General features: G+C 38.6%; 1 protein-coding gene and 1 long non-coding RNA gene across 4 annotated transcripts; one reads left to right on the top strand and one right to left on the bottom strand.

The window, feature by feature from the left end:
• The first annotated feature begins 370 nt into the window (after nucleotides 1–370).
• LOC148844432 (uncharacterized) lies at nucleotides 371–2,019 on the top strand. Its single transcript, XR_016102993.1, has 3 exons — nucleotides 371–728; nucleotides 1,403–1,674; nucleotides 1,774–2,019. It is a non-coding gene; the product is annotated as an uncharacterized LOC148844432 (long non-coding RNA).
• Nucleotides 2,020–18,125: 16,106 nt separating this feature from the next.
• Nucleotides 18,126–95,240, bottom strand: LOC148844431 (vacuolar fusion protein CCZ1 homolog B-like). Of its 3 annotated transcripts, none has more exons than XM_088957659.1 (11): nucleotides 95,013–95,240; nucleotides 94,779–94,899; nucleotides 84,443–84,642; nucleotides 82,619–82,712; nucleotides 54,892–55,075; nucleotides 54,582–54,691; nucleotides 32,135–32,233; nucleotides 31,521–31,982; nucleotides 28,990–29,145; nucleotides 21,201–21,430; nucleotides 18,126–18,434 (listed from the first exon to the last, which is right to left on the bottom strand). In XM_088957659.1, exons 2-11 carry the CDS (start codon nucleotides 94,878–94,880, stop codon nucleotides 18,404–18,406), a joined length of 1,668 nt encoding a protein of 555 aa, XP_088813785.1. In that variant the 5' UTR covers nucleotides 94,881–94,899; nucleotides 95,013–95,240; the 3' UTR covers nucleotides 18,126–18,403. The 3 variants fall into 3 exon arrangements, with proteins under 3 accessions (XP_088813785.1, XP_088813783.1, XP_088813784.1); XM_088957657.1 differs by having other exon boundaries at nucleotides 84,443–84,648; nucleotides 95,013–95,142; XM_088957658.1 differs by having other exon boundaries at nucleotides 94,779–95,194.
• Between the last annotated feature and the right edge of the window lie 23,057 nt (nucleotides 95,241–118,297).

The following is a 118,297-nucleotide window of genomic DNA, read 5'->3' as shown; positions in this document are numbered from 1 at the left end:
CCCCTCGACTTCCTAACCTTTGTTCGCTCGATCAACTCCTGTATTCGTCTTCCTCTTCCTCGACTCTCAACTAGGGGTGAGCATAACTCGGTTAAAACCGAATAACCAAACCAAAAATTTTGGTTTTGATTTTTTAGGTTCGGTTTTTTTAGTTTTTGATTAAATTGGTTCGACTATTTCGGTTTTTGGTTTTGATTTTTGGAATTATAATTTCGGTTAACTGAATTAATCGAATTTATTATTATTATATATAATATATAATATATAATATATAATATATAATAAAGTATATATTATTAAAATTCGGTTTTAACCGAAAATTTTGGTTTCGGTTCGGTTTTTAAAATTTCAGTTTATTCGGATAAAAACTGAACCGAATAAATCGAATGTTCACCCCTACTCTCGAGACTCCACCACCGAGGCTCACATTCGCCTTTCTTCTCTCCTAACTTTTGCTACACCTCATCAATCGTCTTCTCGCCTTCTTCTTCTTGCCTAACTCCTCATCGGTCGTTATTCTCCCCTCCGGGTTTTAGCAAGGTGACGATAGTGCGTCAATAACCTCGCTTCCAGCTGTTGTCGGAGTTTTCCTCATCATTAACGTTGAAAGCAACTAGCTAGACCTAAAGAATCAGACGGCTTAGATTTTGAGGCACTTAAATCTCTCTTGGTCGCAGTTTCGAAGTTCGATGACTGGTTGCTGAGCTGGAGGGAAAGCTTTCTGAAAGGTAGATAATAGTTTTTCTGTCGCTCTCCCTCTTTCATTCTTTTATATTTCTTCTCCGTCTTTGTTTCTTCGAGTCTCTCTATTCATTGTCCCCTCTCTTCATCTGCTCTACGAAGTTGATCCATTCCGTAAGTTGTCGCGTTCGATTCTGTTTGAATTTTGTTCTGTTTCTCAATATTTGTTTAGTATTAATTTGGATTCTTTTGATCGTATTAAGTTGGTTGAATCCAAAGGGTTTTGTAATGTGACATCTATAGTCATGGAGTAAAACCTACCAACGGATTTCCTTGTAGATTTCCCAGGTTTCTTCACTTGCGGTTTGTCTTTCCGTCAAAATTTTGCAGTTATTTGCTATGATCGTGGTCTGTAGTTAGGCTTCCGGCGTTTTCCTGGTCCTTCATCATTTTCATTGCGCTGCATGGTGATTTTTATTGTTTTTTATTTTCCCTGCAATATTGATGTCCATGGAAACCATTTTATGCTATTTTGGGTGTCTTTATGTGCTTCTCCTTGAAACTGTTTATGCTTCTCCATTTATGATTATGGATCGGTCGATCTTCTTAGGGTTTCATAATATGTTTAGAAATTTTCATCGATAAATTCTGTTGCCACAATGGTGTGGGTATGTTTTCTTGCATTTCGTGAGCTCTAAACAAAAACAACAAATTTTGGTAGGTCAATATGGTAATCCAATACAAAGCTACTGTGGCTTCTCTTTTCCTTTCTTCCTTTTGTTTCCTTCCTCTGCTCTTTTCTTCGCCCAAGGATGGGCTGTTTAGAATTGGGCTGAAGAAGAAGAAACTCGACCAGAATAACCGGCTTGCTGCTCTACTTAAGCCTGAGGGAGAGAAGCCTCTAAGAGCTTCTACACGGAAGTGTCGTCTTGGCGGGAACCATGGGGACTCTGGATGGTCTAACTTGTGGGTACCAAAAAGTGCTACTTCTCGGTGGGTCGCAAGTTTTGAAGGATTTTCTCCTTTGGAAGTTTTACCATATTTGATTGCGTAAAAATTAATTAACATAGTGTTTTTTCTATCTTGACACAGGTCGCTTGCTATTTCCATTCCAAACACAAGTCTAGACTGTCTAGCACCTACAAGAAAAATGGTTTCCTTTTGTTTCCTTAGTCCATCATGCACGATGACATTTTTCTTGGTTAGCTTATTTGTTATTTGTCAGATTCCATCGAGTTTAAATTTCTTCTTGATGTATTGTTGAATTTCTTTTATCAGATAAGAGAAACCTTGGAAAAAAAAAAAAAAAAAAACAAAAAGAAAAACTTGACCGCCAAATCAGGTCGGGGCACTCTGAATTTCTGCATGAACAAAATGCAAAATTGCCGACAATCTTGGCCGATGGAGCGAAACGGAGCTTTATCCAAAAATTTTGTTTTGTTTGGTCGAGCTGAACCGTAACGCAAATCGGGCTGCCGTTCGACCCCTGCCATTAAGCGACAATGCCCTACCACGTTGTGTCGGTCCCGCGACCCATCCGTAACCTTAATGCATGGGCGCCTCACTTGGCCAAATTCACTAAGTTGCCCCTGAGTGGTCGGTGGACCAAAGGAGGGGTGCTTTTGTTGCCAAACCATGTCAGGGCTCTCTGGAATATCCCAATGTTCACGTCCAGCATAAACGGAACACATAATTACCGATAGTCTTGACCGATGGAGCGAAACGAAAATTTATCCAAAAGCTCTGTTTCGCTCCATCGAGTCGAACCGTAACTCCGATCAAGCTGTCGTTCGACCTCTACCATTATGGGATAGTATCCTACCACGTAGTGTCGGGCCTGTGGCCCATCCATAACCCTACCCACATGAATGTCTCACGTGGCCAAGTTCACGAAGTTGCCCCCTTGAGCGGCAAGTAGACCAAAGGAGGGCGGGACCGAGTACTTCGGAATGTTCCAATGTTCACACCCCGCCCAAACGGAATACATAATTGCCGACGAAGCCAAAGAGAGCTTTTGGATAAAGCACCGTTTAGCTCCATCGAACCAAACCCTAACTTTAATCAGGCTACAGTTCAACCCCTGCCATTATGGGAAAATACCCTACCATGTCGTGCCAGTCCTACGACCTATCATAACCCTACCCCATGGGCGCCTCACGTGGCCTAATTCACCAAGTTTCCCCTGGGTGGATGGTGGACCAAAGGAGTGGTGTGTTGGCCGCCAAATTGGAATAGGACACTCTAACATGTTCCAACGTTCACATCTAGCACGAACAGAATGCATAATTGACAACGGTTTTCGCCGACTGAGCGAAACGGATGAAGCTTTGTTTCGCTCCGTCGATCAGAACCATAACTCCAATCGGGTTGCAATTCAACCCTTGCTGTTATGGGACAATACCCTATCATGTCGATCCGGTTCCGTGGTCCATCCATAATCCTATCGCATGGGCGTCTCACGCGGCCAAATTCACCAAGTTGCCCCATGAGTGGCCAGTGGGCCAAAGGAGGGGTGCTTTAACTGCCAAACCAGGATAGGATACTTCGGAATATCCCAATGTTCACATCCGGCATGAATGGAATGCACAATTTTCCACAGCTTTGGTCGATAGAGCCAAACAGAGTTTTATCCAAAAGCTCCATTTCGCTATGTCGAGTCGAACCATAATGCCGACCGGGCTGCCGTTTAACCCTTGCCATTATGGGACAATACCCTACCACGTCGTGCCAGTTCTGCGGCCCATCCATAACCCTACCCCATAGGCGACTCACGTAGCCAAACTCACCAAGTTGTCCCCTAAGTGGCCAGTGGACCAAAGGAGGATGCAAATAAATACAGAAAAAACACAGAAACAAAAACTGAAAAATAAATCAAAAATTGCAGATAAATACAGAAAAATACAGAAAAAAAAACAAAAAATTGCAAAAGAAAAACAGAAAATGGCAAGGTGGACTTATCAATTCAAGATAAAAAAACAACAAATCATTTTACAAAAAAAATAAAAAAAAGAGCCCAAGAGCGAAGAGTCCCACCAATATAATACAGGAAATGAATACAATAAAATCTGCATTTCAGAGAGCCTCTGCAAACTTACCGGACAGCCGCTGCAAATTTGTCGTCCGCCGTTGCAAGTGTTTGCCGCCGCAACTTTTACTACTAAAAACTCACCGTCACTAGTTGCCATTAATCATCGTTGGTCAGTGTGTGTCGCCGTTGGATGCCAGAGGTGCTGACTGCCACAGGTGGTTGGTTGGGTGTGAGGGTTGAGAGAAGGGACGGGGTAGAACAAAAATGGGGTTCTAACTCTAAAGGGACTAAACATTCAATTCTGGGTTGGGGATATTGAAGGTATTTTATTTTTTGTTTTTTTTTATTTATTTAAAACATTGAAAATAAAAAAGAGTAACCCGCGAACCACTGCCCGGGTTGAACGATTTAACGGTCTGACTGCCCAGGTCAACGGTTCTTTGACTTTTCAACATTTTTTTAGAAAATTTCGGTTTTTAGTATAACCGAACCCAAAGGTTTGACTGGTTACTGGTTTTTCCGATCCCGTCCGATTTTGAAAACCATGGGGTTATGTATGGGCCGCGGGACTGGCACGACGTGGTAGGTTATTATTCCATAATGGCAAGGGTCGAATGGCAACCCGATTGGAGTTATAGTTCGGCTCGATAGAGCGAAACAAAGCTTTTGGATAAATCTTTGTTTCACTTCGTCAGCCATGGCCGTCGGAAATTGTGCGTTCCATTCGGGCTGGATGTGAACATTAGAACATTCTAGAGTGCTCTGTCCCGATTTGGCGGCCAATGCACCCCTCCTTCGTTCTAATTGCCATTCATGGGGCAACTTGGTAAATTTGGCCATGTGAGGTGCCCATGGGGTAGGGTTATGGATGGGCCGCGGGACCGGCATGACATGCTAGGGTATTGTCCCATAATGGCAAGGGTTGAATTGCGCAACGGTCGGAGTTATGATTCACTCAATGGAGCGAAACAAAGATTTAGGATTTTCGCTCCGTCCGCTAAGACTGTCGGCAATTATGTGTCCCGTTCATGCTAGATGCGAACATTGGAACATTACTGAGTGCCCCGTTACGATTTGGTGGCCAATGTACCTTCCTTTGGTCCACCGGCCACTCAGGATGAATCTTGGTGAATTTGGCCACGTGAAGTGCCCATGCAATAGGGTTATGGATGGGTCACGGGATTGGCATGACGTAGTAGGGTATAGTACCATAATGGCAAGGGTCGAACGACGACCCGATCGAAGTTACATTTTGGCTTGACGGACACCGACCAAGGCCGTTGGCAATTATGTGTACCATTCGTGCCGGATGTGAACATTGGAATATTCCGGAGTGCCTCATCATAATTTAGTGGCCAACGCATCCCTCCTATGGTCCACCTACTACTCATGGGCCATCTTGGAGAATTTGGTCACGTGAGGCTCCCAAGGGGTAGGGTATTAGATGGGCCGCGGGACTAGCATGATGTGGTAAGGTATTGTCCCATAATGGTAGGGATCAAACGACAGCCTGATCGGAGTTACGGTTCGCTCTGTTTCACTCCGTCGGCCAAGGCTGTCAGCAATTATGTGTTCCGTTTAGTGTTGGATGTGAAAATTGGGATATTCTGGAGTGCCATATCCTGGTTTGGTGGCCAACACACCTCTCTTTTGGTCCACTGACCACTCAGGAGGAAACTTGGTGAATTTAGCCATGTGAGGTGCCCATGGGGTAGGGTTATGGATGGGCTGTGGGACAGGCACGGCGTGGTAGGGTATTGTCCTATAATGGCAGGGGTCGAAACGGCCGCCTGATTGGAATTACAGTTCGGCTTTCGCTCCGTCAACCAAGGCCGTCGGCAATTATGCGTTCCATTCATGCTTGAGGTAAACATTGGGATATTTCGGAGTGCCCCGTCATAGTTTGGCAGCCAATACACCCTCCTTTGGTCAACTGGCCACTCAAGGGGCAGCTTGGTGAATTTGACCACGTAAGGCACCCAAGGGGTAGGGTTATGGATGAACTGCAGAACTGGCACGACAGCCCGATTGGAGTTACGGTTTGGCTCGACAGAGCGAAACGAAGCTTTTGGATAAAGCTTCCTTTCACTTCGTCAGCCATGGCCATCGGCAATTATGCATTCCGTTCAGGCTGGATGTGAACATTAGTACATTTCGGAGTGCCCTGTTCTGATTTGATGGCCAGCATACCCCTCCTTCAGTCTACTTGCCATTCAGGGGGTAACTTGGTGAATTTGGCCACATGTGGCGCCCATGAGCTAGGGTGAAGGATGGGCCACGGGACTGACACGTCATGATAGGGTATTGTCATATAATGGCAGGGGTGAAGGGATGAGAGATTCATTGTATGGACGTCCAAAACTTGCGGAATAAGTGGGCGAATTTCAAAAAAAAATTTCTCTCCCTTCAACTGGGAATCGCATTCCCTATTTAGAAAATCATATTTTCAATGATCAATCTTGAACCATAAACTGAACTAGATCTAAAAAAAAAAAAACAGTAGGAGAGGATTATACTTGACACGGAGAAATAATATCTCCCAACAAAGGTGCTCACACCCAAGGAAGGATCAAAAGACTACTCCCACTGAAGATGACGCAGTGTAGGATAGAGCAGAATCAGTAGTGTTCTCTCCAAGAATCTAATCCTTCGCAAGAAGTAGCAGGATGGCACGTGAGCATAGCTTCCTATCAGTCCCTTCACAAGGAACTGATATCAAGATTGAATCTTGATTTCTCCCACTGAAAAGGAGATTGAACTGGCAGGTGAGGCGGCGGCAAGAAGGAGGCAGCAAGAGAGAATTTTTGCAGGTATGCTGAATTCTCTCTTCTGTGATTTCAGCTCTAAAGACTTGCAATGATCTGATGTTCTTGTGATGTCTAAAGGCTGCCTCCCCCTTCTTTTGTAACCTTAAAGGGATCAGCTCCTAATCCCATTAGGAGTTGCTGATCCAAATCATATTTGGATCAGACATCCCTTTTGGTGATAAGGATAAACCCTTATCTTATCTGCAGAGTAGATCAGCCTTCTCCTAATCTCATTAGGAGGTTTTCAGATCTGAATCACATTTAGATCTAGACTCTCTGAGTGGATAGGGTTAAGACCCTATCCTATATGCTAATCCATTCCCAGAATTCGCCCCTTATTTAACTAATTAAACTAGCCCAGTTCGAAATGGGCTTTAGGCCCATTAAGGTTATGTGCTCACTTAGCCTTCCCAACTGCTGCCCAGTTGGGCTTCCTTGTATGGTGTGGGACCCAAGCATTGATCTACACATCAGCCACATGGGTTCAGCCTAACCTTTGTTACAAGGCCTAGCCGAATACACTGTTATGGACAGTGCACCCCTTGAAACCGATCACATGGGCTCTATGAGCCCAACACTTACCCTAAGTGGTCCTTGGGCCAAGCCACCTTGTAACACCCAGGGACTGTGGGCAGATGCAAGATTAGCTCATCAGGTATTACCCTCAATAGTCTTACACTTAACCTCTCAGCCCATAATGATCAAACACTACCCGACAAGAGATGACCTCTCCCTCGACTGCAAGGAACAGTGTTGCACTCTCTACTTATATGGATCCCGAGAATTAAAACATTTTTGCAAACATTTTGGAAACCATAATATATATACTTTTATATCTCATATAAAAATATATTTTGCAAAACAAATCTCAACGATTGAAATTGGTTGTCGGCAGTCTTGGTTTCCATCAGTGAGAGTGCATCTCCGATCATTACCTTTGTCCGACAAAGGGGTTGATCCTGTTATTGATTGGTACATCAAAGACAGTCCAATCCGACACCTAGTGCAATATCATAATTGAGTGTAGGGGTCGGGTGTAATTTTTTAGTTTTGCCCATTAATCTCAAGGTCCAGGGCAATACTGGAAATCTGGTTCGGTTCAAAGATTCAATTAATCCTACATTGCATGTGCCTAGGGTCTCACCCTGTCGGCTGAGACATGCCACCCCAACTGTCTTGGTGGCACATCAGTGTCAGCCTTATCAGGATAGGTCTCCCCAGACCGACCCACTGGTTGTGAACATTCTAAACTAACACGAGTCTCATTAAGTGTCCAGTTTAAGGGTATTACACAGAAACACACCAAAGGAACATGAACCAAATATGTACTTTATTCATTTACAATAAACTCATAATGTACATCATTCTGATTGAAGTTAAAGGCATACAAAAGCTGTCTAACAAGGGGTCGAATGACCGTTCGACCGGAGTTACGGTTTGGCTCGATAGATTTCTCCATTGGCAATTATGCATTCCGTTCATGCTAGATGTGAACATTGGGATATTTCGGAGTGCCCTATCCTAGCTTGGCAGTTAAATCACCCCTCCTTTGGTCCACCGGCCACTCAGGGGGCAACTTGGTGAATTTGGCCACATAAGGCACCCAAGGGATAGGATTATGGATGGGCTGCAGGACCAGCACAACATGGTAGGGTATTGTCCCATAATGGTAGGGGTCGAATGGCAGCTTGATTGGAGTTATGGTTTGGCTCAACGGAGCCAAACAAAGCTTTTGGATAAATCTTCGTTTTGCTTCGTCAGCCATGGCCGTCGATAATTATGCATTCTATTCGGGCTGGATGTAAACATTAGAACATTTTGAAGTATCCCGTCCCGATTTAACAACCATGCTTTTCTTTTTTCTTTCCTAGTTTCTCTTATCTAAGAAAAAAAAATTCAACAAGACATCAACAAGAAATTGAAACTCGAAGGAATCTGACAAATAACAAATAAGCTGAACTGAAGAAAAATGTCATCTTGCGAATGATCGACTAAGGAAATTGATGTAGCGTGATTCGGGCACTCCTAGCTGACTGCTGACTGGCTCCTTGTTGGCAACGAACGACACCTGAGAAGATGAAAGGAAAGATTCCCGGGGATTTATCCGGTGGGAATACTTCGATGCTTAAGTTAGTACTGTGTATGGGAAGTAAAGGGAAAAATGAAGGCTAAGAGTGGAGGTCGCGCTTTTTTTCTATACTTGAGAGATTGGAGGTCTTAAGAAGAAGTTTCTCCTCTGCCCTGAGGGCTTTTATAGGGGCGCTCTTTGTGAGATCGGGCATAACCGCCACTGGGCCCCCTGTCACAACCGTTACCTGCCAGGGCTGTGCAGGTGGCCGTTGTGACGTACTCCTTACCCGGGCGAGTGACACGTCCCCAAAGTGACAGGTACACCTCCGCCTATTGAGAGACGTGGGTGTAAACTGTCGAAAGGACAGGGATTGCACCGTCAGTAAGGGATATGGCGCAGTCTGATTGGTACGACTTGTCAGATAGAAGCTTCCTGTGGAATGCTCGTGCGGCCCATTCGCGAGCTACTTTGCAGCGAGCTCGGAATACTCCAGGAGTATCCTTAGTAGCTCGGGGAACCCGGCGCTCGCGTCGAGGCGAGCTCCTCCTTTTGCGCGATATGATGTGGCGAGCTGCTTTATGGGCCCGTTACTTAGCTGTACTGGGCCGCAGTGCTGAGCTGTCGCTTATGTCAGGTCAGTGTCCACGTGTCGTCGTTTCATAGATCGGGTCAAATCATCCTTCATCAATTGCCCCCCACTCCTCGGGCTAAGAGTATCGCCTTAGCGTGGGGAGTTTATGAAGTGCGATGGACTGATTTGACCGAAATTCAAACTTGATTGACTACCCCCATTAAATGCATTTGCGGGAATCAAGAGATCTTTTTACTTTCCTGACTTTTCGGATTCTGAAAATGTGCTGAGGTGGCCTTTAATTCCAAACGTCGTGCGGCTGTGACTACCTTAATTGTGGAAGATGTGCCGCCAATCGCCTCCAGTTTTTAGAAGGTATGCGGTCAGGATGTCTACGGACCGTTGGATCTGCTTTGATCCAGGCCGTCAGTTTGAAAGGATGAGGGCTATAAATAGGGGGCCCCCCTTGGGCCCTATCTTCTTCCATGCCATCTTTTGGATTCTGAGGTCGTGTACTTCGCCTAGCCTTCTCGAGTTCCTCAGTTTGCTCCGTTCCGTCTACTCTGGTGAGTCCCAATCGTCGTCAGCCATGTCTGGGTACTCACGCCATACCTATCACAGGGGTGATAGCCAGGATGATGTTGCTCCCTTGAGCTTGGGAGGAGATTGGGAGCATATCCCAAAGGCTCAGGAAGCCTCTGGCGACATGGCGTCTACTTCTAGGGGGAGGGAGCCTGATACCTTTGGCCCTTCCTTAATGACAGCGGAGAGACTCAGGTCTCTGATCCGCTACTTTCGCCTCCCAGGGGACCTGGTTTACAGTCTCCCTACTGGCAACTTTCCCTGGGAGCATGGTCCCAATGATATAGTGATCTTTCAAGAACAGCTCGAGGCTGGCTTGCGTCTCCCCCTACACCCCTTGATAGTGGAGGTGCTGAATCATTTCAATGTCACTATTGACCAGCTTCATCCCAACGCTATTCGGAACATGGTTGGGACTATATCCCTGTGTCACGAGTACTGCCTTCCTTTGGACCTTAATATTTTTGCCTCTATCCTTTGTATAAAGAATGTTGCTCCTGGGGTTCCTCATGAACCGACGTCCGAGCTGCTGCTGAAGTGCAAACCGCAACGATTGAACCTCCCACTATCATGTGGATGGTTCCCCGAACTGGCCTCTCCTCTGGAGGCTGCCTCTGCGATTGTTCGGTCGGCTTGCTACTGGACTCGGGAGCATCTTTACCGTGCTCCCCTTGTCGATCTGTTCTATTACTATTATTATTATTATTATTTTGTACAAAGTTTCTCAAATATCCGCAATGGATGAGCTCCTCTATCTCGTCGCAGAGGTTTTTACAACTCTCGGTACTGTGACCGTGGTCTTTGTGAAAGCTGCAATACAGATTCTTGTTTCTATCATTGAGATTCCCCCTCAGACGGAGTGGCCACTTCACGTACGGGGCGTCCTTGATCGCCATCAGAATTTTGGCCTGCTTCGCGTTCAGTGGAGTGTAATCAGCTTGGTCCGGAGCAGGAGCTCAGAACAGTTGACCCGGCTTTGCACCCCAAGCTGTTTCCTTTTTCTTTGGGTGTCCTCTTGACTGGAAGGTTCTCCTTCTCTCTTTCTTTTTTCGGGTGCGCCCTCACCCTTCTGGTTGATCTCCTCTTTGGTGGCTATGAACTTATCCGCAAGTTTCAGAAACTTGGTTATGGTTGCGGGTTGGTTGACGACCATGTGCCACTTGAACTCCTTGTGCTTCATGCCCTTCTTGGCTGCTACAAGGCGTACGGTGGGATCCAGGCGCGGTATCTGCATACAAACGTCATTGAACCGCTTGATATAGCTCCTAATGGACTCTCCCTCCCTTTGTTCTATGTTGAAGATGCTTTCTTCAGTTCGCGGGCACTGCTTGCTGGTGACAAAGTGGGACGTGAAGGCTTGTGCGAACTGCGCCCTACTTCTTATTGACCTGGGTGTCAAGTTTCGGTACCATGTGCGGGCTGCTCCCCTGAACGTAGTGGAGAAGGCCACGCACATGCACGACTCACTGGCTCGCACCAGGTGCATCTATGACTGAAAGGCATCTACATGATCACTCGGGTCGATTGACCCGTCATACTTGTCAAGAGGGGGGAGCTTGAAATCCTTGGGTATCGGGACCGCTAGGAGTTCGGAAGATAGGGGGACGGAACTGAGAGGAGTGGAGCTTTGGCTTCGGCCGAGCCTACCACTTCTTTGCCCATGAGCTCGGGCAAATCGCGGGTGACAGATCGGCGAGCCTACCACATCCTAACTGACTGTTGACTGGCTCCTTGTTGGCAATGAACGACACCTGAGAAGATGAAAGGAAAGATTCATGGGGATTTACCCGGTGGGAATACTCTGATGCTTAAGTTAGTACTGTGTATGGGAAGTAAAGGGAAAAACGAAGGCTAAGAGTGGAGGTCACGCTTTTTTTTTTCTATACTCGAGAGATTGGAGGTCTCAAGAAGAAGTTTCTCCTTTGCCTTGAAGGCTTTTATAGGGTGCTCTTTGTGAGATCGAGCATAACCGCCACTGGGCCCCCTGCCACAACCGTTACCTGCCAGGGCTGCGCAGGTGGCCGTTGTGACGTACTCCTTACCCGGGCGAGTGACACGTCCCCAAAGTGACAGGCACACCTCCGCCTACTGAGAGACGTGGGCGCAGACTGTCGAAAGGATAGGGACTGCGCCGTCAGTAAGGGATATGGCGCAGTCTGATTGGTACGGTCTGTCAGATAGAAGCTTCCTGTGGAATGCTCGTGCGGCCCACTCGCAAGCTACTTTGTAGCGAGCTCGGAATACTCCAGGAGTACCCTTAGTAGAATTAGTCCTGGGGATGACTTGTTTGCTGGGGAGCTCGGGCGAGCTGGTTTTCTTAGCTTGCGAGCTGAATTTGCCTCGGAATATCCCTTTGGGGGTAGCTCGGGGAATCCGGAGCTCGCGTCATGGCTAGCTTCTCTTTTTGCGCGATATGATGTGGCAAGCTGCTTTATGGGCCCGTTACTTAGCTGTACTGGGCCGCAATGCTGAGCTGTCGCTTACGTCGGGTCAATGTCCACGTATCGCCGTTTCATAGATTGGGTCAAATCATCCTTTATCAGAAACAAAAGCTAATTAAACATTTTTCTTGTAGGTGCTAGACGGACTAGACTTGTGGGATGGAAATAACAAGCGACCTATGTCAATATAGAAAAAACACTATATGTTCATGTTTACGCAAGCAAATATCACAAACATCCTGTTACTCGCGACCCACCGAGAAGTAGCACTTTGAAAATGGTACCCACAAATTAGACCTACCAGTGTCAAAAATCACAGTGAACTTCTGAGGGGGAGTTCCAATACTAATCTCTCAAATACTGGGCATCCCTAGTTCTTAAGTGATATTGTCATATTATGACAGTAGCTCCAGTGTCCCCGTGGTTACCGCCAAGATTATACTTTCGTGTAGAAGCTCTTAGAGGCTTCAATTCTCTCCCTCAGGCTTATGTAGAGCGGCAAACCGGTTATTCTGGTTGAGTTTCTTCTTCTTCCGCTCAATTCTAAACAGCCCATCATTGGGCGAAGAAAAGACCAGAGGAATCAAAAGGAACGAAAGGAAAAGAGAAGCCACAGTAGCTTTGTATTTGATTCCCATATTGATCTGCCAAAAAATTGTTGTTTTTGTATTTGGTTCCCAACCGATAACATATATATTGTATGCCAAGAGAATTTCATCCCATGTGAATACAAGGATAATGAACCTGGGTACATAAGATGTTAAATTGCATTGGGATGAACCAAAAGGGCTTTTTCTTTTAATTGATTTGTACTGGGCTTTCAGATTTAGGGATAGTGAATCAAAACAGAAAATTGAGGCTAAGAAAATGATTGGTCAATTCTGTCTTACACTATTAACGCAGGATGATGTATTTTGAGGTTAACCATTAGGTTCTATTGTATAGTAGCAGAAGCAGACTTATTTTGTATGCGATAGTATTAACTTTGTATACCACCAATAAATCATTTAAATGTAGGAAAACATGGAAACTCTTGAGTCCATTGCCACAGGTTTCTTTAATCTAACATTTTAATTTGTATTTTTTAGCATATTAGGATTAGTTCCAAGAGTCATACCATTTTATTTTGCTACTTTTGTTCACCAGTTTCTGTTATGCAGAATAAGTGTAGATTCATGGTATTATTTATTGATTTGCATGCTTGACATCACTGTTTTCAAAACCGGACCAGACGATCGGAGCGGAAAAACCGGGGACCGGTTATATCTGTTTTCCTCCAAAACCATTTTTTCCCTAAAAACTGTTAATTTTGGTCAACGAAAATGCTGAACCGGCTGGTTAATCATTCGAACCGTTCGAACGGTTTTAACCATTTTCTAATTTTTAATTTTTTTTGTCAGAATAGGCCAACCATTCGGGTCGAACAGTCAGACCATTTGAACCGGTAACCGGACCCCTCACCGGTTCAATCACCGGTTCGTTTTTAAAAACCATGCTTAACATTGTAATTGTCTTCATATTTCTCATAGTTATTTTTTTTAGCAATTTCTTATACATCCTTTATCATTATTCTTTCGGTGACACCAGCGACCTTCCCTTAAATACTAGGATAGGATATTTATGATGGTGACATATCCATTTTCCCTTTCGTGTCATCTTCTCCCAAAACTTCTCTTAATACATGATGGTGGGGTTGCAATATTGCATGGTGCTAATAACACCAATATTCCATACCAAGAACTAGTGTTTGAAATTAACCACTTTCATGAGTCTATTCTCCAACCTTCTAGTTTATTATCTCTGAAAGGATATTATAGCGCTCATGGCTCCCATTGGACATTCCTAAGACAACTAGCAGCCTGAGCCCGGATTATAAGACTACTCCCTTATAGCACTCGTAACGCCTATCAGATTTTATCAACTCCGACTGCTCCGTAGTAGTCCCTAGTCTAAAAAGAAGAACAAATATGAGAACCTAGGACTGTGTTGTCCTTTCTTAAGTCTGTAGACTGAAAATCGCTCTTTAAGACCCGAAAAAGAAGCCCAAAGTTTAGGACTGTGCTTCAATGTAGAATAGATATCTTGACCCAGATTTATAAATACCCGTAAATCAAGATCAGACCCGTTTATGTCATGTGAAAACTAGGTTTCCTCAAAGTACATTGTTCAAACCTGTATAGACCTTTTCTACATTGCTTTGAGTTGTTTACCAAAACGAAAAATCAGGACTCTTTGTTTCAATTCTATCCAAAAGCGTATATAGCTTGGATAGATTATGTTTTCAATGTCAATAAAGTTTGTTAGCTTGGATAGTTTGCTTGTTAGACATACATTCACCAACAAATTTAGCTACATTTAGTTTGGTGTGACTAACGAGTAGATCGAACTCATATTTTCTGTAGTGGTCTAGGTTTGTCGCTGGTTACAAATTTATAAAGTTGAACTGAAGTAGAAGGCATTTGATTTCAAGCTTAAAAGAAGTGGTTGAATCGAGTTAAGCTCCTTTTTTTTTTTTCACTTCCCTCCGAAAGTAGAGGCAAACTTGGTCCTAGCATTTAATTCTTTCTCAACTGACCAACACATGAGTTTAGTGCTTTAATGATTTTTTTTTCTTTCTTCTTTTTCAAAAAAAAAAAAAAAAACGCTATTTCAGCAAGGTTTTTCCAATCAAATAGTTAATATAAAAAAATGCTTTCAATACCTCTTCCTAAAATATATTATTATTTGGTTTAAAAATTATGTTCGATCACTGTTTATCAAGAACATGTTTTCAAATATAGTCTTTTACTCCGTAGTGAAGATATAGATATGGATCTGAATCGATTTATGAATTTTAAAATGTATTTTAAACAAGTGTTTATTCATTCAGCGCATTTCCTGCAGTGATCGAACGTTTCTTGCAGCATCATATATTACCCAGCAGCCCTGGGAAAGGTTTAGCAACCCCAAGCCAGATGACATATTTACCGTGGCCAGTTCCAGGATGTCGTGGCCAGTTCCACAATACCGCATGCTCCATGCGAAGGCCTTGGCAACCCCAGATGTACACATACATACCCTGGCCGGTTCCAAGATATCGTGGCTGATTCCACGATGTCACATGCTCCATGCGAAGGCCCTGGCAACCCCAAGTGCACACATACATACCCTAGTCGGTTCCATGATGCCGCATGCTCCATGCGAAGGCCTTGGCAACCCCAGGCGCACACATACTTACCTTGGCCGGTTCCACGATGCCGAATGCTCCATGCAAAGGCCCTATCAACCCCAGGCGCAGACATATTTACCCTGGCCAGTTCCAGGATGCCATGGCTGGTTCTACGATGCCGCATGCTCTATGCGAAGGACCTAGCAAACCTAGGAGCACACATACTTAACATGGTTGGTTTCAAGATGCTATGGCCAGTTCCACAATGCTACATGCTCCATGCGAAGGCCTTGACAAAACCAAGCGTACACTTACATACCCTGGCTAGTCCAAGATACTGCATGTTTCATGCGAAGGCCTTGACAACCCCAAGTGTGCCCTTACATTCCTTGGCAACCCCAAGAGCAATAACAAACAAAATACATAACATACTGAAATGCAATGAGTTACCCTGGCAACCCCAGGAGCAATAACCAACAAAATATATAGTATCCTGAAATGCGATGAGATATGCCAACACTTAGATTTTTGAAGTACAATGAACTATCCTGGCAACACCAGGTCTGATGAAATTTAGTTTTATTTTTTGCGATGATATTTACCTCTCATATGCGGTGATATTTAAATTTTTTCAAATGCGATGACACTTAATTGTCTCGACTATGGTGAAACATTTTTGGAAAATACCAAAGACCTCAAAAACCTCAAGGACGATGGAAGACATCAGTACATAGACAAGACAACAGGCATGACAATCAATCCCAGTACTTAGCATAACCAAGTGCGATGACATGTCCTGATTGGATCAAGAAAGATTCGACAATCCTAGCCACACTAGCGGACCTTGGAAAAAGAAAACCCTTAGCAAACCCAAGGGAGATGGAACACTATAAACACTTAGCACTCTTAGTTGCGATGACATAACTAAGTCAAGCTGCAACAATCCAAAATGACTTCATATGCGATAACACACTCCATATCATTGTATGTAGTTCAATAAATTATCCGCGATATCATCACAAGAATATTAGTATGCTAGAACAAAGCGATCACAACAAATGCTTAAATGGCATCAATGTTAGCATGTTCTAAAATCTTACACAATAAATGGGGGGCTTTCCTTAGTGCCATATTTTAGATAGCCAATACTTTACTAGAAATACCTTCTATTAAAGCAAAAGGGGGCTGGGTACTCTACCCGCAAAACACCCATACAACACCCCCCACTCACATAGGGGGACGACAAAGGTAGCACACCCAGCAAACCTCACTTAAGTATTTCTCGATAGAAGACATTCTATCAAGATACAGGGGGTTAAACATTAAAGTAGCCAATTATTCATTTCACTTGTTTCTTGATACAATGACCTCTATCAAGAAATAGGGAGCTAAGGTACAGGAAGTATTGAGCTATAACTTGCAAAATGTTTTGATGATTTTACCATCACTTACATCTTCAAACACTTTGTACATGACTCAAATGACCTAAAAACAAGTACGAATTAACACAATAAATAATACCTTGTCAAAAGATAGGGGGATGAATCACAGAATAAATAAAAGTTAGCTTGAAACAAATACTTTCAATTCCCATCCAAGGACATTACTAAGTTGAATGCCACAATGCTTATTGACAAGTTCACTTGTCAACAAGTAGAGGGGCTATCAACATATCCAAATAAATTTTTTTATACACAAAGTTCGAGAGCATCTCATTAAGGACAGAAACGATCACCGGGCCTAACGCGAAAAGATCAGGATACCACAACCTTTACAACCCTGTTCCTCATCGCCCCATCATGAAACCTTAAAGTAAATGTGATGACAAAAATGATTATCAATAAGTTCCTACTTACCGATAAGTAGGGGGACTAATGTAGGTACATAGTGGTTACTAAGACTATCATAATACATAGGGTGTTAAACCAACACTACACGGATGCCTGCGATGAATCCATAACCCATCGCACGTTTGTGATGAGCTTTAGATACGCATAAACCCATGATGAACTTTGAATAGGTATGGAATTACTGTAGATCAGGAATAAATATTGGAAATATGTGCTTCTTTAAATTATGCGCACGACGGGATGTCCCATGGGACTTGTAAAGGCGAGCGATGCAAATAAATAATGTCACACGCGCCACTCGGTTTAAAAAGGATCACAAAAGGAAATAGCACACATGGATGATGATAATCTTTGGGCAAAAGGAAAGTTCATCCTTGAGATACCTCATGAGACACATGGTGAAACCCTAATGATGCTCTCTTAATAGTCAACGTAAAGAAAATATCCCATTTTCTAATGGGAAAGGTCTCCTTTTAGACCCTTCTCCTTATAGCCCTATGGGTCCTCTTTATAAAAAGGGGAAAAACTCTGCCCCACATCAGACGACCAGGTAGCCCTAACCTTAGGGCTTCTCAGAGAGACTCTAACTCTATCTCTTTCTCCTTTACTCTTCTCCCACCATCCTTAGCAGCCATCATTCTTTCCCTTCTCTCTCCATGGCCATCCCCTTGGGACATCGGAGACTCGACCATCTACCAACGAGAGTCGATGATGACTACAACACCTATTGTTTACAACATTATTATTAATTGGGTGAAATCTTAGTATTTCATTCTGGCTGAAGGCTAAAAAGAATTGGGGAATTTAAATTATTGTGCTATTATAAAATATTTACTTACATTTCTTCTACCTGCAAAGTGAAATTAAAGTTCTTCCAAAAATGTCAGCCTCAAAATCTTATAATTTTGAATGCAATGACCTCATGCAAAAACAAGATTTACAAGAATTAATGAAAAACTCAGAAATCATAACCATGAATGTGTCAACTCCAAGATCATCATTTGTACATGGCTTAGCAAATGTACTTTCATCGCATCTCTTAGCATGTACAAGAATAAAAACAATTATATCTCTAACTGCCTCTTTTTTTTCCTTTTCTTTCTGGCATGACAGGAATCCACAGTAAAGGAAAACCAGGGTAAGAAGCAGTACTTTCACCTACATGTTGAGCACATATTTCATGTTCTATTCTCTAGTAGCGTTAGCATCATAAACCTGTTCACCCTAATCCAAAGAAAAGGTTCCATTGCAGTACCTGCATATATGGTTCCCAAACAGATTGGTAAAAATGTCTTTTACCATGAGTCAAAATAGCATCAAGCAAGTTAAAAAATCAAGTCTGACATTAAATAACATAATTGCCAACTGAAGTCATTGTCATCCATATCAAAATATGGTTCATAGATACAAAAATCATAATTCAGATGCCCAAAGTTCCAATATCAAAATGTGGAGGGGAGCTGGGAAGGCTCATGATGGATGGAGTGTTGGTCACTAATGAGACGATTGGTTCAAGATTGAAAAGTGGTAGAGCTGGTTTTTTTGGCTCCAATGGAGGAACTGGATGAAGATGTGCACCAACACTCCATCATTCTCGGTCTTAGTGTATGGAGTGTCTTGCAGGTAGTTTAAAAGTTCAATGGCTTGAGGCAAGAGGACCCACTATCCCCAATTTCTATTTATGTGTAACAGGAGCTCTTAATAGAAAGATGAAAAGAGCTACTTCAGGGGATTTGTAGAAGGATTTACAGTAGGAGATGAAAGGGTAGAGGCATCATAGATGCAGTTTGCTGAGGACACACTAATGTTGTATGATGCATCTCATGAAACAACTTGGTTATGTTATGGCAGTTCTCCAGTGGTTTGATGTTGTACCAGGTTTACATGTAAACATGCATAAAAATGAGCTGGTTAATGTGGGGGGAGGTACAGAAATTAGAAAGTTGGACAGAGGAATGGGGGTGTAGAATGAGAAAACTACCCTAAAGTATTTGGGGATGCTTTTGGGAGCCAAATGTAATTCTAAAATAATATGGGAACCTATGAGAGAATTGAGAAGAGATTGTCCTCTTGAAAAGCTAAGTATTTGTCTTATGGAGGTAAAATTATTTTATTGAGAACCGTGCTATCTTCCCTTCCCATGTATTTACTTTCATAATACCCAATTCCTGTTGGAATGGAAAATATCATAGAGAACAAGATGAGAGAGTTTTTATGGAGAGGGTGGAGGGATAAGAAGGAAAAATTTAACCTGGTTAGCTGGAATAAAATTTGCAAACCTAAGCATCAAGGGGGTTTGGATGTGTGGAGAGTGAAAGATGCCAATATAGCTATCTTGGGAAAGTGGTTTTGGAGATTTGGAGAAAATCAATGTGGTAGTGGCTAAATATAGTTACAAAAATTCTGGTTGGGAACTGGGGGAGCCAAATCAATCCTATGGGTGTTCTATTTGGAAAGGCATTGGGGAAACTTATGACCTCTTCTCAAGGGGGAATAAGGTTCAAGTTTGGGGATGGACTCCAGGTGAAATTTTGGAAGGATGTCTGGTGCGAAAACAGACCATTGAAGAATTTTTATCCTGCTTTATTTGAGTTAGCAATAGACAAAGAGGCTTATGTGGCAGACTATATGCAAATGCAAAAGAAGTGTGGTATGGGCTTGAATGACTGGGAAGTGGAGTCACTGGTGGAATTGTTGCATAAATTGTATAGCACTCAAGTGGATATCGTGAGAGAGGATAGAAGAGCTCGAGAGTGGGGAGAAATCCAGAGAATTCTCAGTCAAGTCTTTTACAACTACATCTCTAGATCAGAGGAACAATCCATCCTTGTTAATATTGTTTGGTGTAAGAATGTGCTCACAAAGATAACACTTTTTGTGTGGACTGCCTATTTGAACAGAATTTTGGACAATTTGGTGAGGAAGGGTATGCTGCTGGGTTCTACCATGTGTCTTACGTGAGGAGAAAAATGAATCAGTCAACCATCTTCTGTTACATTGCAGATTCTCTTATGAGGTATGGTCTAAGGTTGGGAATTTATTTGAGATGTAAAATTGCTACCCAGAATTGGTGGTGGATTTTTGTGAAGGGTTGGAGAGTCAAAGTCTCACCAAGAGGGAAAAACTGGTGTGGAACATTGCTCGTGTAGCAATTTTTTGGTGCATATGGATAGAGAGAAATGCAAGGATTTTTAAGAATAAGCATAGCTCTATAGATACAGTATTTCAGAAAATTTTGGGAAAACTGCTCTCTTGGCCGGCAGTGAACAGACTGTTTAAGGACAGATACTATAATTCCGTTTTTGTTTATGATAATATTTTTTGTAAAACAGGGTATGGGAGTATTATGACTGCATGGGCACTATGTGTAAATCCCTATGCACAACTCCTTTCCACACATGCCTTTTGTTTATATTAATAACATTATACTTTAACTTCTTCAAAATCCAGACCTTATAAGCAAGGAATAACTCAAAATTTTATCAAATCAACACATATTTATTATTTTGAAGAAGGTAAAGTATAATATCATTAATATAAAAAAATAGGGGCTCAGCCCCTCTATTTTCTGAAATTTCTTTTTATTCTACCTTTTTCTTCATTAATGAGTTGATTTTCTATGCTTTATATAAAGTTTATACACTTTTTATGAAGATTATAGACAACTACTAGTGAATTACCCTAGGATTCACGATATTCATTAAAAAAATTCCCTAGGCAATAAGATGATCCTATGTCACCTAGCCTCGCCTTGGCACCTTGAAAACTATGATTACAGCACACAGACACCAAGATGTCAAAGATAAATAACACATAAGATCTATCACCTAATGTTCAGGTTGCAGTTGGTTGACGTTAAGAATGTTTCTCTAAATCTCTAAAAAGGCAATGGTGTTTGTGCCATTTTCATTGGTTCAATTATTTAAACAACCACAAGAAAGTCAAACAGCCTCCCCCCCCCCCCAAAAAAAAAAAAAAAAAAAAAAGAAAAGAAAAAAAAAAACAGAATATACATGCATACCTGTTGCTGAACTTTTCAACAGCATCTGAAGCATAAAGAAGTGTTTCATTTGCTTTTTCTAAAACCATGTAAAGCTCTTTGCCTTTTGTAAGCCTTGCAATAACCCAAGCATTATTTCTTGCCCTAATGCAGATTTCCAAATCCTTGTCATGATTAGGGTCATCCCATTTTGCTCTGCTCTTCTCTACATCAACTTCTTCCCTTAGCTTATTAAGGGCAAGCAGAGAGTCCTGAAAAATGCACAGAAAGAAACTTTAAGAGATCCATAAATGTAGATAAGCATTACCTTAGGAAGTTAAGACTGGTACAAGCAAAGGAAGAAACTTTAATTTGATGAAACCAGGAACCAAACTATTAAATGAAACAGTATAATGAAAAAATATTAATAGATCTACTATCAAATGCAGATACTGACTGGATGTGCAAGAAAAACAACAAGAATAGGGCAATTACAATTGCTAATAGATATACAAATTCAACTACAAAGGGTGGGCCCTGGCGCAATAGTTGAATTACTCCTTTGCAACCTGGGTTCAAATCTTGGAAACAGCCTCTGTATGTGCAGAGGTAAGGCTGCATACATCTATCCCTCCCCAGACCATGCATTAGCAGGAGTCTTGTAAACTGGGATGCCCTTTATATAAGTTCGACTACAATGCATACATTAAATCAAGATTTCAACCAATCGGATTTGGATTTGGGCTGCTCTTTATAAACTAGTCACATGACAACTTATATCGAACATGGGTTTGGGCCTCCATATTCTTAGTATAATTAGAGACTTAACCCAAATCTGATTTGGATTAGTCTTAATTACATTAGGAAAGTTCTCTATATATAGCGGCAAGAGGGAGAGGTCGGCCTACACTATCCTAGACACTCTCTTGCACTATCCTCTCTTGCACCCATAAACCCTAGTTCAAACCAACCAAGGAAGAGACCGTTCTTTCATCAATTGTTGCTGTGTTTTTGAAGAAAACATTAGATTTGAAGTGGTTCACACAGCTGCATTAACCCCAACTTGTTGGAGATCAAAATCAGCTGAAGGATTGTTGCAGGATCGACCTGAAGTTCCAGTTGTGCCATCTTCAGTTGAGAGGCTGATCCATGTCTGAGTTTTGGGCATGAACTATCACTCTAGGAGCTGCAAATTGTGGACTCCATATCAGATATACTCAATTTAATTTTGATTCTCAAATCTGGCCAAGTACAGTGCTAGATCGACCAGAAAATTTGGATTTTCAAATTCTGAGAAATCGGTCCTCGAGTTCGGGCTGAATTTATTTGTTTTTGTAATTCGGCCACCAACCCTAACAGGTTCATCCATGAAACAATTGAATTTGTCTGTTCAACATACTTAACATTAAAGACTTTAACAATGTTAAATATCCAATTGTGATGTGTCACTTTATCACTGGTTCATGTTTCTTGCCTCAAGGTGCAGCTCATGCACCATAGATTTTACCTAAATATACAGTTATAACTGCTAGATTTGCACTTCTAAGGGCCCATTTGGTTCCCTGGAATAGATGCCTAGAATTGGAATTGGAATGGCCCATTCAATTCCAACTATTTGTTTGGTTGGAATGGGATTCCGATTCCCATTCTTGGCAGAATAGGATTCACCCATATGGGGGAATGGCCATTCAAGGCTCCCCCGTTGGCTTTAGGAATGGGACTCCCATTCCAAAGTCTGTCAAGAATTAAAGAACTCTTGACAAACCCCCCAAACCCTAATATTAATAAAATATTCTCAAAATAATAAATATTAATAAAATATAATATATTAATAATTAAATAATAAGTTATTAACAAACTATTAGTAAAATATTAATAAATTAATAGTAAAAACAATGATATTAATTATTAAATAATAATAAATTATTATTAAAATAATAAAAACAAAAATAACATATTCCCTAGGATCAAAACCACAAGAACGTTCCTGACTCACAGTAGTAGTAGGTACCTAAGTTTCCTGAGAAGCCATATTTGCTGCACTAGATTTTCTTGGACCCTGCTGCCCTGGTATCCTACTCTGATCTGAACCTGATTTCTTGTTCAATTCTAGAGCCCATTTCATCTTCCCATGAAGATCCCAACAAGTGTCACGAGTATGCTTGGATCTCTGACAATGAGTGCACCATAACTTATCTTTGTCATTTGCCTTCTTCTGAAACTCCTTAAAAGAATTTCCACCACCTGTACCTATACCTACTTTCGCCACCAAAGCCATTGATTCTCCCTCAGAACTATTCATCAAACTTCTCCTGTCCTCAGATTGCACTAGGGCGTACACTTATACTCTCCTCAAACACCAGTTGCTGTGAAACAAGAGTCTTGTAAGCTTTGACATCCTCATCACACTTCCAGTTCACATTCTGATAATGGTCCAGCTATTTCCAGATATAAGTCAAGTCAAAGTAATGCACAGAAAGACTTCTCTCCCCCTGTTTACAAGTAGATGATTCTGCTTGTAGCTGATAAAACTGAGATCGGCTTCAGTCACTGCAAGGCCCGTTCGAACACTGTTCGAACAGCCTTTACAGCCTTGCATCGGGAACATCTCCGTACTTCTATGCTTTATTTCATGGGGAGATATTCCCAATGCAAGGCTATGATGGTTGTTTGAATGGGCCTTGCAGTGACTGAATCCCATATCGATAAAACTTAGTATAGTGTCGTTGTCAGAATAAGTAGACTTAGCTTTCTCCCAGATTTCATAGGTTGTCTCAGCCCACATGAAGTTCCTACTCACTTCAGGCTGCATAGACACTAACAGCCACAACACCACCATGCTGTTTTCCTAGTTCCATTTGTCATGCTCAACACTTCCAGATCTAGGTTCTTTAATCTTTCCCCTTGCAGGAATAATAATAATAATAATAATAATAATAATAATAATAATAAAAAAATAGTAATATTACTACTACTACTACTACTACCACAGCAACAGATAATAGTGGAACAATCATCAACTGGGACAAAAAAAACTTCCACTTAACTGCTGTTACAGGCTTACAGCAAGCACAGATCACCTCTTGACCTACAAATACACCACAAAGGATCACACGATCCACAAAAAAGGTGAAAAAAACAGGTTCTAAACCCTTCACACCAATCACACGAACCTTTTACAGGTTGATTTCTTGGTACATGTAGAAACCACTGATGTGGTCCCCACCTCTTTCTATTGTACTCGTATACAACTACTAGTTATTTAAGTGTCAGTCCACAATTAGTTGTTAGTCTTTTATTAGAACTTTAATTGTTGTCTTTTATTAGGATTTTAATTTTGCCATGTAAGCAGTCTTATCCTTACTTCAGAATTAATATAAATAGAAAGAGGGGGGCGGCAGATTAAGCATCCTCTTCTTTTATGAAATCCTTCCTTCGAAATCTTCTTCTCTTCTTTTCTCTTTCTCATCTCATTCTCTCCTCATCCTCTTAATTTCCTGTTGATTATACACCACAGTTTGGGCTGTTAGTAGTCTCATACGACTACATGGTATCAGAGCCAACCTAGGAAATCTTATGATAGTCTGACATGGCTGACTGCATAAGAATTTCCTAGGATTGGAAAATTTCCAGCAAAAAGGATCATCGGCTGAGTCTTGGAGATTGTTGGTGAAGCATCAGAGGATGACCAACAATCAGGAAGAGTTAGAAGGAAGAACCCTCAAGATTAGGGTTCAGACTTGTTTTCGAAGGGTCAGAAGGAAGAACCCTCAAGATTAGGGTTCAGACTTATCTTTGAAGGTTGCGGCCAGAGTTTTGCTGAAGTAAGTCAATCTTTTTTATTAAAAGGATTACCTTTTCTGGTTATTTCAAAGGTTCGACTGAAAGCTTTTTTTCCTCCCGAACTGTTCTTGATACATTAAAAGAATAGTTTTTTGGTTACTTTAAGAGGTGCAGCTGAACTAGTTGTGTTCTTGGCTTGTTTCTTGACCTTTGACTGGTTCTAGGTTCAAGATTCTAGTTTCTTGACTGTCGCCAATTCTAGGGCTGCAGTTAGTTTCAGCCTTGCACTCTCAGCCCTGCACTCTAAGTTGTACTTGGAAGGTTATCTTTTTTGGGTAGATTGCCAACCTAGAAGGATAAAGTAGGTTCGGCTGATAGCAAATTCTGGGTGTAATTACCCAGTCTCAGTGATACAAAAGGCATTTGTTATCTTTTCTTGACAAAGAATGGAGTTTAAGAGCCAAGGGGAAAACTATTTAGGGGCTAGTGGTGCTGGTAGCATACCTGAGAACAGTTTTCAGATTACCACTGTAAAATTTGATGGGTCAAACTACCTAGAGTGGGCCCAATCAGCCATTATGACTATTGGGGGTAGAGGAAAGCTAAGTTATTTACTAGGAGATGTCAAGGAACCAGCCAAGGAGGACCAAATATATACCAAATGGGTTCAGGAGAACTATTTGGTTATGACATGGCTGTGTAACTCCATGCAACCACATATCAGCCGAAATTATTTATGGGCAAAAACAACTAAAGAAATTTGAGATATCATGAAAGAAACCTACTCCCAACCCCTCAATGTTGCTAGGGCCTATGAGCTAAAATGTAAGGTGAATAACCTTAAGCAAGAAGAGAAGCCAGTCTCAATCTATTTTTCCACCGTGAAATCCTTGTGGCATGAGATTGATCACTTAGAAACAATTGAGTGAGAAAGCCAGAATGATGCACAGACCTACGGAAAGCAGGTTGAAACCAATAGGGTATTTGAGTTTCTAGTTGGTCTGAATTCTGAGTATGACATTCTGAGACACCAGCTTCTAACAAGAGACAGTGTGACTCTATCACAAGCTTACTCTCTAGTGCACAGTGAAGAAAGTAGAAGGAAAGTTATGTTACAGCATTCGCCACTTGAATCAGCCTTGGCAGCAACTAAACCCAAGTTTGGGGGGGATAAGGAGAGAGATATGAAGAAGGAAGACAAGAAGGACCTAATATGTGAACACTGCAAGAAACCTAAGCATACCAAAGAAACCTGTTGGAAGCTATATCCTCATCTAGTTCCCGCAAAACTCAGGAACAAAAAAGGGAAATGCTAATACAACTGTTACTATTGATTGTGCAACCTCATCAAGCACAAGAGCAGCACCACTAGACACTCTAGCTGCTGTCCGAGCTGCCTTGACTTGGTTGGAAAAGGAGGTTGGTAATTCAGCATCATCATCTCAGCCAGTCACAACATCAGCTCCTCCCACCTCAGCATTTGCTCATTCAGGTACACGGGCCTCAGCTTATCATGCTTCAGCTCCAAGTAACACTAAACATTGTTGGGTAATAGACTCAGGTGCATCTGATCATATAACTGGTTTGCCTTTACTATTTACTACCTATCACTTATCCTCTGGTAAGATAAGGTGTCTATTGCTGATGGATCACTTGTTCCCATTTCTGGCAAGGGAGACATCAAGTTGTCTAGTGCCATTTCCCTGTCTTCTGTTTTGCATGTTCCTAAACTTAGCACCAATTTACTTTCAGTTAGCAGCATTAGTAAAAACCAGAATTGCTCAGTAACCTTTTTTTCTTGATCGATGTGTTTTTCAGGACTTGGAGACAAGAAAGGTGATTGGGATTGGCCGTGAGACAAATGGAATCTATTTGCTTGAAGGAAGTTCACAGTGGGATGGTAGTGAAGTTAGAGGGTCTTTTGTTTCTCAATCTATTGGTCAAGTCATGCTTTGGCATAACCGATTGGGTCATTTATCCTTTAGGTCTTTGAAAAGCTTGTTTCCTAGTTTGTTTGAATCTATCCAAATGTCCGGTTTAAAGTGTGAAAGCTGTGAACTTGCAAAGCATTGTAAAACAACCTATTCATTAAGTAATAAGAGAAGTAGTGTTCCTTTTGACATTGTGCATACCGATGTTTGGGGACCATATCACATCACTGCTATGGGGGGGGGGTACAAATACTTCTTGCTGTTTGTTGATGACTACACCTGGTTTTCTTGGGTCTACTTGATGCATTCTCGAGATGAGGTCCCTATCCTAACCCAAACCTTTCATCAGATGATTTTAACCCAGTTTGGGGTAAAAATCAAAATTTTCAGATCCGATAATGCGAGAGAATACTTTAAAACATCACTAGCCTCTTGAAGATAAAGCTATGTTCCAAAGATTAGTTGGTAAACTACTATATCTTTGTCTTGCACGACCAGACATCAACTATGCAGTTAGTGTTGTTAGTCAGTAATATGCACTCTCCCAGAACTACCCACCTACTTGCTGTTGAGAGGATATTGGCATATTAAAGAGGTGTCCAGGCAGAGGTGTACTATTTAAGGATAATAATCACATGAAGATAGAAGTTTACACAGATGCAAATTGGGCCGGTTGTGTTGATGACAGATGGTCTACCTCTGGATATTGTGCCTTTGTAGGAGGTAACCTTGTTTCTTGGTGGAGTATGAAACAAAATGTTGTTTCTCGTTCCAGTGCTGAAGCTGAATATTGGTCCATGGCAAATGGTGTGGCTGAAATACTATGGTTGAAATCACTGTTTGATGAATTGGGTATTACCTATGAGAAATCTCTAATGCTGTACCGTGATAATCAGGTTGCTATTAATATAGCTCATAACCCGGTACAACATGACAGAACCAGGCACATTGAAGTCGATCGACATTTTATTAGGAAAAGGGTTGCATCTCAAGAAGTTTGTCTTCCCTATATCAACTCCAACATGTAGCTTGCTGATCTTCTGACCAAGGCAGTTTCAAAGAAGAAGTTAGAAGCAGATCTATGCAAGTTGGGAATGACAAACATCTATTCCCAACTTGAGGGGGAGTATAGAAACCACTGATGTGGTCCCCACCTCTTTCTATTGTACTCGTATACAACTACTAGTTATTTAAGTGTTAGTCCACAATTAGTTGTTAGTCTTTTATTAGGACTTTAATTGTTGTCTTTTATTAGGATTTTAATTTTGCCATGTAAGCAGTCTTATCCTTACTTCAGAATTAATATAAATAGAAAGAGGGGGGCGGCAGATTAAGCATCCTCTTCTTTTCTGAAATCCTTCCTTCGAAATCTTCTTCTCTTCTTCTTTTTCTCCTCTCATTCTCTCCTCTCATCCTCTTAATTTCTTGTTGATTATACACCATGGCTTGGGCTGTTAGTAGTCTCATACGACTACAGTACACAACCAAGAACAAAAAAGAAAGAAGGCTGAAAAGGACTCTCAAACCTGTTCAATCAGTATTCCCTGGCCCACTTTCTTTCCCCTTATCTATTCTTCCCTTCCCTTTCCTTTTCTTTTCTTTCTTTTTCTCTTTTTTTCTTCTCTTTCTTTCTTTTTCTTTCCCTTCCCTTCCCTGTTTTTCTTTTTTTTTTTTTGTCTTTTTATATGAGGTCTGCATGAGCTGCATGAGGCGTACACCTCAGGGCGTTTTGGGGGCGCCTCGCCTGGAGGCTCCCAGGCATACGCCTCCCATGCCTTTTAAAACACTGTTTCGAACACATACCATAGAAGAAATATTAAGGTTTTCCTTTCCTCTTAACGAAACTGTTATCTATAACCTAGAATTTGATGTTTTTGAGCTTGTACTGGATTCAGGTCAGTATTTATTTATTTATTTATTTATTTTTTTGGGGGGGTTCAATATTCTGTTTTGGCCTTTTCAGTTAGCTTTTGAAGAAGTTAAAGGCATTTTGTAGCAATAGCAATGCATTTCATGGAATAGTGCATGCATATGGAAATATTCAATTCAAACACAAGTATCTATATAAAGCCTTGCCAAGTATAAACATGTTCCAAATACCAAAGCCATAGACTAACCTTTGTTAAAGTTGTCACTTTTCCTGGTGGAGAAGCCCTTGATATATTTCTGTCACGATCACATAGTAAATAGCGATATCCACTGACATGATAAGCATTTTCACCACCCCATCCTCTTGATAGTCTTTCTTCAACTTTAAAGATATTTAGTGATGCCTGTAGGAGTCATCAAGTGTTATATATAATACTAGCAAATAGACAAAAATATTATTCCAACCTTTGGATACAATGTTATGCTATCCATTAAAGAAAAACTAGACATATTTAACTTGTTTTCAGATTCGGATGGTATGGTTGGACTTTGAACTAGGAACAGCATACAAAAAAATTTTGGTTGTCAAGTTCTTATAAATGTTAACTTCGTCAAACATTCCAAAATACATTCCTTAATATCTGTCATAACCTATAATATGTATAGCTTTAAGCTTATTTTGATGTAAAATATATTTAAGAGATATTTGAATTAGTTAAATAGTTGACATAAGGTCAGATCATTCAACCCATGATCCAGTGACCAAAACAGTTTTGCATCCATTCTGAGTAATGACAATATTGATTTGAATGAAAGATAGCTGCAGATTAGTCCTACTGGATAACCCAATAAGAACTTATGAAATAAACCACTATCACTTTTCTTCTAAATGAACAATAAGTTGGAATGAGATTTTGGTTCTAGGATTTTAGGTTTGAATAGGACCAAATTGTTTTCTCTTTTTTTTTTTTTCTTTTCTAAATATATAAATTTTATACAGATAAATGTATATCCTGATCATCCAACTCGTAATGTTCATGAACACAAGTTCAAGATTTTTTCAATAGTACAATCACTGTTAAGTTATCAAAGAATAAAAATGAATACATGGCAGTTTAAATGATAATGACTATCAATTAATGAAAGACCATGTTGGAACAAGAAGCAGGATCTGAAGCCAGTCTTGAACTGGATAAACCTTTTTACATTTTTCTTGTAATATTCCAGATATTCATGATAAAGATTTTTTTCCCTTATTTCTGGAGGAGAGATATGCATAGTATGGGCAGAATTCTTGTGCTCTGTTGTTTGTACTACCATTACTTCCAAAATTTATACATTTAGCACCATCAAATCCTAATGCAGAAGTTGGGTTTGTCTAAATGCATCATGACCCAGAATGCCTATTCCACCAAAACATGGCCATAATAGTCATGAAGACAACAACACTCTAACAAAGAACATACAAACCGAAAACATGAATCTTGTAAGTTGTAACAATGAATTGTTAGCTGATCAACCAAACTCAAATAAAGCACTTTCTATTTCTTGACCAAATTGTATAGAAACAACTCAAAAATAAACAAGATTTGGAACAAAGAGGAAAAATGAAAAGGATGTCAAATATTCAATAAAGAAAGTACAAATATAAATGAAACTTCAACACTTTATTCAAGAAATGCTTACATTTTTTCATGATTCCAAATACAGATATTGACATGGACATGGATACAGGAAAAGGAGGTACATACATGGTTTCCTATTAACATCATTATATCATACATTTTATATGTTACAAGTTGAAGGGGCTAGAAGGACTAGGGGCAGACCAAAAGGACATGGGTCAAAGTAGTAAATGATTTAACTGCTCATAATTTAACAACAGATATGGCATTAAACAGAATGGAATGACAAAACAGGATTTGTTTAGCCAACCCCGTATAGTTGGTTTAAGGCTTAGATGATATCATACTTTTATATCCAGTTTTCAAAGTTAACTATAAATTTCTAAAATACCAATATTACCCAATTTAATTACAATTCCAAGATATATACCGGTCTTGTATACCAATTTACATATTTTAAAAATATTAACATTATAAAATAAGATTTAGAAGCGTGTCTTAAGTATCCAGTGTCATATCAGGTACATATTGTGTATAACAGCAGTATTCTAGACATTTATAGGTAGGGATGCAACTTGGGCCAGTTTAGCCTGAATTCAAACAAAAAAAAAAAAAAGGATTGGGCTGGTTCAGATTGAAGTTTAGGTTAGGGTTGAGGCCTTGGGCAACCTGATCCTACCCGAACTTGACGTGTCTTCATATTTTATATGTAAATATTATATAAATATGCACGTATATATGTTGTACATATTCATGAATGTATGTGTACAACTATGGATCCATGAATATATGTATCAACAATTTTAAGTTCAATGATAGACAATTTCTAGCATTAGTATGGTACTCCTGAAGGACCATAGCTTCATCCTTGTACACATAATATTGTTAAAGTTGGTTAAACTTAATCTGCTAATTTTAAGTCTAAGAATTTTAGCAAAAAAAAGTGAAGGAATTAAGTCAATCCAAACCCAAGTCAATCCAAAGTCATCAGGTTGGGTTAGGGGTTGACTTGAATCCAACCTAACCTGGCTCAACTTAGACTCCATGTATAGGTATTTGATTATGACAGACATTTTTCATCACATAGACAAAAAAATAAATTTCATAGTAGTGCAGACCCATACAAGAAGAACTACTGGCAAATGAATACTAACAGTTTCAAGAACTAGCTGCTTCACCATAGATATCCCTTGTTCCCCATTAATGATAGAGCTAACAGGAATTAGAAGGATGACCGTAAGGTATTTTTGCTGAAACACACAAAGATACATTCTCTCATCTGTCTGTTGGAGCCATACTGTAGGGGTTGCAGGAATCAAACTACCAACTTCTGCACCCCAAGTCTCGGTAACAAGGAAACCATCTTTCCCTTTAGACCATTTGTCACGTTGCAAGGGCCTTGGAATGTGATATCTCTGACCTTGTCTACCAGGAGAAGTATTGTGGGAGGTATAAGATTGTTCTGTTGCAGACCCGGAATTGTCAGAGATAGAGCCTGTGGGAACATGTGAGGCAGTACTTCCCTTGCGTAAATAGGACCATGAGTTTGTACCATGGGATAAAGCACGTGGTGTCAACCTTAGAACAGCATATGCAAATAGGTTCACTGTGTCATCCTGCCAATAAATTGAAAACAGTGAATTCTTGTAATAAAATGTTCCTAAGATTTGCACTTCCTAAACTTAAAATATTAAAGGAGTAAACATAAAGCATAACATGCTATATGGAAATGAATTAAGTTTAATAGGTACCAAATATCAAACCATACAGGAGAAAGTGTTGTAGACACCAGAAGATCCTGAAACAAGACAAGTGAGTTGCAGGCAGTGTTTCCAGGACATGCAGATTCAAGAATTCTGACAAGTGACTGCCAAAAAAGTACACAAGAGTAAATATTGACAATCTGTAATTGAAATTTACAACCTTTTTTAATCAGAAAAAAGAAGATAATTTTATTACTCTAAAAAGGTACCAAAAGAATAATGACTTATTGACATTACAAAATATATGGAACAAACTTCCAATAGAAAATTGAATATAGCATTGTAAACTTGAAGTCATCCATCCATTTTGGCCAGAGCAGAAAATGGATATCAATGAGTTACTAAAACAAAAGCACTTTGAATACAATTTGTCAGTTTCACATGTTATGACATTCAAGAGGTAGGGAAAGAAAGACCAAAGAAAAAGAAATAACAGATAAGAAAGAAAGATCAATACCAAATATTTCTTTTTCTTAATTAAAGTTCATTGCATGGGATAGTTGGAGGTATTCTAAAAAACGAAAAAAAGAAATAAAAGAAGAATGAAAAAGAAAACATCTTTTTGGAAGAACAATGAAACACAATTGTAATCTCCTAATTTGTAAAAAATAATAATTATAAACAACTATGCATAATTTTGACAAAGTTATGTAAATGTAGAGGGTTTTCTGCAATATGAATTGTTCTCTTTCTTTCTTTCTTTCTTTTTCATCTTCAGTTTTTTTTGGGTTCCCAAATCAAAGGTCCCACATTTGGTGAGAAAAACAATGATAGTTATTGTTAAAACATAAATACTGAAAGCAGTTGTGTAGTATATTTCTTGTATACAATACTGATATCCAGAAATTCATTCTTGAATTTCTGGTTTAAAAAAAAATATATGTTTTTCTCTGGTGGGTTGGTATTATGTTTCATAAAGCATACAATAATCAGATAAAGATTCTGGCCAAATGAATATTAGCTTACCTTTCTTATTTATTTACACTTTGGATTCAAATCCATTTAAATGTGGGTTTAGTTAACCCATAGAAGCTTTAAACTTGTACCGCAGACTATATAGTAACCCATATCAACCTTATGTACTGAAAACATGTTGCTTTTGAAAGCATCTTTCTTTTTTTGTTTCAAAATTTGAGGGAGAAAAAAAAAAAACCCAAGACTGCATTTTTGTTTTTTCTGATGTGGCATTTCTTACAAGAAAAGAAAAAACATTCATGTTGGAGAACTGTACTGCTGTATAGTTTTTCCAATCCTGTCAACATGATTTGGAATATCAGTGAGGTTTGGTGAAATCTCCCCATTTCACTAAGGTTGATATACAACATTCCAAGAATCTTTTCTCCTCTCATATCTCTAATATATTGTTGATATTTCAAATTTCTTTGATAAATTATACATCTGAGATTTAAAATTTCAGCATATCATTGAAACTTTCCAATATTTTGTTATGATTGACTTACTATTCTAGATGTGATTCACTTAGTCATTATAATGCAAGAAAAAGAAAAAAAAAACACAAAACTACAAAGGAGGATCTCAATCCAATCTAACGAGAACATACAGTAACAAGAAACACAAAAGTCCAAATGGCAAGTGAGTAGCATATGTAAGAGAAGATGGTTAAAAGACACGAAGAGAGAATATTCTGCTTTGAATGCTTGGGGGAAATGGTAGGAGAACATTCTGTTTCATTTAAACTGTGTTGAGCAAAAGAAGAAGAAGAAGAAGAAGAGAAAAAAGACTGCAGACTTAAGGCCTCAAAAGAACAGCTTCATGCGAGTGAAGCATTTGTATTTATACCATACTGGCCGTACAACACAAGAGGACTACAAAATTACAAAAATACCCCTGTGGGCACTAAACCTGCGTACAGTACATATAATACACCTGACAACACTCCCCCTCAAGTTGGAGCATAGATATCAATCATGCCCAACTTGTCACAGAAAAATTACAAAAATACCCCTGCAGGCACTAAACCTGCGTACAGTGCATATAATACACCTGACAACACTCCCCCTCAAGTTGGAGCATAGATATCAATCATGCCCAACTTGTCACAGAGACCTTGGTGTCTGGAATGGTTTAGCCCTTTTGTAAAGATGTCTGCTAGTTGGTCTTCAGAGCTGATGTATGGAGTGCATACTTCGCTTGTGATGATTTTCTCTCTGATAAAATGCTTGTCAACTTCAATGTGCTTTGTTCTATCATGTAATACCGGGTTGGAAGTGATACTTATTGCTGCCTTGTTGTCACAGAGTAGAGTCATGGGTTTGTCTACTGGAAAACCCAACTCTCCCAAAGGATTCTTTATCCACATACCTTCAGCTACTCCGTGTGCCATTGCACGGTACTCATCTTCAGCACTGGATCTAGCTACCACGGTTTGCTTCTTACTCCTCCAAGTAACAAGGTTCCCTCCTACAAAGGTGCAGTAACCACTAGTAGACCTTTAGTCACTTTGAGATCCAGCCCAATCCGCATCTATGTAAATTTCAACTCTCAAATGTCCATGTTTCTGGAATAATAAGCCAGCACCTGGGAACTTCTTAAGATACCGCAGTATTCTCTCCGCTGCTTCAAGATGAGTGGACCTAGGTGCATGCATGAACTGGCTGAGGACACCAACAACATATGCTATGTCTGGACGAGTCATAGAGAGGTACAACAATCTCCCTACAAGCCTTTGAAATTGCTTCACATCCTTAAGAGGTTCACCTTGGCTGTCACTTAACTTATGGTTGGGGTCAATGGGAGAGTCAGCTAGTTTAACCCCAATCTTTCCAGTGTCCTTAAGCAAGTCTAGGACATATTTCCTTTGGGAGACGAAGATACCCTTTTTTGATCGGGCAACCTCAATTCCAAGGAAGTATTTGGCGAGTCCTAGATCTTTCACTTCGAATTGAGTGGCAAGGAAGCCCTTCAAACTTTGAATTTCATCATTCCAGTCACCAGTAACAATTATGTCATCCACATATACTATTAGGGCAGCCATTTTACCTTCTACCCTTTTTACAAACAGTGTGTGATCTGACTGACATTGCTTGTATCCCCTCTGCTGAATTGTAGTATGAAATCTGCTAAACCAAGCTCTTGGTGATTGCTTTAGCCCATATAAAGACTTCTTTAACTTGCACACTTTCTGTTCACTTCCTTGAGCCAAAAAACCGGGGGGTTGAACCATATAAACTTCCTCTTCAAGGTCACCATTCAAGAAGGCATCCTTGATGTCGAGCTGATGTAGATCCCAATTCAGATTGGCAACAAGAGAGAAAATTACTCTAATAGAGTTCATTTTGGCAACAGGGGCAAAGGTTTCTGCATAATCAACTCCATGTACTTGAGTAAAACCCTTTGCCACTAAACGAGCTTTATACCTCTCCACAGTTCCATCAGCCCCATGCTTAACAGTAAACACCCATTTACATCCAACTGGATCCTTTCCCTTAGGGAGATCAACAAGTTCCCACGTGCTATTCTTATGAAGAACATCAATTTCTTCCTTCATGGCATTTGTCCATTCTGGTACTGAGAGAGCTTCTTCCACATTCTTGGGAATAGGGATACTGTCAATGGAGGTAAGGAAGGCACGAAATGAAGGTGAGATGTTCTCATAGGAAACAAAGTTGGAAATGGGGTGTTTAGTGGTGCACAACCTAACACCTTTCCTGTGGGCAATAGGAAGGTCAAGATCATTAGTAACAGGGAGGTCAGGACCATCATTAGGAGTCAAGTTACCTGAGCGAGTATGATCTTTCCCTAAGGAGTTTGATGGCACTTGAGGTACAACTTCTGGATTCTCCACAGCTCTTGAACTTGGTTGGCCTTTATGACGACGAGAAAAAACACGAAAAGGTGGAGGATCAGGAAGAGAAGGGGGAGAAGGAGAAGGATTAGGAAGAGGAGGAAACTGAACCAGTTTCTCCTCATGTCTACACTCCCCCTGAGGAGAAACAGGAAAGAAGGGTTCATCTTCAAAGAAGGTAACATCCATGGAGACATAGAATCTCCGAGAAACAGGATCAAAGCAACGATACCCTTTCTGAGAGAATGAGTAGCCAAGAAATATGCACGGGATAGCACGAGAGTCCAATTTCCCCTGGGTGGGAGATGGGTTTTGGACAAAGCACTGACAATCAAAAACACGAGGAGGAATAGAAAGAAGAGGGGCCTTAGGAAAGAGAAGCTGATGTGGGGCTTTGTACTCTAACCAACGAGAGGGCATTCGGTTAATGAGGTATGTAGAACAAAGGTCAGCCTCAAGCCAAAATCGTTTGGGAACATTCATGTGGAGTAGTAAACCCCGTGCCACTTCAAGGAGGTGTTGGTTCTTCCGTTCAGCCACACCATTTTGTTGTGGCGTATGGGCACAAGAGCTCCGATGAAGAGAGCCATGTGAAGCAAAGAACTCCATGAGGTCACTATGAAAAAACTCTTTTGCATTGTCTGACTGAAATATTTGAATCTCGGTTTGAAATTGGGTGAAGACCATCCGCTGAAAATCTTGGATAATTTTTGGTACTTCCTCACGGGTTCGCATTGGATATACCCAAGTGTATCTAGAATAATCGTCAATGAAGGTAATGAAGTACTTGTAGCCACTCTCAGAAGGTAAAGTAACAGGGCCCCACACATCAGAATGCACAATGTGAAAAGGAAACTCAGATTTACTATTTCTTTGAAGAAATTGAGTTCTACAATGCTTGCTTAACTGACACGTTTGACAAGAAAAATTAGAAACAGACACTGACTTACACAGTTCTAGGAAAACAAATTTCAAGGTCTCAAAAGACAAATGACCCAGACAACAGTGCCACAAATACATTTTACTCTTTTAGAACTAACTCAGACTCTGTAACATGAAGGCCAGCCGTATTCTCCAGCATGTAGAGTCCATCAACCATACGTCCCCTACCAATCGTCCTCCCCGAGGCCAGATCCTGAATCACACAATAGGTAGGGAAAAACGTCACAAAACAGTTTAAGGAATTTGTAACACTACTGACTGAGAACAAATTCATAGGGAATTTTGGAACATGAAGAACATCAGAAAGAGTAAGGCCGAGGGGAAGAGAGAGAGTTCCTTGACCAGCTATGGAAGTGTATGATCCATCAGCTAGTCTCACTTTATCTCTTTCGGAAAGAGGGTGATAAGTTTGAAAGTAAGAGGACATACCAGTCATGTGTTTTGACGCTCCAGAATCAATGATCCATGGAGAGTCAAGGTTGTGAGAAGCAACATGGAAAGCTGTGGCAGGATTACCTGATGTGGATGCAAAAGAAGTGGTGGGAGGAGCATCCATCTCGCGAATTGCTCTACCATTAAGCTCCAAATGGTCACATAAGGAGTTTACAATATCCTCCCTTGGGTTAGATCCAGAGTAGCTATGTTGGCCATGTGTTGTTTGAGTCACAGTAGAAGTGGAGGGCTGATTTTCCCGAGTAACCATGTTGGCCATGTGGTGTTTCTTGGTACCTTGTTGCCCAGACCTTCTAATTACATCTGAGCCTTGCTTCTTAGGTAGATCCTGAGGCCACTTTGGTTTCCCATGGAGATCCCAACAAGTATCTTTGGTGTGTCGGGGCTTCTGACAATTAGTGCACCACAATTTTTCCTTATTCATGATTCTAGGTTTAGAAGTACTAAAAACCAAAGGCACAATGCCTTACAAAGTTGCTATAGTCCACAACTAGGTACTTGCTGATTTTCGGTTTCACAGAGAACCAAACAAAAACACTGCAGCTGCAGTACTAGTTTGTATGACCTACCCTTTGTAGGAGTCCACAGAACAATATACGAACATTGCACTTGCAGTGTAACCAGGTCTAAATGACCAACAATTTTACAACTTTCATGCAGTTTCTCAGTAGGAACAACAATACAAGTGGTGGTTCACCACACCTAATCGGCTGATATCCACTTTCCAGGGCAGCCGAACAGTCACTTAGGGTTTAGGGTTCAACAACAGTCCCTTAGAGAGCTGAATAGAGCAACACACAATCGGAGGAGGGAAAAAAAATAGCCGAACAGTCCCTACTCAGATTTTAGGACATTAACGGTCCATCGAAAGAGTGCAAGAAGAGAACCATAAACAGAGAAACTTCAATTCAGTACCCAGGTTACCTGAACTGTGAATAGGCAGTACACCCATGGACCCAATCTTCTCTGTAGGCCAGAACCCTTCTTCGTACATCTGGGATGGTTTTCTACAGTCTTCTTAGCCGAGCAACCCCAGAAAAAACATGTAGCAGAACCCTTTTCTACGCTAGGAAGTTGAACAGTCAGCTTTCTTGTAGCAGAACCCTACTCGGTAGTGGAGACTAACCGCAGCACTAGAGAATGCTTATTCTTCCTTGTCTTCGAGCATCAGGACTATAGCTTCTACGCAGCAGTGAAGAGAGACCTCAACTGGTTGTTTTCCAGGCCTAGTCGGTCCTGCTCTGATACCATGTTGAGCAAAAGAAGAAGAAGAAGAAAGGATGGAAGAAGAGGAAGAAGAAGAAGAGAAAAAAGACTGCAGACTTAAGGCCTCAAAAGAACAGCTTCATGCAAATGAAGCATTTGTATTTATACCATACTGGCCGTACAACACAAGAGGACTACAAAATTACAAAAATACCCTTGCGGGCACTAAACCTGTGTACAATACATATAATACACCTAACAACAAACTGAAAAAAAAATGGATGCTTATTTCCATGCATGGACCTACTCATTATAGAAAAAAGTAGGCTTTGGGGAGAATTGTACAGCAGGGGGGGGGGAGCTCTGAGATGGGGCTTGGTGCATGGGGGGCAATTTCAATTCCTTAGGATGATTTGATTTGATAGTAGAAGGGATTGTCAAGTAGCAGTCAGTTTGTTTGTATCAAGGGCAGAAGGCCCCCATGGAGCTGGTTTGCAAAGGTTTTTTTCTTGTTTAAGGAAAGGACTCTATGGAGCTGATCCTGTAAAATGTTTATGAGGATTTATAAGATGAAGGGTTTGAAGGTTAATTCTTACCTTCCTAATGCAGAGGAATATTAGAAAAAAAAATCAGTGAATCCCATACTATCCCCTCTTCAACTAATGGTGGTAGGGGAGAGTTTAGTTTCCAGAGAGAATGCTTAAGTGCACAGAAGGCACACACCTTCTTGGCCCTAGGCGCAACACTTTCAAAAGGCACACACCTGGTGTGCCTTGCGCTTGAGCTTAGGTGTGCACCTTGTTTTATTTTTTGCGCTTATTTTTTTGAACTTAGTGATTGGGCCAAGGGCACCCCAGACCGCCAACCAAGCCCCTTGAGGCAAGCCCAAACAAGTCCATGTTAGGGTCTTAAATTCTTAATCCCTACACAAAGAAAATGATTTTATAATTTTAATTGCATTTTAAGAAGGCATTTTATTATTTTTTTCTTTCATGATAAGTAAAAAGAAAATTTATTAAAAAAAGGAAAAAGAAATACAACCTAAATAGGTGTTGAGGGAACACCTCCAAAAGAGCTAATAAACAAGAAACACCCAAATCCCAAAACAAAAGGCCCCTAAATGTCTTAAACCCCAATCAACCCAAAAGAAACTAGAAAAAGCCAACATTCGAAAACTTGAAGCACCCTCTAGAATAACTAGCTGAGCCTGAGAACCAACATAGAACGAATGAACAAATAGGACGAATGAACAACATTTTTTGGGTTTTTTTTTTGTATTTTTGTGCCTTGCTTCAAAAAGGCATATGCCTTGCCTTACGCCTTAGGCACAAATTACCCCTTGCGCTTTTAAAACATTGGGCACTTCATTGCTAAATATGTTTCTTATTCTTGTTTATCCCCTTGTTATTATTCCTTTAAGTCTGCTATTTCTTCTATCCATGTTCCCACCAAGTACTCTGAGGTTGTATCTGATCCAAAATGGAGAGTTATTGAATGAGGAAATGAGAGCCTTGGTGAAAGCCAAGACTTGGGAATTAGCGGATCAACCAGAAGGCAAGAGCATTGTGTAGTGTAAGTGGGTGTTCACTATGAAACATAAGGCAGATGGTTTGGTTAAAAGATATAAGGCCAAGGTGGTGGCAAAGGGGTTTACACAAAAGGAGGGGCTTAACTATAAGGAGACTTTTGCACCAATTGCCAAACTCATCACCATTTGGGCTCTGTTGTCCTTAGTTGCAAACTTCTCTTGGGAGCTACACCAGTTAGATGTAAAGAATGCATTCTTGAACTTACATGAGGAAGTGTTTATGATCCCCCCACCTAGCTATAACTTTTAGGGGAAGGTGTGTAGACTAAGGAAAGCTTTGTATGGGTTGAAGCTATCTCCTCAAGCTTAGTTTGAGAAAATTTGTGAGGCTATGAACAATCTGAGATACACTCAAAGTTGGGCTGACCATACCTTGTTCATAAGGAGATAGGGTGATATGCTTATATAACACTTATAGTCTATATGGATGATATGATCATCACAGGGAATGACCCAAAAGAGAGAAATATTGGACGAGTTCTTGGCATCTAAATTTGAGATTAAAGATCTAGGCCATCTAAGGTACTTCCTTAAGATTGAAGCTGCAAGTATACATATATATGTATACTTATGTGTATATATACATATATATACATACATACATACATACTATATATATATATCAAAGGAACTATGGTCTTGATTTGCTAGAAGAGATAGCTATGGTGGGAAGTAGAATAGCAGATACACCCATGGAGCAGAATCATGATCTATAGGAATTTGTTGGCGAGGATTATTCCAAAAAGGAAAGGGTATCAAAAGCTGGTAGAAAACTGATATACTTGTCCCTTACCCGACCTGGCATAGATTATGCAGTACATGTGGTAAGTCAGCTTATGCATGCTCCCAAGCTGCAGATGCCTCAGAAGCTAAAGTCTGATCTCTTCTAGAAGGTTTAAGAATTGCAAAGAACAATCATTTCCATTAGCAATATAAGGGGACTGAAGAGTTACTATCAAGTGGGCAAAAGATTCAGATGAGGGTCCTTGGGAGTTAACTCACCTCCTTGCAGAAATTCACGAGTTGTCTTCTTTGTTGAACTGTTCCTTTAGATGGATTCCCCGGAAGATCAATAGAACTGCAGATGCCTTAGCAAAGCAAGGGTTGGGAAGGGACTTTTTGTATAGTGCTAACTCTTTTCCATCTTTAGTTTGATACAGGCTTTTCTTTTTGTGCTTTTGGTCTGTTTGTACACCTCTTATGTACATCCTGTGTTCTTTCCTGGAGAGAGAGAGACGAGAGAGAAGAGAAGAGAGAGAAGAGAAGGGCGAGAGAGATCCGATTGGGAGTAAAAAAACTATAGCTGGCGGCACCCAACACTTAATATAAAAGGATAAGAAGTTACAAGTATGCCCCTGGTGGCACTTCCTAATAACAAACAAATAAAAAAGAAAGAAAAGAAACTAGCTGACAGCATACTAACAACGACTGCAGAGAACAAATAAATAAGCTTCACAACACTCCCCCTCAAGTTGGGCTGTATATGTTTATCATGCCCAACTTGTCACAGAACTCATTGTGCCGTGAGTATGGAAGTCCTTTTGTGAGGACACCAGCAAGTTGTTCCTTGGAGTTGACATAAGGGATGCAAATTTCTCTTTTTTCCAATTTTTCCCTTATGAGGTGTTAGTCCACTTGTGCTTGGTCCTCTCATGTAGGACAGGATTGCTGGTGATGTTTATGGTTGCCTTGTTGTCACAGTAAAATGACATAGGATTATGAACAGAAACTCCAAGCTCCCCTAGAAGGTTTTTTAGCCAAAGAACTTTAGCCACCTCATGTGCCATAGCTCTATATTCCGCTTCAGCAATTGACCTTGCTACCACACTTTGTTTCTTGTTTTTCCAGGTCACTAGGTTTCCTCCCACAAATGTGCAATACCTACTTGTGGACTTTTTGTCATCCACAGCACCTGCCCAATCAGCATCTGTAAAGACTTCCACCTTTAGATGATTATGTTTACTGAATAGTAGACTTGTTCCTGAATACTTTTTTAAGTATCTGTTAGAATGCTCGAGTCAGGGGTATTTTGATCATTCTGGTTTATCTTCTTGAAAGTGAAAGGTCTATTGTATCTGAGTTTAAGTTATGTGTCCCATCTTCTATGAGGGACAAAATTGTATTTCTTGTAATTCTAAGTTTTATGAATAAAATTCAAGTGGGTCGGCTAGGAGAGTGATTTTTCACATTCTCTCTTCTAGTCTGGCCGAATACTCTTCTTCTCTCCTTCTTTCTCTTTTCTTTCTTCTTTCTTCTTCTCTACTTTGACCTAGAATCAACTAGGGTTTATTCACAAAGAAGCAAACAATGGTGGCAAAAAGTAGTGCAAAAGCAGAGTACAGGGCTATGGCCCATACCACATGTGAACTAGTATGGCTGAAGAACTTACTACAGGAGATGGGATTCTCAATTGATAAACCCATTAAACTATACTGTGATAACCAAGATGCTGTTCACATCTCATCCAATCCCGTCTTCCATGAAAGAACTAAACATATTGAGGTGGATTGTCACTTTGTGAGAGAGAAAGTGATAAGTGGGGTAATAACTACATCTCATGTGAGCTCAGGAAATCAGTGGGCAGATCTCTTCACAAAGGGATTGTCTCGGGGAAGAATAGATTATATTTGTAACAAGTTGGGACTATATGATATATACTCTCCAGCTTGAGGGGGAGTGTTAGAATGCTCAAGTCAGGGGTATTTTGGTCATTCTGATTTATCTTCTTGAAAGTGAAAGGTCTATTGTATCTGAGTTTAAGTTGTGTGTCCCATCTTCTATGAGGGACAAAATTGTCTTTCTTGTAACTCTTAAGTTTTATGAATAAAATTCAAGTGGGTCGGCTAGGAGAGTGATTTTTCGCATTCTCTTTTCTAGTCTGGCTGAATACTCTTCTTCTCTCCTTCTTCTTTCTCTTTTCTTTCTTCTTTCTTCTTCTCTACTTTGACCTAGAATCAACTAGGGTTTATTCACAGTATCTAAGAACTCTCTCTACTGCCTCCATGTGAGGTTTCTTAGGATAGTGCATGAATTGGGTCAGGACCCCAACTAAATAGGCAATGTCTGGACAGGTCATGGACAAATAAATCAACTTCCCCACTAACCTTTGGAACTGTTTCATATCTTTCAGAGGTTCACCATCACGGTTACCCAATTTATGATCAACATCCATAGGAGTATCTGTTGGCTTTGCGCCTAATTTGTCTGTGTCTTGTAACAGATCAATGGTGTATTTCCTTTGAGAAATGAAGATGTCCCTTTTTGAACGGGTAACTTCAACTTCAAGAAAATACATTAGAGGACCTAGATCTTTCACTCCAAATTTAGATGCAAGGAATTGTTTCAACTGTTGTATTTTGAACTCCAATTTCCTGTAATGATGATATCATCCACATACACTATCAAAACAGCAACTTGTTCCTGACATCTCTTCACAAAGAGCGTGTGATCAGACTGACATTGCTTGAACCCTACTTGCTGAACTGCCATATGAAACTTACTCAACCAAGCCCTAGGAGATTGTTTCTGTTGGTTCGGTTGATATGTTGTCATTCTCTTGTCTGGGTTGGGTATTAGAGTCTCTAGTTAATGGGCCTTAGTAACTGGGCCTAATTGTATCTTGTGTTTTATTAGACTGGGTGTTCCATCACTAATCAGGGGCATCCTGGTCATTTCATGTAAATTATGTATTGCTCTTATATTAGTGAACAGTGCCGTAGGTCCATTCGAACACATCAGACTCTCCTCTCTTCTTCTTCCTCTTCTTCTTCTTCTCAGCTCTCTCAACAGGTTCAGTTCGGCAAACATGGTATCTAAGCTCTAGGTCTGGTCGTAGAACACCTCTCTCGCCTGGTTACAGCAGCTGTCTCACACTTCTCTCTCTATCTTGGTACTACAAAGAAACCCTAGGTCTGGTCGTAGAACACAGCAGAACCTATACCTAGGGTTTCCTTTGGTTGTAGAGCACAAGGGGAGTTAGTCCCAGTAGCTGATGCCCTAAGAGATACATAGAGCAAGGTGTAGCCATTCGGCTAAGTGAGATCTGTGTAAAACAGATCTAGAAGAGAGGACTGATTTCAGCAGTCCTAGAGCAGTTCGTGGGTGAAGGTTAACCTGCGATAGCAGTGATTGGTGTGTGGTAGAAGCCACAACAGCTAGGTCAGGGTTGCGGCAACAGTGGCCAAACACAGCAGATTTTTTTTTTTTTTGGCTCGGCACTTCAACTGTAAGTGGCAGCTTGCGACAGCAGTGAGTGGAGCAGTACAGCAGAGTGGGAAGGGTATTACAGCCCTAAAACAGACCCTCAGGTCTGAGATTACAGTGCTGCAAGGTCCGGAAGTCTGAAGAGGTTTCACATAACCTGTGTGACAGTTTTGGTACTCTTGCAAGTCGGAGAAGATGTCTTCCATATCTGGGGAAGTTTCTTCTAGAGATATTAGGACTAGTGGGAGGTCTCCTAATCTGGAGAACCCTAATTTGCACAGCCTACAGATAACAAGTGTATTACTTGAATACAACTTTAGGGAATGGTCTGTTTCGGCCATGCTCTTTATCACATTCTGGGATCTTACAGGCTATTTGGACAGGCAGAAGAAAGAACCCGAAATAGAGAGTGCTGAATATGCTGTTTGGAGAAGAGAGAATGCTACGGTCATGTCCTGGTTGCTTGCTTCAATGACTCCCAGGGTAGCTAGGACGGTTCAACACTTCTCCACAACTGCCAAGATATGGGAGAAGGTGTCTAAGACCTATGGGCAGAAAAAGAATAATGCCCGAATCTATAGATTGAATCAAGATATTGCTGCCCTGAAGCAGGGAGACATGAGTGTTGCTACATACTTTGCTACATTAGAAGGATTGTGGAAAGAGCTGGATCACCACCTCATCATAGACTGGGAGAATGCCAGAGATAAGGAGAAACACGACAAACAAGTTGAAGAGGGTAGAGCATTCAAATTTTTGGCTGGCCTAGATCCGGTATATGAGAACATAAGGTCCCAAATTTTGGGAAGAGATGAGATGCCTGATCTACATCATGTCTACTATCTTGTGAGAAATGAAGAGGTGAGAAGAAAGAAAATGCAAGTTGATGCCCAGACTAAATCAGTAGAGCAGTCTATAGAACATTCAGCTCTCATTTCTACAAGCCAAAGGGGGAACAGGTTCTCTGACAAGAGACACCTGAGGTGTACTCACTGTGGGGGAGAAAAACATGTGAAAGAGAACTGTTGGGTTCTCTACCCTCATTTGAAACCAGCAGCATTGAGGAAAGAGAAGAAGCACCAGAAGGGCCATTCGGCAAGTGGGAACCTAGCAACAAGTCACAGTGGTGGAGGTTCCAAACACTCATCCACATTTGCTTCCTCTTCTTTGGGACAGACTACCGATTCCCAAGGACATGGGCCTATGGATTTCACAGCTAATGAGGTAGAGGTACTTAGCCGGGCACTAGCCCGCCTGAGGACAAATTCTCTTGCTTCCACCTCCCTTGCTAGATCAGGTATTGTTTCAGCCTTTAGTGCTAGTTCCATTGATCCAGCCTCCTGGATTATTGATTCCGGTGCAACTGACCACATGACTCACATGTCTTCCTTATTCTCTTCCTATCATTTAATGTCTGGTCAAGACAAGATGAAGGTTGCTGATGGTTCCCTCTCTACCATATCTGGGAAATGAGTGGTTGACCTAAGCAAGGACATCTCCCTAAAATCTGTCTTACATGTTCCCAATCTCTCTTCAAATCTTTTATCTGTTTCAAAACTTACCAAGAACTTGAATTGTAGCATAATGTGGACAGTTTGACGAAGAGAACGATTGGGAGTGGTCATGAGCGAGGAGGCCTCTACTACCTGGATGCAGACATCAGTTCTGCCCTTCAAACATCTACTACTAGTGGTCAATCTAATGTGGAGTCATTATCTAAGCTGCACTTGTGGCATGCTAGACTAGGTCATTTACAGTTCTCGTCATTGGAAATGTTGTTTCCGGAATTGTTTCAAGGTGTGTCAAGTCAAAAGTTAGTCTGTGAAGTTTGTCAATTATCAAAACAATGTAGAACTGTGTACTCAACTTCTAGTAATGAAATTCAAGCACCTTTTGACTTAGTGCATTCTGATGTTTGTGTTCCTTCTCCCATTGTTTCTATGGATGGCTATCGATACTTTATCAGTTTTATTGACCACTATTCTCGATGCACATGGATCTACTTATTAAAGACATGAGATGAAGTGCCGCGGGTAACCACGGAATTTTGCAAAATGGTTGAACACAATTTGGAAAGAAAATCAAGCAATTCAGGGTAGATAATGCAGCTAAATATTTCGAAAGATCCTTAAACTTGTTTATGGAGGATGCGGGAATGATTCACCAGTCATCTTGTGCTAGTACCCCCCAACAAAATGGGGTTGCTGAGCACAAGAATAGACACTTATTGGAGACTGCACGAGCTTTATTATTTCAGCACAAGGTTCCAAAAGGCTATTGGTCTCAGGCAATCCTCACTGCATCATATCTGATAAACCGAATGCCATCTAAGGTCTTGGGAATGAAGACTCCATTTTCGGTTCTTTGCCCTCACCTCCCTGTTTTTTCTCTTCCACCGAGGGTCTTTGGGTGTGTATGTTTCATACATGTCAAGGATCCAAAGAAGACAAAACTGGATCCTCAAGCTACAAAGGGAATCTTCTTGGGTTATTCTCCTACTCAAAAGAGATACAAGTGTTATGATCTAGTCACCAAGAAAAGATATGTCACAAAAGATGTGGTGTTCTTTGAGTCTTAATCCTACTTTCAATCTTCCTCGGATCCTCTTCAGGGGGAGACTAGTAGGATGTAAGAGAACCCTTCGGTTGATTCTTCTATTCCCCATTTCTTTGTGCCCCTCTCTGCCTCGGATCTTCCATCTTCTCCTCTTGATCCTCCTAGTTGTGGTATCCCAGGTGAATCTAGTGAGGCTCCCATTGGCCCAGCTACTACTAGTGATGTGGAAAATGTTACTAAAGGCTCCAACAGGCAGCAGAAAGATATCAGAGTTACCTACAATAGAAGGAAAAAGAGCCCTCCAACTCATGACAGCAACCAATTGGACTCGGATCAACCTGTCTCAGTAACTCAAGGTAATCCTATCAATTCCTTTGACTTGGATCTTCCAATTGCACTTCGTAAATCTACTCGTTCTTGTACTATCAGATACCCTATTGTGAATTTTGTCTTACTCACACTTGTCCCCTAGTTATTGTTCTTTTGTGTCTGCTCTCTCTTTTGTGCATGTTCCTACTAGGTACTCTGAGGTTGTGTCTAACCAAAGGTGGAAAGAGGCTATGAATGAAGAAATGAAGGCCTTGATGAAAGCAGGGACTTGGAAACTAGTAGATCTACCAGAAGGGAAAGGTACTGTTGGATGCAAGTGGGTGTTCACCGTGAAGCATAGGGAGGACGGGTCCATTGAAAGATACAAGGCTAGACTCGTGGAAAAGGGGTTTATTCAAAAGGAAGGAGTTGACTACAAGGAAACATTTGCTCCCGTAGCAAAACTCAACACTATCAGAGTCCTACTCTCATTAGTTGCAAACTTCTCGTGGGAGCTTCATCAGCTGGATGTGAAGAATGCTTTTTTAAATGGTGATCTACATGAGGAGGTATTCATGGATCCTCCACCAGGTTATGAATTTGGCAGAAAAGTGTGTAGACTGAGAAAGGCACTATATGGCCTTAAACAGTCCCCTCGTGCCTGGTTTGAGAAGCTATGTGGAGCCATGAAGAAAGGTGGTTATACTCAAAGCGGGGCAGATGATACTCTATTTATAAAGAAGAGGAATGGGAAACTTACTACTCTTATCATCTACGTAGATGATATGGTAATTACTGGGGATGATGAGGAGATCAACAGACTGAAGGAGGTCCTAGCTGCTGAATTTGAAATAAAAGACCTGGGTCAACTGAGGTACTTCCTAGGGATTGAAGTTGCTAGATCCAAAGAGGGCATCTATATATGTCAATGGAAATACATCCTTGACCTTCTACAAGAGACAGGCATGTTGGAGTGTAGGCCAGTAGATACTCCAATAGAACCGAATCATGGTCTACAGGAGTCAGTGGGAGAGGACTACCCTGATAAGGAGAGATACCAGAAGTTAGTGGGGAAGTCAATTTACTTGTCCCTCACTCGTCTCGACATTGCTTATGCCGTTCATGTTGTCAGCCAGTTTATGCACAATCCCAAAATTCCTCACATGAAGGCTGTAGAAAGAATTCTCAGATATTTGAAGTCTTGCCCTGGGAAAGGGATTCTGTTAAGAAAAAACAATAGAATTGAAGTTGAAGGATATATTGATGCAGATTGGGCTGGTTCTGTGGGTGACAGAAAGTTGACTTCAGGTTACTACACTTTTGTTGGGGGAAATCTAGTTACATGGAGAAGTAAAAAATAGAATGTTGTTGCAAGGTCTAGTGCAGAGGCAGAATATTGAGCTATGGCTCATGGTGTTGCGGAACTGTTGTGGCTTAAAATTCTTCTTGGTGAACTGGGAGTGAAGACCGAGTGTCCTCTCAAGTTGTACTGCGACAACAAGGCTGCTATCAACATTGCAAATAACCTAGTGCAACATGATAGAACAAAACATATTGAGATAGACCGCCATTTTGTTAGAGAAAGAATAGTCACAGGAGAACTCTGCATTCCTTACACTCCCTCAGAGATGCAAATTGCAGATGTTTTAACTAAAGGGCTAACCATAGTGAAATTTTTGGACTTACTGGGCAAGCTAAACATGATTGACATCCATGCTTAGCTTGAGGGGGAGTGTTGGTTCGGCTGATATGTTGTTATTCTCTTGTCTGGGCTGGGTATTAGAGTTTCTAGTTAATGGGCCTAATTGTATCTTGTGTTTTTTTAGATTGGGTGTTCCATCACAAATCAGGGGCATCCTATTCCTTTCATGTAAATTATGTATTGCTCTTATATTAGTGAACAGTGTTGGCTGATGAACAGTGCCCATTCGAACACATCAGACTCTCCTCTCTTCTTCTTCCTCTTATTCTTCTTCTCAGCTCTCTCAACAAGTTTAGTTCGGCAAACAGTTTCAAACCATAGACTTTCTCAGCTTGCACACCTTATTTTCACTTCCCTTGACACACAATCCCAGGGGTTGAACCAAGTACACCTCCTCCTCTATGTCACCATTTAAAAAGGCATTCTTAATGTCCAATTGATGCAATTCCTAGTCAAGGTTAGCATCTAATGATAGAAGAACTCGAATTGAGTTCATCTTAGCTACTGGAGCAAATGTATCATCATAGTCAACCCCATACAGTTGAGTCTACCCCTTGGTTACTAATCTTTCTTTGTACCTTTCAACTGTCCCGTTTGCCTTGTGTTTAACTGTAAACATCCACTTACACCCCACTGGGTCTTTCCCTCTTGGAAGATCTACCAATTCCCAAGTTTGATTTTTATGGAGGGCATTAATCTCCTCCTTCATAGCATCTGTCCATTCAGGGTATTTTAAAGGTTCTGCAACATTTCTGGGTACAGGATGCAATCAACTATAGATAGGAAGGCTCGGTATGAGGGGAAATGTGATCATAGGAGAGATACTGGGTAATGGGGTGTTTGTAGTGCATGACCTAATTCCCTTTCTTTGAGCACTAGGAATGTCAAGGTCATCTACAGTAGGAGTAGGGGTATCAATAGGTGTAACAGGGTTTGGACTTACCTCCTAGGAGTCTGACGGTGTTAGATGCTTAGTGTTTGGTAGCTCCACATCTCTGTTACATTGCTGATCTCTACGACGTGTACGTTGGAAGACACGAAAGGGGGCAAGGTCCGGATTAGAAGGAAGAGAGACTTGGCGGACCTAAACCCGCTTCTCCTCTTCCACATTACTCTCCCCCTGAGGAGAAACAGGGAAGAACGGTTCAGAATCAAAGGACACATCTATAGAGACAAAAAACTTATGACTAACGGGATCAAAGCATTGGTACCCCTTTTGAGATGAGGGATACCCTAGAAAGATACAAGGAATGGACCGAGGGTCTAACTTACCCTGAGACGGAGACAAATCATTGACAAAGGCACGACAACCAAAGACGCTCATGGGAATGGAAAATAAAGGGGACTGAGGGAACAACAACTGATGAGGGGCCATGTAGTTCAACACTCTGGAGGGCATGCGATTGATGACATAAGCAGCTACAAGTATAACATCCATCCAAAACACTTTTGTAACATTCATGTGTAACATCATCCCTCAAGCTACCTCAAGGAGGTGTCTGTTTTTTCTTTCTACAACACCATTTTGTTGTGGTGTCTGTGCATGAGCTCCTATGAATAGATCCATGGGAGGCAAAGAACTCACTGAGCTCACCATGGAAATATTCCTTTGCGTTATCTGATTGAAAGATCTGTATTTCAACATGGAATTGTGTAAACACCATCCTCTGGAAGTCTTTCACAATCTTTGGAACTTCATCTCTACTATGCATGGGGAATACCCATGAATAGCGGAAGAAATCATCCATCACTGTGATAAAGTACTTATACCCGCCCTCAGAGATTATAGTAGTGGGCCCCCATACATCAGAATACACAATATGAAAAGGAAAACTAGATCTTTTGTTACTTGAATGAAAATTCGTTCTACATTATTTGCTCAACTGACATGTTTGACACTGAACATGACTTAAATAAAACCGGAAACAAAGACTTCACTATTTCAAATGAAATATGACCTAACCGATTATGCCACGAAAAAATTTGGCAATTATTTGATTGACTGTATGACTCTGAGGACGACAATGAGAGACCAACTTTGTTGTCGAGAATGTAGAGACCATCCACTAGGATTCCTCAACCAAACGTTCTCCCAGAAGTTAGATCCTAAAAAACACATGAACCAGGAAAAAAGGTTACACTACAGTTTAAAGAGTTTGTGATGCTACTGATTGAAAGCAAATTTATAGGAAGTTAGGGAACATGCAACACACTATTCAGGTTAAGGCCATGGGGAAGGGATATTGATCCTTGGCTTGCAATGGAGGAGAATGATCCATCTGCAAGCCTCACTTTATCCCTTCCTGACAAAAGGCTATAAGTCTGAAACAAGTTTGGCTTACCGGTCATGTGGTTAGAGGCCCCTAAGTCAATGATCCAAGGGAAATCAGTGGTGGTGGTGGCATGGAATGTAGAAGCCGCATTACTTGATGTAGATGCAAACGAAGTAGGAGTATCAGTAACTGAACTATCCATCTGTCGCAAAGCCCTACCATATTACTCCAAGTGATCTCTAAAGAAATTCATGATATCTTCCTTGGGGTCAGAACTAGTAAAGTGGTCCCGTGTAGTACCAACAAACTGAGTATCTTGGGTTAACACATGTGTTATATTATGTGTTGTATTTGGCTTCTTTTGACCTTGCACTTTACCCTGTTCTTGGTTCTTCACTGCCCACTTGGGCTTCCCGTGAATCTCCCAACATGTGTCACATGTATGTATTGAGCGCCGACAGTGGGTACAAAACAACTTGTATTTATCATCGGCCTTCTTCGGTTCACTTTTCTTTCCCACATAGTTACTACCCATTGCAGCCAATGCTACATGTTACTCCCCCTCAGTTGTAACCATCACACTCCACCTATTTTCTTCAGATTGAACAAGGCATATACCTTTTGAACCGAAGGCAACTCTTTGCTTCCTAAGATCTGAACTCTCAAGGGCTCATAAGCAGGGTTCAGTCCCAACAAGAATGCAAAAACCCGCTGCTAAGAGACCAACTTCTTATAGGCCTTAGATTCATCATCATGTTTCCATTCTATAGTCTGATAGTGATCCAATTCTTTCCATACTGAAGTAAGGGTTGAATAATAGGCAGACAAACTACGATTCCCCTATTTACAGGTTGAGGATTCAGCTTGCAACTGGTAAATCTTGGCATAATGCCTTTGCTCAGAATAGGTGGTTTTGACCTGTTCCCAAATCTCACTAGCGGTGTCTGCCCACATAAAGTTCTTCTTCACATTGTGTTCCATGGCTGCAAGGAGTCAAGACATCACCATACTGTTTTCTTGGTCCCACCTATCATGTTCAGCTGTCTCACACTTGGGTTCTTTCACTCTTCCATTTATGTAACCAGATTTTCCCCTTGTTGTTACATAAAGTTTCACACTTTTAGCACACTCCAGGTAGTTTAGGCCATTTAAAGGGGTAATCGGCATGGGAAACATCATGTTTCCATCCCCCATACCAGCTGTGCTATGGGTTGTTGTAAATCCAGAAGATGCTGAATCATAGTTTGCCATTGAGGAATAGGGTCACAAATGTACCAGACCAGATCCCACACAATCAGAATGCTAAACGCCCAAGAATTTTACTTCTGGAATGAGAAAGATACCGCTGAAATCAGTCCAGCAATAGTTCAGCCATTAGAAATAAGCAGACACTAAAAAGGCCTACTAACAGTTCGACTATAGCACATGATTTAAAAAAAAAAACACATACCCCTATCCAATGCCTGTATGAAGGTGTAAACCCCAAAAATAAGGCCTTCGCAGCATAGACCACAGACAAAAAAGGGGACACATACCCCTGTCCAGAAATCAACTTTTACAGCATCGAACAAAGAGAAGAGAGTCAGTACAGTATCACCCCTCTTCTACTAGGGTTTCCTTGGTGTTACGACCAAGGAAGAACCCAAAGAAAGCAGCCGCAAGTGGCCTGACCAGTCCGATTAGGTTTCTTGGTCTTCCACGTCCAAGAGATCGAGAGAGAAAAAGAAACTGAGCTACGGCTTGGTTCAGATGAGAGAAAAGGTTCTTTCTAGCCCAGAATTGTGCTTTGATACCATGTGTTCTTTCCTAGAGAGAGAGAGACGAGAGAGAAGAGAGAGAGAGAGGAGAAGAGAAGGGAGAGAGAGATCTGATTGGGAATTGTGAGAGAATTAAACCTATTCAAGGACCTCACTTAACAGCATAAGCTTTTAGGTTGAATGGTTCTTTGACATGATATCAGAGCCACTTTGACCAAGTGGTCTAGTGTTCGATTCTTGTCACCCCCATTATAATTAATTAAGTTTCAGCACAAGGTATGGGTGGGCCTGTGCTGTCCACGCTTCAAGCCCAATGGGCTTTCGTGTGAGGGGACATGTGAGAGAATAAAATCTATTCAAGGACCTCACTTAACAGCTTAAGCTTTTAGGTTGAATGGTTCTTTGACAGGAATAAAAAAACTATAGCTGGCGGCGCCCAGTTTGTTATTTATATTCACTTAATATAAAAGGATAAGAAGTTACAAGTATTCCCCTGGCGGCACTTCCTAAAAACGAACAAATAAAAAAGAAACTAGCTGACAGCATACTAACAACAACTACAGAGAACAAATAAATAAGCTTCACAGCACATCCCTCCCCCCATTTTTTGAATATAAGTTATCTTCTTTTCAAAAAAAGATTCCCCACATGAATGCAGTTGAAAGGATCCTCAGATATTTGAAGACTTGCCAAGGGAAGGGAGTTCTATTCAAGAAGCACAATAAAGTTGAGATAGAACCGTATACTAATGTTGACTGGGCAGGATTTATCGGGGATAGAAAATTTACTTCCAAATATTAAACATTTGTTCTAGGGACCCTGTTTATTTGAAGGAATAAAAAACAAAATGTGGTTGCTAGACCCTGTTTATAGGACCAGTGCTCATGGTGTTGTAGAACTATTGTGGCTTAGGACTCTTTTGGGTGAGCTGGAAATGAAGGTTAATTGTCCTCTCAAATTGTACTGAGACAACAAAGCTGCAATTAATATTGCTAATAATCCGGTATAACATGATAAGACTAAGGTTGACCAACATTTTTTTTTTTGATAAATGAGAGTAGTTTTATTAATTCAAATAAAGAAAATACAATCAGCCTAGGAAGAGGCATGAGATGTTACCTCCCTCAAGGACTGAATCATATACACTAAACATGCCCAAGCTTGAAACACAATTACAAAGTAGCCCAAAACAGATCTCCCCTCGACACCCCTTGCTTGGCCAGAGAATCAGCCATTGCATTGCTGATCTGCTGATCTGCTTGACCAACATGTTTGTGAGAGAAGGATTTATTTTTGGTGATCTTTGCATTCCCTACACACCCTCAGAAATGTAGAGATAGCTGATTTCTGCACTAGTAAGTTATGATAGAGATATCATTCAACCATTCAGGTACAATCTGGTTTCTTTTCACTAAATTTCTACCCTAATCAGCACAGTAGATCATGGTTAGTGATACTAAAACTGTATGATCTCAACATGTCAAAACACATAACATACTTGGAATTCAATAACAGAAGAGGTATGAAACCAGCATTCTTCAAGTTTCATGAACAGTAAAGCTTCCTTTCTTTTGGGTAAGAACATAGAGTTAAGTTGCTGGATCAAATAAGCTTTAGAATAAAGATTATAGAACAGTTAAACACTCTCTAAAGTGCACCTGAACTTCAATTGCAGCCTCCCGCCCTACAGTAAGCATCTGAACAGTTCCACGCTCCTTTAAACAGTCATGGAAGGATGGTAAATGGAGTTTCTTTGCTACAAGAAAATCTGCCTCAAAGTAAAAAAGCTATGTCTAAGATGTTGAACTCAAACTTCAGCACTCTTTACCATGGTATTACAAGAAATTCAACATAAACCAGCTTTAGACAATGTTAACTAGTAAAATATATTGTATTCATGTAATATCAGAATGTAAAAAAAATAAATACACTTGAATTAGTTGGTATTGAGATCAAACTGATGCTTACCAGTTAAATAATCCATGACAAAGGAATACAAATGAGAACGAGCAACCCCGCCCCCAGGTTCTTTCTCAAGTAATGCTCTTATAGATCCATAAAACATCACAAAAAGAGAATGCACTTCCTTAAGAACTCTTTGTAATGCATCATTACGCCAAATTGCTTCTGTATCCTTATTTTTCTCCACTACCTACAATAAAGTAGATGCTGTGGTTAAGAACCATCTTCACTAAACAACAGGTAAGACGTGAAATACATGACCCAAGAGTAAAGATTTAAATTTGATCATGTAAGTAAAGCAAAAGCTATAACCTCAGGTCAGAACTGTTTGTTCAGGAGAGTATCTAGAATGGCCAATGACATTGAAGATGCTCTTGCAAGAAAAGGGGTGGGAAGAAATTATCTTTGTTTAGGGGGAACCTGGTCCAGGGCTTCAGAAAATCAGATAATATGTCTTTCTTTTTATTGTTAAGAGTGTGAGCCATGCCTGTTGCAAGGTCCCCTGCCCTGATGTCTTATTAAGTGCAGACATTGTATCTCTCTATTCACTCTTACTAATATATGGATATCAATAAGATGCTTTGATCGTTTTCTAGTGAAAAAAACAAATGAAATGAATGTTGAATTGTAGGCTCTCCTAACAAGGACACTAGAACATGATTGGCTCCTGATAGTCCAGTTTCTGTACAGATTTATTAAATTTTCAATCCATGTTTTAGGGGATTGTTTGAGCCCATAAATAGCCTTCTTGAAAACTTTGCCTTGACCATTAGGCATAGAAATTCCATTGGGCATCAACATATAGACTTCCTCCTTATGATATCCATACAAAAATTCATTTTTAACATCTAACAGTGATAATTTAATTAATTGTGGTGAAAGAATAACATTTACAAGTGACAAGTGTATACAAAATCCTAGATAAAAGTGCTTTCCTTGAGGATTAAAGAAGTTCTCCTCTCCATTATTAGCGAAGCCCAAGGGGCTTTTATTCATGGGCAACAAATAATAGATCAAATCCTAATTGCAAATCAATGTGTTAAGAAGATACAAAAAACTAAACAAAGGGGTTTTGTTTATAAATTGGATCTTGAGAAGGCATATGATTTGGAGAATTGGCAGTTCCTAGTTGATGTATTGAGAAATTGTGGGTTTAGGGATAAGTGGTGTAAATGGTGTTTGAGTGTATCAGTTCATGTCACTACTCAATTCTAGTCAATAGTATGGTAAAGGACTTCTTCCCAACTTTCAGGGGCCTGAGGCAAGGGGACCCCCTTTCGCCATTCATCTTTATTTTAGTAGCCGATGTGTTCAGTAGAATCATTACCAAGGCTGATAGGGAAGATGTAATTAAGGGTTGGAGAATAGGGAGGAATCAAGTCCCAATCACTCATCTCCAGTTTGTAGACAACCTAATATTTTTGTGAAGGGGGTAGTAGTGAGAGGTGGTAAACTTGAAAGATCTAATAATAAAAGGTTTTGAGAAGATTTCCAACCTGGAAATAAATTTGGAAAAAAGTTGCATGGTGGGTATCAACTTTGAGGTGAGGGAGATTGAAATTGTTGCAGAATGTCTTGATTTCTCTTTCTTCTTGGCTTATGTCCTACTTAGGGTTTCCATTAGGAGCAAACCCTAGGGAGAGTAGCTTCTGGACTCTAGTGGTGGAAAAGTTTGAGAAGAGACTAGCCTCATGGAAAAAGAACTACATCTCCTTGGGAGATATGACCACTTTAATAAAGGCTACTTTGGCAAACTTACCCACTTACTTGTTTGTATTTAGGATACCACCTAGAGAAGCAAAGAAATTGGAAAAATTAATGAGAGATTTCCTATTGGAACCGGGACAAGACAAAAAGGACCATTTGGTTAGGTGGGAAGTTGAGTGAAAAAGTAAAGAGAAGGGTGGATTGGGCATAGTAAGGGTGGTTCAAAAAAATTTAGCATTGTTAGGAAAATGGTTTTGGCATTGGCCTTTGGAGAGAGAGAGAGAGAGAGGTTATGGTATGAGGTGATCAGAAGTATCCATGGAAGTTCAGAGAATGGGTGGGATGCTAGTGTATCAAGACGGGCTAATTTGGCAGCACCTTGGAAGGCCATTCACAACACTCTTTCTCAGGTATATCAGGTATGGGGTTCGTTTTGGAAACTCAGTCTGGTTTTGGGAGGATGTTTGGGTGGGAAATAACCCCTTAAAAGACCTTTTCCCTTTGTCATTCTCTGTCCCTCTTTATAAAAATGAATGGTGTTGGAAGATTTCTGTAATTATGTATTATATTTGATTATGTGCTATTTTAGGTAGTTGAGAGATTTGTGATCTGTACAAATAATTTTAGGAATCAGTTTTATTTTTCCTTTAATTAGGGAGATTTGTTACCTAGTTTGTATCCTAGAGAGAGCTATAAATTTTGATGTACAGAAGCATAAAAAGATATCCCATTCTTCATATCTTTCGGTCTCTTCTTTATGGTATCAGAGCAGAAAAGACCTAGGGTTTGTTTCTGCGTTTCTGTCCCTAAAAATGTCCGAAGTCACGTCCAGTTCTCAGCCTCCTCAGCCTTCTCAGCCTGAGCCCCAGGTTGTCCGGAATCTGCCTGAAAATCACCCTATTCAGATCATACAATCCGACTAAATGGTGACAACTTTCTCCGGTGGTCACAATTTGTTCGCTTGTATCTCAGAGGGAGGGAAAATTGGCTATATCACAGGAGACGCGAAGAAGCCTGATGTGAAGGATCCAGCCTATGCTATTTGGGATGCTGAAAATTCCATGGTGATGACGTGGTTGGTTAACTCCATGACTGAAGAGAAAGGGGCAAATTATCTCTGCTATTCTATAGCCAAGGAATATGGGACAATGTCTCACAAATGAACTCTGATTTAGGGAATCAATCCCAAATGTAAGAATTAACTCTACAACTCGGAGATATTCGCCAAGGTGAGAACTCTGTAACTAAGTATTTTAATTCTCTTAAGAGAATTTGGCAGGACCTGGACTTATTCAACGATTACGAGTGGAAGTCACCCGATGACTGCAATTATTACAAGAAGATGGTGAATGTTGGCCGAGTCTTCAAGTTCCTTGCATGTTTAAACGGTGAATTCGATGAGGTTCGTGGCTGAATTATTGGAAGAAACCCTCTGCCCCCAATCGGTGAGGTATTTGCAGAAGTATGTAGAGAAGAAAGCCGGAGACAAGTGATGCTTGGAAGAAGGCTACAGGTACAACCGGACCTGTGGAAGGGTCAGCCCTGATTATTTCCGAGGCCCAAGTCAGTCGAAAGTCATCCCAAAATCAGCAGGTTGGAGACAAGAATAACCTGCGCTGTGATTACTGTGGGAAACCTCGCCATACCCGAGAGAATTGCTACAAACTGCACGGGAGACCATCCAATGGCAGGGCGAACAAACCTGGTGAATAGAATATACCTACAGCAAACGAGTCTGAATCATCTCCATTCAGTAAAGAGCAAATAGATCATCTTCTTAAACTTCTAAAATCCTATTCGTCACCTAATACTCCTGTCAGGTCTATGGCACAAACAGGTAGCAATTCTTTGGCACTCTCAATTCTAGGAAAATTCAGTCCTTGGGTCATAGATTCAGGGGCCTCCGATCATATGACAAGCTGCTCTAATTTATTTAGTTCCTATTATCCTTGTTCTGGTATTGAAAAAGTGAGAATAGTTGATGGTAGTCTTTCATCTATTGCAGGCAAAGGAAACATTAAGATTTCAGAAAAAATTACTCTGAAATCTGTTTTACATGTTCCAAAACTTGCCTGCAATCTTCTTTCTGTCAGCAGATTGTCTAAAGATACTAACTGCTCCATTCTTTTTCTTCCTTCCACCTGTGTTTTTCAGGACCAGAACTCGGGTAAGACGATTGGAACTGCTAGAGAGATAAATGGACTCTACTACTTTGATGAAACCGCTATTGGTAATAAAAAAGTTCATGGTTTAAGTAGTACGAGTTCAATCTCTGTCTGTGATCAAGTTATATTATGGCATAGAAGATTAAGGCATCCTAGTTTTCCATATCTCAAACATTTGTTTCCTTAATTGTTTAAAGGAATTGATTGGTCAAAACTTCATTGTGAGGCTTATCATTTGGCTAAAGATCATCGTGTTTTATTTCCAATAAAACCTTATTTTGCTTCAAAACCATTTTACTTGTCACATAGTGATGTTTGGGGCCCATATAAGGTTAACACACTTTCTGGAAAAAAATGGTTTTTGACTTTTATTGATGACCATACAAGGGTATGTTGGGTTTACTTGTTGGAAAAGAAATCAGAGGTTGAGCAAAGATTTAAAGAATTTTTCCTAATGATTGAAAATCAATTTCAAACCAAAATTGGTATTCTAAGATCAGATAATGGGACTGAATACTTTAACAAATACTTAGGAGCATTTCTGACCGAAAAAGTTATTATCCATCAATCAACTTATCGTGACACACCACAACAGAATGGAATTGCTGAAAGAAAAAATAGGCACCTTCTTGAGGTAGCTAGAGCCATCATGTTTTCTATGAATGTACATAAATATCTCTGGGGAAATGCTCTCCTAACTGCATGTTACTTGATAAATAGAATGCCATCTCGAGTTTTAAAATATGAAACTCCTTTACAGAATCTGAATAATTGTTTTCCCACATCTCGAATAACTACGGATCTTCCTTTAAAAGTGTTTGGTTGTGTCTGTTATGTGTATATACCAAATGTTTTTCGATCAAAACTGGATCCAAAAGCTGAAAAATGTGTGTTTCTTGGTTATGCATCTAACAAAAAAGGGTACAAATGCTTTAATCCAGTTACAAAGAATTTTTTTGAGAGTATGGATGTACACTTTGTTGAGGACCAACCTTTCTTTCAAAAAAATTCTCTTCAGGGGGAGAACATAAGGAAGATAATTTTTGGGAAACTTTACCTATTCTAGAAGAATTTATACCTTTGATTAATTCTGATAAGCAAGTTTCAGAAACAATTATTGAAAGAATGGAACCTAGTGATAGTACTCTTAATCTAAATTTTCCAGATACTACGTTATCAGAGACAGGGGGAAAAGTACTTTAAACGGATCACAATCCTCATCCTGAGCTTTAGTTTTATACCAGGAAGAGGTTTCACAAAAGTACTATTGTTCCAGTTGTTCCTACAGCAGAAGTCCAATCCAATTTTCCGAGTGAAGGTCCTACAACTCATAGTAATCCTTCTTCTACTCCTATTCCGTCTTTATCTAATGATTTGCCTAATCTGTCCCCTTCAGATCTTGACATTCCAATTGCATTAAGAAAAGGCACCCGAGCTTGCACAAAACATCCTATTGCAAAATACTTGTCATATGAGAAATTATCACATACTCATAAAGCATTTGTGTCTAGGATTTCTAATTTGTATGTGCCAAGAACTGTTCAGGAAGCATTAGATGATCCGAAGTGGAGATTAGTTGTGATGGAAGAGATGAATGCTCTTAGGAAAAGTAATACGCGGAGTATTACTGATATACCCCATGACAAGAAGACAGTCGGGTGCAAATGGGTGTTTACAGTGAAGTGCAAGGCTGACGGAAGTGTGGAGAGATACAAAGCAAGACTCGTAGCAAAAGGATTTACCCAAACTCATGGTATAGACTACCAAGAGACTTTTGCTCCTGTTGCTAAAATTAACTCTATCAGAATACTTCTTTCTCTTGCAGTTAATTTTAACTGGCCACTTCGTCAGTTCGATGTCAAGAATGCCTTCTTGAATGGAGACCTAAAGGAAGAAGTATATATGGACCTACCACCAGGATTTGAAGAAAGTCTTGGAAGAGGCAAAGTTTGCAGGTTAAAAAAATCCCTATATGGGCTAAAGCAATCACCAAGAGCTTGGTTTGAACGATTTGGGGATGTAGTAAGGCGGCACGGCTTCTCACAAAGTCAAGCTGATCATACTTTATTTTTCAAGCACTCCACCGAAGGTAAAATAGCTATTTTGATAGTGTATGTAGACGATATTATCGTGACTGGGGATGATTTATTTGAAATCAACAAGTTGAAGAATAAGCTTGAGGCTGAATTTGACATTAAAGACCTAGGAAAACTTAAATATTTTCTTGGAATGGAGTTTGCAAGGTCCAAGGAGGGAATCTTTATCAACCAACGCAAATACATTCTTGATTTGTTCAAGGAGACAGGGATGACAGGTTGTAAAGCCGCAGAAACTCCAATGGACCCAAATATGAAGTTAAAAGTAACAACAACAAATGAGGTGGTTGATTGAGAACGTTATCAAAGATTAGTTGGAAGACTAATCTATTTGTCGCACACAAGACCTGACATAGCCTTTGTAGTAAGTGTAGTAAGTCAGTTTATGCATTCACCTAGACCTACTCACTTTGAAGCTGTGTTCAGGATTTTGAGATATCTGAAAGGAACTCCGAGGAAAGGACTCTAGTTAAAAAATAGGGGTCATCTCCAAGTCGAAGCCTACACAAATGCAGATTGGGCAGGTGATATAAATGATAGAAGATCTACTTCAGGTTACTACACTTTTGTAGGAGGGAATTTGGTCTCCTGGAGGAGCAAAAAACAGAGTGTTGTAGCAAGGAGTAGTGCAGAGGCAGAATTCCGCTCTGTTGCACATGGCTTTTGTGAAGTGTTATGGATCAAAAGGCTCCTGGAAGAGTTGAAGGTTCCTACACCAACACCTATTAAAGTCTATTGTGATAACAAGGCAGCTATTTCCATAGCTCATAATCCAGTTCTACACGACAGAACAAAGCATGTAGAAGTGGATAAACATTTCATCAAGGAGAAAATAGACAGTGGTGTAATATGCATGTCCTACATACCCACCACGAGCCAAGTAGCAGACATTCTCACCAAAGGGCTTCCTAGGGCGCAATATGAGAATTTACTTAGCAAGCTTGCCATGAATGATATATTCATGCCAGTTTGAGGGGGAGTGTTGGAAGATTTCTGTAATTATGTATTATATTTGATTATGTGCTATTTTAGGTAGTTGAGAGATTTGTGAGCTGTACAAATATTTTTAGGAATCAGTTTTATTTTCCTTTAATTAGGGAGATTTGTTACCTAGTTTGTATCCTAGAGAGAGCTATAAATTTTGATGTACAAAAGCATAAAAAAATATCCCATTCTTCATATCTTTCGGTCTCTTCTTTAAATGGGTCTCAAAATTTGTTTCAACATTTGGGAACTTATTTGGCCTTGAATTGGGATTTTGGCATTCGTAGAGGGTTAAGGGATAACGAAAACAATTCTTCCTCTGATTTGCCTTCCCTCCTCAATCAGGTTTGTTTGGACCCAACAGAGTCAAATAAGAGGGTGTGAGCTTTGAGGCCCAAAGGGACCTTCACTTGCACCTCTTATTTTAAGCCTCTTTACCTTTCTCCTAATCATTAGTTGTTCCCTTTCAAGGAAGTTTGGTGTAGGTCAATTCCCCCAAAGATCATGGCCTTTTGTTGGAAAGTGTATCTTGGAAAATTATACACTTTAGATAACCTACAAAAGAGAAGACCTCTCTTGTGTATTTCTCCCAAATAGTGTGTTCTCTGTAGAGCCCACGGGGAGGATTTCTATCACTTATTGATTTCCAGTCCATTCTCGGAAGAGTTATGGGTTTGGCTCATCTCGTTGTTTGGGTGTAGTTGGAACCTACCAGCAGATGTAAGCATAATTTTTAATCACTCTACCTTCTCTTGGTCCAAAAAAAGAGGGATAGCCAGGTGGAGATGTGCCCAGGCAGCTTTTCTTTGGACCTTATGGGAGGAATGAAATGCAAGGATCTTCCAAGAAAAGGAGAGGAGCAGACTAGATTTGAAGGGTTGTGTTTTGAATAGGGCAATACAATGGCTAAAAACCATGGAGCTCTTTTAGCAATTCTCCTTTAATGATCTTTGTAGAGACTGAAATCTAGCCGTAGGGCTATTTTTGTACTTTTACTCTTCTTTGTTGTATAACTATTCTTTGTACTCTCTTTCGCTTGTACATTAAGGGCTGATTTGTCTTTTTACCTTTTAATATAAATATATCTTTTAGGGTGTCGACTGACACAAGGTGTCACACCCACCAAATCTGTTGTCTCTTTCTTCCTCTTTTTCTAAACACTCGACTTGACTCTAACAATCTTTGGAGAAACTGGTTAACAGTAACAAGCTGTTCCTCCACTAAGATCAGGGTAGCTATGAGGTGGATTCCCCTGTCTGCAGGATCTGTGAAGCTGAACTTTGATGGAACAGCCTAGGCAATCCTGGACCTTCTGGAATGGGGGAGTGTTGAGAAATTGGAATGGAGAGGCAGTCCTTCTGTACTTGGGTCCTCTGGGACATGGAGATTCTGTTGGGGCAGAACTATTAGCCACTGTACAAGGGGTTCTTTTTGCAAAGCATATGGGGTGGAGCAATTGTTTACTGAAGGGGACTCTAAGGTAGTGGTGAGCTGGCTGAATAACCCTCAGAATGCTGCTTGGTTCTAGCTACAAAAATGAAATCAAGAAGTTCAAATGACTGACAAGGAATATGTCTACTTCTATACAGTGGGTGGGGAGATCAGCATATGCTTTAGCGGACGTGTTAGCCAAGCAAGGGGCAAACAGGGAAGACCTTTTCTGGGCTCAATTGTGATTTGTATTGTGTTTTCCTTGTAATTTGTTGGGGGAGGCTGCAACTCGTGCCTCCCTGAGGGCTGTATGAGCTTTCATTCTCAAACCTTTTTATGATCTAATACAATTTTATCATTTATAAAAAAAAAAAAAAAAACATTTACAAGTGACTAAGCCCCATATTGTTATGCTCACAGCTGCTACCTAACACCCCCATTTTTTCTTTTTAATGAATGGACATCACTTTGTAATCTCCAAATACAACTATTCCCTTTTGACATCTTGTCACAGAATCGGCCCAAGTATTTGCTACTCCAAGTCCATAACTAGGTCACACCTAGCTCCCCAGCAATTTTTTCAGCTTGCCTCAAGGAAATGTCAATGTTGCGGTGTTCCTTGAGTTGCCACTTCTCAGCCATCCATCCACTTTAGAGTTTAGAGTCACCCTCCAGAACAATATTCTGCAAGTTCAACCTTTTACTTATCTTTCAACCTTGGAGAACAGCATTTAACTCTGTAAGTATGTAGTCTCCTCCTTTATTACTCCAGAATAGACAGCAAGAAAGTTATCTAAGCTGTCCTTTAATACTCCTATAACTGACAGTCCTGGATTTCCAAGATTGCAACCATCGAAATTATGTTTGATCTGAGTCCACACTCCACAATGATGGGATTTATTCTCTTATTATAGATGTTCTTGATGTTGAGTAGTTTACCACATGTTTCTATCTTCTAATTAAATTATTTATGGAAAATGGAGAAAAAAAAATGTCCAAGGTTTTTTACCCAATTCACCACTTGCATATGCTTTCAATGATAGTCTCCTAAGAGTTCTCTTGTCACTGAAGTTCCTCACATTTCTTCCCAAATTGACCAAAAGATAGCTTCCCTTGTACATCTCCAAAGCATTCTCCCCTTCTTTTGTTGCATAGAAAAAGGAGGTTTTGAATATGGATTCGATGTCACTAGCAGGGGCCACTTGCACCCCAAGAAAGAACCAACCCCATATACTTGAAGAAAAATTGCAGGAAACTACCAGATAAAATGTAAATTCCCCGCTTGTATCATAGAGAAAACATTTATGTGGCAATATATAACAATTAGGCCTCCTCTTTTATAACGTTTCATAAGAGTTGATCTTCAAATGAAAAATTTCCCAACAGAATGCTCAAATTTTAGGAGGTATTGGTCTACACTAAATGGATTTGGTCAGGAATCCATTAAAAACAGGACTAAAAAAGATTAGAGACTTAAAGAAAGAAGCACAAGAGAACAAACCCAAGGGAGAATCTGGGAATCTAAGGCAGAGGAATTGAAGTAATGTCCCTCCAAAAACAAAATGACATAAAAAAAATACATGGATTTGTAATTAGCATTGCATCATGAAAAAGCATTCACATGGTAATGGCAATTACCATGGTACTATGACAAATATCCAAGATGAACTACACAAAAATCTACCTCAATGTGACGGCCATGACATGTTGGTTGCCAAGGAAAGAACTACATGGATAGAGTTCATCTTGGCTATTGAAGCAAATGTTTCCTAATGGTTTAATATCACAAGTTAGCATGAACCCCTTCACTAACTTATAAGTTAACATGGGGCTTTATACAGATCTACTATGCCATCAAGTTTGTGGTTTATAAAATTATAATAAATACTCAGTAAACCCTACTAGTCTCTTTCCTCCAAGGAGATCAACCAAGCCTCATGTATCATTCTTTTTGAAATGCATTCCATGTATCATTCTTGACTAGTGCATTTAATTTCTCATTAATGGCAGCTTTGCACTCAAGTCAAAGCTTCCTAAAACATTCTTGGGAATCTATAGCATACAAAGAATGGAGACAAAGAAGACAATCTGGGAAGAAAGGAATGCAAGGGTATTCAAGGAAAAGGAAAGAAGCATTCAGGCTGTTGAGGACAGTATCTTGACTAGGGTCATTCATTGGTTAAGAACTATGGACTTATTTTATGAGTTTATTGTAAATGAATAAAAGTGCATATTTGATTCATGTTCCCTTGGTATGTTTCTGTGTAATACCCTTAAACTGGACACTTATTGAGACTCGTGTTAGATTAGAATGTTCACAGCCAGTGGGTCGGTTTGGGGAGACCTATCCTGACAAGGCTGACACTGTGGTACCACCAAGTCGGCTGGGGTGGCTTGTCTCAGCTACCGGGGTGAGACCCTAGGCACATACAGTGTGGGATTAATTGAATCTTTGAACTGGACCAGATTTCCAGTATTGCCCTGGACCTTGGAGATTGATGGGCAAAACTGGAAAGTTACACCCGATCCCTAGACTCGATTATGATACTGCACTAGGTGTCGGATCGGGCTGTCTTTGATGTACCAATCAGTGAGATCCTTAGCAGGGGTCAAAACCTGAGTATGTTGGGACAATCCGAGAATTCATCTAAGTGGGTGATCATAGTGACAGGATCAGCCCCTTTGTCGGACAAAGGTAATGATCGGGGATGCACTCTCACTGTTGGAAACCAAGACTACCGGCAGCCGATTTCAACCGTTGAGATTTGTTTTGCAAAGTATATTTTATATGAGATATAAAAGTATATATATTATGGTTTCTAAAATGTTTGCAAAAAGGTTTTAATTCCCGGGATCCATATAAGTGGAGAGTGCAACACTGTTCCTTGCAGCCGAGGGAGAGGTCCTCTCTTGTCGGGCAGTGTATGATCATTAAGGGCTGAGAAGTTAAGTGTAAGACCATTGAGGATAATACCTGATGGGCTAATCTTGCATCTGCCCACAGTCCATGGGTGTTACAAGGTGGCTTGGCCCAGGGACCACTTAGGGTAAGTGTTGGGCCCATAGAGCCCATTCGATGGGTTTCAGGGGGTGCACTGTCTTTAACAGTGTATTCGACCAGGCCTTGTAACAAAGGCAGGGTCGAACCCATGTGGCTGATGTGTAGATCAATGCTTGGGTCCCACACCATACAAGGAAGCCCAACTGGGCAGCAGTTAGGAAGGTTAAGTGAGCACATAAGCTTAATGGGCCTAAAGCCCATTTCGAACTGGGCTATTTATTTAGTTAATTAAAGGGGCGAATTCTGAGATGGATAGGGTCTTAATCCTATCCACTCAGAGAGTCCAGATCTGAATGTGATTCAGATCTAGAAACCTCCTAATGGGATTAGGAGAAAGCTAATCTAATCTGCAGATAAGATAAGGGTTTATCCTTATCACTAGAAGAGAAGGCTGATCCAAATATGATTTGGATAAGCAGCTCCTAATGGGATTAGAAGCTGATCTTTTAAGTTAACAAAAGAAGGAGGGGCGGCAACCTTTATGAGATACATCAGATCCTCTTTAGTGCTGAAATCAAGAAGAGAGAATTCTACACCCTGCGAATACTCTCTTGCCGCCTCTCTGTTCTTGCCGCCATGTTTGCCAGTTCGATCTCCAGTTGTGGGAGAAGTCAAGATTGGATCTTGACATCAGTTCTTTGAGAAATGATTGAAAAGGAAGTTGTGCTCACGTACTATTCTACTGATTCTTGCGAAGGACAAAGTTCTTGGGGAAGAACACTGCTGATTCTGCTCCATCCTACACTATGCCATCTTCAGTGGGAGCAGTCTTTGGATCCTTCCTTGGGCATGAACACCTTCGTTGGGAGATATTACTTCTCCGTATTAGGTATAATTCTCTCCTATTCCTTTTGGTTCAGATCTGGTTCAGTTTAAGGTTCAAGAATGATCATTGAAAATATGACTTTCTAAATAGGGAATGTGATTCCCAGCTGAAGGGAGAGAAAATTTTTTGAAATTCGCCCCCTTATTCCGCAATCTTTGGGCGTCCATGGGATGGATCTCTCATCCCTTCAATTCAAGGAAAAGGAAAGAAGCATTCAGGCTGTTGAGGACAGTATCTTGACTAGGGTCATTCATTGGTTAAGAACTATGGACTTATTTCATACATTCTCCTTTGATGATTTTGGAGAAATTGGATAGCGGTGGCTAACAGCCATACAAGGAAGGACAGGGAATCTGCAGTGTGGATGCCTCCGCCTGAAGGATGGACAAAGCTGAACTTTGATGGAAGCAGCCAAGGAAACCCAGGCCCATCGGGGATAGGAGGGGTGCTGAGAGATAAGGAGAGCAAAATATTAGCATTGTTTTCAGGCCCCGTGGGAATAGGAGACTCTAATAGAGCTGAGATGTTAGCGGTGGTACAAGGTATTCAGATTGCAGAACAAGTAGGAGTTCAGCACTTGGTTGTTGAAGGGGACTCTAAGATTGTTGTGGGATGGCTGACAGACCCAGCTTCAGCTATGTGGCGACATAGAGACCTGTTAAAGAAAGTCAACTGCCTCACAAGAAACATGACTGTTACCTCTCTTTGGGTGGGAAGATCAGCAAATACCTTAGTGGATGGGTTAGCTAAGCAAGGGGCTTCAAGGGAATGTTTATTTTGGGCTGCTCTGTAATTCTATTTCTGGTTATTTCTGTTTTTAAATTGATGAAATACCTGCTAGAAGAGGTAACAACTTGTGCCTCCTCTTGGGTCTCCTGTATTGCCTCGTATTTCTGGTTTAATAAATTATATTCATTCATAAAAAAAAAAAAAAAGAATGGAGACAAAGAATTATAGAATACAAATTTATCAAAAGGGTTGAAGCTACAAGAGCACTTCTTTCTATGAAGTACGAACTACAGTAGGTAAGCTAAGGTTAAGGAAATATCAAGGATTATCTGGTTCTAAAGATTCCAAACAGACATTTCTATCCATGGTTTTTAAAACCGACCCGGTGACTGAACTGGTTAGGGGTCCGGTTACTGGGTCAAATGGTTCGACCGTTCGAACTGAACGCTCAGCCCATTCTGACAAAAAAAATTCAAAAAAATAAAAAACGGTCAAAACCGTTCGAACAGTTAACCGCCCAGTTCAGCAGTTCGTTGATCAAAATCAACGGTTTTGGGGGGAAATCCGGTTTTTGGGGAAATGGAACCGGTCACCTGACTGATTCCCAGTTTTTTCGGTCTGACTATTCGGTCCGGTCCAGCTTTGAAAACCATGTTTGTATCTATTGTTGTCCTCTTCCTTCTGGTACAAAGGAACTTTTTCACCTCTATTCTCTTCCTTAGGAAGAACATCCAAAGAATGAGAAGGAACAATTTCCTAGAAGGTGGCTTAGCTCCAACGTGTAAAAAAACCTTGGCAGTTGTTTTATAAAAACTACCCACCAAGCTTATCAGCCTAAAGTTTTTTGGATGTCAAGAATCAACATTTTTAGAGATAAGAGCTATGAAGGTGGCATTAGTTCCAAGGTTAATGATTCTCCTACCCAATGTTTTTGTTAGAGTTCACAGAACAGGGGTATTTTGGTCTTTTAGGTTTATCTATTTGAGAGTGAAAGGTCTATTGGTTCAAGTTTAAGTTGTGTGTCCCATCACTTATAAGGGACAATATTGTCTTTCTTGTAATTGAGTTTATTTGAGATAAATACAAGTGGGTTGACTAGAGAGGGCTAGCTTTTCCTCTACTGGCCGAACCCTTCTTCTCCTTCTTCTTCTTCTTCTCTTCTTCTTCTTCCTCTTCTTCTTCTCTACTTTGACCTAGAATTGAATAGGGTTATTCACATGGTATCAGAGCAATAAAATCTAGTTTACTTTCCTTTTTTTTCTTCTTTCCTCATCGCCCTTTCCTCTTTCCTGGGTTTGCCACCAGCTATATCAGATTTCATCGATTTTCTCCTAGCCTGATTGGAAGCTCGACAAGAGGCCAAAAAGGAGTGGCCGTTTTCTGGTTTTGGAGGTAAGTATGCCTCTAGTTGTTGTGGTGGTGGTCGTTGAAGTGGTGTACTAGATGCCCTCTATTCTGTGATACGAAGAGGGTTGTTTGTGGACAGGTATGAACAGTTTTTTTTTCTCGCCCAAGTAGTGGGTTGCGAATGCTGTGTTTTGGTCTAGAATATATCTGTGGTGGTGTGAAGTGATTAAGTATGCATATCAATCTCATTTTCTTTTGTTTATACCTGGGTATGTGCGTTGAAAGTAGCGCTTCCAGTTGCTGAAGTTCACGACAGCAGTGGTGTGGTGGTGTTTGTACTGTGCTGAATAGTGTGTGGTTTGATTCTGAGTAGTTGAAGGTAAAAACCTTGTATTGTGGTGGTGTTCATACTTCCTTTGTGAAGTGAGCAGATTTGGTTGAAAATGATGTCAGCTGGAGATGGTAGTGACAACAAAACTGGTGTTATGATCTCTCTAGATTACCTAAATGTTCAAATGACATCTATTAAGTTGAATGGTGAGAACTATGTGCCGTGGGCCAAGTCAGTGGAGGTGTTCTTAAAGGCCAAGAAGAAGGTAAAGCATGTGAGAGAGGAACAACCTTCCTTTGACTCTCTAGAGTTTAGCGATTGGGAGCAGGAAGATGCTCAAATTATGACCTAATTGTGGAATAGCACGGAACCGAAGACTAGTGTGAACTTTATGTTCCTAGATATAGCTAAAGAAATCTGGGATCATGCTAAGAAACTGGATTCCGGGCAAGACAATACAACTAGGGTGTATCAGTTGTACCAAGAGTACTTTAATCTAAAGCAAGGCAGTCAAAGCTTGGAGGAATACTATGCAAGTCTGAGGAATATCCGAAATGAGATTAATGTATATCATCCTCTGACACCGGATGTTCAGGTTCAACAACAACAGCAAGAACAATTTGATGTGATGAGGTTTCTGGTGGGTTTGAAGGCTGAATATGAACCTGCCCAAGCACAAATACTAGGGGGGTTCTGCTCTTCCCTCTCTTGAAGAAGTGTTTGCCCATCTTAGGAGGACATCTATTGAGTCTAAAGAGCATTCTTCTCTCTCAGACAGATCTGGTTTGGTGGTAACTAGAGAGGGAGGTCATGGAAATAGAGGTGGTGGAGGTGGTGGCCATAGACTTCCAGGTAATCAAGGTGGTCCCATGTTTAATCGTGTTGGTGGCCGGAGTGGTCGGGATTCACGGGGAGGCCGTGGTAAAGGAAGAAGTAATGCTCCTAGGAAGTGTACATACTGTGGATTAGAGGGGCACATCTATTGGTGCTTCTGGGAAGGAGATGGTGAATGTACCACATGCGATATATGAGCAGTTCCTTCAAACATCTTCTCAGCAGAACACAACTACCATTGCCCATTCAGGTATGGCTTGCTTGCCTTCCAAGCCTTCATACTAGATCATTGACTTTGGAGCCTCGGATCATATTAGGACTCCAAATGTATTTTCTTCACTTTCTCGGTCCTCCACATCTCAAATAGTTACTCTTGCTAATGGTTCTACATCCCCCATTTGTGGTGTTGGTGATGTTGATCTTTCCTCCTTATCTTTATCATCTGTTTTATATGTTCCCAAGTTCCCTTTTAACCTTATGTCTGTTAGTAGATTAACCAAGTCACTTAATTGTTCCATAACCTTTTATCCCTCTTCTTGTGTGTTTAAAGATCTCAAGATGGGGATGAAGATTGTTGGAGGGCATGAAGCAGGTAGATTGTATTACCTTGATGGTGGTGGCCCTCTAGTAGCATTTCAGTCATCTCTTACTCCTCTTCAATGGCACTGCAGACTTGGTCATCCTTCTCTCAAGGCTCTGAAGTTGTTGGTTCCTTCTTTAAGTCATCTTTCATCATTGGATTGTGAGTTGTGTCAACTTGGGAAACATCATAGAGTTTCTTTTAGTTTGAGAGTTGATAGTCGTGTATTGAGTCATTTTTCTTTAGTTCATTCTGATGTTTGGGGACCAATTAAAGTAATGTCATACAATGCTTATAAGTATTTTGTAATTGTTAGATCCGACTGTACAAGGGTAGTATAGTCCTTTTATGTTTAGTTATATATGTATTGTTCAGCTGATGTGGCTCTCACTTAAGTGAGGGCACAATGGCTCTCTCTCTTCTCCTTCTCTTTCTTCTGATTTGAACTTGTATGAACATCTAGTTTGAGTTTTATCATGGTATCAGAGCCACGATAATCAGTTCAGATCAGTTGTCTCCTTTTCTCTCTGTTCTGCGCATTCCTTTCTAGGGTTTTGCAGAATTCTCATTGATACCTGAAGAGTTTTCCAGATAGAAAGAAAAGGACTGGTCGTTTTCTCCTTCTGGCGGTTTCCATGCCTCCAATGAGTGTAGTCATTGTGGTTTTGTGTGGTTGGTAGAAAACCCTCTACTCGCAATTCGAAGAGGGCTGGTTTTGTGATGGTGACAGTGCAGACTTGGTACCCTCTACTTGACAGGTACATGATCTTCGAACTAAGTTGTGGTATGTAGCAAGTTTTTTTATATGTTGCAGAACTGAATATCCTATTCGTGAGGTGTGTTGTGAGGGTTTCTAGTGCTAACAGTAGACGGCAACAATAGTGCTGTTGCTAAAAGTGGTGAACAGTTGTGAATATTATTGCTGAAACAGTGGTGAATAGTTGTGTGTTGTTGCTGAAACCTAGTACTAGGAACCCTAGTGGTGTTCAGTCATTCGTGTGGAGTGTGGTGATTTATTAGGGCAGTAGAGTAACAATTTAGTGGTACAACTTCCCATTGTTTTCTTGTGCAGTCATGGGAGACAGCAGTGAATACAAATCAAGTGTGATGGTGCCTTTTGATTATCTGAATGTGCAGATGACCTCTATAAAACTGAATGGTGAGAATTATGTCCCTTGGGCTAAGTCTGTTGAAGTTTTCCTGAAAGCCAAAAAGAAAGTGAAACATGTGAAGGAAGATAAACCCCCAATTGATTCTCCGGGATATGATGAATGGGAGCAGGAGGATGCTCAAATTATGACTTGGCTATGGAACAGCATGGAGCCTAAAATTAGTGTGAATTTCATGTTTTTAGATACAACCAAGGAAGTCTGGGATCATGTGAAGATACTATATTCTGGACAAGATAACACTACTAGGGTTTACCAACAGTACCAAGAGTACTTCAATTTGCAACAAGGGAATCAGAGTATTGAGGACTACTATGCCAGTATGAGAAATTTACGAAATGAGTTGAATATTTATCATCCTCTTACACCTGATGTCAAAATTCAGCAACGACAGAGAGAGCAGTTGGATGTGACCAGATTTTTAGTAGGGCTGAAGTCTGAGTATGAACCCGTAAGGGCACAGATACTAGGTGGATCTGCTCATCCCTCTCTTGAGGAAGTGTTTACTCATCTTCGGAGGATTTCAGTTGGATCCACAGAGACTTCCACTATGCCAGATAGGTTTGCATTTGCAGTTACGAGAGGGGGAGGTCGTGGTGGTAGAGGAGGTCAGCATGGTCGTGGTCGTGGTGGTGGCATGTATAGTCGTGGTGGTGGTTGTGTTGGAGGACAAGACTCAGGGGGAGCCTGTGGTAGGGGACGTGGTAATACTCAGAGAAGGTGTACTCATTGTGGTATGGAGGGACATACTATCAACTTTTGCTATGATCTACATGGCCCACCTTCAACCTGGGCAAATCATGCAGTTGTAAATGGTGGTAGCTCAAGACAAGAATCTCAAGTTACTGGTCAGATCCCCACTACATCTATAGATACTTTCAGAAAAGTGATGGTGAGTGTTTCACGGGATGAGTATGAGCGGTTCATTCAAGGTACATCTCAACAGAACGCGGCTACCCTTGCACACACAGGTATGGCTTGTCTGGTTTCCACACCTTCCCGTTGGATTATAGATTTTGGAGCTTCCGATCATATGATTGGAACTCCAGGTGTGTTTTCATCCATTTCGCCGTCCTCCACTTCCCAATCTGTTACTCTTGTTAATGGCTCTACATCAGCCATACGTGGTGTTGGTAATGTTGACATAGACTCATTATCCCTCTCCTCAGTTTTATATGTTCCCAAGTTTCCCTTTAACCTGATGTCTGTTAGTAAATTGACTAAGTCTCTTAATTGCTCAATAACTTTTTACCCTTCCTCTTGTGTGTTTCAAGATCTCAAGACGGGGATGAAGATTGGTGGAGGGCATGAAGCTGGTGGACTGTATTATCTTGATGGAGGTGGTTCGACAACAACTCTTCAGTCATCTCTCTCCCCTCATCAATGGCACTGCAGCCTTGGTCATCCGCCTCTTAGAGATCTTCAGTTACTTGTTCCGTCATTGAGTCGTCTTTCTAATTTAAATTGTGAGTCGTGTTAGTTTGGGAAACATCATCGTGTCTCCTTTAGTCCTAGAGTTGATAGTCGTACATCGAGTCATTTTTCTTTAGTCCATTCGGACATCTAGGGTCCAAACAGAGTAGTGTCTTATAATGGTTACAAGTACTTTGTAATTTTTGTTGATGATTATTCAAGGATGTCATGGCTTTACCTTATGAAAGAAAAGAGTGAATTGTTTTCTATCTTTCAGAAATTTTATGCTGAAATTCGCAATCAATTTGATGTACATATTAAAATTCTTCTTCTGATAATGGCTGTAAGTATTTTTCCACACCCTTTCAAAAATATTTGGAACAACATGGCATTATCCATCAAACCTCATGTACTTACACCCCTCAACAAAATGGGGTGGCTGAAAGAAAGAACCGTCACCTTTTGGAAACTACTCAGTCCCTCTTACATCAGATGAATGTCCCCAAACCCTTTTGGAGTGATGTACTTACATCCTGCTTTCTTATTAACCGCATGCCCATGTCTATCCTTGAAGGTCAGTCATCTTTCTCTATTTTGTTTCCCATGTTGCCTCATTTTCCCCTTACTCCCAGAGTTTTTGGATGCGTGTGTTTCGTTCATAATCTTGGGCCTGGAATGGACAAGTTAGATGCTAAATCCACTAAGTGTGTCTTTCTTGGCTATTCTAAGACTAAAAAAAGGTACAAGTGTTATAATCCTCGTTCTCGGCGTTCTTTTGTGTGTTCTGATGTTACATTTTTTGAGTCTGTTCCTTTCTTCTCCAGGTCAGATACTTCTTCTCATCCATTGCAATCACCCCCTCTTCCAATTCCTATTGAGGATCCCGTTCCTCTTGTTCTAGTTGTGACCCAATCTTTGCCTCCAGTGCAGCTACCTGAAAGAGGACCACCTATTCAGCAAGTGTATACTCATCGTCAGGCACCGGCTCCTCCCCCAGCTTCGCCACCGTCGACAGATCCGGCAGTTGATCCCACCCCAGCCCCAACCCCAAGTTCTAACCTTGATCTTCCTATTGCTTTGTGGAAAGGTAAACGCAGTAGCACTCTCCACCCCATTTCCAATTATGTTTCTGTACCTCACCTTTCGGCTTCCCATCGACAGTTTGTTTCTATGTTATCCTCTGTCTCTAATCCCAAGGTTGTCCAGGAATCCCTCACTTCTCCAGGGTGGCGCCAAACAATGGAAGAAGAGCTCTCGGCCATGACTCATACTCATACGTGGGACCTTACCACTCTTCCACCTGGTAAGCATGTTGTCGGTTGTAAGTGGGTGTACACAGTTAAATACTTACCTGATGGGAGTGTTGAACGGTTGAAAGCTCGGTTATTTACCAAAGGTTATTCACAGCAGTATGGTATTGATTACACAGACACCTCTCCGGTTGCCAAAATTGGATCAGTTCGTGTTTTGATTTCTATTGCTGCTATGTTTGATTGGCCCTTGTTTCAGCTTGACATTAAGAATGCTTTTTTACATGGTGATCTTCTTGAGGTGTATGGTTTGGGAGATTTAGTGAAGTGGTGAAGAAGTTTGGAATGAAACAATATCAGGTTGACCATTCCGTATTCAGCTATGAATCAAATGCTGGGAAGATTCTCTTGGTGGTATATGTAGATGACATTGTTATCCCAGGCAGTGCCAGACCAGGAATTGATAGGCTGAAGACTTACTTGCATGATCACTTCCAAACAAAGGATCTTGGCAAATTAAGATACTTCCTAGGGATAGAGGTTGCGAGGTCCAAGAATGGTATTAATCTATGCCAGAGGAAATATGTTATTGATCTACTAGAAGAAACAAGGTTGTTGGGTGCCAGACCAGCTGAAACACCTATGGAACTGAATGTTAAATTGGGTAGTGATACAGGTGAGGAGTTTGAGGATCCAATAAGGTACAGAAGGTTGGTAGGTAAGCTTAATTACCTACCCATCACTCGACCTAATATCTCATTTGCGGTCATTGTAGAGAGTCTGTTTATGCGGAACCCTCGAATCCCACAATGGGAGGCAGTCCTAAGGATTGTGAGGTATTTGAAGGGTGCTCCAGGTCGTGGTTTGTTGTATAAGAGTGGAAGAAGTCTTGAGATAGAGGGCTACATGGATGCTGATTAGGTCGGGTCCATATCTGATAGAAGGTCCACTACATGGTATTACACTTTTCTTGGTGGGAACTTAGTGACATGGAAGAGTAAGAAGCAGACAGTGGTAGCAAGAAGCAGTGTAGAGGCTGAATATAGGGCTATGGCACACACAACATGCGAACTAGTGTGGTTGAAGCATCTACTATAGGAGATGGGATACTCAATTGACACTCCTATGAAGTCATATTGTGACAATCAAGCTGCAGTTCATATCTCCTCCAATCCAGTGTTTCATGAAAGGACGAAGCACATAGAAATGGATTGCCACTTTGTACATGAGAAGGTGCTTAGTGGAGTGATAAGTACAGCATATGTGAACACAGGAAATCAATGGGCAGATCTGTTTACCAAAGGATTGAATCGGGGAAGAGTGGACTACATATGTAACAAGCTGGGACTATATGACATACTCACCAGCTTGAGGGGGAGTGTTAGAGCCGGCTGTACAAGGGTAGTATAGTCCTTTTATGTTTAGTTATATATGTATTGTTCAGCTGATGTGGCTCTCACTTAAGTGAGGGCACAATGGTAATTTTTGTATACCTTAGAAGAGTATAAATAAAAGAAGGGCCGACTAGAGGGATTTGAATTTTTCTCTCTAGTTCGGTTGTGACAATTTCTCCTTCTCTCTCTCTTCTCTCTTTCTTCTGATCTGAACTTATACGAACATCTAGTTTGAGTTTTATCAGTAATTTTTGTTGATGACTTTTCAATGATGACATGGATCTATCTTATGAAAGATCGTAATGAATTGTTCTCTATTTTTCAAAAATTTTATGCTGAAATACATAACCAATTTGGTGTTCCTATTAAAATTCTTCTCTCCGATAATGCAAAAGAGTACACCCCAACACCATTTCAGCAATACTTAGAGCACCATGAGATAATTCATCAAACTTCTTATTCCTACACCCCACAACAGAACGGTGTTGCTAAATGGAAAAATCGACATCTACTTGAAACTACTCAGTCTATGATGCTTCTTAATATGAATGTCCCAAAGCGTTTTTGGAGTGATGCTGTCCTCACATCATGTTTTCACATCAATTGGATGCCCATGCCCATACTTGGAAGTCAATCCCCCTTTTCAATGTTATTTCCCACTTTGTCTATGTTTCCTCTCACCCCAAGAGTCTTTGGGTGTGTTTGTTTTGTTCAAAATTTGGGGCCTGGTTTAGACAAGTTAGATGCATGAGCTATTAAGTGCATCTTCCTTAGATACTCTAGGACATAAAAAGGGTATAAGTGCTATAACCCTAACTCCCATAAGTCATTTCTGTGTTCCGATGTCACCCTCTTTGAATCGGTTCCATTTTTCTCAGACAATGTGGTTCCTTCTCCTTTCCCCGTAGTTCCACTTCCCGTCCCTGTTTAGGATCCCCTTCCCATGGTTCCTATTCCAGTTGCGGGTCCCCCTCCCATGCCAGCTACTACTGAGAGGCCACCAATCAGACAAGTGTATACTCACAGAAGAGCACTGGCCCCTCCTCCAATTCAGCCCTCGTCGATAGATCCTATGGTTGCATCTTTTCCTTTAGACCTTAACCTTCCTATTGCCCTGCGGAAAGGTAAACATACTTGTACTTCTCATCCTATTTCACACTATGTTTCAGGTGCTCACCTTTCTGCTTTCCATCGCAACTTTATATCATTGCTATCATCTATTTCCATTCCCAAAACTATCCAGGAAGCCCTTACCTCCTCAGGGTGGCGGCAAGCAATGGAAGAGGAACTGTCTGCTCTACAACACAATCACACGTGAGAACTCACTACTCTTCCTCCTGGTAAGCATGTTGTTGGGTGTAAGTAGGTATACACAGTGAAGTATCTTTCAAATGGCAGTGTGGAACGATTGAAGGCCAAGTTAGTGGCTAAGGGCTATTCTTAGTTGTATGGTGTGGACTATATGGAGACATTTTCTCCTGTGGCTAAAATTGGTTCAGTTCGGGTGTTGATATCATTAGCTGCTATATATGCTTGGCCTCTCTTGCAACTTGACATAAAAAATGCCTTCCTGCATGGTGATCTCATTGAGGAGGTGTATATGGAGCAACCACCAGGGTTTGTTGCTCAGGGGGAGGATGGTAAGGTTTGTAGACTCAAAAAGGAAATTTATGGACTGAAACAATCTCCACATGCATGGTTTGGCGGATTTAGTGAAGTAGTGAAGAAGTGAAGAACTTTGGGATGAAACAGTGCCAGGTAGACCATTCTATGTTCAGCCATGACTCAAAAGATGGAAAAATCTTGCTAGTGGTGTATGTGGACAATATTATCATAACTGGGAGTGACAATAGTGGAATTGACAGGTTGAAGAAATTCCTAAAAGACCACTTCAATACAAAAGATTTGGGTAAGCTGAAGTACTTCTTGGGGATAGAAGTTGCAAGGTCAAGACATGGAATTAACTTATGTCAAAGAAAATATGTTCTTGACCTACTTGAAGAAACAGGATTGTTAGGTGCTAAACCAGTCGAGACTCCTATGGAACTGAATGTCAAGTTGAGTGTTGATGTAGGTGAAGAGTTTGATGATCTTGGAAGATACAGGAGATTGGTGGGAAAGTTGAACTATCTGACTATTACATGGCCCGATATATCATTTGTTGTGAGTATGGTGAGTCAGCTTATGCAATATCCTCGAATTCCCCGTTGGGAAGTAGTTCTAAGGATTGTTAGGTACCTGAAGGGTGCTCCAGGTCGTGGTTTGCTATACAAAAGTGGAGGGACTCTTGAGATAGTAGCGTATACAGATGATAATTGGGTTGGTTTTGTATCAGACAGGAGATCAACTACAGAGTATTGTACATTCCTTGGTGGCAATCTTGTAACTTGGAAGAGTAAGAAACAAACAGTGGTGGCAAGGAATAGTGCAGAAGCTAAGTACAGGGCTATGGCTCATACCACATGTGAACTAGTATGGTTGAAGAACTTGCTGCAAGAGATGGGGTTCTCAGTTGACAAACCCATGAGACTATACTATGATAATCATGCAGCTGATCACATATCTTCTAATCCAGTCTTCCATGAGAGAACAAAGCATATTGAGGTCGATTGTCACTTTGTAAGAGAGAAAGTGATCGATGGAGTGATAACCACATCTCATGTGAGCTCAGGAAATAAGTGGGCAGATCTCTTAACAAAAAGATTGTCTCGGGGCAGAGTAGGTTATATTTGTGACAAGCTGGGACTATATGACATATACTCTCCAGCTTGAGGGGGAGTGTTAGAGTTCATAGAACAGGGGTATTTTGGTCTTTTAGGTTTATCTATTTGAGAGTGAAAGGTCTGTTTTATTCAAGTTTAAGTTGTGTGTCCCATCACTTATAAGGGACAATATTGTCTTTCTTGTAACTGAGTTTATTTGAGATAAATACAAGTGGGTCGACTAGAGAGGGCTAACTTTTCCTTTATTGGCCAAACACTTCTTCTCCTTCTTCTTCTTCTCTTATTTTTCTTCCTCTTCTTCTTCTCTACTTTGACCTAGAATTGAATAGGGTTGTTCACAGTTTTAAAACATTGAGGCATGACACAAGGTGTGAGGCGTAGTTCAGAACATAAGAGACATAAGCCTCCCAAACACAAGGCGGTGTAAGCCTCCTTAAGAGGGGGATGACAAGGAAGAAAAGGGAGGATTTCATTTTTCTTTATTTCTAATAAAAATCTTTTATATTAAGAAGAATGAAGATGCATAGCACTAGTACAAAAAAGCCAAATTGGGCTGCATTGAAAAGGGCCTAGGGGTTTGGGCTCTGGGGGCCTTCCCCCCCCAGTCAAGAGGGTCCAGGAGATGAGCCCCCGGTCCACTTTCTTTCCCCTTATCTCTTCTTTCCTCCCCTTTCCTTTTCTTTTCTTTTCTTTCTTTCCTCTTTCCTTCTTTCTTCTCTTTCTTTCTTTTTCTTTCCCTTTCCTTTTTTTCTTTTTTCTTTTCTTTTCTGTCTTTTTATATGAGATGTGCATGAGGCGCATAAGGCATATGCATCTTGCACGCCTCAAGAAAAAAAGTGTATGAGGCATATGCCTCTTGCACCTGAGGTGTACACCTCAAAGGTGTCAATGCCTCTGGCATACACCTTAGGGCATTTTGGGGGCTCCTCGCCTGGAGGCACACCTCCCACACATTTTTAAAACACCATTCCTATCATAAGATTCTCTGAAGCTTTCATCAAATCATCCTTTACAATTTATCAGCAATGTTGAAATAAACTCATGGAAAAACCATCAGGTCCCATAGCATAATTCATTTATTTGTTTACTTGGAATCCTCTCTCAAACAAAAGAGGGAAATGTAAACCATAAATTTCAATAGGAAAATTCTGCAATTAAATGTTGTCTGGTTTAATTTGTTCCTTTATACTTCTAAGTCAAAATCAAAAGGTTTTCTATGCCTTTAGCAAAGATTAGGGTTGTCAATGGACTCTGAAAATCTGAAACCCAATCCTACTATCTTGGATTCATAAGATTTATTTACACAATCGGATCAGATTTGAATGTTATATCCAGCATTCAATTAATGATCGGAATATATATGGATTTAACCCCATGGTCCCCATCCCATCTAATTAAGGTCCAAGTTTGTTTAATTTTTTTATGATATAATATATATAATCATATAAATTTATACTAATAAATTCAACATGTCATATTTATATAAAGTAATTAACTTTTATAAATTCTTTACTCAGATTAAATCCAAATCCAATCTGAGCCTAATAGGATTTGAATCCAATTTGAGATCCCTAGATCCATTGAATTTTGGATCAGATTCAGATTTTGATTTTTCAATAATCAAATTAGATCCGGTACAGATGTGACTGGATCCAATCCAAATCCAACCAAATTATAGCCCTAGTGGAGTTGTAAGGGAATATTTGCATGATATCTAGAATGGGGGCTTACCTAAATATTAAAAACCTAGTTGCTGGTTTAACTGGATGAATTATGTTATGTGAGAAATCCATCAACCTTTTCTATTAACACCACCTTATGAAGTCCTTAGAAAGCTATCAAGACTTCTTATCAATTTTGTACCAGTTACAACGGGGAAGTTCTAGGAAATCACTAGAATGGAGATACCCCACTTTGTCCTACCCTAGACTAGAGTCTATAATCTATCAACCTTAAAACACAAAACCATTGTTGATTTGTTTCAATTGAGGGCCAAGATCTTGGAATCAAGGCTTGAAAGGGGGTCTGAGAGAACCCAAAATTTTTAAGATCGTTGACTTGATATAATGTAAAGAAGGGGGTCTTGGAATCAAGGTTTCAAGGCTGGATAATAAGGTTTGGATTCTCAATAACAATCATAACCTTTTGCTTCCCTCTTTCTTTAAGACAATCAAACATCTGTGACGCACCCATTTCCAACTAAAGCCTTATTGATAGGGCCTACTCCTCCAAAGATGACAGGTTTTTTGTTGGGAGGCAGCCTCTCAGATAGTCAGATCATTAATACCTAGAAGAGACTCCAAAGGAAATGGAAGACATGATGTTTGTCCCCTGATCTGTGCAACCTATGTCTGAAGAATGGGAAAACACCAATACCTTTTTGACTTGTCAGTATGCCACTCAAGTTTGGAATGACTCCTCTTTGGAGGTATTTGGATAGTACTACCAAATATTATAGCTCTTTTCTCCTCTAATATAGTTGCATGTCACATAAAAAGGCCAAAAAAAATTGTGATATTGCACTCGAGTAGTAACTTCAGGAGTTTATTGGAGAGAGAAATACTAGAGATTTTTAAAATAAAGAATTAACTGTGGTTCTTTAATTGAATTTATTGTGGTAAGAATTGTACATTGGGCCTTTTGGTGTGTGATGAATTCAGGAGTCAAAATTGATGATTTGTTAAGAGGATAGCAGATTGTGAATGGTTGTCACATAAGAAGCCAGCGGAGGTAGGTTGAATGGAGGACATCTGAGATGGAAAGGCTGAAACTCAATTTTGTCAGATGCAGCCTTGGCAAACAGGAACTTCAGGGGTGGTGGGATGATGAGAGACAATAATGGCAATATATTTCTCAGCTTTTCATGACCAAATTATGAAAAACAATTCATTGATGGCTGAACTTTTAGTCATTATTCAACACTTAAAACTGGCAGCAATGCAATGATGGAAAGATTTATTGTAAGAGAATGCCAAATTGTTATTTCTTGGATGAGAACAGAAATTAAAATACCTTGGTTGTATGCACCCTTAAACAGGAACATGCTTTAGGATGCAACCTGAAATGGCTCATTCAGGTCAGTCCCTAGGACCGCAAATGTATTGGCTGATGCTCTAGCAAAGGGGCATCAAGGGAGAGGTTGGGGATACCTTGCCTAGGATTGAAATTGTAATTATTTTATTGTTATATTGAATCAGTCAAGGATAGCCTTATATTTCTGCACTACTATTCAATTTCTTGGGAAGAATGGTTTTCAATTTAATACATTCATTTCTGTTATCTATCAAAAAAAATGTTTCACTTGAACCACCAAAAAACATAACATCCAAACCAAATACAACTAGAAAGGAACAACATCATGAAAGAAGCAATCTCCAGGCCTTTTAAACTAGATCCACTGAATCTCTCCTGCCTTCTGAGTAATGAAATTAAATTTGCTTATAAGAGAGGGGGAAAATAGTGGACCTGGTGAATACAAGTTGCCCTCAAAGTCCTCTCTTGAAACACCCTTGTATTCATGATGTGAATGGTTATGGTTTACAATCATGTCTTGCACATCATGAATTCAAGGGTATTTCAAGAGAAGACACTATACAAGCATCATTCAATATTTAAACTTCATCAGCAGTAAATGACATCATTCAGTATTGAAAAGTCAGCAACAAGACAATTCAAAGAAATCCAACATCATACCATAACCATCCATATATCTGGCTCTGCCTGATAAAAGACATGTGAGTGCCTCTCTGCTTCTATGACCTCACAAGCAGCATCTGGAGAAAAAATCCTGCATAATACTAATGTTATGACTTTCCAAAAAAAAAAAACTTGTGAATAACAGAAGCATCTGCATGCACTATAATATTACAACGAAAAAAAAAAAGAAAAGAAAATTAACCTTCACAGCCACATTCATTGCAATTGCCTTTGGTTACACAATAGTCACCTTAGTTTAAGCAACTCCATAAGTGATGCATTTTTATTTTATTTACCTACTTCGTCAAACAAAGTGTGATTTATTTTATTTACTTACTTCCATGTCCAATTATTAGCAGTTCCTTGAAGAACCCATGGACCGTCGGAGTTTGACAATGTGTCTGACATGGGCACTCCATACCTGCTGTTTGAAATTAATGAAATATAGTGTTTTATGAGAGTTTTGATTTTTTTGAATTTTCTGCTCCTAGTTCTCCCGTATCTGCTGTTCCCATTGCTATTACATTGGCATGAACAGTATCAGCAAACAGTGCCTACTAGTTAAGAATACCTATTTCAGGTTTGATTTCCTTCCATGCCCGATTATTAGCAGCTCCTACATTCTGTCTGCATTAGTTTAGATACCCAGAAAAACAATTAAGGGTCCTTTTGGTTCCCTGGAAATAGGTGCCTGGAATCAGAATCAGAATGGGATTCCCATTCCAGTCTTTCAATAAATAAAGAACTCATGACAAAAAAACTCCAAACCCTAATACTAATAAAACAAGAATATATTAATAATTAAAATAATAATAAACATTAATAAAATAATAGTACTATAATAAAATATTAATATAATATAATTAAAGTAATAATAAAATACTAACATAGTAATTATTAAATAAACAAATTAATTTCAAACTAATAGAGTATTAACAAACTAATAAGAAAATAATATATTAATAAAATATTCATAAAATTAATGATAAATACTAAGACAATAATTATTAAATACTAATAAAATAATAAATATATATTCATAGAATATTAATAGAGTAACAATAAAATAATAAATAGACAAACAAAATTGAAAATTTTCAGTTGATTCCAATTCCAACTCCAAATGAACCAAACAGCAACAATCAGAATCCAACTCCAATTCCTGACTGAACCAAACAGACGTTAGAAATAGGTGATTTCGATTCCGATTCCTGGGATTCCAATTCCAAATCCAATTCTGGTCCTGTTCGAGAACCAAACTGACCCTAATAAAAGTATGATTTTTATTTTTAGTTTTACTATAAAAAAAACACGATTTTTATGTTGATTCCCAATTGTTTTAAGCCGTTACCAATTAACATTTTTAGTAACATCCACTAAATCAAATGCAAAGGTCGACAAGGGAGATGCTATATGGCTCTCAAAGTGGTTTAAATCATCTAATATCTTTCAATTATATCATTAATATGAAGCAAACCAATTTTAATTAGATTGAAACATGGAAAATATAGTTTTTATATATATTTTTTACAGTAAAAGAAGAACTGAAAAGAGAAAAAGAGTAAGAAAGTGGAGATAAACAGAAAATGTGAGAAATCCCCAACCCACCACAAGCTATATAAGCAGCATAACACCAACCTCTTAAGAAACAAATCCATAAGATATATATCATATACCTAATAACAGAACTTCTTCATGCTGATAGACTTGGCTAAATCTAGAACAAAGCTTTAAAGGGCTCTACGCCACAGCAGAACTGACACCCCCATGTATCCTCTTATCTAGTATTATACACCAAGCACCAAAATGATTCTTACTGACCTTGTAAATGTGATAAGTCCTTCACTAAGCCCTATTACAGAAAGTTGTGTTGAAAAAGACAAATCAGCAGGAAAGAAAAACAGAATCTTATCAAGTTCCTGTCCTTCATGCTGCCCTCTCCTCAAGTCGAATATACAAAGTTGGACACCTTCATTGGTAGTGGCAGTAGACGAGAGACCCATTATAAAATCTTCTGATTCCTGCAGCTTAAAAGAAAAGCAAATCAAAATGTTTTTACTTTTTATTGATAAACAAGTAAAATGGAATTCAAACAGTAAAAGCCAAACAAAAACATAGAAGTAACTTCTAAGAGTCAAATCCAAATCTACCATAAGAGGTTTGAAGCATAAAACATGATACAAAATCGATTAGTGTTTAGCGAAGGAATTAAAAATATTCACAAGGTTAATCTATCATTTCTAATGGCTTATAAGCTAGTTTTTACATCCACTGCACCTAGAATTTTTAGGGTTAAGAAGAAAAATAAACAATATTTCTCATGTAGCTGATTTTTAACATATGGGTACTTGTAATTTTACTCAATAACATTTAGTGAAAAGAAAGAATTAGTGAGTAGAAAAGAGACTAGAGAGGAGAAAAAAGAATGAGAGAATGATGTTATGAATCAATCTAGGATCACATGCTCAATCAATTACCTATATCCTACAATTACAAAAATATCCCTGATATCTCCATGTAATTACAATAATTTTTAAAATAAACTCAAATGACTAAAATGCCCCTAAACCTTTCAACTCACCCCCTTAAGCTGAACATAGATATCATACATGTTGAGCTTGCTTAGATTCTGTTTCAACTTAGTTTTAAGGACACTTTTAGTCAAGCAATCAGCTAGTTGATCTTTAGATTTCACAAACTGCAAGCACACCTCCACTTGCAATACACTCCCTAATAAAACACATGTCCACTACTATATATTTGGTTTAGACGTGTTAAATTGGATTATGAATTATGTTTATGGCTCCCTGGTTATCACAATATAGTTTCATAGGCTTTTCAAACTGTATGTCAATGTCAATCAATAGATTCTTTAACCATAGCAATTCAGAAGCACCATGTGCCTTGTATTTAGTTTCTATGCTGGACTGAACTACCATAGACAGAGGTAAAAATCCAGAGGTTGAGTGTTTGTCACTCTATGATACAATGCTTCCTCCAACAAATGCATAGTAACCCAGAGGTTAAGTGTTTATCATCTACAGGTCTAGCCTAGTTGGCATCAGTATGAGCCTCCACCTTAATGTGACCATAGTTAGAATATAGAATCCCCTTCCTATGGGCAAGATTCATTCCACTGCATGCATTTGTGTAAAATCTAGGCTGATGCATGTACTAACTAACCAAAGTGACCGCACAGGCAATATCTAGTGAAGCCAAGCAAAGATGTAGCAATCTACCTAGCAACCTCTAACACTTCCCCTTATCAGATAATATCTCACTATCATAAGCTCCCAGATCCCAACCTATGGTTAGGGTCTATAGAATTGTCCACTGGTTTGGCTCCTAGCCTTCCTTTCTGCTTGAGATTTAAAACATATTTCCTTTAAAAAATGAAAATCCCTTTCTTTAAGCTAGCTACCCCAATGCCAAGAAAGTACCTAAGATGTCCAAGGTCTTCAGTTTCAAACTCTAATGTCAAAACTGCTTTTATCCCTACAATCTCAGATTATCACTAGTAACTACAATATCATCCTCGTAGACAATCAACATGGTCACAAAATTCTCTACAATCTCAGATTGTATAGTTGGCAAGAGACTGTAAGTCTAATCCTGTTGAATAGCTCCGCTGAAGCTGTCAAAGCAATCCCAAGGCAACTAATTGAGGCCATAAATTGACTTCTAAAGCCTATACACCTTCCCTTGACTGTTAGGAAAGCACGCCCTAAAGAAAATTCCATATACACTTACTCTTGTAAATCACCATTGAGGATGGCATTTTTAACATCTATCTAATGCAAAAGCCATGATAAATGAGCTGCTGCAAAGGAAAAAATAACCCAGATAGAACTCATTTTTGTTAGGGCAAAAATCTCCTAATAGTATAAATCTAGGCATAACCTTTTGCTGCAAGTCTTCAATTAGAAAACAAAATCATCACCCCCTATGATCCACTACCAATGATTACAGAAGTGATGGCATTGAAAGCCTGCAAACTCTTCATATGAATTAGTAAAAAATAAGCAGTCTCTCCATCTTTCCAATAACCCCTCCTTGAGAGAATTTTTTTCCCCTTTGAAGATTCTACTATTACGTTCATACCAGACCGACTAGACCAAATGGAACCAAATTCAACAAGATGCTGCCCCTTTTTCTGAACCATTTAAAGCAATGAGATAAGAATGTTGAGGTTCCTTAGAATCACCATATGTTTTCCAAATAGCTATAAGTGTGTCCATCTGCTTTAAGTGAACTGCAATGCTTCAAAAGATGTGATAGAGATTCCTCCCCTTGACTGCAAAGATTGTCCAGCATCATTCTTTTGGATTTTAGATTATTGATGGTGAGAATCCTATCTAGAATTTCAGTACAAATAGGAAAAAAATAAATCTTCAAAGTGTTAGAATGTTAGAGTGATGTTCAGCTGATAAGAGTTCTTGTTAGCTCATTCTTATGTTTAACTTATCTTGTAACTAGGCCTGTGTTAATGGGCCTAATCCTGTTTAATGATTTAAGTCATCTGGGTGTCCCATCACTAATCAGGGGCATCCCAGTAATTTCTTGTACCTTGTACTTCATTCATCTATAAATAAAAGACTGGTCGACTGGCTAGGTCAGTTCGACATTCTCTTCATTTCTGTGGTTCTCTTCTCTTCCTTGCTACTTCGAGTATAGCTCCTCAGATTACATGGTATCAGAGCATTAGCTCCTTCCTAGTTTCAGCAGGCGCACTCTCTTCTCTTGCTGTCTTTTCATCTTCTCTCTTCCTTTTCTGGGTTGCTGCAGTAAAGACCGAGGAGTGTAAGAGAGTAAAGCAAGTTCTAACCTAGGGTTTCTCTTGATTGTAGGACTCAAGGGAAGTTAGACCCAGAAGTAGATGTCCTACTAGGTTATTTCCAGCAAGTAGTAGCTATTGGGCTACTAAGAGAGGTTTGTATAGGACAGATCTAGTTGAGGACTGATTTCAGCAATCCTAGCACTAGCCGAAAGGGGGAGAGCTTCCTCTACAGTTGCAGCTTCGGTGCTCCAGCAAGACTTGCGCAGAACAAGTGGTAAAGACTTAGCCTCTTCTACAGTTGCAGCTTCGGTGCATCAGCAAGACTCTTACGGAACTGTGGCAACTTCAGTTACAGATTTTCTTCAGGTCGGTTACCAGCCCTACTTCTGCACTGCACAGTTGCAGCCTTAAACTTTTACCAGCACTGAGAACTGGTTCAGTTACAGACCTTTACTTGCTACTGTACCCGAACTGTGAACACTTCTACCAGCACTGTGAACACTGTGACCACTTCGGCCAGTCCTAAACAGAACCACCTACAGCACTGTGAACAACTCTTGGACTGAAGTCAGGATGTCCTCACTATCCGGTGAAGTTTCCTCTAGAGATAACAGACCTGTCACAAGGTCCTCAAACCTGGAAAACCCTAATCTGCACAGCTTGCAGATTACAAGTGTACTGCTGGATGAGTATAACTTCAGAGAGTGGTCCGTCTCTGCAATGCTGTTCATTACCTCTCATGATCTCACAGGCTATTTGGATGGAGACAAGAAACAACCAGAAATTGGCAGTCCTAAATACACCGTGTGGCGCAAGGAAAATGCCACAGTCATGTCTTGGTTACTGGCTTCCATGACTCCTAGGGTGGCTAGAACTGTTCATCACTTCCCTACAGCCGCTAAAATTTGGGAGAAAGTATCTAAGACATACGGCCAGAAAAAGAACAATGCTAGAATCTACAGGCTAAACCAAGACATTGCAGCCCTAAGGCAAGGAGACATGTCTATGGCAACCTACTTTGCAACACTGGAAGGCCTCTGGGAAGAGCTTGACCACCACTTGATTTTGGATTGGGAAAATGCCAATGATAAGGAGAGGCATGACAAGCAGATTGAGGAGGGCAGAGCCTTCAAGTTTCTAGCAGGTCTTGACCCTGTATATGAAGGTATAAGGTCACAAATTCTAGGGAGAGATGAATTACCCGAGCTTCACCATGTCTACTACCTGGTGAGGAATGAAGAAGTAAGAAGAAAGGAGATGCAAGTTGACTCCCAAACACAGTCAACAGAACTACTTGGAGAACATTCAGCCTTAGTCGCCACTAAGGGGAATAGATTTTCAGACAAGAAGTCCCTCAAGTGTACCCATTGTGGTGGTGAGAAACACACAAAGGAGAAATGTTGGGTCTTGTACCCTCATCTGAAGCCAGCTGCTCTGAGAAAGGACAAAAGGCAACATAAGGGCCACACAGCAAGTGGGAATCTTGCCACCAACAACAGTTGACAACTCACAGAGTACTCAGTCAGTGTCCTCTTCCACCGCAAGGCAGGCTGCTGACTCCTCTGGACCAAGTACCTCGGGCTTCATAGCTAGTGAGGTAGAGGTTCTCAGTCGGGCATTAGCCCGTCTGAAGAACAATTCTTTAGCTTCCACCTCTCTTGCCAAATCAGGTACAGCCTCTGCATTTAGTGCAACTAGTTCCATTAATTTTACCTCTTGGGTGATTGATTCCGGAGCCATTGACCATATGACACATATGTCCTCCTTATTCTCTGCATATCATTTGTTGTTTGGCCAGGATAAGATGAGAGTAGCTGATGGGTCCCTCTCCACCATCTTTGGAAAGGGGGCGGTTGACCTAAGCAAGGATCTCTCTCTTAAATCAGTCCTACATGTTCCTAGTCTTACCTCAAATTTGAACTGTAGTATAACTTTCTTTCCTATTCATTGTGTCTTCCAAGACAAATTGATGAGGAGAACGATTGGGAGTGGTCATGAGTATGGGGGCCTCTACTATTTTGATGAGGATGTCAGCTCAGCCTTGCAAGCTTCTGCTACTACTAGTCCGGAAAGTGTGGAGTCAATAGCTAGGCTGCACTTGTGGCATGCTAGGCTAGGTCATTTGTCTTTATCTTCTTTAGCAATGTTGTTTCCCGAACTATGTAAGGGCATTCCGAGTCAAAGTTTAATTTGTGATGTGTGTCATATGTCAAAACAATGTAGATCAATGTATCCAATTTGTAGTAATGAAATTCAAGCCCCTTTTGATTTGGTTCATTCTGATGTTTGGGGTCCTTCACCCATTGTTTCCATTGATGGCTTCCGTTACTTTATCAGTTTTATTGACCATTATTCTCGGTGCACTTGGATTTATCTGTTGAAAGGACGTGATGAAGTTCCCCGGATAACTATGATGTTTTGCAAGATGGTTGAAACACAATTTGATAAAAAAGATCAAGCAATTCCGTTCAGACAATGCAGTTGAATACTTTGAAAGATCCCTGTCCTCATTCATGGAAGAAGCAAACATGTTACATCAATCATCATGTGCTTACACCCCTCAGCAAAATGGGGTTGCTGAGCGCAAGAACAGGCACCTATTGGAGACAGCTCGAGCCCTTCTTTTCCAGCACAATGTGCCCAAGCAATATTGGTCTCAAGCTGTTCTCACTGCATCATACCTGATAAATCGGATGCCATCTAAGGTACTGGGTATGAAGACCCCTTTCTCTGTTTTGTGTCCCACTCTTCCAGAATTTCCTCTTCCTCCACGGGTTTTTGGCTATACATGCTTCATACATGTGAAGGATCCAAAGAAAACCAAGCTGGATTCTAAGGCTACAAAGGGAATTTTTGGGGTACTCTCCTACACAAAAGGGGTATAAGTGTTATGATCCTATCTCCAAGAAAAAATATGTCACCAGAGATGTAGTCTTTTTTGAGTCTCAACCCTATTTCCAGTCATCTCAGAATCCTCTTCAGGGGAAGAGTAGTGGGTTGGAAGAGGATTCTCATTCTCCCTTTTTTTTTGTTCCCATTTCATCACCTTCCACTACTACTAGCTGTAACATTCCGGGTCAACCTAGTGAGACTCCCACTGTGCCAGTTACTTCTCCAGATTCGGCTGATGCTTCTGAAGGTTCCAGTAAACAAGAGAAAGAGATACTTGCATACAGTAGAAGGAAGAAGGGCCCTCAACCTCATGATTGCAACCAGTTGAACTCAGATCAATCTGTCTCTGCAATCCAAGGTAATTCTGACTCACTCAATTCAGATTTGGATATTCCCATTGCTCTCCGTAAGCATGTTCGTTCTTGTACCACTCGGCATCTCATAGCTGATTATATTTCTTACTCGCACTTATCCCCTGCCTATCATTCATTTGTGTTTGCTCTTTCCTTTGTATGTGTCCCTTCCAGGTATTCAGAGGCGGCATCTGATCCAAGGTGGAAAGAAGCCATGAATGAGGAGATGAAAGCCCTAATGAAAGCAGGAACGTGGGAATTGGTGGACCTGCCAGAGGGGAAAGGCACTGTTGGGTGCAAGTGGGTATTCACAGTAAAGCACAGGGAAGATGGGTCAATTGAGAGGTACAAGGCCAGACTTGTGGCAAAGGGATTTACACAAAATGAAGGAATTGACTACAAGGAAACCTTTGCCCCATTAGCGAAGCTCAACACAATCAGGGTTCTACTGTCACTAGCAACAAAATTCTCTTGGGAACTTCATCAGCTACATGTGAAGAATGCCTTCCTAAATGGTGATCTTCATGAAGAGGTATTCATGGAACTCCCACCTGGATATGATGTTGGAAAGAAGGTATGTAAACTAAGGAAAGCATTATATGGTTTGAAACAATCTCCCCGGGCATGGTTTGAGAGACTTTGTTTGGCCGTGAAGAAAGTAGGGTACACTCAGAACAGTGCAGATCATACATTGTTTACAAGGAAACAGGATGACAAACTTACAGCACTCATTGTGTATGTGGATGATATGGTGATTACTGGAAATGATGTGAAAGAGATGAAGAGGCTGAAGGAGTTCTTAGTTTCAGAATTTGAGATCAAAGACTTGGGAAATCTGAGATACTTTCTTGGGATTGAAGTTGCTAGATCAAGAGAATGAATCTACATATGTCAAAGAAAGTATGTGCTAGATCTCCTAGAGGAAACAGGCATGATGGGGTGCAGGCTAGTAGACACTCCAATAGAACCAAGCCATGGATTACAAGAATCAATGGGTGAGGAATACTATGATAAAGAAATGTACCAAAAATTGGTAGGAAAACTGATATACTTATCCCTTACTCGGCCAGACATTGCCTATGCAGTGCATGTTGTCAGTCAATTCATGCATTCACCAAAGACCCCTCATATGAGAGCAGTGGAAAGAATTCTCAGATACTTGAAGACTTGCCTAAGGAAAGGAATTCTATTCAGGAAAAACAACAGACTTGAAATTGAAGCCTACACTGATGCTGATTGGGTTGGGTCTGTTGGAGACAGAAAATCAACCTCAGGTTACTATACATTCTTGGGAGGAAACCTAGTCATATGGCGCAGTAAGAAGCAGAATGTTGTGGCTAGATCAAGTGCAAAAGCAGAATACCGAACTATGGCACACGGGGTTGCTGAACTCTTATGGCTCAGAACTCTCCTTAATGAGCTTGGTATCAAGACTGAGGGTCCTCTCAAGCTGTATTGTGATAATAAAGCTGCTATCAACATTGCCAACAATCCCGTGCAGCATGACAGGACAAAACATATTGAAATTGATCGACACTTTGTCAAAGAGAGAATTATTTGAGGAGAACTCCGTGTGCCTTATACTCCATCAGAGATGCAGGTTGCAGATGTATTAACAAAAGGGCTGGCAACAACAAAGTTCAGGGACATACTTGGCAAGCCAAGCATGATTGATATCCATGCTTAGCTTGAGGGGGAGTTTTAGAATGTTAGAGTGATGTTCGGCTGATAAGAGTTCTTATTAGCCCATTCTTATGTTTAACTTATCTTGTAACTAGGCCTGTGTTAATGGGCCTAATCCTATTTAATGATTTAAGTCATCTGGGTGTCCCATCACTAATCAGGGGCATCCCAGTAATTTCTTGTACCTTGTACTTCATTCATCTATAAATAAAAGACTGGTCGACTGGCTAGGTCAGTTCGACATTCTCTTCATTTTTGTGGTTCTCTTCTCTTCCTTGCTACTTCGAGTATAGCTCCTCAGATTACACAAAGGACCTTGATTTTTCAAATCCATTGCCATGACACTTTAGCATCTCTTGTCTCTATCAGTTTGTTAAAGAATTGACAGAAACTGGCTGACTTCTCTACATTCCACCACACCTGTTCTTCAATGTTTGATTAAGGTTGGATCCTATTAACCTTTTATAAAAAGGATGACATTTCCTCAATTTCCCAATATTGAAGATCTCTTCTCATACCAGGGGGAAATAGATTGTCAGTCAAGCCCATTCTACAATTTTCCCCAATTATCTTCTCTTCTTCATGCCTTATCTTCTACCACTTCTATTTTCCTCACAAATAATGCTCTACAGATTGATTGATATTCCAACTCATTGACATGCCTTGAATAAATATTGTAGTCCAGCAAATATAATTGATTTTATTTTACATCTTAAAAGGTATACCAAGATAATATGATTCCTTTTTATTGTCAATTTTGGTCTGTAAATTCCATCATTATGTTCAGTGTCCACATGGCAAGTTAACAACATCTTACCTACCAAATTTTTATGTTACAAGAGCAAGAAACTCCAAATTAAAACACAAACTTAAGTGTATCAGCCAAGAGACTATCCATATCTTAGCAACAGTCAACAGAATGGTCATCTCCTTTAGGTTCCATATATTTAAGGACTTCACAATAGAAAATAAAATTTTCCTTTAAGATCTTAATATGAAGTTCATAAATCATAAATGGTGGAATAACAGAGTAGATAATGCATCATATGACCAAAAGAAACAACAATTCCTCTCATCCATCAAAACATAAGACTTCAACTTAAGTGGAACCACGGTTCACAATATTGATGATCTTTGGCGATATATCCCCATTTTCTAGGTGGTGTTGTGGTGATACAAAATTTTCTGAGAATTCTTTTTTTCCAAATATCCCCGATGTTTTTTGTTGGCAATATTTCAGATTTCATTGATAGACTATATATATAGTAAATATTTGATCAGCAAGAAAAATGGATTATATTAAACTGATAATCTGGATATAACAAGGGCATGTTGTATCCATCCATAAGGATTCATCCCAATCCCAGTTCAGGAATAAGATTTACAATGGTGCACAAAACATCTGTTGATAGACAATATATTTAACATTTTAAAGTTTTAGAATATTATTAAAACTTTTTAATATCTCATTAAAATCATCATAATTTTTTAAAATTATTTCCCTAAAAGAATCAACAAGGAATTGGTGATTGGATAATTGGCTTACTACTTTGATATGATTTACTTACTAATTTACTATAACTAAAAAGGAAAAGAAAAATGTGTATAACTGCAAAAGAGTATTGTCAATCTATTCAAAATATAAAGTAACAATAAAGACAAAAGAAAAAATGACATATATAAAGAAGAGAAGATGGCTAAAGACCAAAAGGGAGACATAAAGTAACATACCCATTACAGTCTCTTAATTTCTCCTATTTGATTTTTACAGTTATTTGCTATGGTCTTGAGCCTTAAATTTGCAATTATATTTCTTCTAATGATTTCTTGAAGGTTTATTAACTAATTCCATGTTTCTAGAAAATTTTCCTATTTTTTAGATTTTCCAAATATCATAGAGAAATTAGCGAAATATCTCCAAAATTTCTCCAATTCTACATAGTAAAATCTATATAAAAGGAACAAAGAAAGTATGAAATAGCAATCTCTCACAAAATCCTGTATTATAAAGTGTTAAAACATAGTCTTGATACATGACAGCCAAAACCAGAAAGATATGTCACGACCTAGTAAATTACAACCCGGCCAATTCATCACTGATATGCGCTTCATTCCGTCTCACTGATTCCTTATCAAGTAAGCAGCAAATTACCAGTTGTAGGGAAGTTCACAAGCATTGACGTTCTCAGAACGTATTACAAGAAAATTTTTAGATTTCTTCTAACTAAAATTATAATAAATCCAAACTTCAAAACTAATTTGTTATCATACATAAAGAACTAAACCAAATTGCCAACTACAGAGCTCTAATCAACGCAAACTAAGATGGAACCTCTGCCCTTTTCGATTCTTTCCCAATTACATTAATGACGGGGGAAAGATCAATAAACGCATTACAAAGATAGAAAATTTGCTGAAACTAAGTAAAAAATCAAAAAGAACAGAGACCTACCCAAATTGATGAATCTCCCTCTCGAATTCTTTCACGCAAACGATAGTTGTCAGACTCGCTTCTTCCGCATAAGCTCAGGACTGCCTCGAAGCATCCGAACATTTACGAACTAGGCATTTCCCTGAAGCATAAAAGCAAAAGATCTCCTGAGTTTTGTACATCGATTCGTTAACACACAATGACCTGGATCTACGACGTAAGCAGCATGCTTTTAATATGGAATGTATTCCACACCATGGATTGAAGATCGACGGAAGGAATAATATCTGAGTTCCCGTCTTTGGTATCTTGCGAGATATCAGATATTTAATGCCTTCGTAATCAAACCCTTGAGGCTACCTAACTTTCTCCAACGAGCAACGGTTCTCGTTTTAGACAGTTGACGAACCGATCGCGAATCAGACCCTCTTTGGCCCAAAGCCCAAACGCGACGGTAGAGTGGGCAATTAGGCGGGTTTGGGTGGGTTGGGTTTCGGCGTCAACCCGTCAAAAACATAGAAAATATAACAAATCAACGTTATAGAAAAAAAAAAAAAAAAAAAAAAACATAGAAAAAAATATAACAAGAATTATAGAAAAATATAAATTTCAGAAAAATTAAATCCATCCATATAAGTGTAAAGAAACGACTAGCGGAGCACAAGGGCTGGAATGCAATTGTAACATTGCTATTTGTTATATTAAAAAAGATAATGGTTTCTTAATAAGAAACTTGTGATTATGAGTATTTAAGTTTTGAAACTTATATAAAGACTTAAAAGGGATCATCATGTGCTCGTTTTTTAAATATTGTTTTAGCAAAGCATCTCATCATATAGTGATAGTTTTGAGTTTTACTTCACAGTTGTCATTTGCTTCACATTGAGAACTCCCAGTTGACTTGTATAGTAGGACCATTCGGCCCAGGAACCATCTAGGCAACCATTTCCGTTTTACCCCCAACTTGGTCCTTGGCCAAAAATTGTTAAATCAATCAATGACCCATTGACCCGGGCGGTCAAATCGTTGACCCATTTAATAGTTTTTGAACATTTTTATTTTTTAACTTTTGTTGTTAGAACGGACCATCCATTCGAACCAGACGATCGAACTATTGACCTGGAAACCGGTGGTCAGAACGGTTCCATTTTCGGGTCATTTTTTTAGATGTCAATAATTAGACGAAATAACTTTGTAGTCATAGTCATGGGAAGAGTGGACATTGCAAGGGATTCCCAAACCTTGAAAGATAAAGCCAAAGTTACCTTAAACACAAGAAAAAAAAATGGCGGTAAATCCACCAAACTAGAAAAACCAAGGAAAAAAATAAGAAAATTGAGTCCAAAGTTCCGCTTTGAGATGGAACTAAACATACATGCAATCAAAGAAAGAGCCAAAGCAGATCATCTTGTAAGAAAATTAAAAAAAATGCACAAGAAAATCCAAAGAAAAAACAAAAGGGAAGAAATAAAGTGGTGGCAAACCTGCAAATCCTAGACCGTTTTGGAGGACTTTGAAAATAAGACCAAACACACAAAAAAACAAAACTAGAAAATGAGAAAAAAAGGAACATATCGCACACACTTGAATAAAACCCACAGTAGAAGAAACCTTTGAATAGTGAAAATCCAAAAGCATAAAACCATGGTTTTTGAACCGCCGTTGACCCGGAGATGGACATTGTGGCCCGGGAACCATCCAAGAAACTAGTTCCGTTTTACCCCAATCCCAGTCCCTAGCCAAAAATCGTTGAATCGGTCAATGACCCATTGACCCGGGCGGTCAACCGTCGACCCGTTCAATGGTTTTTGGTCGTTTTTTATTTTTTTTAATTGGGAACTATCTAGGCAATTGGTTCCATTTTATCCCAATCCCAGTCCCTGGCCAAAAACCGTTGAATTGGTCAAAGATCCATTGACCCGGGTGGTCAAGTCGTTGACCCATTAACCCGTTCAATGGTTTTTGGCCGCTTTTTAATTTCTGTTGTCAGAATAGGCTGTTCGTTCGAACCGTCAACTCAAAAACCGGTGGCCAAAACGGTTATGTTTTTGGTCGTATGAGTTACATGCTTGAATGACATAACACGCATGATATTATTTAATGGACCTTACACACTGGATTTTTTGCCTGTAATTTTTGTTGTCAGAATGGGTCGTCCGTTCAAACCGGACAGTCGAACCGTTGTTGACATGTTCCATGGTTTTTGGCCTTTTTTTTTTTAATTTTTGTTGTCAGAACGGACCTAGACTCCCTTTAGGTCTTCATCTAGAAAGGATATGATGTCCTTAGGTTGTGACTTCTTCAATGGTCACTAGGGGTGTTCAAATTGTGAGCCAAACTGACTAAACCGGATTGGCCCAACCCAATTTGGTCGGTTTTTTTAAATCACTAGCCGGTTTTGGTTCTTGCAAGTATATAAACCAATAGATCGGATTGGTTTCAGTTTTCACACTTGAAAATCGAAATCAAATCGAATCGAATTGAACATAAAATTCACTAATGTAGTGTGTTTCCATCCTTGGCTATTGGCCTATTGCTTCTTACTTTCTTAATCCTAGTCCTTTCCTATCCTAGTAGTAGTCGATTAAGACTACAATCAGTCTTGAATCCGAAAGTAAAAAGAAAGATTTCAGATGGAGAAAAGAAAAAGGAAAGAGGGAGAAAGCAGAAACACACGAAAGGTTTTAAGAAAAGGAGAGAGAGGGTCGAAATAGAATTAATCTGCCGACCCACTCTTAATATTTATATGTTTACTAATTGTAAAAAAGGTTGAATTGCCCTTAATGCTTACATGGAAAATAAACTAATAATAAAACTGAAATAACAAGCTGTAACAACAAAACTAAAATAACTACCAACTAACACTAACATAACTAACAAAGAATACATGTTGTGTTGCCATACAAACACAGTGGGGACCACAACCGTGAGGTCCACATTAGTGTTCTCTACGCTCCCCCTCAAGTTGGGAATAGATATTTGTCATTTTCAACTTGCATAGGTCTGCCTCTAACTTCTTCCTAGGAACAGCCCTGGTGAGAAGATCTACGAGCTGCATGCTGGAGGTGATATATAGGAGACACACTTCTTGAGATGAAACTCTTTCTTTGACAAAATGTCGATCAACTTCGATATGCTTAGTTCTGTCAGGTTGTATCGGATTGTGGGCTATATTAATAGCAGTCTAATTATCACAATACAACATTATGGGTTTCTCATAATCAATACCCAACTCTTCAAGTAATGACTTCAGCCATAATCAATATCCAACTGTTAGGGGGGCATTTATGTCATTTTTTTAACCCCCCATAAGCAAAAATGCAAAATACACAATACCCCCATAATATGGCTGTTTATAACTGTTGGGGGATATTTTTATAACGCCCCCCAAAAGTTGAAACTAGCCGTTGGGCCCCTTTTGGGGAGGGGGGCCCAATGACTATATAGCCTATTTTTTGGGCGGGCCACTCTTGGCCTGTGAGAGGCTGTGCTGCGGGTTGGGACATGCCAACACGCGGGTGCAGGTGGCACGACACTGTCATGCCGTGCCGGGCCCAACCCGATTTACACCTCTACTTTCCACCAAGATGGAAGAATGGTTCCATTTTGGATTAATTTTAAAAAGCATGAAAGAGTGGAAGTTAATACCCTAAATATATGACTTATTGATAGGGAAGTAAAGGAGGAAAGATGTAGTGGTTCAAATTACATTTTGTGCCCTAATAATTAGAGAGTGATTAAAATTAATTCTCATTTTTTAAAAATATTTTTGTTTAATATGAAGAATATGCAACATTAATGCATGTCCAAATATTTCTATAAAATGTATAAAACATTCTTTATTTTTATTTTTTATTATTTAATTTATGACATAATAAAAGTCACTTATTTACCAGACGGAAATGCAATTCCAATATATTGTTTGGATATTGATTTTTAATATTGTGCTCAAATCAACTAATTAGATTGATCAATTCACCATTAAATTCAGGATTATAGGTCTATTTACCACCAAACCACTTGCCTATGGTGACCTAGCTAATTAAATCATTAAACCGTTTAACATGGTTAGTGGGGTCATGCATACATTAATGCTCTTTTTTTTTCTCCTATTTTTTATCCCATTTTCATCATTAATTAAAATAATTCTCATTTATTACACTATTTCTATGATGAATATATAATATTATAGAATGTGCCTAAATTTATCTACAAATTTCTACATTTTGTAGAACTTTATATATTTTGTTATTTAATTATAATATCATGTGTTGATCCATTGGACATGGATAGTTGAACCACTAACCCACCACTTGGATGAAAAAACCATTTTGCTTTTTTTGGTTAATTTTAAATCATGTATACCATTTTCATCATTAATAAAGGTAATTCTTATTTTCACATTTACTTTTGTTTAAAATGATGAATATGTAACAATAGAAATGTATTGAAATGCTTTATACAATGGTTATACTTTTCTTTGAGTTTCTAAATATAATTTTAATATTTATTACTTAGTTATGGAATCATAGATTGACCCATTTGACTTGGAAGGTTAAATCATTAACCTACCATCTAGATATGAAAATGGTTTCATTTTCAAACTGATTTTAAAATTTGCATTTCATTTATATCATTAATAAAATAATTATTATTCATCACACTTATTTTGTGTATATGATTAATATATAATATTATAGATATGCCCAAAAATGTTTCATATTTTTGTGTACTATTCTATTTAAACATTTTTATTTTTAATTGTACATCATGCATGGATTAAGCCATTTGTCCTAAAAGGTTGAACCACTAACCCACCCTCTAGGTATGAAAGTGGTTTCATTTCCCAACAGTTTTAAGTTTTATATTCCAAGTCCATCATTAATAAAATTATGTCTATTTTGTCATACTTATCTTTTTTAATATGACAAGTATATAATGATAGAATTGTGTCCATTTTTTTTCAAAATTTCTTTATTTTTTATAATCTTTTGTATTTTTTATATGTCTAAATTTGTGTTATTTGTTTATAACATCATGAAATTATCCATTTGACCCAAATGGTTGAACTACTTACCCACCATCTAGATGGAAAATATAGTTTCATTTCTAAGTATATTTCAAAATATACAATTTCATTCTATTAATAATATTGTATATGCATTTATTAATGGAATTTAATAATGAGAAACAAAAGTATAAATGTTAGATTCAATATGAGAGAAAGAGAATGGGATTTATTTAATGCCTTAAATGTGAGGCTTAACGAGTGGTAATTGAATGTACTTAATAGTATTATTTTAATTACATTTTCATCCCTCTCAATGAAGATGGACTAAATTAAAGAGGGGTATTTTAGTGAGAAAAGAATTTCAAAAACCCACCCAATACCTCATCACACTTTATATACTAGTATTTGTGTACATGCTTTGCACATGATAAATGTTGTGATGATGATAATATATAATTTAATTCTATTATTTTTGCAATTTTTTATATTTCCACATCTATAAAAATTATTCTTATTTATCATATTTAATTATGATATAAAGATATGGTTCATTAATATAAAGATATGTCCAAATAAAATTTTTGGAATGGTAATGAGAATTAATAAAATTCTTGTTATTCTTATTTATCATTAATAAAATTTTTATTATTCTTATTTATTATGATTAATTAATAAAATTAATAACTTCTAAATGATAAAATTAATAAAATTCTCGTTACCTTTGCAAGAATTAATTTCTATGTGATAAATCCAATTTTATCTCCTTTGCAAGAACTACTAAAAAAAATATTACTTACTAATGCAAATATCTTGCCATCCAATGATGTGGGCTTTAAGGTAATGGAAATGAAAAATTAACCCACCATATGGTGGGAGTAAAGAAGGGAAAACCATCTACTACCTTAATGATCAAGAACTAAACCAATGAAAATAGGTTAAAAATATTTAAAAAATCAAGAAAATAGTTTAAAGAATAAATTGCTCATCCATTTGCAAGTTGGAAATCTCTTCATGGTGGTTAATATGACCTAACATTGGCTATTGAGAACATAAGATGTACTTTCATTTTTTTTTTTTAATTTAAATAAATGAAAGGGTAAAATGCTGAAACCTCTTGTAAAATTTTTTATCATTGTTGACCCCCCCAAAAACTTGTAAATGTAATCACCTCTCATGAACTTTTTGACACAATTGTAGGTAGACCCTTTGTTAGAATCTTCTAACAAAAAGCACAAAAATGTCCAAAATACCCATGTAGTTACTTCTGACCAAAATGTTTATTTTTTAATTTCTTCATATCAATCACTACCCCAAAATGTTTAGTTCCAATTTTGCCCTTCATATCAATTGCTTAAAGGTAAAATTGTAACTTTAAACTCTCTTTCTTTTGTTGTTGATAACATTTATATTATTTTTTATGTATAAACTGGCCTTAATAATAATTACATGGGTATTTTGGACATTTTCATGCCTCCTGTTAGAGGATTTTACAAGGGGGGTCTACTTGCAAGTGTGTTGAGAAGTGTGATTGCAATTACAAAACTTTAAGGGATGTTTGGGCAATGATCAAAAACTTCAAGGGAGGTTTCAATAATTATCATGGTTTGTTTTTCAATTATTGAACAAAAAGAGAGATTTTTGTGCATTTTCCCCAACAAACATTAAATGGGAATGTTAAATAACTTTATTGCCATTGACTTATTTTACAATTATAAACAAAAAGAATGGAATTTTGTGTCTTTTTTGTAATAAGCGTAAAATGAGAAAGAAGAGTCATATCCTAATAAGCATTAAATGAGAAAACAAAATTACATATTTACCACTGCTCATTTTCTGATTCAAACCTTAGAGATGGGGTATTTTAGTCTAGTGAAAATTCAAGAATCCAACCACATGTATTCATACTTATATACACACACACACATATATATATATAAAAGAGTGAATACCTATTTTTTCTGGAACTTTCATTGGACTTTTACTACCCTATTAGTCTAAGTAGATAGTGAGCATACGGAGGGTGTTATTGTCTTTTACTACCGTCACATTTATAGTTTCTCTCTCAGTCCAACAATTACATCTTATAACAGAGAAATGAGGCCCTCTCTCTCACAAATCGGATTCATCTCCCACTACTCAGTACAGCAGTTATCTCTCAGAAATCTGAATTTACTCCCACTTGGATCCACTTCTGCCATTTGCACAAATTTGTCCAAGAACGAAGGGTCTTTCTCCCATAAAGTTAAAGTTGAAGGAAACAAGGCCCTTTCTCCCACGAGTTCCATGCTCCTAAGATGAACTGAAAAACATTCCCACTTCCACGAATTCCACGATGGGCGAGGGACATATTTTAGTCCAAAACAGCAAGCACATGACTCATTATTCAAAGATCTAGACTATTAATGCCCTCTGTTTTCAAATTTGCCTAAGTACTTTTTTTCATGTCAAATTTTGTACTGGTAGGCACCTTTTCTCTTTTCCAAAAGCCTCCCCGCCAGTCTGCCACGTCTCCACCTTTTTATTGTTCAAATAATCATGATGTTTTGTTACCATAACCAATTAACCATGTTGTTTTTAAGTCAGAACATTTCAACTGAGGTAGGAATTGTACCTGAAATATATCTATTTGACATTTCCCCCGGCCAAACCCCAAACACATATATGTCCAATCCAACCAATTATGCCCATCTTATCTTATGTGGCTGGTGTTTATACAAGAAGAGAGAAAACATTGGTTAGAGACAAAGTCATGCACACCTGGCTGGATTACTTTTCACGAGTGAATACAAGACCCACAATGAATACTAGCATGTTCACTCATCATAAATAACTCAGTCCAATGTGCATGATTTAATCTCTATTTAATCCAGTCATGAAAACTAAATACATTCAATAAAATCTTGTCAATTTCTGTGTGCTTGATTTATTTGGATCATTACTCATAAAAACAAAGAATATTAATTTGGGTCATTAAGCCTGTGACCCACCAATAGTTGGTATTCCGTGACATGCACCATAACTTCCCCAATTCCCCTTATTTTTTTTTCCAAAGTGCTGATTGCGGGGATTGGACTCCACGACAACGCCGGAACAAACCAGCTAACACACCAACGAGACAGTCCTTGCTTGATCCAATAGTTCAGACTTCAGATAGTCACCTGACATTTCTCCCTTTGAGGATGCGTGTCAAACTGCAAGAAGGTAGAATCGATCTTTGCAGAATGCTGGACTGGGCCAGCGCTTGCTTTCCTCCTACGTCCTATCACCAACCCACTAACACTGGGGTGCATTTCAGCTTGGTCTGAGTCAGCATTTCCATTCAAATTTTGATGAAAAACTCATAAGTTGCATTTCTAATCCAACACCTTTATATTTTGGGTAAATAATTAAAATCTCCTTTGGTGTTTATTGTAGGCTGCGTTTGATTTCAGTGTAAACGTGAATCGACCTCAAACTCTATCATTGGTTTGCATTTATACATGTTTGTTTTCAATGTAAATATGAATTGGTATAAAACTCCACACCAAGTCCATATTTTCATGCGTTTATTTCCAATGTAAAGTTTACGTTATAAATTGATGTAAACCATCTAATCAACTAACTTTTCCATATGTATTATCACAAATAAAACCTCCAGTGGTCCATTAAAATTAAATATCCATGAATTTTCCATCAAAATCAAACACAACAGTAACTACTGAAATCTCCCCTTGCACCAAGACCTCCCTGTAGGGTGATGTTATTGGATAAAAACCTCCCTTTTATCAGCAATTCACCAATATCCCTTGGGATGTGATCATCTTCAGGGAATTTTTGTTTTTGTTTTTGTTTTGAAGAATCCGATGTTTTTGTTTTTGTTTTCGTTTATAACAATATAGTTTACTTGGATAAGTGCACTTATCCATGTTTTTTTAATTTTTAAGATTCTCAGGTAAATAATAAAATGACATTTCTACCCACAAAAAGTAACTATTAAAATGGGTAAAATGGTCTCATCATGTTTTGTAAATATTTCTCCCCACTGGAAAAGCTACTTACCCAGTAGGAGATAGATAAATTTTACCCAGGAAAGTATGGGTAAATTTTCTATGGGGCCCATTCCTTAATGCAAAAACAACATAGGAAAGTTGGTCAAAGAAAAAAAGTTACCCATTGACCAACTTTCCCATGCATATTACCTATAAACCAACATGGCCTTAGAGAGAAAAATTGCACTTTAATATAAGTAAACTATAAAAATAATAATTATTTGCAAAGATAATAAATAAATAAAATTCATTCAAATTTGATTAACATAATGAATAAATGAGTTCAATTATGGTGCATTCACTAACATTGGCAGCAGCATAAATTCAGGTCTCAAGCAATCACATTAAAATTTGATTACTTTTTATTGATTTATCTGTTATAAAATGTAACTTTTACGTGTTTAACATGCATGCAGATTTTCTATCACATTCAACCAGTCACCTATTTTGCTGCAATGGATGTATCAAGAGTTTTGCCTAAATAAATTCATCAAAACCTAGAGACAACACTGCAAGAGATTGTTGTTCCAAAGTTGAGTGGATCAAAATCCACAACAGATTCAGAGTTCAACTGGTTTGCCTTACACTAAAATGTAAATGCTCAAATTTGGTTCTCTGGGTAGAATGCGTGCATAACAATGCTGTTGAATTGGTTAACTCCTGAGAGACAAAATCACCTTGCAGAATACAAAGAATCATAAGCAGATATTTCACTGTTAAGTTCAAAAAAAAAAAACTGTTGTAAATCTTTATTTTTTGGTTATTTATTTATACCTTTCTTCATTCTGAAAATTTGCAAAATTGTTAAGGATAAAATTATCTTTTTAACTCCACTATTAAAAAGGAGGAGTTGAAGACTTGGAGAGGGGATGTCTTAGGTTGCATTTGACATTCCTTATTTTAAGGACTTATCTCCTTTTTGTTGTTATAAATTCAATGTTCACAGAGATATTTTAACTGCAAAAAGAAAACAAGTCCTTAAAATAAGGAATGCCAAATGCAGTATTAATCCATTTTGAAAAGAGGAGAGGTTTCAGACTTTCAGTATTTAAGAAAATATCAAGGGATATGTAAGTCTTTTACTCTGAGGCCCTGTTCATTTTTCGGTAAATTATTTACCCGGATAAATGCAATTACCTAGGTAAGTTTTTCCTGGGAAACACTTACCCAGATAAGTGCATTATCCATGTTCTTTTATTTCTCAGAGAAATAAGGTAATGATCATTTTAATCATAAAAATCCATTATTAAAAGGAGCATTTTTATCCTATTCAAGTGTTAGCAACTTTCCCTCCTAAATGGAAAAGTTATTTACAATGGATAAATGATACCTAGGAAAATAAACTTTCACTGGTCCTCACATTAATCTGAAAAATGAATATGGTATTCTTGGTCAATAATAACCAAAATCTCATTAACCAACTTTTTCCCTCTCAAAATCCTAAAGAAAAAAGGCCCCTTACTTTTTTTAGTTCATGGAATTATACAATGGGGATACTCCAACCTCAAACCCATAAGCCTCCAGCCCTTAGGGAGATATAAGTCTTCTTACTCTTATTTATTTTTTCGGTTCATTGGGCCATATAGTGGGGGTACTCCATCCCCAAACCCATAAGCCCCCAACCCTAGAGAAAGGAGGAATTCCATCTCAAAACTCCCTACAACCAACCATAAACCTTACCAACTAAGCTATATAAGGGCCAAACAACAAAAGCCACATCAAATATATCAAAAGTAAAATTGAGTAAAACAAAAGCTTGGATCATTATGGAGCCCCAGTGTCCCTAATGATCCAGGTTTAGTTATACATATATATATATATATATATATACTGGCCCAAACCCAAGTACCCAACCCACCGACACCCAACTTTCTGAGTTTCTGTCTTGTAAATAGACATAAGAACGATGTACAGAATAAAAAATACAAGTTTCGCCATTTAAACTAATAAATTTTTACTGAATGTAGTAAAGAAACAGTCAAAGCAAAAGCATCCATTAGTCCACTTCTCATGTGACATGTGACAGAACATAGCCTTTGTCTGGGTGTACCACGGTAACATTTTGGAAAAGTTCAGACCATGAGAGTACGTTTGAAGCTAATAAGCATTGAGAGAATGCAGCAGACATGGCCCATGTCTAGTTGGTTCTGTCTGATCAGGTGAAAGTGAACCATTAGGTCGGCCATTTTTTTTTTCTGGGTCCGAAATGCACTCACCTTAAATTCTTAATCCAATTACACGTCTCTTGATTTTGATGCTGATTGGAAAGTCCACGAGTTCTATGAATTGAGTGCGCAGGGGGGAAAGGAGAAAGAAAATATAATGGTTTGTGGTTGACGGGTTGTGGAGGAATGCACGATAGGAAAGGCATTTAGCAGCTTTTGGACCCATCTTTGAAAGAAAGATCTCTAAGTCATATGCGCACTTTGTCTATAAATACTGTCAATTGCAAAAGTTTGTTTGTCATTTGTAGGGTAGAACTGTATAAATGTCAATTTATTTATTATTATTTTTTTTACAGATAGATATGTTCTAAGCAAGTTTTTTAAAACTGTTTGAACCGAACAACTAACCGGTCAGGGGTTTAGTTTTCGGGTCGAACGATCTGATCATTCTGATAAAAAATTAAAAAATTAAAAAAAAATGGCCAAAACCATTGGACAGTTCAAATAGTTTAGACATTTCGACCACTCGGATTAGTGATTTGCTGATCAAATCAACAGTTTTTGGCAAAATAATAGTTCTGAAGTAAAATGACCTGACTGATTCTCAGTTTTTCCAGTCCAACCATCCGGTCTGATCCGATTTTAAAAACCATGGTTCTAACAATAAAAGAGGGAAACTATACTCAACTTTACAACACCAAAATAAAGCATAAACCTTTTTAAGAAGATAGTTTAATGGTCAGAAATAGGTTTGAAGGATGTCACTTAAGAATGGCGAAAGGACAAAAGACTATAGCAAAAAAAAAAAAAAAAAATCTCTTTTTCTTTGTTTGTAGGGATCAGATAAAAAAACAAAGATCGTTTATCCACTATGAATCCGAATAAACAGGAATCCTACATGTGGTAAATGCATTTGGACATAGCTTTAGCTTTATGGGGCTTATTTGAGTCCAAGAATCTGTGTCGTATGATCAAATGAATAAACCCTTTTTTGGACAAATTTAATATTAAAATAATGAGCATTTAAAGATCTACTATTTTTCTATAAATAAAGATCCGGACTAATTGGAGAATTGAATAGATAGTTAATATACACAATATTTAAAATATTGATACGATACATCCAATATAAGGCATATTTTATTGATACACCCACACGAACTGATATGATAAATGAGTGGGGAGGTGAATGGTTTAATATTGCATTATTCCTTTTGTAATAATTTGCGTCAGTTCATATTAGCTGGTATCAATTGATACATAGGTATGTAATGGTTCATAGCAATTGATACATGTCATTTTTTTAATTCAAATTTAAATAGGGGCAAATCGGGTGGGCTGGGCAAACTGGGTCAGGTCTAAGGTCAATCTAAGCTCAACCCATATTGAAATTTGATGCACTTAAGTTCAGTTCAGGCACAGGTCAGGTTCAGGTTGATGAATCGGCTCAAAATGAAATTGGACATGCATGCATGTATGTATGCATGCACACAAATATTTATGTATGTAAGCACGTTTGCAAATATATATCTATATGTATGTATGCATGTATATATTTTGATTGAGCTCAGACTACTTATGGTCTAGGCCTGAGCCCAGCTCGAAGCTTTGGACACAAGCCAAGCTCTTGAACCAAAAAACCAAGCACAAATTGTGTAAAATTGCGTGTTGGGTTAATTTGAGCTTAGGTTGGGTTTGCCCAAGTTCACCCTTGGATTTAAATGTTCATTAGTTATACCATTAATTATGCTACTTAAGGTCATATATTTCAATCAAATTAAGTCCACTAATTACTACTAGTAATGCCATTAATTGTAGATTTTCAACACCATTAATTATACACACTAAAATAAGGATATTGTCTGTGCTCTTTCTTATTTTTCATTTCCTTTGAAATTGAACAAAATAACTCAAGTAGACAATTACCTGTAAGACTTTCCGTTGTCTCTCTTTATTAAATCATCATTCCTCTCCTCTTTCTCGTTAATTTGTTCAATTGTCTCTCCTTGTTTATCATGCCATTAGCTTTATCTATATCTAAATACATTTCAATTTATTTATAATTATTTATCTATTAAATATACCTACACAATTATAATTATTGATAAAAAAGTTGCATTCAATTACAAGTTATGATAATTATTATTTACTTCATAATAAAACTTAAATTCCATTTAGTTATAATTTATAACACATTAAATATTAAATGGTAAGATTATTGAGAAAATTATCTACTTCCATTTAAAAAATAAATACTTTTGAAGATAATTAATCAAATAAGTTACATTTCAAAATAAATACTATTTACTTCATTCAACAATAAAATTATTAATATTTTAAATATAAAATCACGTTTAATTATTCAAATAATCATAACCCTTTTAACTTCCATTTCAAACTTAAAAAGTATAATTAAAATCCACTTAATACACTACCATTTTAACATCTTCTTAGTTAATTAATTTTCATATCATTTTCATCACATCAAAATTCACTTGGGCACTCTACCCTACTGAACACTTCATCAATTCCTCTACAACATCATAGTCTTCATATCATTTTCATCACATTGAAATCCCCTTGGACATTCGACCATGTTCAGCACTTCATTAATTTCTTTACATCATTATAGTTTTTATATTATTTGCATCACACAAGAGTCCTCTAGGACACTTAACCCTATTAAGTACTTCATCATTTGAAGCAACATTTTCATAATCTTTACACCTAGGGGTGTTCATTGTACGGTTCAAACTGCAAAACCAAACCGAATTTGCAGTTTGGTTCGGTTTGACATTTTTAATTTGAATATGTGGTCTACGGTTTTGGTTTGGTTTATTAGATTTTACAAACCAAAACAAAATGGTTTGGTCTAATTCGGTTTCCATGCCAAAATGGTTTGATTTTCTTTGGGAATTTCTCAAACTATAATTTACTAGTTTGGTCTAAGATCTCCTCCAACCGCATTGAATTGGACCATGAACACTCCTATTTACACCATTATAAGTTTTTATATCATCTTTACTATACCAAAGTTCCCATAGGCACTTGACCCCATCAATCACTTCATCATTTCCTTTACATCATTATAGTTTTCATATCATTTTCATTACACAGAGGTACTCGTAGGCACTTGACCATGTCAAGTACTTCTTCATTAGACATCATTACACCATTGATTGGTTTCCATCACAAGTAAGGCCCCTCAAGTATTGATTCCATTGAGCACTTTATCATCACTATGACTTTAATTTCATTTCTAGCATTTAAGTCCTCTTAGGCACTCAACCTTGTTGGGAATTTTATCATATTCTTTACATCATTATGTCAAAGTTCCCTCGTGCACTCAACCTTGCCAAGCATGTTTGCACTTCATTCCAACCTATTTAACTTTTGTTCTTCATTTTTCCCTCTATCTAGTTCTTCACTTCAACTAAAGAAAAAAAAAAAAAAGATAGAAGGAAAAAAAATAAAAAAGTGGATCTATATAAGCTCCTTACTTATCCATTACCCTTCTTAATGCAATAACGACATGTATACGAGCTCTAAAAACCAACAAGGAACATCAAGTTACTAATTAGCATGGCATCACTTTAACACCACAACACTTTGCAATAGCATATATTTGCCTATGGCTTTGTTGAGGTTTAACACATAAACTACTACTACCTAAATGATGTTTGTTACTTATTAAAAAGATAGCTACACCAGGATCTTTGTCAAGTTTTCAAAATAATCATTTATTTTTAATTATAATTCAAACCAATTCAATATCAACTTTGATCAAACATCAAGATCCATTAAAAGAATTAGAATCTAACAAGTTCATTAAATAACAAATTCCTAAGCTTTATTAACTCTATTAATTACTACAAGCATCAAAACCATTAAATCACAATCTTAATTAATCAATAATACAAACTCCCACTATGACCCCTTATGGGATAGCACCACTTTGTTTTTATTCGAATGAATGCTTGAATATTGCATTTGCCTTTAAAGACATGGGGTTGTATTATACTGTCCAAGATAAGGCATTACATACAACAATCTTAGACTTAATTGAAATTCTAATAACTATGTTCCTCTTTCATCCTCTTGTCTATTGCAAAAATCTTTGTGTGTTTGTTTTTCATTATTGTTCGGTAGCTAGCTAGTTAACTTCATCAAAGAAGAGTAGTTGTTAGTACCTAATTTTTGCTTAATCCCTTCATCCTATTTCCTTATACCACCTCAAAATGTGAAAATACAACCATCAAAACATGTCAAACCCCCTAAAATCCTCATTTTTAACATCTTTAGCATGTTAAATATCCAATCAAACCATTTTGAATAATTCAAAACACCTAGGATGCCAAAATTTACCTTCACTCTTCATAAATCCACCATGCATCATACTTATCCTCTTCCAATGTTTCCAATTGATGCAATCTCAAACTTTAACCATATTAAAATTAGATAAAGCACATTTGTCCCCTCAAGAAAACTAAACCATAATCATTCACTAGATCTCATCTCAAAACTTCTTCATTGATCATCTAATCGTAAAAATTTTCAATTCAGCACTCATGATTGAATTGGAACAAAACGTATAGGTCACCTAAGAAAAAACATATCAAACATTTACAATTGAGTGCAAAACTCCTAAAACCACCCACCTATTTGATCATAGCCATAAATTCCTTTATTTTCCTCTAAAATGATAAAGATTCCATTTCAAGTCATCTTATTGATTGATAAGTTGTTGTAACCTAAAACCCTAATCTGAACTAAATCTCTCAATTCACACCTTTGATAAAAAAAATCCATTATTTCATTGGATTATAGGCATTAAAACATACTTAACCACCAAAATTCATCCCAAGACTCATTTGACCCACCATCAAATTGAAATTTCCTTTTTAGCAAATCTTGCTTAATAGTTATAAATCTCCATCACAAAGACCATGTTTGATCAATCAAGCCACACCATCATGTTCAGAAGCCCAAGAAGCCTCACCACTTCAAATTTTATGACTAAACTCCATTGTTTATCCATTGAACCAAAATAATTCATCTCCATTACACTGGATTTAATAACCCTTCAATATGCCCCAAAGGGTTGGGATAGTGTCAAACCTTTTCCTTGACCTTCAAACAACTTGAACTAATAAAATTACGTTTACACATATTAGACTAAAAACCTTAATCGAAGATACCCCCACTTAAGCCCTTAAAATGACAAAATAACCTTTATGGCCAAGTCAAATTTACATTTTTTCCATTTTTTCCATTAGGAGCCATAAATTTGAACTAGACTTGTCAAGAATGCTTAGAGCTCCCATTAGGTACAAGAGACCCTAAATAATTACACACAAATTGAGTAAAATTATTGTCCCTTTAATCTATACCTATTACATGACTAAAAGTTTGAGAATCCCTAGGTTTTTGCATGTAAATGGTATGACGTGAATAAAACGAGTTTCATACATTGTTCCCCCATTTTTCTCTATAAAAAAAAGAACAAATTGAGCCAAATGACAAGGAAAACGATCTTTCCAATCACTCAAGAGATCTCACATATATTTTCTAAAAGAAATTTCTAAAATATTTGGCCTTATTTGGTGGCACCTCGTACTTTTTTTTCTTTCAATAGTACTAAAGTATAAAACATACAAAATACTTTCACTTTAATACTTCTACTCCAAAAATTGTTTGGATGAAAATTTTTCAAAATATGTTTTTCAAAGTAAAAGTAAATGATGGCATTTGGATATAACAAAATGTTTTATAGGTATGAATGTCACGTGACATTTGAATGTAAGTCAATAGCATATGAATGCCATATCATATATGGGGTTAATGACATGTGGTTTCCATGTGGAATCCATATATGCTATATTGCAACATATATGGATGCCATATGGCATATAAATATTGGATCAATTAAACGTGAATTCCACATGACAACATATAAGGATGCCACATAGCATCTAAAGGTAAATCAACGATATTGCATGCAACGTGATACAAACAAGTCATTGAATGCATTAATTTGCCTATGCTTTCACATGGCATTCGTATATGCTATTATGTGGCAAGGTGTATAAGTATCACAGATGTGGTTGGTACACACATTTTAGAAAGTATAAAATATGTCAGAGGGCCAAAAATCATAAAATATAAAAAATTAGTTCCGTGCTTTTTGTGTTTTCTTTTTGCACTTTTACTTATGTTTTTTAAAAGTAAAAAAACACATTAAACAAACATGTTCATGAAGAATACTACCTAATATCGCCTTTATGTTAGGATTTGAATCCAACTCCAAAAGCTCAATCTCGCCCATTTTCAGCTTGGTTTAGATATTGGAAATCAACTGTCAAGGCCAAATATGAGGGGTAAGTTCCCTAACCAATTTATTTTGTTACTTTAATTAATTTTAGACTTTTTAGTGCTAATTTCTTCTATTTTTTAACCTAATGTTGTACCTAATTGATTAGAGTTCCAAATTTTGAGAGGTTTCACTTCAAATTTCTTCTAATCTTGGCTTTAGAGGGAGAGAGGCAGGGGATTTAGGGAATTTAGTACCTAATTCATAATAACATTTCCTCAAAACTAAGATTAAACGAGGCTAGAAGTGACTCCTCACTAATCTTTACAATTCTATCAAATTTTTAGTGTTTTTTTAAGTTAACCATTGACTGATATCAAAATTGCTCGGCTAATATAGTTTGGAGAGAGGAATTTAATGCCTAACACCTTCCTTTTCCCAATTAAGTGAAACTCATGGTCTCTTGACTAAGTGCATTTTTATGGATAAATAGAGTCAACATTTATAATAAAATCAAAATTTCAATATTGAAATGGCACCCATTTCTTCTAAAAATGGGTGGCAACTCCTTGTCTTGAGTTGGCCATGAGCCTCTTAGATCTCACAATAACATATTAATGGTTTCATGTGTGTAGTAATTTGTAAAAGGTTATATGTTATGTGTCTTAAAATCTTAATAGATGCACTATAGTAAAGTATGTGATATCTACATGTCCTACTATATTGATATTAGTTTATTTTTCATATAAATTGCTAAAGTATATATGCACTTTTTTATGTATTTATACCTTATTTCTTGTTATTTCAACCTTAGATTTTTAGTGTTACTAATGTATTTGTGGAAGTTTCCAACTTGAAGGAACTGATTTGCTGTTTGGGTAGCCTAGTGACCATTTCTAGACCATCAAGCAATCTTAAGCTGGCTAATTTGTTTGGACATAAAAAAAGGAGGCTCCTAATTCCTCTCCCTACTCTTTATCTTTACCATATATAATGCAGATATTTTCCTTGGCTTCACATTGTCATGAAAAAATTAAATTTGTTTATTTTCCTCTCTTGGAACTCTCTTCCTCTCACTTCTCTTGCATGTCCATTTGCATGAACCACTAAACTAGTCCATATAAAAGGGATTTTGGAGCTCAAAAGGAGACAATCTGCTACTTATCTCCAGACACATCTTATTGATTACCTATAAAAAAATGACCCAAGACAATTTACCAATTTCCATGCATGTAAGGTAAGCCCTTTTTAATCGTTTGGTTTTATATCAAAATTAGAACTTTGTACGCATGACTGATATTAGTCGCAAAATTACCAATATAACTTTGGACATATGGCCAATAAGGACCCATGATATCCCTTGATGCAGGTGGTCTCGTGCTCATAATTAGGCCTCACTATACGCATATATTCAATGTTCTTAGCATTGAAAAATTAATTAAAACCTTTCAATTCGAATGCCATGATATTTAATATAACATAACCATAAGGTAAAGGCAGGAAGTTGGGATGGAAATTTTGCCCATCCTTATGAGGATGGAGATTGCCTCGGCGGGGGCGACGACGGGGATCATAATTGATAGGGATCCTCAATGGGACTGGGGTTGGTGATTAGGAGTGTAGTCCCTGTCCCACCCCACCCTGATTATATATTTATTTTATGTAAATTAATTATAACTCCACCTTATTGTCATTTTTAATAACAAGAAAATTAATTATATTGTTTTCACATTAAGCTCAGTTTGGAAGGGGTACAGATGCAAATATGTAGTGTAAAACCTTATATTTTGTATTATTTTATATGTATTTGTATTGTACATATTTGTATTTGTATTCTTTAAAACCGAGTCTCTGGATTATTGGTGCCAAATGATTGCCAAAAATTTTCCATCTCATGAATTATTAGATGCCAAAAGAAATTACACCTTTAGAATTTTCATTAGATAGTGGTAAGTATTTTACTTTAAGCTGCGTTTGGAAATGATGCAAATAAGTGTGAATGCAAATTTATAGTGTAAAACGGTTCATATAAATTGTAAAGTTGGGTTAGTTTTGCACTAACAAATTTACCTTCTTACGAAACAAGCTTTTAGTTGTAATGGATGTAAACACGAGCTCCAATAAAGCATATGCTTTTTTTTTATCAAAAGCCCACTTGAATGCAAATTTACTTCTTTTTTTTATTGATGTACTTTTACATCTTATTATCAATGTAAATATGCATTGGCCTGTCATTTGTCAATGCATAAATGTAATGTTGCCAAACACAAGCAACAGTGAAACAAAGTGCAAATTTACCCTGAACCGGGATTTACATTCTATTTGCATCATTTCCAAACATAGCCTTAGTTTCATTAGTTCAACACAAATTTTATATGGAATAAACATTGTTTCCCATCTCATGAATTAAATGCCAGAAGAAATTAGCACCTTTAGAAATTTCATTAGATAGTGATGGGTATTTCAGTTTAATTTCATTAGTTCAATACAAATTCTATATGATATTAACATTTTTTGCAATTCCTTCATTTTTTAAGCCAATAAAGGCTCAGTTTGGAAGGAGTACAAAAACATATATTTATAGTGCAAATACATATAAAATAATACAAAATATAAGATTTTGCACTCTACAAATTTGTATCTGTACTCTTTCCAAACTGAGCCAATAAGAAAATTTTCATTCATCAATATCAACTCAGTACAAGTCAGTCATGGAAAGATAAAAACTCATGACAAAAAGACCAAGGCCCTGTTCGCTTTTTGGTAAAGCTGCGTTTGGAAATGATGCAAATGAAGTGCAAATCTCGGTTTAGGGTAAATTTGCACTCTAGTTCATTTTTGCCTATGTTTGGCAACATTATATTTATGTATTGACAAATGACAGACAAATGCATATTTACATTGATAATAAGATGTAAAAGTATGTCAATGGAAAAGAGGTAAATTTGCATTCAAGTGGGCTTTTTATAAAAAAAAAAGCATATGCTTTATTAGAATTGATGTTTGCATCCATTACAACTAAAATTCTGTTTGGTAAGAAGGTAAATTTGTCAGTGCAAAACTAACCCAATTTTGCAATTTATATGAACCATTTTACACTCTACATATTTGCATTGTTTCCAAGCGCAACCTAAGTTACTTACCTAGGTAAATGTACTTACCTAGGTAAGTGTTTCCCAGGAACGACTTACCCGGGTAAGTGCATTTACCCATGTTCTTTTATTTCCCATGCAAATAAGGCAATGACCATTTAGCCATAAAAATCCATTATTAAAAGGGGCATTTTTGTCCCATTCAAGTGTTGACAATCCCCCCCCAGGTGGGAAAGTTATTTACCCACCTAAGAGATGGGTACCCGGGAAAATATAAACTTTCCCCGGTCCCCACATAAATCTGAAAAAAAGAACATAGGATTCTTGGTCAATGTGAATCAAAATCCCATTGACCAACTTTCTCCCCTCTCAAAATATAGAAAGAGAATGCCCCCCAAGTGAAACATAAAGATATCAAGCAAATGTCATAGTCCAAATCGTGCAAGATGTAAGTCCTAGTTCTTTTAATTTAGTATCTACAGTTAGGGGTGTTCATGGGTCGGGTGGGGTCGGTTTGAGTCATTTTCTTCAATTGACCTGACCTAGTTGGTTTACTTATTGACTAAACCAAAACCAATTAACCTTGAAGCAAAACCAACCCAAACATGAATAGTCAGTTTGGGTCGGTTTATCGGTTTAGTCGGTTTTTATATATATTTTAAACTAAAATATCTATTTATATTTAAGTTGTATTTTTTTTTTAGTTTTTATGCAAAATCAAAATATATATTTAAACCAATTAGTTTTTTATGCAAAACTTATTTTTTGTCAATATATTTAAATTTATACAAAACTGAATTAAATATTGTATTATTGTATTATATTTGTATTGGTTTTACATTTTTAGTTTTTATCATAAATAACCAATTCTTTTCAAAATTCAAACAAAACACAAATAAAATATATCAACATTTAACATATAAGGTAGGAACTAATTAATAATTACTTAAACATATAGGATCGGTTCGGTTCGGTTTAATTTCGATTTTGATGTATGAAAACCGAAATCAAATCAAGTTATTAGTTTATTTTCTCATACAAACCAAAACCGATCGATGATTTTAAAAAACTGATCAACTCGGATTGAATGGGGCCGATTTAATCGATTTGATCGGTTTAACATTTAATATGAACACCCTATCTAGAATACTAGATCTTGCCTTTTGAATTCATTCATTAAGCATCTCACTTTGAATGACAAGATGGAGGAGAGGAATGGAAGACGATGTCTGCTTTGCTAATTTAGAAACAACGTGAGATAAAAGACAAATTACAATCAGCTGAGATTTGCGTATGAGCTGTGCGTTAAGGAGGGATTTGATGCATTCAGATATGTGCAATAATAGATTAATTAAGTATCAAATGTTCGGGATGCATGATACGTTTTGCATCCAGCTGAAGAGCTTTTTTTTTTTTTTTCTTTTTTTCCTTTATACTTTTTTTAACAAGTACAGCTATTATTCCTAGTTAGACCATAAAGTTGCCAAAGTAGTACTCATGAGAACAAAGTTAGACCAAATATTACGTTGTATCTTGTATCCAGCTCAAGAGCATTTTCTTTTTTGAAGTACGGCTATTATTACTCAATTACGTATTTTCTTTATAGATTGGATCGGTTTACAACTTTCATTTAACACATGAGTGGTGGTTGTTTCAATTTGTTGTTGAAGAGTATTAGTGAATTATATAAGCATCTTTACAAACCCATGTAAATAAAAGAATTAATTTGGTCTAACCTTTCTTTTTCCCAATTAACTCTCCTCGACCATATACTCTCAGGTTTTTACAAATCTGAATCTCCTCTAACCTTCCCTCATCCCTCTTCATTATATTAGCTTCAAACTCCTAACTCTTAAAAAAAATGGTGTAAGATTTGTTTTCCTTCTTAATTTTAACTAGATGAAAAGCTAGTATTTGGGTTCTGAATTTTTGGTAAATATATATTTTTTTCTTTTTCAACATTTTCCTTTTGGGTTTTCATCCAAGACAATGAATGTGGAATACCTTGCAGTATTGCTGCTCCGTTTTCTTTTAGTTGTGTTGATGTATCTACACAAGCAATGACTATCTTCTCTTGGGCTTTAGTGTTTATTATATTTAAGGTTTTTATAGCTAGGCTCTCTGTAAATTTGCAAAGTTGTTCATTTGATTGAGAAATCGAATGGATATGCTTAATGGAAGCTTAATTACTTGACAGAGGACTGGTGAGTGTTACAGATCTGTTCCAAATCCGGGGTAGGTTTTATTTGGAAACTGAGACAATTTCTTTTAGAGTATAGAAAAAAGAGTAATTCGGATTTCCTCATAACCTTTTCCTCCTCTCCTCTTTGTTAACCCACTCAAATCAGGCCACCTGTCTTTATCTGTCCAACTTCCAAACAAATGTCCAACAAACGTTGGATTAACTAAATTATTTTGTATGAATTAATCTTTTTGGAAAATAGAACCCTCCTTTTCAGTTACCCACACACGTTTTCCCTTTTTCTCTATTGATTGTCATTGGAAATCTAAATTGGATAGAACTTATAAATACTCTGCAAGTCTGAATACACCATTCTGATCCAAACAGCAAACTTAGTTTTTAGTGAAACAATAAACCATGCTCACTCCTGCTCTTTAGCTCCCTCGCTTTTGAGTGACCTCGTATGAGCTCTTGTCTCGGACCTCGTCCGAGCCTCTAACGTATATTCTCTTACTCTCAAGATTGAACACATCAGCCTCTGCTAAAGAAAAGAACTTGTTTTATTGCCCTCGACCCATCCTTGAGAGCAATAATTATCATTACTGTGTAACCACTACAGAAGATGAAGATCGTCTCTCTCTCTCTCTGATAGGAGGAAAAGTAGAATGAAACCGAACCCCACTATATAATCAAATTATTGGAAGATTAAGATATATGCAGCTTCCCTCCTTTTTTATGATTCGTGAAAGATG

Source organism: Nelumbo lutea, chromosome 8 (assembly GCF_056320005.1).
Source record: "Nelumbo lutea isolate HS-2025 chromosome 8, American lotus-T2T, whole genome shotgun sequence".
NCBI classification, from domain to species: Eukaryota; Viridiplantae; Streptophyta; class Magnoliopsida; order Proteales; family Nelumbonaceae; genus Nelumbo; species Nelumbo lutea.
Note: the sequence above shows the minus strand (reverse complement) of the source record. Positions and strands in the feature narration are given on the sequence as shown.

Bases quoted from the DNA above. Each gene is read 5' to 3' on its own strand.
- LOC148844431 (XM_088957657.1), bottom strand. From the start codon at position 94,880: ATGTTCGGATGCTTCGAGGCAGTCCTGAGCTTATGCGGAAGAAGCGAG. The intron at 82,713-84,442 runs GTCAGTAAGAAT...AGTATTATGCAG, and splicing joins GGACTTATCACATTTACAAG to GATTTTTTCTCCAGATGCTG. The intron at 55,076-82,618 runs GTATGATGTTGG...ACTTTATTGTAG, and splicing joins CAGATATATGGATGGTTATG to GTAGTGGAGAAAAATAAGGA.